At 38.6% G+C, this 143,758-nt stretch overlaps 10 protein-coding genes and 2 long non-coding RNA genes across 21 annotated transcripts in view; 9 read left to right on the top strand and 3 right to left on the bottom strand.

Moving 5' to 3' along the window:
* Positions 1 to 34,409: 34,409 nt before the first annotated feature.
* On the top strand, positions 34,410 to 46,214 carry cbx1a (chromobox homolog 1a (HP1 beta homolog Drosophila)). The gene is made up of 6 exons (XM_056753370.1): positions 34,410 to 34,601; positions 36,161 to 36,264; positions 38,763 to 38,919; positions 39,080 to 39,242; positions 44,642 to 44,736; positions 44,995 to 46,214. The coding sequence occupies exons 2-6, from the start codon at positions 36,216 to 36,218 to the stop codon at positions 45,137 to 45,139; spliced, it is 609 nt and encodes a 202-aa protein (XP_056609348.1). The 5' UTR covers positions 34,410 to 34,601; positions 36,161 to 36,215; the 3' UTR covers positions 45,140 to 46,214.
* Positions 46,215 to 46,311: 97 nt separating this feature from the next.
* On the bottom strand, positions 46,312 to 54,202 carry nfe2l1a (nfe2 like bZIP transcription factor 1a). Its single transcript, XM_056753870.1, has 7 exons — positions 53,746 to 54,202; positions 52,502 to 53,107; positions 49,853 to 50,023; positions 49,328 to 49,417; positions 48,337 to 48,480; positions 47,955 to 48,233; positions 46,312 to 47,898 (listed from the first exon to the last, which is right to left on the bottom strand). Exons 2-7 carry the CDS (start codon positions 53,015 to 53,017, stop codon positions 46,909 to 46,911), a joined length of 2,190 nt encoding a protein of 729 aa, XP_056609848.1. The 5' UTR covers positions 53,018 to 53,107; positions 53,746 to 54,202; the 3' UTR covers positions 46,312 to 46,908.
* Positions 54,203 to 54,658: 456 nt separating this feature from the next.
* copz2 (COPI coat complex subunit zeta 2) lies at positions 54,659 to 63,420 on the top strand. 2 transcript variants are annotated; one of them, XM_056753692.1, is made up of 10 exons: positions 54,659 to 54,768; positions 56,147 to 56,215; positions 56,981 to 57,065; positions 58,639 to 58,730; positions 58,956 to 59,011; positions 60,325 to 60,402; positions 60,583 to 60,634; positions 61,707 to 61,745; positions 61,937 to 61,969; positions 62,512 to 63,420. In XM_056753692.1, the coding sequence occupies exons 1-10, from the start codon at positions 54,751 to 54,753 to the stop codon at positions 62,557 to 62,559; spliced, it is 570 nt and encodes a 189-aa protein (XP_056609670.1). In that variant the 5' UTR covers positions 54,659 to 54,750; the 3' UTR covers positions 62,560 to 63,420. The 2 variants fall into 2 exon arrangements, with proteins under 2 accessions (XP_056609670.1, XP_056609671.1); XM_056753693.1 differs by lacking the exon at positions 61,937 to 61,969.
* A 3,396-nt stretch (positions 63,421 to 66,816) lies between these two features.
* On the bottom strand, positions 66,817 to 78,573 carry LOC130425497 (uncharacterized). 2 transcript variants are annotated; one of them, XR_008907071.1, is made up of 4 exons: positions 78,420 to 78,573; positions 78,191 to 78,275; positions 76,822 to 76,880; positions 66,817 to 66,932 (listed from the first exon to the last, which is right to left on the bottom strand). It is a non-coding gene; the product is annotated as an uncharacterized LOC130425497 (long non-coding RNA). The 2 variants fall into 2 exon arrangements; XR_008907070.1 differs by lacking the exon at positions 66,817 to 66,932 and having other exon boundaries at positions 76,126 to 76,880; positions 78,420 to 78,570.
* LOC130425496 (uncharacterized) lies at positions 77,448 to 93,896 on the top strand. Of its 6 annotated transcripts, XM_056751683.1 has the most exons (11): positions 77,449 to 77,738; positions 77,816 to 77,902; positions 79,082 to 79,141; positions 79,424 to 79,529; positions 79,826 to 80,079; positions 80,224 to 80,410; positions 81,053 to 81,192; positions 90,467 to 90,606; positions 90,882 to 91,009; positions 91,482 to 91,795; positions 92,888 to 93,896. In XM_056751683.1, exons 1-8 carry the CDS (start codon positions 77,649 to 77,651, stop codon positions 90,500 to 90,502), a joined length of 960 nt encoding a protein of 319 aa, XP_056607661.1. In that variant the 5' UTR covers positions 77,449 to 77,648; the 3' UTR covers positions 90,503 to 90,606; positions 90,882 to 91,009; positions 91,482 to 91,795; positions 92,888 to 93,896. The 6 variants fall into 6 exon arrangements, with proteins under 6 accessions (XP_056607662.1, XP_056607661.1, XP_056607659.1 ...); XM_056751684.1 differs by lacking the exon at positions 91,482 to 91,795 and having other exon boundaries at positions 77,448 to 77,738; positions 90,467 to 90,575; positions 92,888 to 93,895; XM_056751681.1 differs by lacking the exon at positions 91,482 to 91,795 and having other exon boundaries at positions 92,888 to 93,894.
* Positions 93,897 to 98,835: 4,939 nt separating this feature from the next.
* Positions 98,836 to 101,148, top strand: LOC130426361 (uncharacterized). Its single transcript, XR_008907174.1, has 3 exons — positions 98,836 to 98,909; positions 99,860 to 99,983; positions 100,263 to 101,148. It is a non-coding gene; the product is annotated as an uncharacterized LOC130426361 (long non-coding RNA).
* Positions 101,149 to 102,720: 1,572 nt separating this feature from the next.
* Positions 102,721 to 105,810, top strand: prr15la (proline rich 15 like a). The gene is made up of 2 exons (XM_056753093.1): positions 102,721 to 103,052; positions 104,545 to 105,810. The coding sequence occupies exons 1-2, from the start codon at positions 103,028 to 103,030 to the stop codon at positions 104,895 to 104,897; spliced, it is 378 nt and encodes a 125-aa protein (XP_056609071.1). The 5' UTR covers positions 102,721 to 103,027; the 3' UTR covers positions 104,898 to 105,810.
* Positions 105,811 to 106,355: 545 nt separating this feature from the next.
* Positions 106,356 to 109,032, top strand: atf4b (activating transcription factor 4b). The gene is made up of 3 exons (XM_056753092.1): positions 106,356 to 106,520; positions 107,266 to 107,664; positions 107,776 to 109,032. The coding sequence occupies exons 2-3, from the start codon at positions 107,364 to 107,366 to the stop codon at positions 108,717 to 108,719; spliced, it is 1,245 nt and encodes a 414-aa protein (XP_056609070.1). The 5' UTR covers positions 106,356 to 106,520; positions 107,266 to 107,363; the 3' UTR covers positions 108,720 to 109,032.
* Positions 109,033 to 109,235: 203 nt separating this feature from the next.
* On the bottom strand, positions 109,236 to 112,225 carry si:dkey-110g7.8 (GTPase IMAP family member 8). The gene is made up of 4 exons (XM_056753091.1): positions 111,871 to 112,225; positions 110,828 to 111,559; positions 110,184 to 110,765; positions 109,236 to 110,076 (listed from the first exon to the last, which is right to left on the bottom strand). The coding sequence occupies exons 1-4, from the start codon at positions 111,899 to 111,901 to the stop codon at positions 110,024 to 110,026; spliced, it is 1,398 nt and encodes a 465-aa protein (XP_056609069.1). The 5' UTR covers positions 111,902 to 112,225; the 3' UTR covers positions 109,236 to 110,023.
* An 845-nt stretch (positions 112,226 to 113,070) lies between these two features.
* Positions 113,071 to 118,823, top strand: adsl (adenylosuccinate lyase). 2 transcript variants are annotated; one of them, XM_056753875.1, is made up of 13 exons: positions 113,071 to 113,305; positions 114,668 to 114,871; positions 115,029 to 115,073; positions 115,153 to 115,232; positions 115,551 to 115,722; positions 115,940 to 115,986; positions 116,088 to 116,178; positions 116,847 to 116,916; positions 117,086 to 117,233; positions 117,618 to 117,708; positions 117,831 to 117,920; positions 118,078 to 118,254; positions 118,661 to 118,823. In XM_056753875.1, the coding sequence occupies exons 1-13, from the start codon at positions 113,159 to 113,161 to the stop codon at positions 118,745 to 118,747; spliced, it is 1,449 nt and encodes a 482-aa protein (XP_056609853.1). In that variant the 5' UTR covers positions 113,071 to 113,158; the 3' UTR covers positions 118,748 to 118,823. The 2 variants fall into 2 exon arrangements, with proteins under 2 accessions (XP_056609853.1, XP_056609854.1); XM_056753876.1 differs by having other exon boundaries at positions 113,091 to 113,211.
* A 131-nt stretch (positions 118,824 to 118,954) lies between these two features.
* On the top strand, positions 118,955 to 122,344 carry tmem150b (transmembrane protein 150B). Its single transcript, XM_056753877.1, has 6 exons — positions 118,955 to 119,975; positions 120,084 to 120,143; positions 120,507 to 120,574; positions 120,648 to 120,775; positions 120,873 to 121,050; positions 121,174 to 122,344. The coding sequence occupies exons 1-6, from the start codon at positions 119,911 to 119,913 to the stop codon at positions 121,371 to 121,373; spliced, it is 699 nt and encodes a 232-aa protein (XP_056609855.1). The 5' UTR covers positions 118,955 to 119,910; the 3' UTR covers positions 121,374 to 122,344.
* An 18,522-nt stretch (positions 122,345 to 140,866) lies between these two features.
* The window catches only part of pdgfbb (platelet-derived growth factor beta polypeptide b), a 7,990-nt gene continuing 5,098 nt past the window's right edge, over positions 140,867 to 143,758 (top strand). Inside the window, exon 1 of one of the 2 annotated variants that reach the window (XM_056751712.1) lies at positions 140,867 to 141,719. In XM_056751712.1, the coding sequence (XP_056607690.1) occupies positions 141,651 to 141,719 (69 nt within the window). In that variant the 5' untranslated portion in view covers positions 140,867 to 141,650. The remainder of the gene's footprint in view (positions 141,720 to 143,758) is intronic. The other variant, XM_056751711.1, reaches the window with a different exon arrangement.

The following is a 143,758-nucleotide window of genomic DNA, read 5'->3' as shown; positions in this document are numbered from 1 at the left end:
TAATCAGAGTTTGAGAAATGGATCTCACAACCAAAGACGATGAGGCCAACACAGCTCATTTATCTCAAGAAATCATGTGAAACATATCCCAATATCAAGCGATAAACCCCGTTACCACTACGATGAAAGAGCCACCCTGAGGACGGATCACGGCACGGGTCAGACGTCAGCATCGTGAACATCGGCCCTCCTTACATGGACGCAAACAACCTCACACACAACCGTTTTCTCATTCGTGTGGTCGCCTGAGGCGGAGTGGAAGCGATAATATTTATATCGCTCCTCTCTGCACTGTTTTACGCCCGCAGCAGACGCAGTCTGAGTCTCTCCGCTGCTCTGATGACTGCCATAAAATCAGCTGCCATAAAAATTGATTTGAAGCAAAAGAAAGAAAATGGAGACACACTCCAAAATAATTATACACATGAACGCTTAAACGCCACCGCGGTGACGCTGCGTGAGTTATGGCACATATTTACCCACAACGCACCACAAAAACATTCACCCCCCCACCGTGACAGACTACACACATTTTTAAAGCTTTTATTATTACGTTCATCCGTCTTCATATACAGAGATCAGCTTGATTCACTTCTTATTCCGATGCAAAGTCCTTTCTTTTCACAGTGACTTCAATGCCACGTGTTTTGTAGCATGTGTAGTTTGCTGTGGAGATTGTTATGATGTGTGTATACAGTTTGTTGTCCGTTTGTTTGAGAGACAGGCCTGCGATGAGTCTATCCACAGGGGATCACAGTAAGGACCATATTGCTCACAGTGAGCGAAGCCCATATACTTCACTAACAAAGAGCACAGCAGCAGTTCACAGGGTGTCAATTTATTTGTTTTGCTGAAATCTGCCGCACAGGAAAAAAAGAGGAAGTAACAAAAAGATGTAAACGTTTGTGTGCACTGAAATTCTCAATAACAACAGCATTAAGGTAATTTTGTGTAAAGACTAGATGAGCTGCGTTAAAATCATTCATAGGTGGAATATTGCCACCTGCGCATCAGTTTGGTTTTCTAGATATCTAGGTGTCTATAAACAACATCGCACAAGCTAATGAACTACAATAAAGCTGTTATTGTTATGTTTTCCAGAGAAATTTTCAACATATAAAAAGACAATAAATTTAAGTTTAGACTTTTAATTAAGCTCATGCTATAATTAACTAAATTAGCTATAATTAAATGGATAAGATATAAAAATGTACACTGAAAAAAAATCTGGCCTTAACTAAACAGTTTCCCCAAAATTTCAATTTACACAATTGCAAATAGTCACTTGTGTAAATAGACTGTTACTTAAAGGAATAGTTCACCCAAAAATAAAAAAGTCTGTCATCATTTACTCACCCTCGTCATTTCAAACCTGTATGACAAAAGAAGATATTTTGAAAAATGTTGGTGACAGAAGATCAATGTCATACAGATTTGAAATGATAAGAGGTTGAGTAAATTATGACAGACTTTTTCATTTTGGGTGAACTATTACTTTGAATTTACAAAAACATTTTTCTAATTTACTGCAAAATTTAGGGTCAGTGTTATTGTTCATGAGTTATTTTTTGTCTAAACTTTAATGTATGACATGTACTGGATTGAAAACGTCTACGTATAATTAACTACACTTTCAAATAAACCCCCCCACAACATCCCACCCACTCCACTCAGACATCCTGTAGAATCTGTCTTCTGTTTTAACTTTGTCTCTCTTTATTCTTACCTCACATCCTTTCCTCAGATCATAAGTAATGCGCATCATCACTCATTCGGCTACGGCCTCAATCTGACCCTGAGCAGAGTTCAGGTAAACCAGAGCATGTCCTTGATCCGACTCCCTTCACTTCCCCCTTCATTCATTTATCAGTCTCTACAATATTGAGCTCAGCCACAATCACACTTTTCTTCTCCCCTCCTGTGTTTCTCCATAACTCAAGCTGTTTACTTCTCTGTCTATCACACATATATAAGCGATTCTTCAAATAGAGGAACTTTTAACCGCTTGAAATCCTGAACTAGTTTGATTGTTGATGTTTCATTAATCTTAAAGGGACAGTTCACCTTAAAATTAAATTTCTTTTATCATTGACTCACCCTTGAGTTGTTCCAATTCTACTGTAAGATATGTAAATATATTCACTACCATCGCAGAAAAAAAGACAATGGTAGTCAAAAGTGCCCCAGAACTGTTTGCTGTCCTACATTCTTCAAAAATTCTTCTTTTGTGTTCAACAGAACAAATACAATTATAAAGCCATTTTCATACTATGGTACACAACGGTGGCCAAGAATTGTCCAAATATATTTCTCTGTGTTGATCATAAAAGAAATTTATACAGATTTGGAACAATTTGAGGGCGATTAAATAAAGACAGAATTATTGCCACCTGCGCATCAGATCGGCTCTATAATAATGTCTAGATATCAACAGTGTCGATTAGAATAAAACGCGCACCATAGACTGACAAGACAGAGGATAATACATTGATTAAAGTCATTATTTTTGTTTGTTTCTCGCATGTAAAATCTTGTCGTCGCTTCAAAAAAATTCAATTGAGCCACTTTGAGCGGATGGACCAATTTAACAATGTCTTAAGTACTTTTCTGGACCGTGACAACAGCTATAACCATGATGTCTTTGAGGAGGCCTGGAAATCTCTCGGATGTCACCTAAAATATATTTATTTGTGTTTCAAAGACGCCGGGAGGTCTGAAAACACATTGGACGTCCTGTGTGCGAGTAAAAAGAACACCCTTTCGATTTTGAGATGAACTTTTCCTTTAACTTGATGAAATGTAATATACACAAACATGCTTACGCATACTCTGGTCTTGCTCCACCCTTTTTACTTCATATGCCTCATTATTTCTCCCTTCTTCAACTTTTATCCCATCAAAAGCCAGAACATCACTTAAGCCCCTCCCTTTTGCTTTCTTTTAGAAGGACCTGAGGAGCAGTTTCTTTGGTTTGTGTAACTGTATTTGTGGAATCTATTCTTATCTCTCCTCCGATTCCCATCAACATCTTCACTCCGAGAAATCAATGTTTATCTCCGTGGCTCAAGTTATCGCACACACGGCTTGAGAACCCGATATTTTCTTAATGTATAAATAGTGTGATAAAACAGATTAAACAGGTGTTGGAAATAGCGTGGGGACTTTTATTCTTTTTTTCCACTAGCTATTTCATAAATCTAAGACTGACCTATCAGGTACGTGTATCATTTACGTCCAGAACCGGCAATCCATCCCACAGCGCCTGACAAACACCGTGACAAAAGAGTCAGCCACACCTGTATCTCGCCACTTATCCTGCCATCTCAGCCCTGTGTCCATCTCTTCTGTGTTATCTCCACACCTTCCATTCACGCTGTTGGATGGATGCCTCTGAAATAGAAAGGAGGCAGAGGCCCAGTTCATACGGGGGATGTCTGGTGTCATCGGGACAATAACGGCCCCCTTTACCGTGGTGATGAATGATTGGCGGTTCGCTCTGTGATTTGTAGGCGGGAGGCGGAGAACGAGGTGCGGTGGAGGCCACGGGCAGACGAGGTGCTAACGGATGGACTTTGTCTCCATGTGGGACGAGACCCACCCATAGGCCTTGCCTCGCATTCCTAGACAGAAAGGAGTTCTGATGATGGACAAACACAGGGGAACATGGGATGCTAATGAGATCTGACAGAATTGACGAGTGAGGGTCTCCGCTCCATTCACTCCACTTTGTATTCAGAGATGCAAACATCTGGAGGAAAATGCTGACAAAAATGTTTGACTCTTAAACTGCAATCTCTCTAATAATTTTAAAAGGTAGAGGTGCAATCTACACTTCACAAGCTATAATTTAATATAATTCACCACATTTTGGAATCACAGTGAGAATTTTGAGGTGGGAATTTCTTTTGATGACAAAAGAACAGCCTAATCCACATGTTTTCCACACGGTTCCTGAAGCAAAACGGAGAGAGTATTGTGTGTTTGCAACGCAAAGGTCATGGATTTATACAAAAAAGATTAAAAAAAAACTTTTGTATAGATTAAAAGGCATAGTTTACCCAAAAATAAAAACCCTTGTGATGTTTAAAACCTGCCTTGAAGATATTTTGAGACATGTCTCTGTGGTTTTGTGTACATACAATGTAAGTCCACTCATAAGTCATACAATAATGAACTATGAATTATATTAAAACACATTTTAAAACTGCAAATCATATAACCAACACAACATTGTTCTTGATCATTGATCAACTTTCACACATCACAGCGCACACATGGCACTGACATTTATATCTTTCTGTATTAACCTGGACCTCTGACTAAACATAACTTGTGAAGTTTGAATATTATTTGGTAATTGCAAACCACAGCGATATGCCTGATGTAATACACACATTTCAATCATTTTAATGTATTGTGTAGCCCTACTCCTTACTGAAATCCTGTTGGTTAGGCTAAACCTGGTGACCTTGTGTATCAGTCATTTCAACAGGGTGGTTTTAAACTTGCTCTTTGACCTCATCCACCTGCAGCTGTTCTGAGGGGAGAAGAACAGTGAGATTTTCTAATTTTCTAATCTAAACTTCACAGATATCAGCCTTCAGTAAATAGAGTCAAAAATGCAGGTGCAGAGAGAACTAAAAGATCTTTTGTGGGGTCAAAACTCTACCTCTTTAAAACTGCCCTGTGGTCAGAAGCAACTTCGAGGTCGGGCAGTTTCACCTTGAACAGATCTACGTGACTTCAAACTACTGAGGCTACACGAGCTGCTTGTAAAAGTAAAGTGTGATTTTGCTTCAGGCATGCGATCAAATTAACCCAATCTTCGTAACTATTTTTTAGGGGAGGTGCTTTAATATTTCTTTGTTCTAATAATAGTACGTTTTTGATACCATACAAATTCACCTCTTAAAATATTTACAAATATCCATCAGGATGCAACACCAAAGACATAAAATAGAACAGATTTTTTTTTTATTATCGCTTTTTGTTGATTCAACTTAAAAAAAGAAGTTACATGGGTGCCTTAACATTTTTAGTTAATTCAACTAAAAAATATTAGTTCAATTAGCTGCAAACTTGTCGTGTTGATTCATCTTTTTAAGTTGAATTAACTCAAAATTTTAAGGCAACCAGTGAACTTAATTAAGTTGAACCACAGTTCATTTTAAATTACTGTTTTCAAAATAAAAACATACATTACATACAATAAATTAACATTTATATATTTTATATTTGGCAAATGCTGTATACACTGTAAAACTTTTGCTGTAGTTTTGCAGCAGGTTTGCCAGTAACTTACTGTACATTCAATTCAGTTTTAAACATAAAATTACCTATTTCATATATTTTCTTTAATGAAACAAGACTAAATATCTTGGGTCACTTTTCTTGTTATGCAAATGTGTCGTATATAAAAAAGTTTCAAATATTTCTACTAAAAACAAGACAAAAATGATTAGGAAGAATGTCATCTTTGGCATTGTTTCAGTGATAATACCAGTCTCTTCTTGCTCATTTCGAATCTCATAAGTCAAAGTGTTATGTGCAAGACTACAGCAAAGTTTTACAGTTTATAAGGCACCACAGAATCCATTCAAGATAAACACTGTCAGTCATCAGCTTCTTAAGAATGAAACCCTGACTTTTGCAAGTATGTTCATGTTTTCTCAACAGTTTGCTTGAGCGACACTTTTTCAACACTGACTATTCACAGAGGAGGGCTCTTCCCATCATTCTTTTGGTATTCTTTCCCCTCAATAACACAATCACAGCGATGCTCACGAGACACTCGGTTAGAACAAGTTAGTATATGATCTCTCTTTGAAGCCTTCATTGTTATTTGTCCTAGAGAAATTGTTCCTACACAGTCAGGGAAACAACACAAAGATTTGATCGTGATTTGATCAAATGTAAACTTAAATGCACAGTGGTTTTGAGCCAATTATTAAACGTGGACATTCAATGTGTCACATACAATTATTTTCAGGGTTTTTTCACACTTATCTAAATTCAATGGCTTATGAATATAATAAATATAGTACTATGGTATAAAATCTCAAATCCCCACTTGTTTTTATGGCATCGTCACAAAACTACCTTTGTGAGAGAACAACTCAAGGAGTTACATTCAGACTGATGTTGTTGGTTTAACTTTCTGTACTTTGCATATCTGTTCAAGGAAAATCTAGTATCAAATTTATTCTTTCCATTCTCCTAGTTTCTCCACACGCTTCTCATCCATTCTGCCAGTCTTCCTGTCAAATGCACAGCCTCGCTCTCTCTCTCCCTCTGTGTTTGTTCAGTCGTCCCTCTGTACCTCTCTGCCTTTGTCATGGCTAATGTTCTCAAATGGAGGGAAATTAAAGCAGGGAAGCCATGCGTGTCGCACACTAACTCTTCCCCCTGCGGGCCTATTGGGTCGCAGTATGCATACTGATGAAGGCACACGGTTCCTAGCCTCCCCTGCGCTACGGCCCCACTGCCTACTTCACACCTTTGAGAAGCCGAGATCATCTGAATTTATTGAGTTACTCATGCATATTCACAAACATACACACAGAAACAAACTCACACACACACAGATGAGCTTTGTTGCGTTAAAACCATCATGGCAACTTTTAAACTTTTTCAGCCTCTTTTCAAATGTCTTCTGTTTATAGATTAAGTTTGATGCTCTTCCATTATAAAAAAAGAAAAATACTGCACTTGTAAAAAAAAATGTTGTAACAATGTATTACATAAACATGACAACTATGTAATATTTCATAAACTGTGACTATCACTTAGATTAGATTCAAAACAATTCTACTTCTAAAAATGTTCTGCTTAAATAAGTCTGCACTTTAGATCATGAAACTCATGCATCCATACTGTAGATATAGTAACACAGATTCTTTATTATAACATATTATTGTGATTATTTGTTTCTTGAATGTTCTTACTTTCTAGCACACACTTAAATTTACACGCACACAGTGAACATGGGTTTCAGCAGGAGGTAGGACAGTGGTGATTTGTGAGGTTTCCTGCTGCAATGCTATGAAGTTTGGGGACAAATCAATCTGATCTCTGCACAGACCTGTCTGCCTAACCCACTGAAAAATGGCCTTTCAGAACAGATCAACTGACATGAAGATAAGTGTGTGTGTGAGGAAGTAAGATCTACGCAAATGTTGGATCAAGCATGAATTGTATGTAAAGTCATGATTTGTAGAAAAAAAGTGCATTTTTTTATTGTTTATATTTTGCTCGTTATCTATGTGAATCACTTTCATGTCATTTTGTCACTTATACAATAATATCACAAAATTAGTTTTGTCTGTACATTGATGTTATGTCAGAAACTAAGCAGGATTGTGAACATGTTTTAAAGAGAAACTCTGACGGCTCTACAGACGTTTACATGGTCGAGCCAAACACTACATCAAAAAAACACATGTGACCAGTTCATAGAAACAATTAACGTGAAGGTTAACATTGTCAGTGTATATTATTTTCAATTTATTTACTTTTCTAGTCCGACAACTTTGTTTTGTCTGCTCAAGGTCAATATTCCTGGCATTTCCAAATACACCAAACGCAGTATAAAAAAAGTGATTATATTTGTTGTTTTCATAAATTTGTTCTTATTTTGGACGTTACATAACAGACCAGCCAAACACTTCAAAACCGAAGTGACCGACAACTTCGCAAACATCTCTGTATTAATAATCCATTCCTAGCGCTGATCAACTCAAAACTAACAGACCTTCGACCCCTCAGGCATTGTGCGGTCCGGCCTCACTGTTAATCGCAAACTCCGCCATAAAACTTTTTGACTAGTCACCCTTCTGTTCCTCTCCACCGCCCATAGCCGACCCCGCGGACACACTTGTCCTCCCGGGCCGACGGGGTCGGCCATGCTGCCCCGGAGTAGGTCCAGTCGCCCGCCTCCCTGGTGCTCGGGTAATGGGCTGGCAGGAAACCGGCTTCCTCCGAGCGTTGGAGACACTGTAAAACACTAATGGCTCACTGTAGGGATCCGCGGTTGAGCTGGGGCCCCCGAACCAACCCCATTATTCATTAGACGAGAACGTTATTTATTGCCTCCCGGCACAAACACAACAAGCCAATTAATAATTAAGCATTTCTATCCGCCTCTGTACCAGACTGCTCGGATGAGGAGAACAGGAGATATGAGCGAGAGCGTGAGATATGGGCGGCCGTGAGCCGCATAACTTCAACGCTATTAAAGAAAAAGGCAGTTAAAACCGAACCGTTGTCTGGAGAGACTCGGAGCCAAATCCAGACGAAGTGAAGTGGAACCACCGCCATGGCTTTTGTCCAAAACCTAACGCTCTATATCCAGCCTACTGTACATTAGATAATGAATATCAATAAATAATGTCAATACAAATCTGATGAACAAGACTCGATCCTTTCTTACATGAACTCCAGGTCGTTCAGATTAAAAGAAAAAAATGCTGTCTTTCTCTCTGAACGTACAAGAGACATAAGGAGAATAATTTATCTCAGTTCAACCGTCTCAGGAGACCTGATGTCTAGAATAAAACAACACACATATCTGCGCTGATTTTACGATACAGTTCAACTCTCAATTGGCCTCTGCAAACATCTCTGATTGAAGGAAAAATACATACGCACATAACGGTCAGTGTCACATTAACGGTCGATGGCACAGCGACACGGCAGATGAAGGTCACCCCTCATGAATTTATTAGCCAATCAGAACGATCACAAACAAGGCACATCAGTTAGCATGCTAATGCAGGCCATGCTGTCTCATAAAGTTTGTGTTTTAAGAGAATGCTTCGATAAAGCGAACAAACAAGAAATTTAAACAAAGTAATTTAAGAAAAATGCATCAGTTGGAATGTATTTTGATTATTACCATTGATCGTTTGGATAAGAAACTGCCAGATGATAAAATTAGATGCAATATGTGACTGCGAAACCTATTAATCAGCTATTAATCTTCTTTTTATGCACAAAATATGACATATACATCTGTCTTGGTTTTAGTCAACATATTTTGCATACACAATGATTATTGCAAATCCAAAATGTGCTATATGTAAAAGAAATGAATAGACCACTTTGCAAGATAAAACATTGGTCCGGAAGCATTTACAGTTGCAGTTTTGGTCTTACGCATATAATTAAATCTTAAACATATTCATTTAAGATTTTGATTTGGTTTTAAATGTTCTTATAGTTGTATTCCATTTATACATTTGTTTGTGTAGTGTTAAAAAACTGAAACAAGAACTTCTTCTGGACCAGCTTTGCATCTCCTCCAAGTGGTCTATATGCTTACTTAAATTTTTTACTCCGTAAGACAACGTGCACACAAAATTCACAGAAAAGACATGTAACAGACAAGTCATGTGACTCAAAAAATTATACCAACAAATAATATATTAATTTGTCTATGTCAGTAGCCAACTACTTGATTGACTACTACCACATCGCAGAACACAATGGTGCTATGAGACGCAAGGCATCTGCCAATGGTCGCTAGCCAGTACGACATTTGTCAAAGTGTTTCGTCCAAAGCCTCTAAATCATAAGTAATTAATTACATTTTATAAAAAACAGCCCAAACTCTTTGCATATTTTAGGAAAATGCTATTATTCCCAAACAGCTTTTTTAAATATTTAAATTCTTCGCCAAGAGGGTTATATAGCATCTGACGTTCCTAGGCTGCACGCGCTTTTGAGACAGATATGAAGCACAGGGAAAGCTGTAAATGGAAACCCATCATGTCTGTCTACTCCACCCCACACCCTCACCACCTAACCGTCTTTTATCAGTCTGCTCTTACTGGAAGTGCATCAGACCTGACCTGAAACTTCAACTCCACCGCTATCGATCGTTGTGGGCAGGCTGGGGAGGCACGGCAGGGCCTCGTCGCCTTTTCTCGACTCCATGCCCAAGACTGTCTGTGCTGGCCTGCCGGCTTGGAACTTCACCTCGGTCACCAGAATACTGGATCAACAACTCATCATCTGAAATAGAATTACAAGGCAATCTAATTGAACAGATTGTGGGATAGAAACCATCTGCAATGTTGACTCCTTTAAAACAGAATACAGCATTCCTTGAGTGAATACATCAGACATTGGATGTAGGTTAGAAATTAGACATGAAGTTCATGTCATATAAAGTTTACACCAATTTAAATGCACATTATTGTAATGTTTTTGTGTGCTTTGGTCTTTTTTGCCTATGTGTGCATGTGTGTGATGCTGATTTGAGTTTCTGCTCGATTGGCCAGCCTAATGTAGCCAGGCTCTGTCGGCCCCGTTAATTGTGCTCATTTTATTTTGGCAGCTTGTAAGGAGCCTGTCCATCACTACAAAGTATAATATACAACACTTATTCTGAACTCTGTGTGTGTGCATAGCTTTTATGTTTGTGAGGGCCAAATTTAAAAAATGTCATAACAAATATAGTGGAATTTCAAAAACCAAATTGTCGGGATTATCAGCCAAATGTGTCAGTTTAAATCTCATCATCTCAACAGGTTTGGATGAGGGTTAGGTTTAGGCCAGTGCATACTGTAGCAAATATCATAACCCCTGAATAATAGCCATAAATACTCCTGCTTCAATAAAGATCAACAAACGTGTGCATGGAGATACAAGCAGGTGGAAGATTTATCTACCGTTCCAATTTTATAAATAACATTTGAAATTTTCATCCTCGGTATAAAATCGTATTTGCTACAAAAGGAACATGGCTGCCCTGACTTGGAGCGGAGAGATTGGATAATTAAGTTTTAAGACAAGCCATGAATATTGTGTGTGTGAGCATGTGCATCTGTGCATACAAGTGTGTGTGCGTCTCATCTCTCCTGACCATATGGGGCACAGGAGAGAAACCCTGCACACAGATGGCAGATCACACAGCATTTTCTCTTCCATCTCTCACCATCATCTTCCACTCACAAACATACTCGTAACAAACAAACACACAATATAGATCATTTTAATCACAAAATAAAAGTTTGGGAATTTCCTGTTAAACAAATAATGTAAATGAAGCACTCTAAAAAATTTTCAGGTCACTAATAAAATGAGAACAAAAGGTAAAGAGTTCACTTGCAAAAAGTGTTTTTTGCGTGCATTCCAAGTAATATCAAACTTGCGGTTTGGTTGTTTTGATTAAGTCATATTAACTCAAAAAGGACAGCTAACTAACACAAAAAAACATGATAGCATTACTTAATTTTATTAATTTTTTTGAGTTATCTGTTTTTGCAAATTAACTCTTCAGGTCATTTATTGCACAAATACCAAGAGACACTGGAATTCAGTTGCATTTTTATGAACGTCTCACTCAAGCAGATATTATCATTTGTAATAAAAGATTTCAAAAATAATGAGCAAAAAATGCTAAATAGGCACATATTTATGAGGTTTAAAGTTTGCACGTGTAAAATTTGACCTACAATGTCAAGAAAAATGGGTCAAAGTCAAAAATGCCATTAGATACTGGCTTCAATACACCAAACACAAAGTTTAGTCTTTTGTCTCAGAATAATGCTACTTTCCTACCTACAGAATGTCATTATTTTTCCTTTGTCGTTCATTACAAAGGCTTATGCAAATACATACATAATAAATTCAGAATCCACACACCAGCTTTGATGGTTATAAAGATCCACTGAATGTAACTAGATCTTAAAATTCATCAGTGCTGGCTGGTCAGATGGCAGTCAGATGAAATTAACATGCAGATTCTGTAACCAGTTAAGATGCAAGTATTCAGCCAACAAATCCCAACACACACACATTTGTGTCCAAATGTCACCATATTAATTTCATAGTGCCTCATCATTTAGATGAAGTAAAAAGAGAGCGGGGAGGGGGGGACAAAACAAGCTGTGCACAGCCGGGAGGGAGAAAAATATCACATTTTCCAGGTGATGAATTTTTCCAATTTCTCGCAGACAAGTACATAAACTCGTTCAATTAGGAGCAGAATCTGGAAATGAGGGACCGTGGACGGTCGGAGAGCCAGAGCCCTGATGGCTAATTTTATTGAGTGGAAAATTGAATCAAATTGTTTCATTGAAACAATCAGCCTGCGCTCCTCATATTCCACTCAACACACACACATGCCCACAAATAAATAAATAAATCCCCATTTAAACCGCTCACACTTTTGCCAGGCGTTACTTATATGGATCATTTGAGAAACTTGCTCGGCCTGTCGCCTGCCTTCAACCAAACAAGACACAGTCATTAGATTACATTAAAACCAACAGATTTCTGACAGTCCAGCAGCTGTAACTGCGGTCATCTCTGTGCATGCGAAGACGATTCTGTCTGTCATCTCGACGGGACGTTAAAACAGGTCTATGGTGCCCTTTAACTGTAAACTGTCCATCTGTTGTACAGCGCTAAGACTGCCAGAGACCTTCCCTCTGAGGGTCACTCATTGAACGGAGCAGACATCTGAAATCAGCTCATCGCTGATACGAACTCTTCCACTAAGAGGTCCGCGCTGTTTCACATGAATGGATTTTACAAAATGAGATCACCTCAAATAATGAACATTTCTACTTTATTAGCAACGTACTATCCAACAGACCTCATTGAAATAATCCATTCATGTGGTCATTCCATATCCAATATAACGGCAGCAGGGTGTTAACATATAGCCTCCAAGCTCATGACCCTTTTAACCGAAGAAATATGCTGTGAAATTAAATATTAACCATGTGAATACGTTTATTTAGAGCACAAACCTCCATTTGAAAAAATGAAGGAGAAAATTATATATCATTGCTTCCTCAAATGTCTAGTCTAGTGAAATATTGCTGCTCTACGATGAAGTATTTCAGTTTCCTGTAACGAATTATGTCATAGTCATTAACACAATCATTGCAGAAGTTATTGATTGACAAGATTTTCTCATTTATCATCATTTCCCTTCACGGCTCTAAATCAAAGCTAACCTTAGATGTAATTTTGAAAAGTCAAAATCAATTCCGGCGCTTTTAAAAGCTAACCTCAGGTCATCACAGTAGAACAAACCTCTGGAATATTTTGGTTTTGCACTATAGACCACTTTGGAAAATGCAAACAAAGATGATTCGACTAAAATTATCTTTTTTAACTCAAAACATTTGAAGTAAATACAACCACCAGAACATTTATAACAGAAACAAAATGTTAGACCGATATAGCGACAGATTCATTGTTTAACAAATGATCAATTATTGATCAATTATCAATTATCAATTTTCTCGTTTGGCTCTCATCGGAGGCGGTCGCATTTTCACTCTCCCCGTCCTTGCCCATATCTTTCCTGCTGTGTCTCGTGTCTTGTCTCGTCTCATCTATTGAGAGACTCTCTCTGCACTGCTCTCGAAACTTGGAAATTATGGATCTGATCAACTGGTCACTTAGCGCAATTGACACCATTTTCTCGACGAGAAACAAAGGTTCGGGTGAACCTGAATGCCCTGATGGAACGTTCGCAGCTGGCTACACGATGGACGCGTGGGAGAGATGGCGGATCGTGTGTCTGGCGGCTCTTTCTGTGGAGGACATTGAAGATATCTACCTTTTCGGAACCATGATAACAGGTATTATGCTGATTGGATTATGCTTTGCCCTGGGTTATCGAAAAATTCTTAAAACGGGAACAGCTGTCCAAAGCCTCACAAAGCTTCCCGTTTTGACGGAGGCCGTGGGAAGAGCGGTCAGCACTGAGACTGAGACTATTAATCGCAATATGGATTACATCTTGAAAAAGCTCACGGCTATGGAAAGGAAAATTGATGATTTTAGAGACCAGAATGGACAAAGAGAGTAGCCGTGGAATTGGAATGCGGTTTACTCGCCTCAAGACGAAACAACTGCAATCTTATCTTTTCGGCCCCCCTTGAACCAGGATTGGCCTTGGCCGAGGCGATACTGGAGAAACAACCCTGAAGGGCAATGTGGCGAGACGCTCTTGCGTTCCCTCCCCCATCATACACCCACACACAGACTTTTGGACCTTATCGCTCATACAGACACACACACAAACACTGACTCTGACCAATTCCAAACCTCCGTAGCTTTGACCCGCCAGCTTGGCAAGCGGGTCTGTGTTAAGCGCCGTAATGGCTGCAGGACCGGATGGCTGCTTGCCTGAGCTGGATTATCTTACCCTGTTGCAAGTCTTGTCTATGGTGTATTATGTGTATCTGTTTTTCTCTCCACTTCCCTCATGTTTGCTGTATTCTTCTTCTTAAATCCATTTCGTTACACTGTACTTGTTATATGTGTAATGACAATAAATTGAATCCAATCCAATCCAATCCAATTATTGACACATCGTCATTCAAGTATTCGGTATAATTCTATATGACTGATATATAAAATTACCTCTTATATCATACGGACACACTTGAAAAGTCAACCAATGAACACAAACAACAAAAGTTAAGAAGCAACAAAACAATAGGCTCTAAACGTATCTACACAATTTATACATGCTCCAATGCATGCTGGGAGTCTGCAAATCCTCAAATCAGACAACGTTCGATATGAAATTTTGGGGCAGCATTTAGGAGAAAGCCATTTGTGTAAAATACTAATTTATGCTGATATGAATTCACATTTCTCCGTATATCCGTCTCGGTCAAATCAATACAAAACAATGAAAAGAGCTTTGCGTGTCTATTCACATGATGAAGTCAGACCACTAAACCTGTAAATCCAGGACTAATTAGTGACAAATCCATAACCTAAATTGCCATACCTCTCTAAGCTCGTAAACCAAAAAAAGCAATGAACATAAACTGCTGTACAAGACGGCGCTTATAATCAAGTGAACCTGAATCTGTCAGTTACACTGTTAGCTGCCTCACAAAACCAGCAAGTTGATGAGCTATTGAAAGAAAGGTCACAATTTGTGGCCACTGCTGGAGATGTCAAGGGTTTAGATTTAAATTGGCACCGTCCTAGTGCCGACTATGAAGATGTCAAGCAATTAGTTGTCTTTAAAAAGCTTCGAGATTACACACGAGGAGAGTTACACACAAGGTTTTTAGGTAGGTGACAAAGCTGTGCCGTCTCTTATTTTTCTCTTTAAATTTGAGAGGTTAAAAGAAAAGGGGATCGGTCCCAGGCGGGCAATGCTCAGAAATGTGGCTCCAGTAATAACATATTACCTTTTTAGATATGCAACATTAGAAAAAGGTCAACGTTAATGCAGGATCTAGAACTATTGAAAGTATTTTCAGCTTTGCATTGCTGCCCAGGGAGGAACGCGGCACGGTAGAAGGCTATGAAAGACGGTCAGTCAGGGACCAGCCAGCCATGTAGGGTAACACGAAAAAAAGATGCAGATGAGATGAATGTCTAGAATTTGATGGCGGCCGTGGACAATAATGCTTAGAGAAGGTGCATATTGATAGAATGGGTTGACCTGGGTCTAGTTTGGACACAAATACTATATCTAAACAAATGTGACCTATTTATAAGCTTTACAAGTAATATGAAATTAAATTATATTAAACCGTAATATTGACAGAATATCTAGTTTTATTTCGTATCAATGTGTCCTATGGAAAATCTAACAATGAAGATATGGAAAAAAACTAACAATGAAAAGTAATATCTCTCATGCCATTTTATATTATACATGCTACCCTTGATTACAAAACCAGTCTTAAGAGTCCATTTTTCGAAATTGCTGAAGAAAAAGCTGAAGAAATAAGCTTTCTATTGATATATGGTTTGTTAGGATAGGAAACTAGCTGCCAGAACAACAACTATTTACAAAGCTTGAATCGGAGGGTGCAAAAAAATCTAATTATTGAGAAAATCGCCTTTGAAGTTGTTAATCTGAGGCTCTCTAGCAGGCAATCCACTCACAAAAAGAAAGTTTTTATGCAAATACAGTTAAAAAAATATAAAATATCCTCATGGAACATGATCTTTACTTAATATCCTAATGATTTATGGCAAAAAGAAAAATCTTAAATTTTTACCTATAACATTCATTTTTGCCGATTGCTAAAAATGTTCCCGTGCTGCTTAAGACTGGTTTTGTTGTCCAGTGTCACATACATACATATATATATATATATATATATATATATATATATTTAACAATATAAAATAATATATTATAAATAGTTTGTATTCTACATTTTTAAATTGGTGTCACAACGCAGGACACTACCCCTAACTTGTCAACTAACCTGTAACTTCATTATATAAGAGACTTTGATTCAATTTAATGTCATTTAAGTTCAGATGACTTGCAAAGATCAATTGTTTTTACTTAAAAATGTAAGGTAACTTTCGAAACTACTATCTAAATTCTAGCCCAAAACGTTGTGTGCATCTTGAAAACTTGATTCAAATCATCTTAAATATTCTTTGGCTATAATTAATAATAAATTCACAGTTAGAACAATGTAGAGCTCAACAGCATCTCAATTCGTAGACTTTTCACAAGGTGGCTATGTACACCAGTTCATTCGATTTATGGATTGGGGTTCATTATTACTTTAGTATTAAATACAAATTACAACGAAAATGTCAACTTGTAAAATTGTTAGATCCTAGCAAAATCTTCTGGAGAGAGCCTGAAGAAAAACAGCTTATAACATCACATTTTGTGAGATTCTGCATGTAGAATATCAAGAAGATAAACTTAGTGCTCCCTGTAAGATCAACTAAAACAGGGTTATCCATATAAATATTTAACCGTACTATCAAAACACATGCATCAAACTCAGCTGATTTTTCTTCATATCTCTGAAGGCCCACACATTTGACACCGCCATGCTAACATCAGTTAGCTCTAAATAACACTATGATATATAGGCAGTGCCGGTTTGAAGACCAGGATAATATGTAATACCCATTTAAACAGAGAGGGAAGTTTATGAGACGTAATGAGAATGATGGAGCGGTGGAGCTGTCGTTGCCGACGAGCGTCTCATCATGTTTTATTGACAACACGCTTTCTCAGTTAGCCAGCAGGGAGGCAGTAACCCAGAGGCTACAGATTGAACAGACGCAGGAAACTAATGTGCTAATGTCTTCGCTTAATGACTCAGTAAGAGCTTAGCAAACTGTCCACTATAATAAGCAAGAACATCCTGTTCTAACAAGTAACATAGCTGTAAGTGATCCCTTTATCAGTAGTTTTATGTGTTTATTGCCAATTATAGACATAATAACTTCAGTTTTTCGTTCGGTCTTTTGTCCATTTGTTTGTTTAACTAACGTTAACATGTTCTCGCTTGACTTAACGCTTGATAAATTGATGAGGACACAAAGAATACTGTCTTGCTGTATTAAGTGCATTTTGCTCTAAATGAGCGAATGAAAGAAAATCGGTTTGCGTAAACGCGTTAGAAACACATTTACACAGATTTAGTTGTTTAGCTTGTCCCCAGAAGTTAGCAATATCTTACAAGTTCATGAGAAAGCAATTCATTATGAAATCTGTAACACACTTAAACGTATACAATTATAAACAGATTTCTATTTGTGACCATGTTGAGGGCTATCATTGGGGAAAGATGCTTTTTGGGGCCTCAGAATGGTGCAGTTCCAAAATCTACCACCAGGGGCTAACAGAACCATGCCATGGAGGAGAACATTTACACATTCGGTAGATCATTTTTTACAAAGCGACTTTAAGGTGCAAAGTTATCATCAGCTTTTAAGTTTATTAGGAAACCTTTATTTTCTCAGTGCAATGCTACGTCTACGAATTGCGCTACAGAAACACTTGACCATTGTACGAAATCTCCAATTGGGGACATTCTCGAAAACGTAAAAATAAAAGTGTATTTCTAGTTCTATAAAATGCTAAAGGGCGAATAATCATACCAAGAATTGCATAAAAAGTATGTTTTTTAGATAGCTAAGCAAACGTGTATGTGTTCGAATTGGAAATTCTTCAGGAGTGTGAGAAAGTGTGCTAGTGTGTGAGGAAACCAGCCTTCCTAACCTAAAGGAAACAGAACTACGATAGACAGGAAGTCCGTCCAGCAGGACACCAGCTGACTGACATCATAGTTCACACACGCAACCAAATCTTCAAAGGCCATTCAACTTCATAATTTAGTCGAAGCTCCATGCATTCATTTTCTCAAGATGGCAGAGGGAGAGCTCAAGATTTTCCATCCTTCCCTCTGGCTTGAGCGGTTTCCTGCAAGGCGTTCCACCCCCCGTGGTGCGACCTGCAGACGGATCGCTCTTGTGCCTACACCAGACGTTCCGGGATTGGGCCGCAGGAATTCCCTGACAGAGACATACTGGTCTCTGGAGTCCGGCGGCTTCTTTGGACTTTCTTCCCATCGCCTCCCGTGTCTACAAAATGGGCCGTCAAAAAGGTCAGCGCTCAGGGTCGTCCGTCACGTCATCGGGTCGTTTCCCGTCAAATTCCGTCTTGATGTGTAAGTCCCAGGCGTGTGGATCCGTGCTCGCCTTCGAACGGGTCTGGAACCCCGCCACCTTTCCTCTGCTCACCTGGGGTTCCTCTGCCATTCCCAGATCGTAAAACTTGCACGGATGTTGTTCTTGGTCCCAGCCCTCCAATGCTGCGTGTGAACTGGCAGTTCAGAAACCGGACCCCATGCATCCTCTGTGGGTGTGTCTGTTTGGAGGCCAAAGAGGCCAAACTGATCCAAGGGTTTCACCAGCAATAATGCAATTCTTTAACCCATTTTTTTCTTCCACATGGAGGACTACAAACCTCCGACTATCTCTACAGCATGAGATCTTTGTGTCACTGTCTATGTCCTGGGCGGGCCGTCATTTCAACAAGACACTCGCTGCCATATTGTTATAAACTCGCTGACTGTAATAAAATAGCAGCATACGCTCTATGAGACTACGCAAGCAATATGTAAAGCTCTTCAGCAAACAGCCCTAATTTCAGTCTTAATTACCTTTGACTGGCTCCAAGTACACTTAGGAGAGGCTCCCTCCTGCCCAGAGTTCTCATTCCCCTTATTCAATAATAAACAAACATATGCACTCAAACACAACCACATTCTCCAGTCACAAACACACACACACTCATTTAAGACACTCTTCCCACAGTTTCCTGTTTACTACTGTTTACCACTCATTAGCTTTGGCGCTGGATGTTTGGATGCTCTCAGAGGAAACACCGGCTCTCCGTCGGACTGGCGGTCTTTCATTCATTTGATCCCTCTTTCTTTCACTCTTCACTGTCTGGCCCACATGAGTCTGTCACAAATGGATACGCAGACAGGAAGGACCACGCAAGCGGCTGCCAGAAATGCACTGGAATAGAAGAGGGAGAAAGTGGGAAAGAGAGGAAAGTGCTGATGGTAAAAGAAATTAAAGTTTTTTTCTTCATTGTACCGCAAGATGGTCAACAACTGGTTTGACGGCAAACAAGCTTTTTGGATCGATTTATCTTGTCTAGAAGGGCTGTTGGAGATCATCTATATTTCTTTGGCATTCGAACGAAATGTACAATATACAAAAGTATTCTGCCATTTTAAGCATGTGTCCTTGCAATAAAAATATCAAGCTTACTTTCATTTATATTTGTGACGCTAGACCACAAAACAAAGCACGGGTATATTTGTAGCAATAGCCAACAATACATTGTATGGGTCAAAATGCTAGATTTTTTTTTTATGACAAAAATCATCAAGACATTAAGTAACGATCATGTTCTATGAAGATATTTGGTTAATTTCCTACTGTAAATATAGCAAAAAATTATATTTGAGTGAAAGCAGAAAAATCACGAACAAAAATGGCCGGAAACACACTTACAAACTTCGCTATCCAAACAAATCATACATAAATGGACAGCTTATTTAATCACATGATGTATGAATCTTAATTAAAAAAATTACCCTTATTACGTCATTTTTCGTCCATGGTCACATTTATGTATTCGGCAGACACGTTTATCCTAAGTAACTGTTTCCTGGGAATCAAACCAATGATGCTTCTCCTGCCAAAATATTCTGGCAATCCAATCGAGCTATCATTTTAAGCAAAACATTATTAGTAGTTTGATGTTTTAGTATTAACAGCGGACCTCATACAGGTAGAAACATTGAAATGACTTTGGGACTTGTTGGATAAAAGTACTGAAAAATCTCAAATGAAAGTCTCAAAATTGTTTGTTCTCAAATGTGACCAGATTCTACTAGGTTCGATATTTTGATGTCTTATATAATAAATAGTTTTGGGGTCGCTGGACATTATACATACTGGATGGACCGTTCTATAGCTGCCTTCAGACCATGGACCAAACCTACTCTAGAAACATTTGGTGAACAACACTTTAACCACTAAACCACTGAAGTATTTACATTGGTACAAGCAAAAGGTCATTTTGAAAAAATAACACATAAAGGGAGTGCACTACACAGACTATTTATACTACAAAAAGGTGTAAAACAGGGTAAATTGGGACACACCTTATGATTGTATTATCTTTTATTCTCCACCCTCACTCCAGCATCATTCTCTCTCTCTCTTACTCTCTCTCAGTTGACAGTAATGATGAGCTATGTTCAGGTAGGGGATGAGAGACACATCAATCTGTCTCTACTGACAGACTAAACATTTGATTTGTTTTCATTGGGCCAGAGTTCCACGCCAAATCTGTTGTCTCAGAGAGAGAGAGAGAGAGAGAGAGAGAGAGAGAGAGAGAGAGAGAGAGAGAGAGAGAGAGAGAGAGAGAGATAGCAGAAGAGAGAGAGAGCGAGAGAAGGAGAGCTGAGGGTGTAAGAGACATCCAAAGAACGACAGTGTGAGCTCAGCCTTTCATGCACCAGAAACTTTGACAGTTCGACAGGTTCTCAGCGACTCAGAAAGGCCAAATGATCACTATGTAACCAGACAGATAAAAGAAAGAGAAATAAATAAATAAAAATAGAAACCCAGACGCATCATTTTCGTTCCTTATTAAAACACACTGTTTCAGAAGCAGCAGCGTGACTTTGAGCCTGTGAGGTCCCGGTTTGCGTCGCAGCTGTCGGTGTGCATATACGGCGCGTGTGTGGCCGCAGGCGTTGTGTTCTGCGATAATGGAAACGGTGTTTGAGGCTGAGACTGTATTAAGGGGATAATTGAGTTGCTCGATCAGGCGAAGCCGAATTCTGTAAAGAGTCGTAGAGTTGGCAGACTAAACCGCCTCCCTCTTTCGCACGTTCTTTCCATTTCTTTCTCTCACGTCAGCATTCTCTATTTTACTTTCAGCTCACACACACAGAGAAGAATAGTATGTGAATTTCACGGCTCGTACACACTGCAAAGTTTCGGGCGTGACGACCACATTTATGTGTGGGAGTGAACTCCTTAAATTATCGTTCTCTGGGTGTGTATGGATTAAAAGAGTCTTTCTCACCACACCAAACTCACAATGGTTGACGTGGTGATCGCCATAGAAAGGGTTTGGCATCTTGCGACTGTAAATGAAAACCAACCGACAAGAGCAGCCAGACGCTACTTTTAAACAAAAAGGGGTTTTTAGACCAGAATGCCTCAAACCAAGGGCCAAGAGTCACTAGGGAACTTCTAGACAACTCACAACTCTTTAAAACAAGGAGAAACAAGCAAATAAAGCTAAATCATTACGATATAAGACATGTTGTTTTTTATAACCAAAGTAGGACAATAGTGAAATATATTTACTCTAGTATAGTACAGAAACTTGAAAATATAGTTGAGTTTAGTGTTTCCCACTCCCCAAGTGAAAAACACTTAGATAAAGTACAGATATTTGAAAACGTACTTGACAGTATTAATTCATACTATCCATCTCTCTTTATAACAAATATATACATTTCTAGTTATGCCAAGCTGTGGAATACTTTATTTTGTAGAAATTGTGAGTGGTCAGAAAGGTTGGGATGTGTATATTATGTGTAGGAAAGTCTATAAAAACTTGGTAGTCAACACCAACATTTTGGGGGGAATAAACTCGTAGAATGAAGTTATCAATCCACTAAATAACCAAACCCAGTGTGTACGGAACAGAATGAAGCACTCAAAAGAGGAGTGACAACCGCATTCGGCTGGCGTGTAAACGGGGCCTCAGAGATTTTGGTTGATATAAGCTATACCTCCTCTCGCTCTTCCTCCAGATGGTAATGTTCTCCTCCTCGTCCCTGTGCAGACTCAGCTCCTGGAGATGGAAGGAGATTTATAGTGGCTCCTCGTCTCAAAATCACCGCTTTGAGTCTCAGCGCACACCAGGGTGTGTGTGGGTGTGTTTGACGGCATATCTTAGCGTTGCAGCTTGTGCGCGTATACATTCCACCCTGCTGTGCATATGCGCGCACGCACACCCATAATCACACACACACGGGCAAACAAACAGGGGAGTATGGCAAATATGAGTGTGTGTGCTGCAGGCAGGAGGTTTAGCTGTGTGTGTGTGTGTGTGTGCGCTCATCTGCAACCTGCTTGCTCTCTCATTTTCAATCTCAGCCCAATTAATTTAGCAGAATTAATCTCTCGCTGTGCACAGCCGTTCCTACCGCACACACACGCGCTCCTCCTCCCCGCGACACAAGGCACAGTGAAACATGAAATAGTGTCTCATGCCACCATCCATCTGGCATCTTAGCACACGCACACCCGCATACACACACATGCACGCCCACACCCCGGTGACATTTGCAGATTGGGAGTGTGTGAGAGATGGGGAAATGATTTCCTCTCCTAATGAAGAACTTGCTGTGTTCTCGCAGGCGGAAAGCAAAGGGCGGAGGAGATGAGGACGTTTTTCAGCCACTCATTTCACCGCCGTTGATGCCTCTCATCGCAAACAAGCTCCTTATAACAACGGACGGATGGATGGAGTCCGCTGAAATAGACGCATTATTTTGCTCACAGTTCTTCATGCTGATTGGTTGAGGTTGCAGCGACTCTTCGACCTGATTGGTCAGACTAAAATGTCGTATTTCATATATGGAACTTCACAGGCCTAAAACACGGTGTCAGAACCAGACGTGAAGGTTCCAGCGCCAACCGTATATGTGTAATATAAATCTATAGCGTTCTGGAGGTCCACCGTCCTGCTTTTATTTTCTTTTCTTTTTTTTCAAGTAGCCGTAAAAAGCTTGTTTGTGTCTGCTAAACTCTGCAGGACAGTGGCCCTCCAGGACAGGAGCTGAATGGGTTTGATATATAGCCTGTGGGGTGGGATCCTAAAGAAATTCATGGTGGGCCGAACCTCAAAGCGTAACGCCGGGAAAAAAAACAAGAGTTTGACAAAACATTGGATCTTGTTGTCTACTGCGAACATAAATACAGACCTAAAAGTAAACGTACATTATGAAATCCTATCTGGGTGGACTAAATCTGTGTTGTTCAATGCCAGTTCAGTAATTTGTGCCAAACTGTTGCTAACCCAACAAGACAAAGGTCTTACACATGAGAAATTAACTCATCCGAGAATTTCTTCATCAAAATCATTTCTATCCACTCGGGACACATGCTGCCGTCTGAACACGTTGTGTTCAATCGTTCAAATGAAATGCACGTCTGACGGGGGTTTGCACAGCACCCAGCTGTCCTGCCCAATATAGTGTCTATGCCAGCCACAGTTTAAACCAGCCCTGCCCGAAAGCCATGCCAGCGGTTGCCCTGGCAACCTTGGCTTACAGCCCGCAACAGCACTCTGACAAAGACAAGAGGTGAGACCAAAAAAGTATTTCATTATAACAGTCCAGTTAAGACTTCACATTTAACAAGCAGCAAATCCATAATGTTTATAGAGCCCTATAAATTATGTGGATGCATAACACTGAAATGCTTGTTGGTTAAACTGGATAAAGAGAACACTTGTATTTTTATGCATGTAAATTGAGAAAGAGAGATGTAGGAAATTTGCAAAAGGAAGGAAATGAGTCAAAACTTTGAACACAATGTAAATAACATTAAACATAATATAACACATGGGAAAATGCCACCTTGTGTCTCACATTATATATGAACAGTATGAGTGCTTCTATAGTGAGCTAAGCTTTTATGTCCCAGGAGTTCATATTAAAAACAAATAATTTTGAAAGATTTTTACCATTTTTCATTGTTTTTAATGATATTAAAGGTTAGATAGAAACTGTAATGTAAACTTATACATTTTGTTCCTTTAAAGATTAAATGAGTGGAATTAAAAGTCCAAAGAATTGACTTATATCCCAGATCCATGGTATCTGTCTTAAAATATATTATTATTTAATAATTGTTGTTTAATTATCTTTATTTAAACTGTATTTTTATAAAGTAATTCATTTCAATATAAAAAATATAGTTTTTTCTTGGAATTTTGTTCCTTTTTTGACATCTTTTCATTCCACAATAACCAACAAATTTCCCAAAGTTTGACAGAAAAATATAAAGTAATTTTCAACAATTTTGCAAGTAATAAGTTTGAAAGATAAACATAAATAAATTTTCAACAGTAATTTTGTCAAATTCTACAAAAATGGCATTGAATTGTGTTTCTCTCTAATAAAAAATAAAAACAATACATTTAGCTTTAATAAAGTCTGCACTTTTATTTTACCATTCCTAAAACATAATATTCACCACATCTCAATTCAACATTACTTGTATGTGGTGGAAATTACACTTGTACATGACATACAAAAATATTATGGCACATTTACCTGTATTGTAAGTAAATCCAAATGGTGGGCAATGCTCAACAGATAAAGAAAATAAATAGTCTAAAAGTTTAAAAAGTGATTTAAAGCTATTTCTAGTCCTGGGTTTAATTTCTGAAGATCACACGGTTGAGAATTCAACAAGCCTGGAGGACACAAGTTAATATTTATATGACATGAACACTATCCTCTGATTCCATAACTATGTCTAACCACATTTTCAATTTGTATATTTTTTCCTTTTCCACCATTTAAGTATAGAATCAGATAAGACGGTAAATGGAACTATATACATGGAAATGAATGTAAAGTGGAACAGCGCTCATCAAATTTAAACCAACCATCTCTACCAGCTCTAAAAATCATCTAAAACATGACCACAAGGCTAACCATAAGGCCACATTATAACACATTTTATTTTGCATTTACCTGTATTGAAGAGGAACAGATAACTATCAGCCAATGATCCTTAACCAAATAACACAAGTCTTGAGCTAGCACAATATGCATTCATTTTTAAATCACAATCTTCTTACACGTTTAGCTCAGAAAAGTTTAGCCATTTCAGTTTACAGAACAGAAGCTGAATTCAAAGCAGATAGGTACTAGCACTCATTCTATCAAGCGTGCACCATACACTGCTGACATCTAGAGTCCAAATGCTGCTATTAACATACCACTGCCCTCCACTTCTGATTAAGAGTCACTGGGGGCCGAAGATCTCATGGGTTTTTACAGTCATTGGGCCGTTTAAATGAAACATTGTGATAAGGCTATAATGCTTCAGCTTTTTACTGAGATTCATTTGATTTAATTTAAATCTGATTCTAAGAACCAATTTAATTAGATTGTTTTTTTTTAACTCTGCACGCACATCGAACAAATGCAAAGTCGGAACAGATTAGCATCGGGGCTCTTCCAATCAGAACGCTGCGTTCCGTTAGACCGAGCAATGCTGCCCAAAAATAACCAACTATGCACCAGACCAATGGTTTAGAAAGTATGGACCAGGCCTTATGGCCTCTGGATATCTTCCTGTTTCATTCAAGCTCCCTACGTTTGAAGTCCAGGCACGCCCCTCGACACAAACATGTCTTAGGGGTGAATAAAAGCCAGATCACAGAGTTCTGTTAATGAATGGTAGGAATATGAGTTCATGGGATGAAAATATTTAACCTGTGTTCCGCCACGCATTCGGGAAGGGCCCTGAGGCTTGCTCCCCCCACAGATCACAGCACAGGCTGCGCACCATTTATCTTATTGTTTTGACCACATGAAGAAGCAGGTAAGGACGTGTTTACGTGTAAAAAATGGGGCCAGATTACGAGCTATGTTCCTGCACTTACTCGACATTAACTCACGGAGCACCTCAAAGTAGAGGGCAGTTTTTATTTTAATGCCCGATAAATGTTTAAACTACCGTATACAGACGGAATAAATGGGGCGGTCCAGCCACGCAGTGCACAGAAGCATAAAACTATGACTTTAAACCCTGACCCTGGAAAATCACAGATCACCGCCTTCAAATGTGAAACTAATGATAAAAGCATCATGATTTATTCTGAATCAGCCCCGCGCCACATTCTGAAACAGCATCGCGGTCTCCAACTCCAGGCGTCCGTGTTTTAAGGACTGATGGAAGATAGCAACTCAGGTGCACGTTGAGATGAGATATGCCAGGAAACAAGTTACGAGGGTGGAATGGGACGAGCAAGCATGAAAGAGAGAAATTAAAGGAAGGCATTAGAGGAAGAAAGAAGCAAAGCATTCCATCAGTAGGCACGGAGGGGCATTACACAGCGTAGCGGAGGCGCTTCATTTTTCCTCCTGACCTCGCGACGACCCTGGCGCTGATGGGGTGAAGAGCAGGTGGAAAGAGAGAGAGAGAGAGGTATGAGGAATAGGGCTTTCAGGAAAGACCGGCTTCCTGCTGGTAAAAAATATCTCTATGGCAATGCCACATGGTGTGTCTATGATGTCAGATGTTTAGAGCCACCACACACACACACACACACACACACATACATACACACATACACACAAACACACATACACACTCTCTCACTCTCTCACTCATTAATGTCTCAAATTGTTCAGAAGATAATGAGGCAGGGAGAGAAAGGATGGTCACACACCGAAAACGTTGCAGCTATTATTCTATTGTATTCTGCTAAATTAAATACTCCTTCCCTATATTCCCCTTCTTCATGCTCGTACTCAGTTCATCCTACCTTTCATCAATTTTGGTTCACTTTTTAGCGGGGCTGGTGCAATACATGCACTCGCATAAACACGTACGTGTGCTCAGAAGCAGTGTGCTGCATCGCGTGCCCTCGGGGACCGAGTATGACTGAGAACAGGGGGTCTGCCATTGCCCTGCCGTTGAACCCGTTTCGTTCCTCCTATCGAAAACACACACATACACAACTTGGTGAAATATTGTCAGTTTTGGTAGCACCTTGCTACTAAAGCGGTCTTACACAAGATTCTGACCTCTAAATCCAAGCCACCAATCACATCACTGATAAGCACTATTAGGCCAGTACATGCCCCCCACACACACTACTGTAGTCTCCGAGACAATAACCACTGATATTTAACCGCGTGTTATAAACCCATTATTGCACAAAAGGGATAGTTCACCCAAAAATGAAAATTCTGTCACCATTCTCTGTAGATATTTTACACACAGAAGAAGATATTTTAAGAAATGTATCAGAGTTTTTGTGTCAATACAATGGAGATTGATGGGGAGGTCGAAAGTTGTTTGGATACCAACATTCTATAAAAAATCTTGTTTTGTGTTCTGCAGAAGAAGGCCATACATGCCTTGAATGACATAAGGTGAGAAAATGTTTTGGGGGTGAATTATTCCTTTAAACACCAGTATGTAAGAATTTGAATTATAATAAAATACACCCGAAGTTGAATAACATGAAAATAAAGGTATTTACCCCTAGTTATTATTTAACCCTGAATCCAGATTCATTTTAATTCAGATTTATTTATATAAAGCTTTTTTTATAATGTTGCATCGTCTCACCAAGACAATGAATCAAATAGGAAGGTTGACGAATAAACAAATATTAAAGAAGATAAACCTCTTTTATGCTTTTTATATTAAATATATAAATATTAATGATATAAAATAATATATTATTTACAGTTTACTGCGTTTTTGATGTCACACCTTATGATATGGTTTATTTGTCAACTATATGTACACTTTTTTGAGATTTTGGGACATTTAGTCAATTAATGGCCATTAATACTTCATAAATTTTCCTAAATACTAAGGAAATTACAAAAGAACATATAAAAAACAAGCATAGCATTTCTGCCCCTGCTAATGAGACCGGGCTGTTTGTTATTTCTGTCTGGGGCAGGTTTGTCTTACACTGTTTCTGTAGGGGACATGTACACGGACCTTCTGTCACCGCACGGTTAACAGATCAGGCATCACGTCCCTCAAGTCAATACCCCGACCATCACTGCAGCCTGTGGTTGAAGAAATGAGCTGGATTCTGTCAGCCCTGCACGCTCAACTGATAGAAGACCATCTGAAAACCACTCCATCCTTCTACCTCACTCCCTCTCCTCTCCCCAGGGAGCGCGTTACTGATGCTTCTGAGGGGCCGTAATGGCGGTTTAAAGTGGACGTGAGTGGATGTGTGGAGTGGCCCTAATGATGTCTGTTTACGGCGCTCCCTTCCATCTGTAATGATTAGAGGCTGGATAGATGAGCCCGCAGGCCTGCCGGTGAGCCAATCAAGACGCACGGATGCACCGTCGTCCTCTACGGTGGCTCGGAATGGACATGGAACGCCGACCGTGAGATGACCCCTGCGTCTGACCGTCGGATGAACCGGATTACACCCAGGTCAGACGCAGGTCAAGAACACGCAGACTATTTATCTGAATGATCAGACCGATTGGTGATATTGCGTTCCTCTGTAGAGCTTTAGGAAACGGAGCGCCCCTACTCCGCTGACCGCCAGACGACCTGCATCCCGTTTCGGGTGAATCTGAGGTCAGATGAATATTAATTGAAGTGTGTGAAAATTCAGACTTTTTACACGGATGTGATGGGAGCTACGGGGGGAGAACGATTTTCTGCTACAGAGATGGAATCACCATTGGCATCCAGAGAACTTCAATCGAACACTAAACAAACTTTCATTACAGGCGTTAAGCTATAAAACCTTCTCAACAGAAGAATACCAAATTGGATCGACTGACTCCAGTATCCATTTTGCATGCAAATACTTTCGAGTTTTTACATAAGTGCACTGTTGTTATGGAGGTCAAACATCCATAAAAGACAGAGGTCAACGGTAATAATTTGGGTCAAGCCATTAGCCTCACGAATGTTATCGAACATTTGGGTTTTGCAGAATGATGCTGACTACTGACTGACCTGTGACGACTGACGGTTGGGTGAAGACCAAACTCTCAGTGTTTGAGTCACCTCGGGCTCTATGAATACTCTGCGATGACTTCTGAATGACCCCGAGTTTCAGGTCATGGTGGGGGCAGATATGTATTAGAATAGTGGAAACTAGGCAACGTCATAGATTGCCACTGCTTTGGGTAAATTCTCTGTAATTGCCCGTTAGGTGACCTGCACGTCGATCTGAACCTTGGGGTCATACTTAGGTTAGAACTGCCTGGAGGAATACGCTTGTGTTAATATTGTATTATCCTGAATAAAAATCGTTCTTTTCTGAAAATGTTCCTTGGCCATAAATATGAAATCTAACACTAAACTGTCAACGCAAAACCAATTAGATCACTTCAAATGGAAAACCAAAGCGTGGGCATATCACATAAACATAACAACGTATAGATCTTAATTTAAACAGAAACACGAGAGGACTAGTAGTTACAAGTTGAAACACAAGACATGTCCTTTGATGCAACACACACTGACCAACCGAGTCACCTCAGTGGCTTCAGGGTCTTGAACACACCACTGATGTTGACCAAGAAGTGACCTGATGTTGACCGAGATGTGAACCGAGGCCGCAGACTGACCCCTCTGCCGCCGTGGCCGCCAGCTGACCCCGTAGAGGTCACAGAGGCCGCAGCCTGCGGTCAGATCATTGCTGGACACAAAGGCTCACAGAGAGGGATGAGAAAAGAAACATAGGGTGGGAATAAAAGAGTGAAAGAGAAAAGGAAGACGTGGGGTCGGAGGTCACCACGGAAGCTCTTCCTTTCCCCGTTTCATCATCTTAGTCGCCTCTTTTCTCTTTTCTGCACACTCGTTTTGAATGACCTCTGACGTGTGTTTTGGGCGCGGTCTGTGTTGACCTGACCGTGAACGCATCGCGAGCATCGAATTTGTAAGGCCTGTAATTACCGATCATTATATAATCCCAGGTGACCTAAACAAATAAGCGGTACACAATAAACCAGAGCAATAGTCTCATTCAGCCTGTCAATCACTCGTGGATTCACCTGTCTAGTCATTTACGATGAATTATTTATCAGACGCTTTACCCGAAGCAGGTAAATAAGAAGGAATTAATTGCAACATTTTAGATCGAAAATATGTATTTCATTAGAATTTAAATGGTTGCATGATCATAACACATCACAGACATCACCGTCTTTGATGAATACAATGCAGCCCTACACAGGAGGCCTGTATTTTTATTAGATTTTTTATAGCATTAGAATATTGTATCCATTTTTTCAAGCATCTGGATGGATGCCATGACAGCGTTTTTCCCTTCACTACAGAGAGACAGAAAGGTTGACTAAAGATGAAGCAGAAAAGAAAGAGAAGAAAGTATGTAAGGTGGATTATGAGGCCAGAAAGTGCAAATCTGAACCGCAGAAAAATGACAAGAGGGAAGAAAGCATGTCTGATGTATTTATCCAGTTAAGTGCCAGCTTCTCTGTTTTGCAGCAGAAAGAATGTTAAAGAGCTCTACACACATGGACTATGGACACATAACACCTCACAGCACGGCGGGAGAGAGCGAGATGAACAGAGGAGGTGAGGGGGCAGAAATAAAGCAAAAGAGAAGACGATATTGTCAAGAGGATGAGATGGAAAGAAGAAGAGAGTGGAACGTTATGAAAAGGCTGGTTTAAATTGAGATGAAAGGCTTTAGGAGCAGAAGAGCCGAGCTTCCCTCTGTGCTGCACTTATCAAAAGCAGGTCTTTGGGGTCAGCTATCTGTTACAGTGTCAGGACGGAGTCATTTCAACTTCTGCTGTCTTTATACGACTTGACGTATAGGAATTCTAGTATGGCGCCCTCTGCTGTGCGCATAAACAACGACACCTGTTCTTTTTCACGCAGGGAATGTTTGAGACACGGAAAAAAATATTCAAATTGTTAAAATAAATATTTAAATAAACTAAATGAAGTAAAAATGTGCTAATGGTGTTTTTTTTATTTTCTAATATTTTTGTAATACCCAGAAAAACTAACTACGATTTACATTACCCATTGTTTAACCAAGGTGAAGTATTTGTAACTTTCTAATGTTCCATAGTTTAATGACCCAAAATTTAGCTGCATCGCTTTAGTTACAACGATCCACAAGATGACACAATAATCATAATATAAAATAATATATAAACAGTTTTTCTCATGTTTGCGGTCACACCATAGCACCACAATATCTATAATACATATAAGAATGTATAATAATTATAAAATATCTATGATACATATAAAAAACGTATAATAATTATATATTTAGTATAAATTCATTAAGTTCAAAACAGGCAGATGAATTACAGTAAGCTACGTCACACAGTAAGTCTAATGAACTTGCTTTATATTTCAACAGATCAACGGCACTACAACAGACAACTATACTCTACTTATATCCCATCTTCGTAAATTATTAACATTCACTAAACTTTAAACACAAAAGCGAGTTTGTTAAGGCAGGAAACACCACGTTTATTCATAAATTCGCAGAGCTAATGTCATTTAACTCCCAAGCGCCATCTGGCAGAGAACAGCGGTACTGCAGACAAGCGTCTCAACTCGATCACTGTCCAACACAGCTGTAAATAATGCAGCCCGGAATGACAGGAGGGATTTTCTATTTCACGGTATAAAGGGCTCTGTCGGCACATCTGACGAGCAGATGCTCCAGGCAGGATTACATTCCTCAGCCGCGATGATGGTGTATCGATTTTTATTTCCCAACACGCGATGTTGTAACTCAGACGACCAGCCTACCTACTGAACCTTCATCTGCATCCCGAAACCACTCGTTTTGACACATTTGCACCTGAAGTGCTTTGAATTAAAAGCATGTATCACTGAAATATTTTAATTGAACCACCATGTTCGCAATTATATCGAATCCGTCGTAAAAAAATCCAAGCAGCACGCCACGCATTTAGCACTTAAAAGTGTTTTAACATTCTCGTTACATCCTAAAACACATGATTGATTTGTCGTCATAATAAATGCTTCATCGGGAATTACATTAACTGTGAGTTAGTAGAAGACATGTTGTGTTACCTTGTGATTATTGGAAGCAGATCACGCCACATGTGCTCTCAAGGCTCAGGGAAAGTGTTAATCCGTTTTATGCCGATAGATGGCAGACTTACACAACATTTCAACCTTCAATGTCATCCATCGGTAACATTTTTCCAGACATGAGAGGGCAGTAAACGCGCATCTAGTGTTGAGTTTTCACACAGCCTCTAGTCTGATATCCGGTTGCACTCTTAAAAATAATGTTTTTTATTTTAAGGTTCTTAGTAGGGTCGTAGTAGGGTTAAGTAATCATGTTCCATACATATCAACATAATGTATAGGCACTACGTTTTAAAGGAATATATCCATTTTTACAATTGTAAAATGTGCAGCATACACTGTTGTAATATAAACAACATTTAAGAGCTTATCTAAAGAACTCTCCCATTCGAATAGAATTACCTAAATTATTCAAAAACTCTTTCTATTTTTCCAAGTTTATGTATATACTGTATTCTACTTGGACCTCTTGATGATTTTTAAGAACCTTTGACATAAAAGTTTTCAAAGGTATTACTTCAAAAAAAAGTTTTGTATTTGAGTGTATGCAAATATAATTTTTTTGTGACATTATATTATGATTTTTATGAGATTGATGTCTTTAAGACAAAATACATTTTTTCAACCTTATAATAAGAGAATTGTGTTATACAAGCTGTAGTTTTGCCAACGCTTTAAGGGCCTTGCATCTCTCTATCTCTCTATCTCTCTCTCTCTCTCTCTCTCTCTCTCTGTCTCTCTCTCACGCAGAGTCCATATGGATCAATAGTTGTTGGTGATTCAATTAAATTGCAGATGCAGAGCTCTAGACATAACCAGTTAATGAGCCGGGCACTAAAAAGCACTGTTTTGTGGCAAATAATGATAATGTTATACATTTTTACCAGTACATTTTATTTTGGTTTATTTATTTTATTTAGGTTGAACTATACCTGTGGTTACCCTGCTACACAAGTGTGAACTGGAGAGGAACTGAATTCACACATCAACTAAAAACAACCCAGGGACAAATTTGTTCAAAGTAATTACATAGTGATGTTAGTGCTGGGAAAAGGTCTGTCATCTTTCATATAAACATATGCAATGTTTATTTTGTATTGTAATAAGTAGAACGTTGCACCATTGGAAATGCAAGGCCAGAAACATGCACCCAAATGTACTTGCATATTGGAGTAGGTTTCAGATCTGGAGTTTTCAACAACTTCTGTTCTGCATCTGTTTATAAAAGTTTTTGGAGATAATGGACAGAAGCGTAGAGCCATCATTTTATATCCCCAACCTGGCAGCCGCTGCTGATGACAATATAAATATCACCCTCTGTTTGTGGACGTGCGGCTGGTTTGTTTGAGTAATGGGGTAATTAACTCAATCATGACACTCAGACAGATGATGAATTTTGTTAATGCTCCTCCTTTGTTCTCCACTCGTTTCTGAGCAGGTCTTTTTCCTCTACATTAACCCGACATGTGTGTGCACACACAGACAGCATCCTCTGCCACATCCTTTATGAAAAACTAGGTTGCATAGACTGGAACAGTGTGAAACAAGTTAAGATAGGCTGCTTTGTCTTCTAGCTGCTTGTAAGGTCAACATGCTCTTGTTCACTGGGGCAAAGTGTACTATTGTGAAACAATGTTTGACTCCTTTTCTCCAAAAATGAGATAAACTGACACATATTATACAGGCTGTCAGGCCTCACACTTCGTCTGATTGGTCCAAATCAGAGTCTTACTTCACCACTCCCCTCTCTTTTCACATGCATTTGAGTTCAAAATGTTTGTTCTATTTGATTTCATTAATGTAGCTCTTTTTTAAAGGCTGCATTGTTTGAGTCATCTTTGTAAATATTACTGTGAATATTACATGCTAGGTTATTGGACAAGATGCTAGTTTTCTGTCAGTGTCTGACTCTGTTCGACAAGTATTTGCAATTATAAATACATTTTACTATAAGCAGTGTCTTTCTTGAGAATTGGCAGAAAAGAAGCCTTACAGACCCCCATTAAATGCATATTTGAGTTATGATTGGGTCTTATTATCTACATATTTATATCTTATAAAACGTTACATTTATATATAAATAAATATATATATATATAGATAGATATACACACACACACACAAATAGTATACACAGATTGTATAGTAATACCAAATTCAAGCGCTTCAAAAATGGTGTCAATCCCTCCCTCAATGAAAACTACAACTCCCATGATGCTCTGCTGTGTACGTATTCAAACACCTTCAGAATTGGCGGGTTGCTGTCGGTCGTCGTGTAGCCTTTTCCTTTTGTCTCACCATCTAAAGAAACTCGGTAAAAACACAGAAAAGGCAGTAAAAAAATAATAAACTCTTTCTGCAGTCGACAATTAAGGCATAACTAGCACCACTGAAGTGCCGACATTGGTGTTTTACCGTCTTAATACGTTTTTTCAGAGGTAAGTGACGTTCTTTACAGACTGAAAACAACAAGATTTAGTGGATTTGCCTTAATGTTTGTGACCTTTGATTCAAATCATTTGCTTTTTTTGGAACAAGGATACAATATTTAAGCGATTTAAGCAACCAGTTGCTATTGACATCTTTAGAATATTCGTGCAATTTGTGTCAGTATTTAAACTCGTATCCAGGTCAACATGGAGAAGCGAGCGACCATGCTTCTGCAACATTAGCCACAAGGCTAGTCGGGGCGTAACGTTACTGTATGACGGTCATTTTTGCCTAATAAACGACAGCTTAATATGCACTCATTGTGTTTAGACAGCAGAAAATCAACGTATTTGTAAAGTGTGCTGATATTTAGTACCATTTGAAGGAAAAGGGGCAAAGGAATCAGTATAATCGTTAGCTCAGCAACTCTGCACGAGAATGCAACGCCTTCCTCGCGCACAGATGCGCGCACGTGTTTTGGGAATGCGATTACGTTTTTAATGTGTATTACACAAATCTACAATGTCAATGGTAGTAAAACGCGTACATAATAAATCGGGAATGCTTTTTTTTTAACTGCACGGCGGTCACGACTACAATAATAGCGCGGAACATTGTGGCAAAATTTCGGAGCGCGCACGTTGCAGGAAGTTGCTCTGCGTGATGTTTAAATTCAGAGCCATTTCCTTTGTTATTGTTTTGGATAGGAAACAATACGTGCTAAATGTATCGGCTTTTCGACGCTACTGATAAAATGTTGACGGGAGTTATAGTCAGTTTGGGTATTTTTTGCATACTGTGATTTCGAACAAACTACTTACTTTGCCTATTGATTTTCTCAAATGTATTTAGTATAGAAGTAGGCAATTTTACACACATGGAAAGTTGCATCTGTTGAATGTTGAAAATGTCCTGATTAACTTAATAATATACATATATTTACACAATATTTTCAAGTCATTTTCTGACATGGCGATAAACTGGTCCATTGGAGAGAACTGAGATGATGTAACTCCTTCTTCGGCTCTACTGTGATGGGCCTCCCCATTTCTAATAAGAACTGTACTATGTTGTGCTTTGATTTAACAAACAACATAAGGCCTAATAACTTAACTGTTAATGTGTGAATGTAAAATTTTTACGGCGACGGACGAAAAGAATCCTGACTTTATTATACTATTAAAAGTAGAAAATAAAACTTTTTTTTGCATATAGATTATAATTTGCATGACCATATTTTTGATATTACGCATTTCTTGAATCAAAATGCCCTTTTTTACTGACTGGTATCCAATTCAACGGCATTAAAAGCCAAAATTCTGCCATAAACTGGTTGCCATGTTTGGCAAATATTTAATTTGATTCGTTATTTTTAAGCCATCTTTAATATGCATGGATGAGCTGTAAAACAATTGAAATGGAGCCTGGCACCGTGAAATGCTGGAATGTAGTGTGTTATTCTGACCTGTCAATGTATTTCCTTCCCTGTTTGTCCTTCCCCGATACCTGATTCATGAACCCCAGTCTTCCCCTCACCTCCTCTAATCCCCACTTTTACTCTGTTCAGCACTGTTGACGTTGACAAGGAACCGGAAGGTTCCGCAGATCCTCCTCAGACAAGCATGAGCCAACCTACAGAAACAGCCAGTGATGCTCCCAGCGTCACCGCAGGTGTTTTACATTTAACTCCTCCGCCCGTGATTTCTTCTACTGTGCTGTCGGTTTTACATATGTGTGGGGAGGGTTTCTCCCAGATGTTGAACTGTTCAGATCAACGTCTTGCTGTTATTTACAGGCTTTTGAGGTTTTTAAATCGCAGTGTTTGTTTTGATGATCGCAGTTTTGTTTGCTTTCGTAGTCTGCCAGCACATGTTGGTGAATCATAGCAATGGTGGTTGTGATTTTGAAATAGGCTTCTGTGTCAGGGCTCCAGACAAAAATCAGTTAAGGATCCATTGACTCCTATAGGGGGGAGAAGCAGGCCAGTGTTTCTCATAGGATTTTCACAGACTTGTGGCGCTGGTGACGTCACAAACTAATAAGCATGTTTGTGATGTCATCACGTCCTGATAGTGTTGCCACTTTTTTGTCAAGAAAATGTTGACAAAAGCAATTTAATTTGTTACAAATAGCAGCTTTACGCCATGACTTCATGCACGAAGGCAGACCAGAGAAACATAGGCAGCGTAAAGGAAGTCTATTTGAATTATAAACCGATAGCCTCTTTGCAATAACTACTCGGATATTTAAAAACTGAAAAATTAATTTCTCGATAGAAATGCAATCAGAAATTGTGAAAATTAAACTTACATTTATACTAAACTATTTTAGCAATTTTAACGCTGCAGGCGCCAATTTATTTTTTAAGAGCCACATATAACATGAACTTACATTTTGTAATCACATACTTTTAGTTATCCTGTTGTGTGTAAATCTTCCCTCTCATAGGTTTTGCTCACATAAAGTTTTTCTTTCAAGTTGTTTTCCCTCATAAGCAGGTCATGCGGAATCTGAGGACTTTTTTGTTAATTGAGGTTTCCAGACTGCAACTGATGTTTCTCGCTGTCGTCACATCGGTCACAGCTCAGCTCATCATTGACAAGTTTTTAGACACAACGTGAGCGCATTACTACGATTCGCAGTTTGCTGTGACAGATTTTTTTGAGCCTGAGGACGACCGATTGGACGTTTGAGAATTTTAAATGAAACTAACCGTTCAGGAGTTCAGAATACAACATTTATCAGTTGATTACTAGACAGTCTTGAATCATTTCCAATCCGAAATGACAGGTGAATGCTCTCGTTAAGTTTATGTGAAGTTATCATCAACACAATGAAAAGTGTCTTTAAAGGGATATTTCACTACTGAATCAAAATTTTCCCATGTTTTACCCACCCTCAAGGCATCCTAAACAAATATGATTTTCTTCTGGAAAAACAATGCAGTCGCTGTTATAATCCAAAGTAATATTTTACTTCCAAGCGGTAGAATGGGAGTGGATGATAGTTGATTATTTGAAGGTCCAAAAAGCACATCCATCGATCAAAAAATGGCCCGGTCTCAACAAAGGTCTTCTGACACGAATCGATGTGTTTGTTTAAGAAAAATATCAATATTGTCAGCGCTATTAACCTTAATGTTTAGCTTTCGTTATCCCTTGGGCTGCGCGCTTACTGCTGCTTTCTTTCTGGAAAATTATGGCAACAAATGCATGTAGGAGTGACATCCTGCTGGCTCAAAATGAAAAATACCACGTTCTTCACTGGAACTTATGACAACGTAAAAATAACTTAAAATTAAACTAAGTGAGGAATTTGCGAGTCGTACATTCTTGCTGTGAACGAATTTGAAATGATACAGCGATGTCTTAAAACAAATACGTTCCGTGAACCTGCGCTTATTCTGTGCTGCATCGAGCATTGGCACTATGAGGGGAATTAATGGAGAGCAGAGCGTGCAGGAAACTGCTTGTGTGGCCAGACACTTGCACAGCTCCTGCTACCAGGGGACCTTAAACGGGGCCTCGGTCTGGTATGAGTCGTCCCATCTGCCGCAAGAGCACTTCTTGAGGTCGGGAAGTGCACCTTCCCTGAGACCTGCACAGCTCTCTCTTTCTCGCTAGCCTGGCGTTTGTTAAAAGGTTCAGCGCTTCAGTTCGAAAGACTTTAAAACAGAGTAAATGGCGACCTCCACAAAATTATCAGTCGCAAATTAATATTTTTAATGGCCAATGTACCCGTTTTAGACGCAGTCTGGAGCCCTGGTGTAGTATTTGTATTTTGATTGGGAGGCTTGTGCTGAATTTCATAGTAAGTCTAAACATGTTGCTGGTTAAAAACCTGAAACCCTCACATTAATTTTTTCACATTGCTTTTTAAAGTGAAGAACATGGCATAAGCACTTATCACTGGGTTTGGCTGTCTATATATGTGTAAAATTGCCCTACCGCTCTTTTGAATGTGGAATGTTACATTCAGCTGACAGACAGACTTTGTTGATTTTGGCACAGCCTTACTCTGTATAAAACTGAGTAATTTGTAATGTTTATTTTCACACATGGGCCCGGGGTCACTATTGGCGGTGTTTTATATTGCTTCATTATTTACCTGTTTGAATACTACAAAGTGTTTTTGTGATGAAACTGACTCTTCCCTGTCCCCCTCCACAGAGGTCAAGCTGGCGCCCACTGTAGGAAAGAAGCAGAGCAAGAAGAAGGAGGATGTTTTAGAGGAGGAAGAGGAGGAATATGTGGTGGAGAAAGTTCTGGACAGAAGGGTTGTGAAGGGCAAAGTCGAGTACCTGCTCAAATGGAAAGGCTTCACGAAGTAAGTTACAAATATCCGCAGGAACACCACTGCTATTTTTTTAAAGAAGATGAAGGTTGATTTGTAGTGAATTGCATCCTTTTGTTAAAAAAAGTTAGTAAAGTTCCTTGCTTTATTCAGTCTAGCCATGTGATTTATGAATCCACGTGCCTTTGCTTAGTGAAGACAACACATGGGAACCAGAGGACAACCTGGACTGCCCCGATCTCATCGCTCAATACTTGCAGATGCATAAAACTGATGAGAAGAAAGATGTAAAGAGAAAAGGGGAATCTGACACCGATGGCGGAGAAGACAGTCGCCCCAAGAAGAGAAAAGATGAGGTTGGATGTGATCTTTTTTTGTGTTTAGCGTTATATATGTATTGGGGATGTGCATCCCGATACTGAGGCAGATGCGATACTCATCTCGATGCATAGCCAACAATACGATACAATACAATACATAAAAGATACATATGAAGCAGGTACCGATGCGATCCGATTCATCCCTATTACAATGCAGTGGCTGCATTTACACCGCATGTATCAAGTGACCCAATTCCCAATGATATTTTCGGATCTGTTAAAGGCCTCAATCATATATGGAAATAAATCAGATATGTGCTGTTGCATCTGCCATGTAAGCAGACAGATTAGATATTCACGCGTCAATGTGAGTTGTTCATCATTAACTCCTTTTAAACGGAGCGATGATCCCTGAAAAATTGCTATACAATTGCCAGGAAATAAGAGTTAAGCGAGTTTGTCAATTATTTGAAAACTGAAAAAACTATTGCTATTTAGGTACATCATGCATGAATGCAGTACGTCCTAATCATCAAACTGAAACTCATGACAAGAGAATAGTGTTGTGACACTGTGGAGACATTTTTCCTCACTGAAAGCTATTATTTATCCAAAAAGACGATATTTTATGAGGTAAAAACTCTTTTAGGATGCCATCACGTGCGCCTGTGTGTGTATGCGTGCACGGAACGGGGGGAGTGACTGATGCATATGCACCTGGAGGCTCTGCTGACCACACGCTTTTTTGCAAAACAGGAAGTTGAGAGTAAGCTAATGAATAGGAGACACACATCCCTTTACAATAACCTTACCTCCTGCCACTCACAATCACGTTTATTCCATTAACGATCACATTCTGATGAAAGAAAATTACAAAACGGGCAATTACAAATCACTTCGCTTAGCGCTAGCTAACATTGCACTACTTTGCGTGACTAACCTTCAAATGTCTGATGTGGTTTCTGGTTTTAAAATGTTTTGGGTGATTTCCACCTCATGGAATTTGCTTGGTATACATGTTGCAGATTGCTAATGTATTGTCTTTATCACACAACTTGTTGAATTACCAGACCGATGTGTCTCGCGCATTTTCAGTCATCTGATCTGCTTTTCTGGATCAGCCTTTATAGAGACTGCCAATCATACTTCCCAAAGTGATTATCGATCGATTGTGGACGGCGATCGATCAATCAGCGAACCTCTAGCTTTAATAAACTTGATCTCTCGCGAACTTTTAACAAATTATCTATTCCACTCAGAGCAGCAGAGAAGTTCGAGTTCCTCTGCAGACACCCTCTTTACTTTAAACAGGCTTCACTTGACTGAGGATTTACAGATTTTTTCCTCAACAAAACATTGCAAACAATGTGAACATTATGATCATACAAATATTTGGAATATTATGTGCAGTCTGTTTTATTAACAGGTTTTCGTTCAGTCTGCATGAGCTTGTTCACAAAATCTAAATGATAAAAAACCTTCTCAGACTTAAAGAAACATTAACGATTAAGTAATTTTTTAGCACGTCATATAAATAAACAATGCAAAATATCACCTGCTTATGTTGAATTAGTTCCATCCTACATGTTACCAGGATATTCATTGTTGATTACATTAAGTGGAGCTTAAAAACGTGTAAAATATTCAATAATATGGTTTCGCACATCTTTAAAACAAGATTTACTATGATCGCACACAAAACCGCACACCCCAAGAAAGCGGTAATAAAAGCAAACCGGGGTATTGAGCTACTCGAAAACACAGCGAGGCATATTCCGTCTCCTTGACAGCCCTACACTCACTGTTAAAAAATATGCACATGACATTACATTACTCATTAGGGGTGGGGAAAAAAAATCAACAGGGAACTTGTTGAAATGCACGATGACGCTCGATACCGTGATATTGAAGGTACCCTGCGATTCCCACCCCTGTTACTCATCACGTGTCTTAATGTTTGAAGGCAAATTGGGGGATAAACCCTGGGACTTCATGCATTTTCTGAGATCTCTGTATTAAATGGCTATTAAACGAGCAGCGGTGGCGAATAACGTTTTTCCTTCTTTTTTCGGTCAGTATATCTACCTCCGGTTGTTTCGCCATGTGCAGTGTAAATGCAGAGATCACATACAGTCAGGTCCATAAATATTGGGACATCGACAGAATTCTAAATTTTTTGGCTCTATACACCACCACGATGGATTTCAAATGAAACGAACAAGATGGGCTTGAACCGCAGACTTTCAGCTTTAATTTGAGGGTATTTACATCCAAATCAGGTGAATGGTCTAGGAATTACAACAGTTTGCATATGTGCCTCCCACTTGTTAAGGGACCAAAATTAATGGGAAAGAGTAATAATCATAAATCAAACTTTCACTTTTTAATACTTGGTTGCAAATCCTTTGCAGTCAATTACAGTCTGAAGTCTGGAACGCATAGACATCACCAGACGGTGGGTTTCATCCCTGGTGATGCTCTGCCAGGCCTCTACTGCAACCGTCTATAGTTCCTGCTGGTTCTTGGGGCATTTTCCCTCCAGTTTTGTCTTCAAGTGAAATGCATGCTCAAGCGGATTCAGGTCAGGTGAATAACAGTCCACTTTTTTCCCTTCAAAAACTCTTTGGTTGCTTTTGCAGTATGCTTTGGGTCATTGTCCATCTGCACTGTGAAGCGCCGTCCAATGAGTTCTGAAGCATTTGGCTGAATATGAGCAGATAATATTGCCCGAAACACTTCAGAATTCACCCTGCTGCTTTTGTCAGCAGTCACATCATCAATAAATGCAAGAGAACCAGTTACACTGGCAGCCATACATGCCCACGCCATGACACTACCACCACCATGCTTCACTGATGAGGTGGTATGCTTAGGATCATGAGCAGTTCCTTTCCTTCTCCATTCTCTTCTCTTCACATCACTCTGGTACAAGTTGATCTTGGCCTCATCTGTCCATAGGATGTTGTTCCATTACTGTGAAGGCTTTTTTTAGATGTCGTTTGGCAAACTCTAATCTGGCCTTCCTGTTTTTGAGGCTCACCAATGGTTCACATCTTGTGGTGAACCCTCTATATTCACTCTGTTGAAGTCTTCTCTTGATTGTTGAGTTTGACACACATACACCTACCTCCTGGAGAGTGTTCTTGATCTGGCCAACTGTTGTGAAAGGTGTTTTCTTCACCAGGGAAAGAATTCTTCTGTCATCCACCACATTTGTTTTCCGTGGTCTTCCAGGTCTTTTGGTGTTGCTGAGCTCACCAGTACGTTCCTTCTTTTTAAGAATGTTCCAAACAGTTGTTTTGGCCACTCCTACTGTTTTCGCTATCTCTGTGATGGGTATGTTTTGTTTTTTCAGCCTAATGATGGCTTGCTTCACTGATAGTGACAGCTCTTTGGATCTCATCTTGAAAGTTGACCGCTACAGATTCCAAATGCAAATAGCACACTTGAAATTAACTCTGTTCCTTTTATCTGCTCATTGTAATTGGGATAGTGAGGGAATAACAAACACCTGGCCATGGAACAGCTGAGAAGCCAATTGTCCCATTACTTTTGGTCCCTTAACAAGTGGGAGGCACATTTGCAAACTGCTGTAATTCCTAGACCATTCACCTGATTTAGATGTAAATACCCTCAAATTAAAGCTGGCAGTCTGCAGTTAAAGCATATCTTGTTTGTTTCATGTGAAATCCATTGTGGTGGTGTATAGAGCCAAAAATGTTAGAATTCTGTCGATGTCGTAATATTTATGGACCTGGCTGTACGTGTCAATTTTAAAAGATGTAAGCGGGTCGTCAAAAATATTGGATATAGTTACAAAACAGAATTGAGCATCAAGAACTGCAGTGTAATGCGGCCAGTGTGATCCGATTTGATACAACACAATGCGATTCAATGCAAAAGGATGCAATGGAAAAAAATACGCTGCCATGCAATTCAATATTTTACCGGTGCTGAAAAAAATAAAAGAACTCGCCCAAAACACTATGCAATGTTTTATGGAATTAGTGGTTATAATAGGAATTGTATTGGTTTTAATAAAAACTACAGTGTCTACTGGTATGTGATGGATTCTGTTGGTGAGATGTTATCTGGCAGATGGGATCTAATAGAACAACATTCAATTATATTGGAAACATAACCAAAACACAATATGAAAAGGATTTTTGTTTTGGTTAACTGACATGCCTCCTGACTTCTAATGCAGGGGAGGTATTGGAAGCCGTCGTTCTCTGTATCGCTAAATATGTTTACAAATAAAAAAGGCGCTTGCATAGGTTATTGCATTGTAACAAGAAGAGTTGTTAGCCAGCGGGAAGTGAAAAAAGTTGTAATCATTTGCTTACTTGGCATAATGCATGCAATTGGGGAGCCTCTAGCAGCTAACGTTACAGCTAAATAATTCATCTATGCTACCTTTAAAATCTCTTAGATATAGGTCTCTCATGAGGCAGGGAGTAAAGCAAAAGTTGAATTTGGATGTGCCTTAATGCCTTTCTGGCTTGGAATGCATCCTCTGAAGGCGGTTAGGACTTAGTGGTCGGATGCAGCATGACTGTAGCTTTCTCTCATTTCTGAAGCCTGCGTCCTTGTGTCCACTTGAGGTCTCATCCTGTAAAAGATGTTTACGGAGGATCCTCAAATTAGAATTAAACGAGTCGTCCTTCGTAGGACATACTGGGAGACATGACATCACGTTGCACTCACATACCTGTCAAATTAATTAAAATGATTTCTACATAATTTTAAGAGGTAATAAATTGGTTACTCTCTACGCTAAACAATGGCAAAAGAGTTATACAAATGTAGCATTTTTTTCCTTACTAAACACTTGTAAATCTATTTATTCTAAGATTTAAAAAAGACACAAATTGTAAACCGTTAACAATTAAAGACTACAAATTTGATTTAATGTGCAGCTGCTGCCGTTTATTCAAATAACAGACGTTGGCGGACGCAAAGAATTGTGGGTTATCTCTAGCAACAAAGGGTACACCTCATGTGTCCTCCGAATTCTCGTGAAAGTAGGTCGTATTAGATGGGTGCATATTGAGTTTCCTACCTGCTTTTGAAACGAGACCGCCTAAATGACGTAGCAGGCTTCCAATGAGACCTCCTGAGGACAAAACTATACACAGCATGTGTGTGACTGTCAGGACACGCCTTGGTCGCGTAGTGATTTGATACGTCATATTCACGGTGCAGCAGTGGTGACAGAACGCACTAGAGAAATCAACCTACATATCGATTTTTACTGATGCAAATATGTTAGAAACGATTCATCGCGATGCTAATGGGATTTGTATCCAATGGACAACTTTTTAAATCGATGCATCGCATGGTTACCTTTTATTTGATATGGATGAATCTCGTGTGATGAAAAGTACCTTTTTGCTGTATGTGCAAATAATCAAAGTCATTCTTAATGATTACAGCAAGAAAAGCCAAGAGGTTTCGCACGGGGGTTAGATCCAGAACGCATCATTGGAGCTACAGATTCCAGCGGCGAGCTTATGTTTCTAATGAAATGGTACGTAAAGATGTTAGATTGATCAAAATAGTGACTAATAGTGAATTTTACTGATAACCTTGGTTAAAAAATAGGAATTGTCTTGGCAAAAGGGCAAGCTATTGAACTGTAAGCTAGTTGACGCAGTCAGTCAGTCAGTCTAGATTCTGAAACTTTCTCTTTGGTAGAGCCAAACCTTGGTTTAACCCAAGTTCTGCACTCACCAAAAGTTGGTTGGGACTTATGTTATTGCTCATTGCTTTTACCTTTGCTCTATAGGAAAAACTCTGACGAAGCAGATCTCGTTCCAGCTAAGGAAGCCAACATTAAATGCCCACAGGTGGTCATCTCCTTCTATGAAGAGCGACTGACATGGCACTCCTACCCTTCTGAGGAAGAAGAGAAGAAGGATGATAAGAACTAACTGACGTGAGTTAGGATGCGGCAACTAAAGCCCAACGGCTTTTTCCACTCTCATGCTATTAAACCTGGACTGGAGTCAACATTAGTGGGCAAAGAGATGCTGATTGTCTTTGCAAAATGCTGTATTTCTTTGGTTTTACTTTGTTGTTGAATTATGGGAAATGCAGTGTATTTGCTGCACTAGTTATGCTGTAAAATAAAGTGGGGAACTTGGATTAGGTATGTATTAACTGCAGTGACTCTTTATGTAAACAGCCTCATACTTCTGGATATAACTAATAAGATTATTCAATTCTTCAAAACTTGATTATTTTTTATTTGTTTTCTATAGAGTCCTTAGTATTTTAGTAGTGGGCCGATTGCTGTCCTAGCATTGTTTCAACATTTTCAGATATAGTATGTATACTGTACTATATTTCCAAGATTCTACCAATTTAGATGTATATTGTATACTTTCTACAATTAAATGATATTGAGGAAATTCAGCATATTAAACTACATTTCCCATAATCCCATATACACACATTTACGTCTTTCTGTCATTGTATTTTACTATTTGCATTACTGTGTGAAGAGCAGAAATGTTCTTTAGGCTCAAGCTTGACTGACTGGTCCTTTCAAATTTTTATATGCCAATGTTCTACCTGGATTATATTATGTTTATAGAACATTTCCCATTATGCTGTTTTAGCCTTGTTTTTCAGGAGGATTGAGTACAAGCAGAGCAAAATATACAGTCATTTTCTTTTAAACTAATATGTAAAATGTGTATTTCACAGATCAGATTTCATTATGGGATAAACAAGGTATTCACCACCTCTGCACCAGCATAAATATAAAGCTATTGACAAAATCAGGTTTGACTAAAACATAGTTTTGTTCACATTTTCTCAAGATATAGTATTCGTATTGGCATTCTCTTCTGCTGTCTACCAAAAGTACTTGTATTGCTAATCTGTAATGTGACTGCAGCATAATCCTCTGGTTGTCAGTTGTCTTTTTTAAGTGTACTGTTATTTTCTTTTCCCTTTTACTTAAATGTTTATTTCATTAAAAATAAAACTTTTTTAAAATCCGTTCTGTTACCTGTGGCCATGTACGAAAAATAGTGCTTTTCGAATAAGGTTGTGTCATGGATTTGAGTGTAGACTTCTGAATTAACGCAATAGAAGACACTGGACAATAAATAGCTTTTAATTAAAACAAAAGAGAACAATCCCAGCTTGTCACCAAGAAAAATTCACTGCAAAGTATTACAAACAATTTATTAAAAAAAGTAATATAATTTACAAGTACTTTACAATATTAATGGAATCAGAACAGGTCTTTTCACATATGTACAACTTTCTTTGCTTTACAGTAACTCGATAAACCAGACAGCTCGAACTTCTGAAATTGACTTTGCTTTAAAAATTCAATTTATTTTTTAAATTACTCAAATTCAGAATTTTTTACTATGCAAATCAAGAGAATAATCGTACTGTTTCACGGTATATTTTCTTTTAAATAAAGTTGCAAACCAAGCAAATTGTTATTAGGGAAGGAACTGTATTCATGTGGTGGGAGCCATGTTAAGGTACAAAGCCAAAGTTTTGTCCTAAGCAACTTAATCTTTCACGAAAAGTGGCTGATATGTTTGAATACTTTGGTTCCTGAGAATTCTCCAACCCTTTAGGCTGAGAAAAACCAGCAGGTAGACCTGACAGCAGAGAGCATTTCCTCTGAGGCTGTTTTCATCTTGTCCATCACGCAGGACTACCAAACATCACCTCACTTCTTTTCTTTTCTTCTCTTACTGAGTTTGCGTCTGGAGTGTGAATCGGATCTACGCGAAACAAGTCCAACTGGGCTGTTGTCATCTTCCTCCAAGCCGTAGTCAGAGCAGAGTGATCCCTGTTCCTCCCTCAGTCTCTCACACACCTCTTGATAAAAGCTGTTCAGATGTTGCTTCATTTCTTTGACCGAGCGACAGACCTCAGCATTTTCTCGGAGAAGCCTGGCGCGATGACGTCGTAGGCCGTCCACGCTTCGCTCCAATCCCACCAAAACATCCAGCTTCCTTCGTCTGCAGTTCTGAGCGGCCATTTTGTTTTTACCCCTGCGGCGTATCTCCCTGATGAGCGTGAGCTGGGCGTCGGTAAGATGATTTTTCGATAGTAGCTGATTGAACTCGTCAACAGGTAGGTTTATGATAAACTCGTTGGGGAAAGGGATGTTCAGCGCACGTGCGCGTTTCTCGTCCCGATTGGAGAGCTGTTCAAGCTGCATTAGGGAGTCATCAAAACAGTGCTCTGGAGATTTCTTCTGGACCGAGGTGCGAGGCTGGTTGTAGGTGTGATCGTGTCCGACGTGCTCAAGCCAGGGGAGATTATGGAACTGCTTGGCTTCCAAAAAACTTGTATGAGACATTTTGGTTTCTTCTGGCATGAAGCCACCAATCGCCCCTTCCTCCTCTTCTTCCTTGATGTGAGTGAACCCCACGGCCCCTTCTTCAGGTATCAAATTGGGAAGTGGGCTGGAGGGTGACGAAGGGCACGACGATGATGATGATGAAGATGAGGAGCTAGAAGATTCAGACCCACTGGGAGAACTGGGACTTGGGCTGTAGTCCAGAGATAAACCAGAATCTGAATCGGCTTGCTTGTGCTCTTCAAATTCGGGGATTTGAGCTTGGTTAAATTCACCAGGAGCCAAATCCATTAGGCTGGTTTCATCAAGCATGGCTTCTTCCAGCAGAGGCTCTAAATGACTAAGTGACAGGTTTTGTTGGTCAAACATTGAACATGGTAGGTAGTTACTGCTTCTGAACTATTAATCCCAGGGGTTAGGAGGAGATCTACAATATCAGAGTCTTCAAAAAGGGAATTTTCATTAGAAGACATTTCAAAGCTGGTGTTTTCCACGGAGGGATTGTTAATACAGCGGGTTTCTTCCGTGGTGATGCTGTTTGTGTTAAGACCTTCACTGGATCTTGGTAGAGTTGCTTGGTGAAGGCTGACATCCTGATGTACTAAGTTTTCCACGGATCCAATATTCTGGTTTGAGTCACTGATATTGTGGTGAGAATTGTCTATTGTTTCAGTTGTATCCATATCCTGTGAAGAAAAAAATTGGTTAAAACCTACTGACTACCAGAACGATGAAACGTGGCATGAAAGCAACTTGGGGCCTAAAAGGAAGACGGTTGCCATTGGTTACCTGTGACTCCACAATGGCCAAAACATCTTGCCATTGTTGCTCTAAGCTGAATGTGGAATTCTGTTCGGGCAACAAAGGAGAGATAAGGGGCCTCTGAAACTGAAGTGCATGTTCTTCTACATTCTGTGCATCAGGTCTTGGCAACTGAAATAAGAAAAATGTTGGACGACTTTTAAAAGTATTTGGAAAAACTAACGTCCTTTTGGGTATCAACAGAGTATTACAGTAGTGGTTCAGAAAACATATGCACATTTTTGATGTTTTAAAACTTACAAATAAGGATATATTTGTTAACATTGCAGCATTTATAACTCTGCATCAGACGCGAGCGGCACGACACAACAAACTTTCTAAAAACAAGGCATTGGTCATCCATTATGGAAAAATTAATAAAGGAATCCAATGGGTTCTATTGTCTTTTGTCGTGCCGCTTCGGATCCGGTGTAGATAGGGTGTATATTCCTGTAAATTTCAGCATTTATTAATACATTTTTAAAATCAAAAGTTGCATCTTTTAACATTACAATGTGCAATAAACTCACAACAATTGTACTGGTATTAAAGGGATAGTTCACTCAAAAATGAAAGAATGAAGAAAGATATTTGTAGGAATGTTAGCAATTTTCAGTTATGTGACATCATCCATAGTAGGAAAATAATCTTGTTTTGTTCTGTTGAACAGAGTTTGTTAGTTTTAAGAATTTAGAAACACAAACAGTTCTGGGGCACCTTTTCCTTCCTATGCTAACAGAACAAAGTAACTTAATGTTGACAGAATTCATTTTTGGGTGAACTTTCACTTTAACTGACATGAATAAATATTATTAAATGCTGAAAATCTTCATTGCTTATTGTTAGTTTGTGTTACCTAATGCATTTACTAATATTAACAAATGCAACCTTACTGTACATTGACATGGGTGGAGAGTTTCCTGACAAATTGCGCTTTAAAGACATTTCTGGCTTTTTTCAATTTCTATTATGTCCATACCTCTGAATCCTCTCCCGAAAGCAAGTTGGCATCAATGAGGCGCAAGCACTCTTCAATGGAAAGAGAAGTGTCCTCTCTTACACCTGACAACTGAAAAACAACCAAGAGGGAGCTTAAGGAAATGCTTTAATAAATCTCTTATTAGTCTGTTATCTATCAAGGTCACATTGTGTTGCACTGTTTTGTAATATGGAAAGTGTTCTTCGATGTTAATAGCACAAAACTTTTGTATTAAGGACAATAAGCTACCTTTTATAGTCTACCCTCGATTAGAGTTTGGGTGTATTTGGAGATCAAATTCAGTCCTCAATGTGCATATTTCTCTGCAAACGGAATCTCCAATACACTGTTGTTCTATACAAATATGAGTACTTTCACATTAAGTTTAAACTAATATTAAAACTACCACCCTTTGTATATTTAAGCTGAGTGCTTCTTTTAAATTATTTAAGAAGTCTAAATGTTCATTTCACATCTGATTTATAAACATATCTGTTGTCTCATTGTGCATATAGGCCATCATACCTGTACATTCTCTTCAAACATCTGGTCATGGAACGGATTTGTATTTCTCCAGCCATCCATCATGAAATCCTCCTCGTCCTCATTAAACAGCTGGAGAGGTTGGGTTCCTGCATTTTCCAGCTGGTCCTGATGATGTTCCTGTTCCCATAGTGCAGACATACCATCTCCCTCCTGCAAATACAGAAAACACAATATGTCACTTTCCCTGTTCTAGAGTGGGATTATTGAAAGCGATTAGTCTCTTGTTCCTCTGTGTATTTGTTATTGGAAGTCCCCCTATCTTCCTGAATTCGCTGTGATTGATGTGGCAAATGAGGCTGTTGATTTGTGGGGGGTTTTTTGTATTAGGGGAATCACAAACCAAGCCAACCTGGGTAAGGGAACTTTGACTGTGAAGCAGTAAACAATGTCTACACACACTGTCTGTTGAGTCCCAGACGCTTGCCCAGTAGCCGGTAAACAGCGTTGCGAAAGCAAATGTGCTTGACTTCTCTGATTACAAAACAAGCCGGTGATGTGGACGCCAAGCGAGCACATGCTCGGGCATATCTGCATCAAACCTCTGGCCTGCACGGTCAGGTACAGGTGACCTTGGTAGAATTACAGAGGTGATATGAGGAGGGGTTTATTAATATCTGTGGTTCACAACTTTTCTTATAGTCACGTGCCGAGGTAAAATCGTACACCAAAATATATAAATCATCTCATAATCATGTAAATAGAATTCAACCTTCAGTGTCTTCATATGTAACAATATGTCTTCATATGTTTGGATTGTCTGAGGATTGTCACATGGATTGTCTGAGGTCACCCAGAGGTCAAATGTGCCATAGGGCCACAAATGCAGCATTATGTACTACATTAAGAAACATGTCGGTCCTTGGTTCAGAAATAGCCATGTGGATCATGTGCATGGAAACCTGTCAAATCTGATCTGGTCTGTACATGCGGGAACTTGACAACACATTGCAGCTGTTTCTAAGAACAGGGTCCTAACTCAAAGGGGAAATTCGGTCAGTAGGTTCCAGACGATCTATAAGTGTTTGTGTGTGTGTATAGGTTTAGCTATATTTGTGAGGGCCAAATATCCTCAGTAACACACTGAATTATCATTACAACCGACTTGTGAGGACAATTTATTTTATAAAAACGCTTATACTTCAGTCAAATAGTGTTTTACTTTAAATCAAATGTCTTGCATAGACATATTTGTGTGAATATATCATAAACCCTATTAAAAAAAAAATCAATGGCTGTCTATGTAATGTCCCCACTAGTCCAGTAATACAAACCTGTGTGTTGAAACTTGTTAAAACATTAACAGCACCACTTCAGAAACCGAAATTATAACATACTTTATCCTTTTAAAATTCCCCTAGCTGTATCGCTCATGCATGAACACAGAAGGCGAATTGTATGTTTTATAATAATAAGTTTAATTTATAAATTCAATATAGTGTTTATTACAGTGTAAAAACTTATCTACCATGCCAGCACGCACAGATCACATATTGCCCAGAATGTTCTGGGTCTCAGGAGCCTCTTATGGTCGGTGTACGACAACAACCACTATGCAACAGTTAAATAACCAACGAAGGGGAAACCCAGTCAAGCTTTCAGTCCTAGAGACATATCAAATGTTTGAGGTTGCTTAACATTCAGCTGTACAGTTCCTCTGGGCAAAAATAGGGACACACGGCTCAATAACAAACCTGCCAGTATATCCAGACAAGATTATAACTGATTACATGCCAGTGTTGTTTGGGTGTGTGTTTATAGAACTGGAATTAGCATGGACAATTTGTTTATGGTTTAGCTACCCAAAGGAAATTTGTATTGCTCAGAGTTAGCTTTTTCATAGCTCGGGAGATTTCATTGAGCTCTCAGTTATATAAACTCGGATGTTTCTCCAAAAAATGGTAATAAAAGTAGAAACAAAAATGGAAACAAATTAGACCATTTTGTAAAAAGCATTTGGAGTTTTTAAAATAGTTAGATTACATAACATAAATGTACAAAACCTAGTTAAAAAACTAACTTTAATTGCAGACCAGGCAAATCTGAGCTCAAGCTGAGACATTGTTGGCATCTTTGAGACATGGCAAAGGTGGCATCGGTGAGATTTCTGGGTCTTTTTGTGACGCAGAATACTTAATGAAATGTTCAATTCGACCTTGAGCTACAAAGATCTCATGAAGTATCCATTTCATTATGGATTCTTATGTTGGTTTACTGCATAAACTATCATATGCATGTTGTCATTCAAGGTGTTATTTCTTCCCTTTTGTGTTAACTTACTTCTAGGAACCTGTACTGTTACTTAAGTTTTATGAACCTAACTTCTTATCTGAAGATCCAAAGGTAAAACACTTCCTTCATTTCTAGGAGTTCAATTTAGCAGGAAATCATAAACCACGTAACAACCGTTGTCAGACTGTCAATAAAGTCATTGTTCATTTTTCTTGAGAACTGTTAGAAATGTGCTTGGTACTTATTCAAGCTTATATAAGTTAAACAAATGTCTGTGAACTATTGTGCAAGAATGTCTAATGAACTATTATGCAAGAAACCGCAATACAGGTTTGAAATTAACAGGCGAGAGCAAAACTTTTCCAGCTGTTTGTTAAATCTTGTAAAACTACAGCTTACCTCTTTAATGACTTCATCTTGGTCTGGATGAGTAAGACTTCTTGACATATGTCCCACAGCTCCAAAGCTGTCATCCTCTCCAACGTCATATTCCAATTCTCCTCCGCCCAACCTCATGCTTAGCTCTGAGGGGTCCTCCACATCTTCTAGACCACCATCCTCAAGGAAACCCATCTGAGATGGAATGGACACTCCATTATCAGGCTCTCTGTATACCAACCAGGCTTCCAACTCCGCTACCGGCACCTGCAGATGATCCAGGGAGCGTACCCAACTCAATAGCCTGCGGGCTGTGAAGAACCCATCTAGATCCACGCTTTTTGGGTGTAGATGATATTCATCCAGCACGTTCCGAAGGTTATGGAATTGAGTCTGTGTCACGGCTGAACTAGGGTCCGCTAAGGTTCTGCCAAGAGGAGGCAGGTAAGGATCCACGTCCACACGCATCCCGGCCAGACTGAGAAGAATAGCCACCTGGATCAGGCCATCTGTGAAGTACTTCTTCAGGTCCAGCATGGCCCAACTAAATTGTTCTTTCTTTAAACGCCTTTTTTTGCTATTTTTGGGGGTAAAGAAATCTGTCTTGGAAAATTCTGTGTGAAAATCCTGAAACGGACAAAAAAGATACAGCTTGAATTAAGGATGCCCCATTTACAAGACCATAACACGAATATATCCGAACAAACTTTAGTTCATTAAGGTCTGGGTAGGGAAGTCAAAATGTGAAGTCTGTGAGAACGTTATCTTGGTTTACAAACGCGTAATGATCATAAACACCGATCTTTACAGCTGACCAACTTATGTCTTAAAAACAGGGCACTGGACACTGAGTCACTTCATGACGCAATCAAAACATTTTCTATGAAATAAATAGGGTTCAGTGTCCTGCTGTCGTCAGGCATTTCGGCCACAAATCCCAAACAGACAAAAACGTACAGTGGAGCTGTACGTACATTAAGATCAAGATAACATTCACGAGGATGAATGATACAAACTTGCCAAAGTAAATCACAGTCAGCAGCACAATTTTATTTTTACACCTTTATTAGCCTTCCTTAGGCTGTATTCTTTAAGGTGGTAAAATATTAATTATTTAAGCATACGTGATTGCTGTTCCCCTAGAAACGGTGATAAATAGTGTATAATAGACTCAACAGAATAGAAAACAGTTCGCATTATATAAGAACTCAAATTATCTTAGTGTTATTTTTAATAATAAATGTGGTAATAACCGGCTTGTTTACCTTGTCTATGACAGAAAGTTCTAGTAGTCACTAGAAACTGGCGAGACCAGGTTAGCTTGTGGATGATATGAATCACACTCATGCACTGTATTAGAGCGCGTGTGTATTTATAGGGCACAAGTGAGTGGTCCGCCCTAAATGACGTGGTTGACTTTCGGTTTTCTTTCGACAAGACAGCTCATGCTCGCCCCATGTGTCAGTGTTTGGGACACCGTCCATTTCCCAACACTTCAAATATGTATTGTATCAATATGTTGATTTTGTGGGGAAAGCCCTAGCTGTTTCGTGCTTCAGTTTAAATAGAGTGTATACTATTGTGTTTATGATGTGATTTTAACTGTACTGTTAAACTAAACTAAAAGTGTATTTACGGTCAGCTGTGAGTTTAGGACGTAAGGTTTTCCAACGTCCCACCCCCCTCGCGCAGGGAAGTGGTTGCATCCTGTCAATCAAAACAAGAGGCCAGCCTATCGCAAGTGACGATTCTTAACGGGTCGCTCCTCCGCTCTATAACTATTCGGACTTACCTCATGCAGGCACGCAAACTTGTGACATTTATTTGCATACTGCAGCCTTATCAGAAAGAAAATACAGCAGCTTTATCTAAGTTACTCCATTATTACATTTCCTGTTGGTACATACATGGCAGTAACGAGCATTTCTCTCAAAAACGGATTACAACAAAATACACCAGAAAGTGAACACCCAAAACATCCAAGAATTTCCAACAAAATATTTTTTATATAAAACAATGCTATTAATACCTCCGTACATCTGTGTTTATTATACTTTTATATTATGATATCACATCTCTGTGTTTCTCTCCATTAAAAAGATTATCCCAACTGGTACGCTTGCACAGCCGCCATTTTGGCTCCCGTCATTGGGCCATAATGGCGGCTGTGTGGCTGCAGTTGCAGATCCGCCCCCTGTGAGTCAGAGGCTTTCAGGAGCGCTACTGTAATGACAGCTCAAAGCTGTCCACGTCAACACTGAGCTACCACCATGGACTGCGCGGCACTGGTAGGATATATGTAGTTTGCAATCTCTGTTTTTATTGTATTTTACTCACTGTCACTTTGAAAGACTAGGTCGTGTCGCTTTGCTAGCAGTTTCCGTCTTTAAATCTCCGTTAAAATGCGTTTATAACATCAAATATTTGCGCTTTATAGTAATGTACGCATTAGCGTGCTAACTTGGAACAATATTATAGGACGTACTGCAATTTTAAACTTCGGTAAATGTGCTGAATTGTCTCGTATCATGCATAGCTCATGCATGCATTGCGTCTCGCAAAAGCTAAATCGTTGTTGCCAGAAATCGATCGGATTTCTTCGCTCAACAAACACACATTTATGGAAACCAACACTAACATTTATGAATATGTCACGCGGATTACCGATGATTCGTTGACGCGAACAGATGAGAATTTAGTAAATTTCACTTGTTGCTCTGAACGGCTCATATCTATTCTCCACTCGCAGTTTGCTCTGAAAGTTTTTTCCGTCTACTAGTGGAAGATGTGGCTTTTCAGAGTGGGACGTGGATGCCACGTCCGCGGTGCGCGTCTCGAGTGGAGCGCGCGCCGTCTGGATGGTGCGCGTGATTGATTCCACAGGTGGACGCTTGGATCAGGGCTAGATAGATCAGACCGTTTTAATTGTCTTATACCTTGACCTATATAGACAAAATCTACTCCAACTACAAATGTTTAATTCGGTAGCAGTTGCAAAGGTATTGCAGCACTGCTTTTTATGCAGACAAATGAACACGAATTTTACTGCAGTTTGTAAAATACAGCCATCTTGCTTTATTGTCTTAAAAGAAGGATGAGTTAATTACACTATTTGACACATTACATTGTAGTTAACTGGATAACAAGCAACATTTTTTAAACTTTAACTTTGTGGAATGTTAGTGCATTATGTACTGTAAACAGAAGTTCACACAGATATCACAGTTTATCTAGGGTGGAGTTACCTTATCCCGAAGGTGTGTGTCGAGACAGACAAACCATTTTACAAAACATACAATGACAGGCAGGATCCTTTTCCATCATTTTTAACCGGATGATCGAAAGAGACACCCTGTTCACCTGGCCCAAGTTCTGTGATACACTCAGGCTCTAGATCAGTGGTAGTCAGTGCATGACAGAACTTTGGCCCGGAAGGACCCAGACGGTGGAGTGGAGCCAGAAAGCCAACAAGCAGCACTGTTTGTCTGGATCTTCTCTTTTCATTGCCTTGGTCTACATTGTCTAAATCGTGATGTTAGTTTAATGGCCTCTAAATGCTCACAACAGATCCATTGTTGAGATTGCCCTGTATTTTTTTTAATGTGCAAAGAAAAACTAATTAAGATGAATGAATACTCACTTTAGTATGAATGTGTTTTTAATCAGGAACCATCACTATACACAGTAAAGGCCATCTTCATCTTAGACAACGATGGAAACAGACTGCTTTCAAAGGTGCAGAAAGCAAGAAGTGTATCCTCCTTTATTCTTTCTTTTCTTTGGTGAAAAAGAGAAAATTCCTTTAGTTTAGACATTTGGGTTGCACAGCCCTGTACAATTGTCGAAGTATTGGATGTAACATATTTTCTATTTGTTAATAAAGGATATAAAATGTATTAAAACAGATGGCAGAAACGATCTTTAAATGATCTAAAGAAATCATAATACTTAATTCTTTAGACATTTTACTGTAAATCCACATTCTTATCACATGAGTTTAATTTGAGATTTAATTTATCACACTTTAAGGCTAAAATACACTAAAAGACTTCTGCTCAGATTTTGCCCAGAATTTCAGTCTGTACTTGTTGCAGATAGTCTGCCAGTCCGGAGATTTGATCAGTTAGTGTGTTTCTATCTGAATATTTCAAAAAGTCTGCAAGTGTATGATGTCTAGTCTAAAAAAAAATCTGTTCAGATTTAAAAAATCTTGTAGTGTGTTTCAACCATAAACCGGATAATCCAGGTATTTATGTTCATATGACAATTTTAGGAAGGTGTGTTAGAACTGTATGTACAGTTGAACTCTTGAAACCACAACAATTGTTTTTAAAGCTTATTCTTCGTCTGAAAAAAACTGGTTAAATAAAACTACGCAAGAATGTGGATCTGTGCCACGGAGTCGATCTAAAACATGAAAATAGGCATGAAAATATGGAAAATGGGTAATGCATTTTGAATCTCCAAGTGCTATAAAATGTGATACCTTTGCAATTTCAGTACTATGATCTTGAACTCTACCCCTCCATAAAAGAGCAGAAGAATTTTGAAAAGAACGTCTTCAACAAAACCCATAAGGCTGACAGTAAGTTTTACATTATTAAGATGAACCCACTTTACTTACCAATACTCATACTTTTTCTTACTGATTTAGTTGAGGATACAAAGATTTAATTGTGCTGATTCGGGTCAGGTTCCAAATATCTCACGCAGCATCCTAAAATAAAACAGACTTCAAATCTACGTTACAGAGGGTCTTGGTTACATTTGCAAGGTTCCTTCGGGTCCTATAGGTCAGATTACTGAGAAACAGGGTGGGGAAGCTATACAGAAAGACAAATGTTTATGTAACTTGCCCTGTGGAGTGAAGGTGTATGACACCAGGCCGACAAAGCCACCCTGATCAGTTCACCTGTTCAAGTGTTTGATATGTTAAGATGGACATAATACATACCTCTATTTGTCTCTAAAAGTTGAAACCGGTGAAATGAGAAACTGTCTGGCCTGTTCAAATTTCTTCTGTTTTTGACCCTATTTTTCATTTCTCTGTTAAGAATGAATCTATTGTTGTTTGTTTGAGTTAAAGAGATAAAGATAGAGTCTGGCCTGATGTAGAGACATGCTCAATTTGAAAAGTTCAGAAATCAGACACCTGGGCCTTTTGAGAAGAAAAATCACTGATCTGTTACAAGATTGAACTGATACAAATCCTGCAACTGATCCTATATGGGCTGTAGTCATTGGCCCATTGTACTGTACTGACTGTCATATAGTGCAGTATACATTAAAGTCCCAGTGGAATTTAAAATATGCATGCTTATGCATGGGTCATTTCTTTTTTTTTATTCATGTACCCTCGTAATCTTCAGTTAAAATCTAAAAATACACGTTCACCCTGAAATGACTATCCATCTCAAGTGAAGCAAATTAGACTACTTGGCCCGAGGCATCCGTTAACTCCTCCCCTTCAACTGTCAGTCTGCTGCTAGTTTAATTTCAAAATCAATTCAACAGTATGTACACATCCAATCAATTAGCAGTGAAAATGCAAGCCACGCCCACTCATTTTCTCCTTTGAAATTCCTTTTCACACTGCTAAATAAATAGCAGCCACACTCTTTTTTCTTATAACAAAACATCATTTAATATGCTCTCATCAATGTCTTTAAATGATCTTCATTTGGGTGTTTTTAAAGGTCTAAATGAAATTTAGGGGCATCTAGGGGTGAGGTTGAGAATTGCAACCAATGGTTCACTCCTTCCCTCTCTTTCTAAGCACTACGATGGCTCTCACAGAACAAAAATGTTGTCACGTTTGCTTTTTTGCCGAAGGAGATAACATCTTCACTAAACATGCTCTGTTGAAGAAATTGTCCGTTTAAGGCTACTGTAGAAACAACATTGCGAATTCCATGTATGTAGATAGAAATAGTTCATCCTAAGGTATTAAAAAGATAACACTTCATTAGGTAAGATCTTTATAAACATCTGAAGACATGTAATGTCATCTAGATTATATTGCATTTCTGTCAATAGATCCTCCAAAAAATTGCCTACAGCACCTTTAAGAATGTATTGCTATTATAGATACAATTAAATGCAATTTTTAATAATTTATTCACAAATTAATCTTCTTGAATTCCTTTTTCCGTATACAGATGAGATTGCCTTCCTAGAGGGAATGACAGTAGTCTACAAGAGCAGTATAGACTTGTTCTTCTATGTGGTTGGCAGCCCCCAGGAGAATGAGGTATGTCCTCTGTATAGATGAGCTGGCCTCTGATTGGTTGATGTGTTCTCCTTACTGCAGCCATAGGTCGTGTTATTTAATTCGGATGTGACACCAACTCATATAGTTTATATGGAGAGTTGTGATTCTGGTCATCCATTACATAATTGATCTTTTAGTTTGTATACAGTGATGCAAATTAAAATCATTTTCGGTTTCTCTTTTTCTCTTATGTTTTGATTTCAGCTCATGCTGATGGCTGTGTTAAATTGCTTGTTTGACTCTCTTAGTCAGATGTTAAGGTGAGTGTATAATACGATATTCACAGAAATCTATTTCAAAGGTTGGTTTAACCAAAAATCAATTTAAATCTTTTAATGTGATGATCTTAATGACATTCCAAAACTGTAGGGATGGATCTGGGCCTATTTGTATAAACTTAGAGGTTAAGTTTAGACAGCGAGTAGTCTCACTGACTAACAATTAGTTGGGGCGAATCAGTCTTACATTTCTTGTTTCAGTCAGCCCAATCTACCCGGATATGTTACTTATTTAAAAAGGAGGTATGACCAGTCTTGAAGAAAAAAATAAGATGACTAACCTCTAAGACGCCCCCTACTGTACAGCAATAGTGTCTAAGAGAGGTTGTGAAAAACATAAACATGCAATTAAAGTCATATAAGGACTAAGGCTTTCCCATTTCTGTTTAATGAAATAAAGTTCTGAGGGTTTGGAAGTATATAAATAAATAATACTAGAGTATTACTTTGCTAACTATTACCTTAACGGGAATGACAATTCTATCATAATTTGCTCACCCTCAATTCATTTCAAACATTTATGACTTTCTTTCTTCTGCAGAACGCAAAAGGAGATATTTTGAAGAATATTGGAAACCAAATAATGGCGGTACCCATTCACTTTTATTGTGTAGACACAAAATCAATGCAAGTCAATGTAGCGCCGTTGTTCAGTTACCAACATTCTTCAAAATAGGGTGAGTGATTGATGACAGAATTTTCTTTTTTTGGGCTAACTATCATTTTAGAAGCAGTTTAATGACATTATGCCAGCTACTTCTTGACAGTTCATGTAGTTCGATGTCTTAATCATAGACAAACATAGATACCACATTGACTATAAAAATATACTAATGAACTTGGGAGCTGAATAAACAGGGTATTTCTATAACAAGCACAATAACGTTTAAGTGATTTTGATGGAGTGCAAAAGCATCTCAAGTACTTTGGATTCCGACAGTTAGTCATGGCGAATTATCATAAGTTTTGGTACTCCACAGAAACTATTATAAAAGTGATTGTGCTTTTATATACTTATATGTTCATAGGACAGTATGGGACCATTCAATATACTGACATATGCTGTGTCTATGGTCAGAGTTGCCCGAATTCTTATCATGCAAGGTTTGCTGGTAACCATAGAAACTGGTTGAGGCACAGCAGAAATGAAACATTCTTGCCATCCGGTTTGCTAAACACCACCTTGTGTATGTTTGATGGTGTTTATAAGGACCCTAACAGTGCAAGCAAGGGCAATCTACACCCATATGTTAAAACACCATTTAAATGTGAGATTTATGGTTCTCCTCTAACAGAAAGAGTGTGGAGAAAAGGACTCTGCTGGATAACATGGATGGGGTGTTCCTGGTAGTGGATGAAATCATTGATGGAGGGTAAATACCCATTCTTGAGTAATGTCCATTTATTTGGGTTGCATGCACGGATAGAAGAGGAGCATACATGTGGACATTTAATTTGTTTTATGTATTCATAGCATTGAAAACAAAATCAGATTATTAGTACTTAAAATTTATGATAAAGTGGATGTATGATGTTCTTCAATTTGTTCGCAGAGTGATTTTGGAGAGTGATCCCCAACAGGTCATTGAGAAGGTCAACTACAGGGTAAGAGACTAAGAGGAACAATATGTTTCATTAAATTATAAGATGACAGTTTTTGCATTGTATACTTTCTTTGCTTTCAAAATTTTTGCTGGCAGCATGTTTTTGAGCCTTATGATACACAAGAGACGGGTCTCGGGTACAACAGCAAGTCAGCAAAATCTTAAACTAGCTTTTATAGCCAGATCTTCTGTTTCCTGTTTGAATGTTTTCCTCAGCACATCATTGTATTGTGACAGGAAGTTGCCCATTTCTTCCAAAAGGGTAGTTTTTGATTCCTTTATTTTGGATTAAATTTGAAAAAACAAGCAGACTAGTGTAGTCCATACCATTCCATGGAATTAAATGCAATTACTTTCTTTTTTATTTATTTATTTATTCGAGTTTTGCATTCACATAGTAATTTGTTTCCAAAAGGAATTAGTAATGTAAATAGACAATATTTCACAAAATATCCCCTCTCTCGCACTGTCATTGTGTGTCAGAGCAAGCTTTTGGCTTTGTCCTTTTTCATTACATCACTGGGAACATGGAGGGCCAAGGAGAGAAACGCCGGTTCTTGTAGCCCCTCCCCCACCCATTTAGCGAGAAAGAGAAGAGGGTGAGAGAGCGGGCAGGTAACTGCATGGCGTGCATGTGTATGAGGCTCAAATAAGGAACAGCTGTAACTGAAGCAGCCAATAAATATTAAGCAAACGTCTCGTTGCGCTCCCTGACGCCCGATCGTAAACCTTTTGCTGTGGAGTGGGGAACAGTGATTCACATTGAGTTATGCTCACGGACACTCAATGGCATGATCGCAGTTTAACAGACCTCAGACTGCTGACTGATGGGTCATAAAATCGGATGCTATAGTATACACATGTTTATGTGTACGTACACTTATTTTAGATAATTGAGGCATAAGTAACTATTGCTTATGATATAAATGGTAAAAATTGGCATTGTGTTTCAACCTCGCACGAGTACACATTAACATTTAAAAGCATCTTGCAAGTCTGTATCAGTTGGTCGAAGTGTACTGTATGTTGATTTAGTTTGTCATTGTCATTTCTGCACTCTGATTGTTTTACAGACAGATGACAGCCCATTATCAGAACAGAGTGTGGCACAGGTACAGAAAACACAAATACACCTTTACACACAAAAGACACAAACGCATCCAAACACATTGATACTGTAAATGTTCTATGGTAGTCTGACTGTCGTGCATAACTTTTTAAATTTCTAAATCTAACCTTCATTAACACCTGTGCGAATTGCATGCTCATTCGTAACTTTGTCACTAACCTTTAACCCTTACAGCACATCACTGGCAAACTGGCAATCACTTCTAATGTAAGTGCATGAATGCATAAGTTTACTGTGCTGAGCTGTGCATGAGAAAGATGCTGTATTCAGTTTGGCAAATAAGTAGAAATAGTTCAATGGTTGTAAATTGTTCTAATTAGAAATAAGTCGTGCGTTAGACAATCCGGAATATAAAAACTGAATTTGAATTGAATTGAAGCGATGATTAGGTATGTGAGTCCATATTGCGGTCTTCATGCGCCACCTTGTGGCCATAATACGAAACTTATCCGAGTGTTTTGAGAATGGTTGTCATTGAGAAGTCACCTCAATAAAAATGACATTTCATTTAATTCAGCTGTTCATTGTGCAAATAATGCAAAAGCTGTAGAAAATAAAACTATTAAAATGGTGCCTTAATTCGTTGAGCAACATTTATTTTACACAAAATACACAGTACATCTGAAAATCATCTTATATAAAATAATTAAAAACACATCTAATTTCACTCTGCAGGACACCTTACATGTCATATGTAGAATCATGGTCTGTTACATTATCCATGTTTAATCTTATTTTTTTATTTTTAGGTGTTGCAGTCAGCGAAGGAGCAGATCAAATGGTCAATTCTGAAATAAGTCAACTATTTTCTGTCTTGAAGATATAATTAAATTATTAAGAGGGGATTGGGAAGCAGTTTTTTGAAGCAAGTTGTAATTTAATTCATTATAGAAGTGCGTCATGAAGTCAGTTTATGAGGACAGCCTACCAGTTAGTTTGAAAAGAATGCATATTTATATTTTTTTGTGTAAGAATTGATGTAGTAGAATGCAAATATGTTTTTGCTAATCAGGTTCTGAAAAGGACATCAGCCAATGCTATTTTTCAATACTGGTCAACCCATATGACTTGGGTTAAGACACTATGTCTTGTGTGGTATTTCTGTTTAATTATTCATAACATTTGTATGATGTTTGTCAAAAAGTTCTGTTACACTACATTTAATATTACCCTACACTATGTAAAACATTGGTCAAATTTTACAAACTTGGGTGTAACATGTCTTATTCTGGTGCATTCATCATATTAAATAATATGTGAATAAAACCAGTTAATTAAGATGTTACCACCATAAGCATATTTTTAACTTACCTGACAAAACCTTTTTACTTTGTATCTGAACAGATATGTTTTACAAGTGTGCTTTTAATTGCTTTAAATTATAAATACACACTATTATGATATTAATATGATTCTTATCACTATGTAAATTATAGTTGTCTGTCAAACCAATGACACATTATGCTATTGAAATTAGCTAAATATTCAAATATAGCAAACAATTTAAAATGTCTAATTTGATGCTGGATAACTGAGAAGCCTTTTTACAAAATATGTTTTGCGTACTAGTTGGGCCTTTTTACATAGTCCCTATAAAATCGAACCTTTTTTAAAAACGATTTTGTCATTATAATTTAATAAATATGATTTTGATAGAAGTTGTGTAGTCGTTTCTTTCTCGCTGAGTCTGCCAAGAACACATTGATGTTGTTTCGCATTGGTGAGGAGAAAATGTCATGTAGACCAATCAGATTTGGGTAATCATGAATATTCTCCATAAGCGCACATAAATATACCATTGACAAAGAGAGAAGGTGTGGCTTGGTTTGCCATTGGATGCCGTAAGCCAATGGAAATCGTAAAGCCGAGTCTCCGCCCTCGCGCTACGACCAGTAGCCTAATATGTCTGGTGTCGAATTGTCGAAACATGACTGGTCGCAGATACACTTAAATGTGGGCGTTGAGCAAGTCGGGTTAACATTCACTGGCCAATCACATTTTATTACTTCCTTTTGACTGTGCATTCATTTAAAGATGTTGAATTAAAGGTGTTAACAATAAATTAACCCTTATATTCTGATTAATTCGTTTTTTTTAGTGATGGTGTTAGTAATTTAATGTTGTCGAAAGTAGCTACGAAATTCAAGATTGCAAATCATTACAATATCGTGATATAAAGGAACACCATATTTATATTTATTGATTATTTGCAGATATTTTGAAATCGTTTAACAATAGTATTTCTTGGGATACTTGTTTTTTCATGCATGCACATTTCTATCACAAACACTTGTTATAATCTGAATAATATTCTCATTATTTTATCAATGAATTAAAGTAAACAAACATGACTGCAATTGTCTCATAACACCAATAAAACAGTTTGTCAGATAAGAAATATAGGCAGGAGTATGCGGTCTACAGTTAAAGTGATTTATTTAATACATTATTGGTACGTTCTCTAAAACCAATTTGTTGAGCTTTGCTATACTTTAACGATACAATATTTGCTATTTTTGAATAGTTTACTATTAAACCTCACATAAACACGCCCGATTGTCTTCAAAGGATGGGCAGTTTAAAAAAGTCCAAAAACTTTTCGTATACATCAACATTTTAGGTTACAATTTATATGTATTTTAAAAAGGAAAAGTAGCCTTTATTTTGTATTTTGTAATATGTCAAATCTATGCAGTTTCTCAATATAAAAACAGAATTAAGGCCCATAATAACGAAACTAGGAATCACTACGGTACTTACACTATTAAAACGTTTCTAACAGTTTTCCATTCGTTTAACATTATATTCCTTTTAGTGAACAGCTAAATAGCAGAAATTGTAGATAGTGCACAACAGAATCAGGCATATGGTTGACATTCTATTGGAACAGTCTTATAAATGTACATTATGTCGTTAATGAAACGTGTACATATGTGACACTGCCTGTGGAAACCCAGTTAAAGTTTTTTCTTGTTATTTGTGTTTTCTACATAAAATCATTATACATGATGTAAAGAACGTTGTACCTATATCCAACCTAATTTATCTTTAATATTGACTGAATAATGTGAAATCGCAGCGAAATTAATGGTTCAAATCAAACTTTGATGCTCGTTATCGAATTAAATTCTGAGATTCTAGCCTGGTTTTCAAAGTCAGTTTCACATATATTTTAGCTACTAAATAATATTCTTAATTAAGATGTAACTGTTTTTCATGGGCTTGAGCCTATTTACCTCAAGAATCGTTTTTTTTCCGGGAATGCTGTTAAGACAGGAAACAAATGCCCCCGTTGACAATAAAAACATAAGAAATGTATCACATAGAAATGATAAAACGTGCATGAAAAGCCAAATTTAATTTCAATCCTACAATGCCGTTTTATAAGAACATGTCATGAGTCATAACATAATTCATTACTTAAAACACCACTGATTGCGGTGTGTTTGTCTTTAGCGTCATCTGGTGGACAAATGTAAATATTGACACAACTATTTTTCATTATGCAAAAAACAAATACTTCACTAATGCACGAAAAGGCTGGCTCGGCATATGATTAGTGACAGATTGAAATGTTGGTCAATTTTGCAGAATTATTATATATTTGAGGAATCCATTTTGATCGGTGTACAAATCCATCATTTATGACGTCTGTTTCCTGCATATAATTAGTACAGCGGGGTCACAGAGCGAACGCGCGACACATGTGTCACTGCATTTTCACATCCCTAGGAAATGTATTTTTAATAGAGTCGCGGGTGTTAATAGATTTCAGATCGTTTGCAGCTGCTCTCACGAAAGCGCTTCAAAGTGAAGAAGCGCCGGATGAAAGAATGTCCCTTCATCATTCACACAACTTTTTATGGGAAAGACACACGCAACGCGTCCCGGAATGTGACAACCCTTGTGACGGGGTCACCACTGCGCGCTGATTCCTCAAGGACTTAAACCAAAAGATCTTTATCCACATATTTCTCGCTTTTGCCATGGGAAAAGCTGACCTTGTTTCCATTTGAGTTCTGAGTAGTTTATTGACACGATGAAAGATCATCTTTTACAAACGACATAAAGCCGTAGGCGTAAAACTAAACACTAACCTTTAATGTACACTTCCGCATATGCATCACGCGAGCAAGCCTTTTTTTACCGGTTTTACACAACCCAATCAACCATAAGCCAGAAAGGTGGATTCAGAACCATGGACAGCGACCGGTGTTAAGTGACAGCTGTCGGTCAAGTGAAATTGTTTCAGCACCATAGACAGCAGCTCCGAAAAAATAGGTTTATAAGTCTTTAGAGCAAACACTGTTCTTAAAACACACATTTTTGATACAAATATTTGCTACTGATCGATATGAATCTTGCATGCTGACAGCGGTGCTTCCCTTGTGAGTGCCAATAGTGATAATATACATACATGAACTTGGTAGACACTGCAAAGGCAGTTTACAACACATTCAAGGTTTTCCTTACCGTGCGTCTCCCATCCAATCCATGATCTTGCAAGTGTAATGTTGAGTTGAGAAGCTATTCTGACTCCCCCCCCCACACACACAGTATTATGTGATACTGTTATTGATTACTCATCTTTTGTAGAATTGTTTACAACATTGTCTGTACTGTAGGTAAACAAAAGGTTGTGGGTTTTATTCCCTGGGAAAATACAAAATACCTTGAGTGCAATGTACCTCACTTTGGCTAAAAGGATGTGCCAAATGTGTAATTGTTGCAAGAATCCCCTTTTACTAGAATGATGCTACAATAAGTTTGAACTTCAAAAAATAGATTAGGGCATACATGAAGACGTTATATAGGCGTGTCTTTCATCGGATATTAAAGTTAAATGGAGCTATTGAGTTAAAACAAACAATTACAGTAGCAAAGATATAAGTAAAAAGAAACAATGATCTTAAAAAGGTACACATTTTATTTTTAATTCGAAGACAGATCATAGCATTTTATGGTAGTCAAATTGAAGTAGTGATGGGACACATGGTCACGTATAATGGGCATAAATGACATCTGGGGAGTACCAGCCACAATGCTGGTGTCCTGTTGTTTTCTTTACATCACAGAGCCAGTTGGTATATAGTAGGACCTTTGAACTGTTCCTCATATTTCACTTTTTGGCATAGCTTCATCCTTGACACTGGAAAATGTTACTGCTGTCCTGTTTGAAATAGTTCAGAAGAGTAAAATAGATTAGGCTCGTTCACACAGATTTAATCCCAACAACAACATTCTAAATTGGCAGTTGGATATAGAATGAACAAGTTTGTTGGATCAGTGATCTTTAGCATATAGAGGTAAACATTTTAAGTGGTGTGCATGTTACCACAAAAAGTTATACACTAGTCTCTCTTTCAAAGTGTGCTTGTATTAAGATCTTGTATACATTTCATTGTGGAAATATTTTCTTATTTTTTAATAAACCAATCATGTGAAGTAATTCCTTTCCTTACATGTGCAAAAATACAATCATTATTACACAACAATAAAGCAGCACTTATAAAACGCCATCTCTTTATCGCCTTCAGTATACCCACCGTTACGCAAACTCACATCACCCGATTCTTCATGGGTTTGCATCTTTTATAGAAGATGATTTAACAAGTCAATCGTGATTGGTTGGCAGCTGATTAGCATACTCCCCCTGATTGGTGAAAGCACGGACATTGATGGATGGGTTCTTTGCTGATTGGTTACTCCAAAAAATGACGTACGAGCAAGCTAGGCAGGGCTAACGTCACGGGGAGTGGCTAATTTAATGTGTGCTGTCAATCATGTGCTCTGTGCAAACAAAAGAAGTGTTATATCAGTTTTTACCGCCAACACTTTGTCTAAAACACATGTAAACCTTTGGATTTGTATTATAGTTATGATTTACAACATGGATCCGAATGAACACAATTGTATAGAAGGAAAGTATTTCACTCTTCCCAAATGTACATAAATTGTTGCCTTTTTTATAGGTTCTCTAGATATTCAGGTTTTTGTTTACCTCGGGGGTACTCGGAACAACATGGGAATAAATGTAGTGAAACTACACACCAATATTGTTTTTCCACATGAAATGTTCATGGCATGTGTGCACAAAAAATGGAACACTATTTAAACTGCTGAAAGAAAATACGCACCTATAGCCACCATGAAATTAACTCGTTTAATCGAGCGTTTCTTAGAATAATATCATGGTGACATATTGTAACAGGCCTGTGTTATTTCACCATTCTAAATGACACATATATGCTGTCATCTGGATTTTAAATCTTATTTAAATACGCGTTGTGCTGTATCTCATGAACTTATTCCATCTGTGAAGACAGGCGCTTTCGGCCAGACCCAAAAACGCCGTATGGAAGGCCTGAGCTCACTGGGCCCACAATTTCTCTCTCCTGTTTCTCGTCAGAAAGCTCAGGCCCTGCCAATACGCGTCTCCAAATCAGGGCGTTCATAGGAACACATGGTCCGCGGAGGCTTTTCAAAACCCTCGCGTGCCGCACGCCCCATTTCAAATAAACACCCGGGTCCGCTTGGGGCGGCGGGACCCGCCATCTGCCCAAACAGAGAGCACGGAAAATAAATGCCGTTCTCCTAAACAAATAAACCCGTGCGCCATTCAGAGCTCTCTAGCAAGCCGAGAGCACGTTGGAGATGGAAGCACGGGCAGGGAAAACACGATTCATCCTCGCGAAGGGTAAACACGGCGACAGCCCTCTGAATATATGGGTGGAGTGGAGAGGTTTCACAGAGTATATAGTCAACAGAAAAGTAATCAGGAGGGAAAGTAAAGGCGAGGTCGTTGGAGGAAATAAATGATTCTGACGCGGGATGGTGCGCGAAAGGTTGGGAAACCACAGAAACTGGGCTGCAGTAACAGGCCTATCTGTGAATTCAGTACAAAGGTCCCATATGCTTGGCCAGTGTAGATTGTCACCATCCCTTACAAAAATGAAACATGTTTTTTATTATAGTAAATGTGCATTGACTATTTTTGTTGGATTCAATATCGTTTTGACCATATAAACAATAGTAAAATTGTTGAATTTCGTAAAGAAGAGACTGCGGCTTGTTTTTATATCGTTAACGATAAAGAATAATTCGTAATCTTTTAAAGAAACCTAAACACCAAAGCATGAACAATGATGTTAATTGTTACGTAAGGTTTAACTAACCAACTACGGTTCCTGTTGGTTAAATTGCTCTTGTTGGTAAGCTCAAAGTTGATTCAATTTTGAGAAAAAGTTAATTTAGCAGGTGAAACATTTAGGTTATGTTTTACTAAGGCAGGCTTAATGACTAAATGTGGAAATTACTTCAATATTTTTTAAAATGTAGATCACTAGTCATTCTTTAATGTAAGTTAGCAACACCAAAATACCACAGAGACAAAAAAAATGAGACCTTTATGTGTATTTTGTTCTCGTACTAAAATGCTTCTAAATTAATTGTTAATTGAACGAATAACAATCAAATTTATTGGTTTATCAGCAGGATGTGGACACGAATGAATGTGTGTATAGTGAGACATATAGGATTTTATTATAGTAATTCAATATAACAAAGAGTGCATGCGTAATGTGACAGCTACATTGTCACGTCTGTTTTCCCGGGGGCTGTTGGTGTACCGTATAACCACCAGAGGGCGATGAAGCATCAAGATGGAGCTTGACCAGCGAGAATCCACAAACAGGGTTCTGAGGCCAACCTCAACATTTCTGATTAAATCACAACATATGGACAATATGTGCTGCTGCACATTGCCATGACAGGTTGTCAAGGAATCTGTAGAATTCTACAGCATGTCTGTAGGTATAGCCTACATAGCTTTGTACATCTTCACGAATGACTTTCTTAATCATGTTTGTTTGAATCATGTGTTTTATGTGATGGTTCACAATGGACCTTATGAAAGTTAAGTGACAATATTTCTGCTTATTTATAGGAATCACGTGATCATACAGTGAATGATTTATGATAATCTGTTTTAATTTATAGTCGTAATCTGCTGCATGAATTAAAGAGAAAGAGACTGATTTTTAAAGCTACATATTAAATAGAACGAAAAAATAATAGTCTCTCTCTCTCTCTCTCTCTCTCTCAAACCCTGGGCGGGGAGTAAAGCGATTGGCCATCCTTTCGTTCCGTCACACAAGAGGGAGGGCTGTCACCGAAAGCCATCCTTTCAGGGACATAATCGAGGCGGGCAGGACGGCATGTGTGGGCGTGATAGGGCGATTGTGCCAGAGAAAGTAAGATTGACAGTAGTGACAGCTCCATTTATTGGCTGCTAAAGTCTAGTCAGCAAAAGGGCATTCAGGGCCACCGGCTGGCTCTGCTGGCGGCCTGTGCAGTCGGCGCCTGGTGAGTAAGCATTTAGACAGCAGCCCTCACCACTGCAATGCATGAGAGAAATAGATCACTCACTGTGATCTTTGACTGTGCCTTTAAAGATGAAGGTCATGCATATGAATACAATCTCTGTCAAACTTTTTTTCACACACATAAAACCAACCCTGACATAAATTGCACATGTTGTCAAGCTCCCTTGGCACGCAGAATCAGCCGTAAATACCCTTTGACTAAGGGTTCAGAGTCCTGACCCTGGAAACATGTCACTTAAATTTTCTCAGCACAGCATACACTACTATTCAAAAGTGTACGGTCATTTAGTCTGTGCTTTTTATTACTTTTTGCCATGTTTAGGAATAATTGTAAACTTTATTTGGCTTTGAAATACTTGGGCAAATGGAAATTATGTTGTGGCTCAAAAATCCAGACAAAATTTAGACATCTTTATCCAACCTTTGCCTAGAATTAGCAAAACGTTGCATTATATCAACCAGCATTTAAAGGATCACAAAAAAAATTCTGTCATCATTTACTCACCCAGTTGTTCCAAATCTTTTTAAATGTCTTTGTTCTGATGAACACATAGACAAATATTCGGAAGAATGCTTGTAACCAAACAATTCTTTACCACCATTGGCTACCATAGTAGGAAAAATGACAATGGTAGTCAAATGTGCGCCAGAACTGTTTGCTTTCCTAATTTCTTCAAAATATCTTTTGTGTTCAACAGAACAAAGACATTTATAGAGCAATTTTTCCTACTATGGTAGGTAATGGTGACCAAGAATTGTTTGCTTACACGCATTCTTTCAAATATCACAAATTCTTATATCAAAGAAATTGAGACTCGAGGGTGAGTAAATGAAGACAGAATTTAAATGTTTTGGCTTAACTGTTCCTTTAAAGGTGGCTGCTTTATCTTTTGGTCTAAGATTTAAAAAAAAATGCAGAATATATTAATGAAAAAGATGATATGTTGGCACAGTTTTTCTACTAATGTAATTTAAAAACATTTTACATTTTACATTGTGTATTGAATGTGTGTGTATATTGACTTTGTGGAACAGACTTTTTTAAATCGTTGAGATCATACGTTTCATGACATTATTAAATATTAAATGAATAAGGAGATCTTTAAAATTCATATGTGATGTGATACATTAATTTGTGTCCCCTGTGAAATCACTTGATCTTTATAAATCATACTTCATTTTGTTAAAAGGTCAAAAAACAAAGTGAAAAAAAATGACTCCAAGGATGAACTTGTGAAACCTTAAAGCTTGTATCAATAGTGTTGTGCGTGCAAGATTAATTGAATCTCCTCTGGTAACTCTTTGTCTATTTCCAGTAATGCATGAAGCCCTGAGGTCGCGATAAACAGCATCTCTTGTACGTCCAATTTAACCAACGTGGAGGATGAAGGACTTTCTCCTGGTGAGTTCTGGGAACTCTGTGATTTCTGATAAAATAATCCTGCAGTTGAAGCTTTGTTCAGAAGTCCCATGTACATGTTGCACTTGGCTAATAAACGTCTTTGACAATATTTAATTCACAAATTTGGCTACACATAAACATCCACACATGCTCATTTACACACATCAAACAACTGTTTTCTTTCTTTTATACATGTTTGCCTAACCTTTCAATCAAACAAAGGTGAAAGAAAATAAAAGACTTCCAGGAGAAACATTTTTCTTAAAGAAACACGCTCACTTGGTGTTACAGCGTGTTGTGGTGCTAAAATATTTGTGTTACAGTTTAATTTCCCCAATGCTTTTTAGAAACAAAGACGGCTGGTGGGGTGTGACCTCAAATTTGAGCTTCAAAAGAAGAGAGACTTTCAATCCTCATGCTTTATGGAAATGTCATTTTTATCCCAACCACACCACTGGGTCCATATTTTGGATACAGGAAAGGTTTCACACCGTCAGGGTTGAGCAAACGTATGTGCATGTCCTTCAAACTAGTAAAAGCAAGCAGTTCACATGCTTATAAAAAGTTCACAACCTAATATCCTAAAGATGTCATGCTTAGAGAATCACTTAATAAAGCACATAATCGTAAGAGGCGGCCAAGACCTGAGATGACACTAAATCAATCGGCAGACGGTAACTCATCAGGCGTGCCGCGGTACCTAAGCTCTGAGTTATGACTTTCGGGATGCCCCCGGGTTCAATATTCAGCCCGCTCACACCTCTCTGCATCCCCACCTCACCCCCTGGACTTAATTCATTTTTCCCTCGCTGAATCTGACAGGTTGCGTGTTACTTGGCGCCTCTCGAGTCTCTAGGCCTGTGGTATGATTAAAGGAGATGGAAGAGGATTAATGGAAAACCACGAGGAACAATTCCGTCTCCGTGTTGACCTAGTGGGAAGAGCATTATGCTAATTCTTAACATTGTGTTTGTTTTTGGCCAGGAAAGATAAAAGCTTATTTGTCTCAAGAAACCATAAGTGCGTCAGAGGGTTTGTTTCAGGTACTACATAACCCCACGCATTGCTGTGGAGCTCTTGCTTAATCATTTTCATAGCTCACGTTGTCTTTGGTGTCGGTACACATTTGCAGATGACACCCTATAACGAACAAATGGCAATCAGATGTTGTTTTCGAGTGAGAGAGCGTTTCATAAAGTCATCATGAGAGAATTCCAGACCGCAATTGCTTTGGAAACACTTAATCTCGTCACTTCTCCATCTCTTCCAACAGGCACCTCAGTGGCCACGAATCTGCTCATCCCGACGAGAAGACGCTGTACGCCGGCAGAGGTTTTCCAGGTTAGCTTTCCACATTCTCCGCTAATCAAGAGCCGCCTCGCAATAACGATAAATCTCTCGTTTTGACGTGTGGCATAAATAAAGCAAACAGGGCTCGGTTTGATTACCCAGACTCCCCGTGAACAGACGGGCATTTGAATGGCTCTGCTATTTATCAACCTGGATCTTTCTTCCTCTCAATCTCTCCTGCGCTCCAAAAAAAAAGGAACGGCGTCACTGATTGCGTTTAATGTCTAACACATGGCCCGGCCAACCATTCCCAATGCTGCCCGGGGAGGTGTTTGCGTTGATTAAGAGAACTGAGTTTGCGGCCAAAGTCTCGGGTTGTGAAACCGAAAGGTTTTGGCAGCACGGCAACATTTCAAGTGGAGCTCCAGGGATTTGAGTGCGTTGGCCTCTGTGGTAAGCGGACTGGGCTCAACTCTGAATGTTGCATAAGCATCCAAATGAGGGTGAAATGGTGTATTGCAGCAATTGCTTCTTATCCTGAGGAGTATTGCTCACTTTGGCGCCCCATCTTTTTCCTTTCTTTTTCCCCATCATCCATTCAGCACTTCTGGAAAGAGCCCTTTCGCAGGATGCCTGGGGTCACATTTAACCTGGAAGTGCTCTGATTGGACTTGGGGTCACTTCACAGGCCTCCAAATTGCTTGCACCCATCCGTCACTGTCAAGCCATTATTAGTGCTATTATCATCAAAGTCACAGTTTGAATTATAGCGCATGCAAAAGCGCTGCTGCTCGGACTTAACGGTGACCTGAGCCGGGATGACACCGAAAAGGCCTGCGACCTCACTGATGACATCACCTATTCCTCAAAGCCTGAAATGGCTGATGCTGAGCAGAACGGCGTTCTGGGTGAAAGTTTGCAGCTTTCATGAGACTTCGGTTGTTTTAAAACTCTCACAGATGCATGTTACCGGAGGAGCGTAGACCAGGTTCGGGTCAACCGCTGTGGATTAGTGAACAACTGTATAGTGAAAATGTCTCGTATCTTGACATTAATGGGGAGTGAGTTGTAGCACTGCACATGTAGGGAAGTTTATGTTTATTTATGTAACACAGTGTTTCTCAACCTTTTTCATCTCATTTAACCCTCAAGTTACCTCTTCACCAACACCAAACAAGGTGGTGTTAAAAGGTTCTTTGAATAGAAATATATAAAGAAATAACCTTAAGGTTTATTTTTAAGAGCATGGTGTATGTTTTACAAGCAGCCAGTTTGATAGCAGTTAATAAGACATATTATATCAATGTAGGTTTTTTGTACATTGAGATCTGTTTTTTATTCTTGCCAACTGCCTGCAGGCATCTGCTTGTTTGATTCAGGAGGGTGAGATTTTCACTTTTGGAAGAGGGTAACTTTTGCTTCTAATAAAATAACAACTTTCTTCTCTTTTGCTCCGTCTTTCTCTCTTTTGCTGTCTTTCTCTACATAATAAAAATTCTAGAGTAAATAGTGCCATAAAGCAGGAGGCCCTGCCTGGACACTGAGTGGGATTTAATTGACCATCTGGAGGTCCCAGAGTTGACCTCTGACCCTAATCCCAGTGACCCCTGGGAGGGCCCTAAGACAATTTAATGCGCAGAAAGGTGAGATGTCAACCCAGAATTAAAGGTAAGGCAAATCATTCAAATCACAGACGGAACCAATGAACACAAACACATAAGCAATATTTCTGTTCTTCAGGAAAAAAAATTTGCACATGTGCTCATGTTCACTCGAGACATCTCACACACCTATAGCTGATAAATTTTGAGCATTCTGTCACTTCATTAGACTCCCCACTATGACACTTCTTTCCTCTGTTGCCAGCGTTCTCATGAATATGGAACAGCTTGTTTTAAAAGAAGAGTAGCGCTGTGTTAAGACCTGTCGCAGACTGACACATGAGTGCAAAACAATGCAGGCCATTCGGTGTCCAGGGCAGCGCTGGTGAGTGTGAAGCACCACTTGGGCATAGGTCTTGTGTGGGTGGGTTTAAAAGGGACCTCATTTTTAAGAAATAGATTTTGGAGAATTGTTGCGTCGAGCTGGTCGCATCTGGTGTAGACACAGTGTTAGATTAATATGTTTCATTGCTGTTATAAAGTATCCCCAACTTGAAGGGATACTTCACCCAATAATAAATATTTACCATCACTTTGATCAAAACCTGTCTGACTTTCTTCTGTGAAACTCAAAAGAAGATATTTTGTCTTCTTTTAGTGTCTTGTGTCGAAACAATCAAAGTCAATGGGGTCCAATGTTGTTTGGTTACCAACATTCTTTACAAAATTAAATATGCATTTCAAAATGCACTATAAAGGGAAAGTTTACCATTAACAAGTTCACTTTCATTGTGCCTGTATTGCTCAATCTCAGCTATTTCACTGTTAAACTTTGTATTGCTATGTTTCTCCTGTTACATTTTGTAAATCACTTTGAATTAAAGCAACTACTAATTCCAAGACAAGTGTTTGAGTAACCCAATGGAGATTAAATTGTGTTGGTGCTGAGCAGCCATCAAGAGTCTTTTGGCAGGACAAAGTTGTTCATGTTGCTCAAGTGATTATGGGTTCAGTTCCTAGGAGGCATGCATACGAAAGAAACATAAACCTTGAATGCACGGTTTGTTGCTTTCGATAAAAGGGGCTGCCAAATGTGTAAATGTAAAGCATATGTCACAAACAAATCTTTGGTTCCAGTATTTTCCACCACTGTTTATCTACCAACTCTGACAGACGAGTCACAAGATAAACTTCAAAGCAACTCTCAGACTAAATAAGAAATGGCAGCCTGTGACCTATAAAAGAACCTTTGTGATTGATTTGTTAGGAGAGAGGTGAAAGGCCTTATAGCTAAAGTAAATAAAAGAATATGTATCAATACATCAGTACTTTTCTTAATGGGGGCTGAGCCACTCAAGGGAAAATTTACAAAGATGATCAATGTATATATGATAAATGTAAATATGTGAGATGATCTTCAGTTACAGATTGGCATCCGTAGTATCTTATTAGAATCAAGAAGATTAAGATATATGTGATATATATATTAAGATTTTTTGCCCTCAAAGTTTGATCCAATTAAGTGTGTGGTAAAAATTAAATGAAACACTGCACTTTTAAGGTATTTTTGGACAATTTTTTGCCATAAAAATGTACAAGAAATGCTTCAAAAATTAAACTGATAGGAAATAAAGCATACATTGACTAGAGTTTTATCACTTAATATTTCGTTCATCCTCCATTATTCTTCTGTACCTTTACTCAATAAGCTTTGTGCATGCATTGTTTTGGCCAAGTATCTTCTTTTACATTTAAATATAGAATGAAGATGTCCATAAATTTTCCAATGTTGGACATAACATTTTGGCCTCTGCTGTAAGTAAAATACATTTGGAAAATAGCTCAAATAATTGCATTTTGTATGAATTTGATGAGAAATGTTTGTGTCTGACGTCTGATTAAAGGCACATTTTGAGACATTCTTCTGAAACTAGAGGTACTACAACATGTTAAATCAGGTGACTTAAGCAGAAGTCAAAAAATTTCCACATTTTGCCCTCGATTTAATCTCATTTGTGTCTAGATTAAAAACAGTTAAGTTATTAAAGAGATTTGTGATTTTGTTTTCCTATGGGAATGCCTCAGTGTTGATTTTACCTCAGCCAGCTGGTAAGGGAACAGCTCTGGAATTAAGATGAGATCAAAACCCCATGTTTACAGTGCTCACAGACAGACGCATGACAGCGCTGATGGCCATAACACAATTTGATTGGCCTTTCCTCTGTGCCTTGTGATCGCAAGCTTCTTTAATGAGTTACAGGATCCACTTTGTTCCAGCCCCGAGCTGCTTCCCTCCCCCCATCCCTGTGGAATATCAGACCAGACCTCTCTTCCACAACCTCAGGTTTTTTATGGATACACTTAGTGCTCACTGTAGATCACCTGGGACTGGTTGGGGTCAAACCTTACTCGACCTTTCACTTGTATCTGTTCTCATGCAGCTGAAAAGAAAGAACAAGGAAATGTTACTTTGAAAAATATATTAGAACAAAATAAGTACAATACCTGAGCACAATGTGTACAATATTAATATATTATAAAATTAAGAAGAAATATTATATATGTATTATTCTACTATATTATTATGATTTGTTCTTATTGCACATGTTTTGATTTCGGCAGAATAAAAAGGTTTCTTTATTTAAAGTGTTTGTTTGTGACAAAAATACAATAGAGTACAATAACCACAGAATAAAAACACGTATTATGAAGACTGTTAGTCTTCTATTATTTTTTTCTTATTTATTATTAAAGATACACATTATAACAAGGTATATATTTTATAATAACATCATCATGTCATGTAATGTTACATTTTATAGACTTATATCGCCCCAAAGAAAATTTGTCATGGTTTTATAATAGCAAAAGTATAGTAACCATCATTTTGGGGATTGGTGATCATAGTTTTGAAACAAATATTTAACTGGGCTGACTGTATTGAGGCATGTTTCTTGTTTCTGTGATTTTACTTTTAAGAGAAACAAATGTCCACCGTTAAAACTTTTCATAGCGTAACCTATAGGCTATCACATTTGATCCCGTTTTCAAGACTTTCCAAAAGAACTCGTGATCTTGACACGGTAGTGTCTTTAACTTTAATGGAAATGCCACGAGCGTGAAAGTCATCAGCCTGTCACGGATCCGCGCGTGGCCATGAGCGGCATGATAAAGAACCGGTCGCGAGGAAAGCGGCTAATGGACGAAAGATGAGGAGAAAAACAATAGCGAAGCGCATCCTGTACACTGGACACGAGGGTTCCGGAGAGCAAGCTGGGGATGCGAGCCACATCTTCTGTGTATGTAGCCTAAACATAGAGCTTTTGTCCCTGGCGTGTCGTTGATGATTTGATTCAATTATGCGATTGTCTTTCAGCACGAGACGAAGAGACGAAGATGGAGAGCAATGAATGCAGAGGAGATCTCGTCGTATAATGTTGACTATGTGAAGTTCAAAACAAGGGTTTGTTGCTTCATATTATTAAACAAATATTGCTGATATTACTAGCAAGGCTAATCAATTTTATTGAATAACCTGTCAATTATTGCAATCATTTTACTGAAATGTACCTGAAATTTGAATAATAATTTATGCAATGTATATGTAAATGTAAATGCAAATAGGAAATGGCATATATAATCACTAATACTTAATAATCTTTATGTTTGTCTGTTTATCTATGACTATCTGTATTCATTTTCAAGAGTTTGGGTTAGCATCAGGTTGTAGGTTCAATGTGGTATAGCCTACCGTATGCACACGGAGTGATGACGTCATTCCGCTAAAATCTCGGCCAGCTCTATTACATCCGGCGCCATAGGAGCATGGTATTTTGCTTCAGGATGCACATAGGATTACAAACAGCAATGTGATTCTAATTATTCAAACACTTCGCTGACAACTAAAAAGCACTTCAGGCTATTCGTTTCAAGGTACATCGACAAATATGAAAAAAAGCGAAGTGAACTTTTGCACTTACTAGAGCCATGATCACAGAGGCACTTAACAATGCTCACCCGAAGTGCTGTTCGTTTGCCAAAATCTGAAGGTCTCCTTACTAAACACACCGTTATCACTTGGTGAAAATCCCCTTAGTGCTATGAGAGCGGAAGTAACCTGGCTGGCAGCGATTTTAGCGGAAGTACGTCATCGTGTTGTAAGCATATACTGCATTCTCATGGAGCGTGTATAGAGCTTGTCAATGGATGTCCCTCCGCAATGAATGTAGTGTTTTGTTTTTCTTGTTTGATTAGGAAATTATAACTATGGTAGGTCGGTGTTGTTGTATTAAAAACTACGATTACGATTACGCAGAGTCGTTCAGGAAAAGCCCATGGTTCATTCACTTTCGATTTCACCATATAATAAACAAAGACGGTTTCATTGTAAGATAACTTGCGGTCTGTGTATAGTTGTACTACAATAAAAAATATATTTTACATTTCATTTACATTAATTCATATTTTACTGTATATTAATTGTTTTCAATTGTTTAAAACAACTCAACAGTTACAGATTCTTTACCGAAATTACATTTATGTTTTTGTGCAGCTGAAACCATCTACACCAATAAAAAGCTTGAATGCATAATTGGTGTCTGGTGTAGTTTTTTAAGCAGATGTTTTTTATTCACTTTCACAGGCTTTTGAGGTTCTTCAGCCCATAAGTGAGACTGCGAGGGATGCTGATTTTACCATGGAGGTAATAAGTTGCTACACTTTTGGGATATAAGCTTTTAATAATGTACCAATAAGTCCACTGCAAAAATAAGAATTAAGCTTCTTGCTTAACACTGAAATGCCCTTTGAAGGTTTAGAGCCAAAGGAGGATCTAAGTGCAATGAAAAATAAATTGCAACGTTGTCCCTTTGGCTCCAAACATTTGGTTTGTGCTTCTTAAATCACAGGTTCTTTGGGTTAATTGGTGATAGTTTTATAAATCCCTGTGGTTTACTGTTTGTACTGTGATTTGGTTAATGTGCAGGTGCTCGGAAGCCTCCAATCACATTCGAGGGCGGAGCTTATTACCATGGTGCTGAGTATGCAGAGGGAGATGGACGACCTCCGAGAGCAAATCAGGAGCCTAACAGGTATAGCAGCCTGTAGTGAACTTTTGAAATGAGAATGCAAAGTTGCCTCTCTGGGTGTTACAAAACTATTTGATGCTTGACCGAAAGTGAAGATACATATTTAATGACTTATAGACAAGCAACCGATTATTTTTGCATTGTTAAAAGTAGTGCAATTTGATGGCTTATTTTTGTACAGTTCTACTAGTTTGATTCATTTAGAAAGTTTTATATTACAGTGGTGCCATGTTGTTACTTGTTTTGAGACAATTTTATTAAAACGCTGGAATGCTTCATGCTGGGATACTTCTTTGCAGCTTGCGGGAAGTTGGCAAAAACGCTGGAAGGCTTGATTGAGAGGAGTGATCGATGGCTGAGCAGCACCAGCGAAACCTCGACTTCCAGCATTCCGAGGGTGCTTGAAAGAAACGACCCACCCTGTCAGATTTCTCCTAAAACAGCGATTAGTGGGAAAACAAGTGAATGTTCAAGTTCAAATCGACAGGGCTGTGGTCAGTATGAGGTCAAACAAACAATGCCACAAAGGAATGGAAAGCTTTGCGATCAAAAAGTATGTTACTTTTTTAAGATTCCTTTGTTATCACCTGTTTCACCTCAGTTTGTGTTATTAACTGCATTTTAAAGAATGCTGGGTCTTCTCTGCATGGTTTGTTGTGATCAGTTGTGACCTCAAATCACGTGTTTCTGACTTCAGTTTATTACTGCTGATCTTCTGGAGCGCTGCAACACAGGAACCACCGCTCAAAAACTCACCAATGACCTGCTGCGCTGCCTGTACGACAGAGACTGTCTGGCTTCTCACTCCATCTCAGGCGTCATTAACGGCAAGCGAGGGATACCAAAGCCAGCTCTTCCATCTCATGAGCTCCAGGCCATTCTGAGTATGTACTGAATAGGGATGTATTAGAAGTTTGTGCCATTTTCTTTTCTTTTACAAGTTTACACTTAGAATAAAAGCATAGAAATACTTTTAACATTAATTCCACCTAAACCCCTATTATGCAGGAGTTACATTGTAAGTTTAAAGTAAGAGTATCTGCTTGTTATAAAAGCAATTTTACTAGATAATTATTATATCCAATGTTACCCCAATCCACCATAAAATAACTCAAAAGTTTTCCAAATTTAGGATAATTTCAATAGTTTGCTGACGTAATCCACTGCTAAACTTAGAAAAGGTATAACTTTTTTGTTTAGTTTTATCATTTTTTCTATCTTCATTATTTTAGCTGCGTCTATAAGAGTGTTCACCCCTCTAAGGTGGCATCCATGAGATCCTTGGAAAAGTTAAAACTGTATACCCTACTTTAAAATGAAACCACTTAAATGAATGTTTAATTCAGAGCAGACCAAAATAAACGGGCCAGCATTTCTGTGCCTTTTGTAACAAATACATTTAAGTGGACGCCTGATTGTACGTTTGAAAACTACATTCAGTTCTGTTTCATTGCCTGCAATCAGGTTTTGAATCAATTGTGGTCAGAACTTCGTATGTTTGCTCACCAGTCTAACATTCTTCGCAGGGACAGTGCAGCGGTTCTTTCCCGGAAAAACTGATTCGGAAATAAAGGGCTACATTCGACAGAAGCTTCAGAATGAGGCCAAAAGACTTCGGAAAAGGCCCCACCCATCTGAGGATCCATTGGTGGGCTCTTTTGAGGAGGTGGGGACTATGTTTGAGCACTGAGCGTTGAGTGACACGCTGTCCGACCTATGGCAGGCCGTCCCTGCTGAATTGCTTTGTTGTTCAAGTATTCAAAACAAGTATTTCCTCACGCTGTTGTCAACATTAAGATTATGTTTGGAAGGTTTTCCTCTGAGGTGTAGAATCCACGATAAACTAGCGAATTGTTTTGTCACGTTGATTACACAAAACTGTTACTGTATTGGTTTCGCGCCGCAGAACGAACCCTGGAGTTTCATCACAATTTGCAATAGATAAAAACATGTGGATGAAAGAGTGGCATCACTGCCAGACGTTTCTCTCGCGATTGTATCACACACTGTTTGTTGTGCATGAAAACTTCAAATGAAGTACAGACCGAAGCTGTGAGCGCAGTGGCAGACTGCTAAGCGTTGCTCTCCTGTAAAATTACATAAACGTCACTTGGCGGGGGGGTACGTCGTGATTGATGTTGTTCAGGCTTGTGGAATTTTAGTCGATCACATGTTGAAAGTGTGCTCCCTGCGTTTAATGTGAATATAGTTTTCGTGCGTGATGTTAGTGTGTCTTTAAAAAAAACACATGTGCCTCTTCTATTGGGATATTCCTTACTGTGGCCTTAACAGTCGTTAAACATAGCAGCTCTCATTTCCAAACCACTGTGATTACATCGCTTAAAACATCTTTGTCTGTTTAAAATGTGTGGCATCTTTTATGTGCTTCCAAATTGAAAGAGATTGTGTTTATAAGAGAGCCTCGAATCAGCAGCTTTGGCGTCGATTCCGAAGACATATGTGTTTTTTACCTTTTCAGACAGAAGCGCACAGGGCCGAGGCTCTCGAAGCCCGGCGGCTATTTAAGCAAATTAACCCCGCACTCACCAGCTGTAGCACCCCACCCACCCTTCTCTGGAAAAACATCACACAACACATGGCGCAAAGGACGGCGTGGGAACTGCATATGGTACATAATCAATAGGCCTTATCGCACAGGCACAACCCGAACAGCAGACACACAGCATCAGACTACACCATTATCAGTGATACATGACCCTAATCCATTTATGTGTCAATGATACAACAGATTGGCGTTCAGAAAAACAGCGGCGTCACACCGGGGACGATATCTTCACCGATCCAGCCGTCTCATAGACCTTGCCTTTTATTTCCACTCATTAGATATGTTAACAGCAAATCGATGCGGTTCTTTTGTTTCTGCAGCTTCAGACGTTCTTACTGTGTTGTTGCGCGTCGCATGAATCGCTTTGAATGTGCGGCGAGGACAGCGGCCTCCCTGTCCAATTTCCTCTCGAATGTTTTCTTTTATCTAATGTCAGGATGGAAACACGGCAAGAGAGAGAATTTTTCAAACGGCGTTATTTGATCTCCGAAGGCTCAAGTTGATTTACAAATACGAGAAGTGCTTTCGCTTTTTTCAAGCACTGTTTTCACTGCACAGCCAAACAAAACTTCAAAGTTGAAGGTTGGAGCATTAAGCGGTTCTCTGGGCCCCCATCCTTCTCCGAAGGGGCCAACACAAACACGCCTCGGCCCTCCGCGGGGCTCTCGCTGAACCTGGGTGAAAGCAGCGGGGAGGACAACCGAAATTAAACGTTTGCAGAACGGCGCAGAAACGCCTCCTCCTGTAGGCCCATGCGTTTCCCGCAGAGCTGTAATATGTCATCTGGGCAGTCGCTCCAATGGAGGACATATCCCACAATGCCCTGCAAGGCAGGGTGCCACAGTACCCGTTGCGGCTCACTAACACGCCTCCACGTGCCATCTTAACTTTTCATTTGTCTTCTTCTACCTGTCAAAAGGAGGGAAAAATGTTTGTAGGAAAACCATCCTCCCCGGAGGAATAATGATGTATCGGATGTACTTCTGTGTGGTTAAATGACAGCAATTCCATTGGAAAATTGATCAGATGAGTCTAGATGATCAGAAAAATCCTATTGTCAAATTTCATATACAAATGTAGTATATATATATATGTTCAACTTTTCATACGTTTGAAATAAACAGCCGTTTAACTTTGTTTTGCATGTGGACCAGTTCTTCAGTAAACCACAGCACTGTTTTAATTAGACGTCTTGCTTTCTTCTTGGGAATCTTGTTATTCTGTCTGTTATGGCAGTGAGACAGAGAAACGCCTGCTGTCAGGTTTCCAACTCAACAAAGACTTTGAGTTTTCTCTTGAGTAGTATGAATAAGAGTCTTAAAATGAATATGTAATGAAGCAAGTTACCCCCAAAACCACAAATCAACTATGTTTTTACTAGCTTTTTGCTTATCGTATTTGTAGTAGTGTTCTCACGATATTAGATTTTAACTTTTTGCTGTACAAATATGGTATGCAAAACAATCCACGGTATCGATATTTTAGCAGTATATGTTTTCTTTAAAGGGAAAAAACGATGCTATCAGTCAAATTCACATTTAATTTGGATTGTTTTGTGTTCTGTCTTTTATTGGTCGATGAATAACTCAAAATACAAATGTAGGAACGCAGAGAGAATTTGTAAGCATCTTGAATGTTTTTTTTTTATATTATGATATGTGCATCACGGTTATTGTCAATACTGGTACATAGTGAGACCTCTTATTTGTAGTAAATTTATGTTAATACAAACTGTAATCAATCCATCAAACAATAATTTCAATTCAATTTTACAAAGTTAACCAAGGATAAATTTCCGTAAGGGTTTAGTGTATCTTCTTGTGCTTGTTCCACTTTCTGTACCTTCTAGCACTGAGAAACGCACATTTAATTGAAGCCTAAGGGCTAACCATCGGTCCGAGCGAACATAACACGCATACGAGAACTGTGAACGTGAGTGAGGATCAGGATGGTCAGTTGTCAGGGCAACACGGCCCCTGGAGAGGGACGGGGGTGAAGCAAACACCTGCCCTGCTCAGATCTGTGGGGATTTATTCTGACTGCGAGCAGATGAGGACCCTTAAAAACGAGAGCGAGAGGGAGAACGAGGAGGAAAAGTCGGGTGAAAACGCGAGCATCTGTCCAATGAGAAGAGTGGAATTTATTTATTATCGGAGGAAGAGGTGGTTCCATGGGGTGGTTTGATTAATGTCCAGCCCTCCATCTTGTCAGTCCGTTTTTGTCTGTTGAAAGGAAAACAAAGCACGGGGGGCTGAGCGAGAGAGAGAGAGTGAGCGAGGAAGAGAGGGAGGGGAGAGAAAGGGGTGGTGGGGGGTGTTCGGTTAATGGCTGCCACTGAGGTTTCTTTTCATGTCGCTTGGGCCCGTCAGCTTTGATTGATGGCTCAGACAATGATTGGACAGACCCTTAGCTCCTGCTCACCGACCATGAGCATTATGGGAAAAAAGAGAGAAAGTGGGAGAGCGAGAGGGAGAGAGAGAGATCTCGGCCAATCGGAATCCAGAAAAGCACCTCTGTAGCCAATCGGAGGAGCCAAGAAAATAGAGCAAGGAGCCAAGCTGCTGGTGCTGAGAGAGAGAGAGAGAGAGAGAGAGAGGGAAAATAAAGACAGACAGAATGAATAAAAGAGGTGGAGATTTAGATGCTGTCTGTCTAATCTCACTCGATTATATATGTGAATATAACAGTCTGTATGTGTAAGCACTCCATCCAAACCTGTTCAATCTTTCTCTCGCTATCTTTCATTTGGCATCTCAAACCCCATTTTCTTTTGCTAACAACCTTTTGGCTTTAGGATGCGTTTAGAATTAAGACAGTGGATCAAATTGAAGTGTCGTGGCTTGGAAATATAAGCTTTTGGCCTGCCGAGTCCAACATAGAGTAAGCAAGTCAGAGGGCCGATCGATAGTCTGAAAACAGTTTTCATATGAAGTCATCACGCTACAAGTGTATCGATGTGTTTTGTGTCATCCGAACACAAAATGTTAAAAACAAACAATCCCACAGCATAGGCACAGCAAAGCATGCTTGAAGTGACGTTTTGAGGCACACTGAAACAGACAGAACAGGAGGTGGATGTTCTTTCGGGACAGCCGCGAATTTAGGAGCTGTCTGTCATAATTTCCCATCGACTGAAGCATGGTTATGGCGGCAAATATTGCCTTGAAATCATTTCACACAGCTCGTGTTTTGTTCAATGCTTTGAGTCATTTTGAGGTCAGTTTTATTCATACAATATGTTAAATGTGCATAGTATGAAAATTGCCTGTATGCATGGATGACCTTGTTTACTGTTCAACAAATATTTCAGTCAATTTTTGGTGTATACTATATTGAATGTAGTATGCAGTATGCACTCTATTTTGTTCATACAGGAGCTGAAAAATGCAAACAAAGAGAGCGAGACGACATGCATGTTAAAAAACGTGTATGAGAAAAGTAAAAGAACTGAACTCAAACATGTTTATGTGTGTGTGTAAAACAGAAGGTGAGGTACCTTGCTCTGGTTGCAGTGAGTATTATTAGGTTTGGGAAAAGGAACATATGTAGAGGAGCTGCAGGGGCCTGGGGGGACGCTTGATCCCGTGGCGCCACTCCTCTCTTCTGCCCCCAAATGGAAGCTCAAATTGAGTTGGTGGAGCTGCTTAAATTGAATTTACAGAGGGAGCCCCCCTCACCATTACCAGCCACACACTGAGTTTAGGGTCATCTGTTTTAGTTGCCAAATTGATTTTTACATTTTGGCCCTTGTCCTCTGCCGTCCTTCCGTGATATCCTTGTCTTTCTGCGTCCTGCTCTCCAATTCTCCTACTATCTGATGTTTATAGTCATCATTAGCCCGGATACGTGTAATATGGAGATAATGGTTTGTATGAACGTAGCAGTTGGTGCGATTATTTCCTCGTGTGCCGCTCTGAATGTTCCGAGATACATGAGAAGATGGGGCGACCGAGTTTATTTAACCTGGAAACATCCTTTGTTGTTTGTGAATTTGTCTGCAAATTGTTCGCAGATGTACGGATCTGTGTTTATACAACTTGTCTTCACATCTTTAGAGTTAATGAATGTGTCCTCAACCTTTATGAAGGTTCAGTGTGTGTCTGCGTGTGTGTGCGCGTGTCACTTTTGAACAGTAGAAGTTTTTGCTCCACACTTCCTGGGATGATAGCAGCATTGTAGCAATTAATTAAACAAAATTAATTAGCCTCCTTATCATCCGAGTACACATTCATGCAACACACTCTCTCCATCTTTCTCTAACACACACACACGCACTCGCGTCACTTTATAATGCGCTTCATGCATAGGCCTTTTAAATTTTTATGTCAAATATAAATTTAATCTCTTTCAAAAATAAAAATAGACACAAATGAGACCGTTGTTTACAGACAACAATATGGAGCAACATTTGGTTTGCTGTATGCATGCACTTTAAAAAATAAACTCATCAAACTCATCTTTTTTAAGTTTCTTTTTTGCATGAGTTCTGTACTGAAGTTTGGAACTCATATAATTTTGTCAAACGTCTACAATATTGTCAAATCAAATAGATATAAATTTTAACACAGCAAATTAAATTTAGTTGGCTACAATATTTTATTACCGTGTAGATTTTAATCAAATTTTATGAGACATGTTAAGGCTCAGAGAGTTAATTGTAAACGTTGATACTATGAACAGTCATGATCTTTGTTTTCAGGAAAAAATCTATGAAGCAATACACTTAAACAAAACTTTCCATTCACTCTCCATTGAATCTCGCTGCTCTGTAGGAGAAAACATTTCCACCATCTCTCATTTGTGATTTTACAGCTTCACTTTTTTTGATTACCCGTCATGATGATGTTTTAATCATCTTATTTGAATGTAGTAAATGGTCCTGGCGCGTGTCGTGTCATACAGAAGACGGATTATGGGAGTTTCGCGAGTTTGAAGCGCGCGAGCAGGACGTGACATTATAAAATGATCTTGTTTTGACAGCTTCTCTTTTATACCTGTCTGTATCCATTTCTCACTCTCGTGCGCGCACTCAGATCAACTATTTTTCTTTTCGGAGAACTTGCCTGGCAGTTGGAGTCTTTTCTGTGCGTGTGTACCATCCTCCTGCTGCGTACAATAGTGGGGTCTTTTCCTCGCCCATTTGCGTATGGTGAACAGGATGGGGGTTTCTGGCCCGCGGGGTTGGGCCCCTCTGGTGTCTTGAAGCAGCTTCTGAGTGAGATTGATGAGGGTCGAGACCCCCACCTCCCCCCTCCTGCCCCACCATGTCCCCCCCGAGGGCAGATACTGCTCGTACACCCCCGAACACTCTCGCTTGCCAGAACTCTCCATGTGCACGGGGCGACCCAGCTGTGCCCCTCCATTCGTGCCTGTCTCTCCCTTTCATAGTCTCTCTCTCTTTATCTCTTCATTTTCATCCTTTATAATCCTTATATTGGTAGTTTGTCTGCTGGGTCTTCATCCTTTTTGATTTGCTTTCGTCTTTTTCTTATGCTTTCAACCTCTTGTTGGTATTGAGTGTTTTGGCAGGTTGTGATATGTGTGATGCATTCACTTTCTGTCGTTCTTTTCTACTCTTTGTTTCAAAGAATTTGAGACTCCTGGACATGAAAAGAAAACACAAGTTTGCATCAATGCCAAAACCTCCAAATTCAATCCCCAATTCAATTTTTTCTGATGCAACTGATTAGCCGAATGATGCAATTAAACGTTTCTCCATGTTTTGCAGGTTGCTGAATCCTAGCCGAACAGATATCAGATACGCACAAAACCTTGTAACCGAATGAAGTATGTTGGCAAAGAACTAAACTTTCCAAACACAGCCTATTTTCAAAAAGCCTTTGCCTATTCATAAATCTCACTTTCTGGTTATTTTAACATTCCACAGAACACCATTCAGTCTAAACGGTGTGAGGAACAACCGCTGTAATATTTCTATACCACAAAACAAGAGAAACCCCACAAGGCTTCTCCCATTACTTCTCATTAACCGTGGCCCCCGTGGTTGTTGATGTTATATTTTGGTTGATTAAACGTTTGTCATTAACGCTTCCATCAACAATCTCTGTCATCCTGAGATTTTGTTACAGTGGGAACATGTCAGTTGTCACAAACTCGGCCGTCGGTTTACGTCCAATCGTGATGAATGACTTTTATCAAACGGCCAATCAAAACTCTCAGAGCTTGTTTGAGGGCAGCCTGAAGTCAGCCGTGACGATCTCCGTAAAATGTTATGAGTTGTTGTGACAGTTATCGTGTTGTGTTTGTGATTTTATTACACGGAGGTATAAAAGTCTGTATTTCAAAATCAGACTGACATACTGAACAGATAGAGTTTAGGTGGTGAGATAAAATGTCAGTTAAAGGTTTCCAAGTGTCAGAACTACTTACTGGTAACGACTAACGGATTTACGCCTTTGCTCCGTGCCCAACTTGATGTCGCTCGGAGGTATTGGGGCGAATAATTCATTTTCATGTGAAAAGTTGTCCTGGGTAATTTTCTGCATTGTTGTTGCGTTTAAATGGCGTTTAACAGATGTTAGCTCGAATCTATCACCGAATTAACAAAGTGTAAGATAAATAGTCAGCCTGACATCTTATTTTATTTAACCCCACGACTGTTTACGCAAGCGCTGTTTAAGGAAAGAGAGATTCAGTTTCAGGGTTGTTGTAAAGCAGCTGACCCCGTGACGCTGGCGTCCAGAACCACACAACGTTTTTCCCTCCAACGTTTTGCGTTAACAAAACAAACCCTGATTCACCAATCAGAGACAGTTAATTGCCGTTGGATTAATGTTGTGTCTTCCTGCGGACACTTTCAAGGTATTCTTAGTGATTCCACACTGCAGGAGACTATGCTCTAAAGCTTCAACCTAATTTTTCATTGCGTGTCATCAAGGAATTGAAAGAGGTGCTTGTAATAAGGCATAAAGAGGCTTTTCATCTGTCCACTCCTCTCGTTTGTACTCAGTCTCTAAGATGTTTCTGTCCATTACTGACAGTTTTGCTCAGTTTGTCTTTAGATAAAATGAAGGGACTGCTGTCGATGCCATCGGGCTCACAGGAACATCTGTCTTGCCTGGTGCTCTTGTTTTCTGACCTCTGTCCGGTTTGACTGTTGACTCATACACACACACACACACAACAAGATAAATGTTCTTATAAAAAACAAACTTGAACAAGATCACTAATGTCAAACTGACAAGAGCATAAAATATTTTGTTTTTAAACAACTGTGAATTTTTTGGATTTGTTTCTGACGGATTCTTGATTTAGTTATGATAGGTATAATGTATTCTAAGATTGTCCTTTAAAGGTAGCCTACATTCTTTTTTATTCAAATACATTTATGCAAAAAAATTGCAATTATCTTCTTTTTAAGTCTTAAAAAATATGTGAATTTAACGTGAATTCCTTTAAAATATTATATATTCACAAAACACTGTTTTCATGCATATACCACTTTGCAAGATGAAAACAATGGTCCAAATGCATTCTAATTAAATCTTAAAGACATTTGTGTAACATTTTTAAACTGGTTAAAAATTTTCTGTTAAACCAAGTCTGACCAACGTTAAACCTGCATTGCTTATGTCAGCCAACCTTGTCTGTAGATACACACGCACGCACACACAGTTTATTTACTTCTGAATTTTAATAACCTGCAAAGCTTGGGTTATTTTCATGACTTTAGCAGTTACAACAGAACTTGCAAACGTTTCATTTCTGCTAGCCTGATGATACATAGACCTGATGAAACTGAACGTCAATAACTTTTAAATATTTATCTTATTAATCAACATGCAAAATTACAAACTCTGATGCGACTGAAAAGCACCAATGAACCGTCACTAAAAACATCAATGGTGGAAATCCTAATGTGATTTAAAAAACATTATCATGACAAAAACATCAATTAGCCAAAATAAGGACATCAATATCTTGGGCGAAACATCAATGTCATAAAAACAGAGACAGATTACAGGTCACTAATCTTACCGTTGTTTACAGACATTTAAAACATCACTTGTTTAATAATACAATGTGTTATGCAGAAAATTACATTTTTTATTTCTACGGGGACGATGCCGAATAGAGACGAAATGAGTGAGTCCCTCTATAATTCCTACATATTTTCTTCTCGTGAGAACAATGATTGTAAAAATTACTAACAACTTTCCGCCACAACCTAATATCAAGCATGCAATTTTCACGATAAAATATTGCTTTCATTTCGACACGTGTTTCCCACAGCCACATTAATATATCTGTTGGATAAACACAAAATTTGGATAAACAGACAAAATATCTCTCTTCTTTCCCACACATACACTGATCTCGCTCTCTCTTTCTCTCTCTCTCTCTCTCTCTGCAGGAAAGTGCAGTTCTGTGTTCTGTAGACGGGAGATAATAGCCTCTGGCTCTTCAATCTCTCGACTGTAATGTGTTTCTGACGCCAGCTAGTGCCTGCAGCCCCCTGGGAGGTACAGGGACGACATCATGATGGAGTGTCAGGTGCTTCTGTGTGTGCCGTGTGTGTGAGAGAGAGCATGTCAGTATGCATATCAAACAGTTCCATAATGATATCTGTTTTCCAGCCAGCCTCTTTGGACTAAAGGGTCCACCTTTGCTTTCTCTATTCAAATCACGGCAAAAGGGGCCTGCATGTAGACACACCCGTGTGATACACTCATTAATATGTCTAAACATAGAGAATTTGGATTTTGAATCTCTCTTCTGTTTGTCTGATATATCATTTCATTGGTCCGTTTCCTTCTTTTTGTCTTAAGGGTTGTGCAGACTGGGCAGCCATCAGTAAAGATAATCCATGGTATCCATGGTAACCGGCTCACATTGGGTGTGATGTAACTGACCAGGACCATCATGGAAATACAATTATCACCAAAAGAGCATCCTGGTATGCATTAAATGGTTTTCCATTATAGTCTTAGCTGATCTCAAATCAGACTAAGGTGATGACTTTAAATGTGGACATGTTTCATATCATATATATAGTATGTTTAAAAAGCTGTTATCTTATACGCTCTTATTCTGTTTAAAACTTATTTTTGTGTTTTCATTTTGCTTGATTTATCTGGAAAAAATGCCACTCATTTAATAGCTAAATCACGCGAAACTATTAATAACTTTTTAGTGTAGCTTTACTGTCCAAAATAATGAACATTTGTTCTAATAGGGGCAATATTTGACTGCTAGAATACATTTTTGGGCATGTTTGTATTCATCTGTTGAAATATTATAGAAGATCAGGTTCTTCTTTATCTGTCTAAACATCTTGGGAATTAAATTTTCCTTGAATTGAAACTTAATGTGCAGCATCCCACGCTAACCACCGCACCATGTCCCCTGACCACAATCCTGTGTTTCAGGTTCTCTGTCATTGTTAGATTGAAAACAGAAAGATGTTGGCGTGATGGAGACATCCTCAACACTGAGTGTGCGTGTAGTGAGTGGTTTATGGCCGTGGGGTCAACCTCTCTGAATAGCGTGGAGAAAGGGAACCCCTCGCATACACCCTAGCTCACATAATTCACAAAGACAGATCGCTCACAGAGAGATATTTCACTGGATCTGTGACATGGAAAGAAGGCCTTCTCATCTGCCAGGCCTACGGCGTTTCGCGGTCTCCATAATTCACCCGTGTGATTGACAGCCAGAGATGGAAAGCTCAGAAACAGGCCGGGTACGTCGGATCATGTGGTATGCTGGAATGCCAAAGCGTCTGACTATTGTCTGATCTGGACAGGGCAGGCTGTCTTACGGGATGGGAACGTGTGTGTGTGTGAGAAAGAGAGGGAGAGAAAGAGACAACCAGCTATTATAACAGGTCATTCAGAGCCCTCACAGGCGGATCAGAGAAGGGTAGTGTGACAGTATGCGTGAATATGTGTGTGTTATCTGATCGGTCCAGGGCAGCGGTGCTGTTTGTCTAATGGTTAGGTTACAGCAATTACAGGTCGCTGACTCGCACGAAGACCCGAGCACATACGCACACCTCGCACCCACACGAGTCTGTCAGATATACATCGATGACATCCCCCCCTGCCGAATTTACAACTTGGACATCAAACGCCCCCTCAGACAGATGTCTGGCAACCTCACCTTACCAGTCACCTGATATCACACACACATGAGCACACACACATACCTGTATATGTAGGAAAACATATCCCATAGACAGACAATGCAAAAACATTTAACTCTTATTCAAATATATTAATGCATGTTTTGTAGGTGTGCTTGGTAATTTAACCGCAGTTCAGTTTTAAAAAGAATTTATGGAAGCTTGGCAAAAAAATGTACACACACAACACATGAGCAAATCTTGAGTCATGACCCAAAAAATGACCAAAACGTCAAAAGCAGGAGAGGATGAACAAAATATTGATAACTGATACAATTTTAGTCTAGTATACTTTATTCTCTGCTAAATGTTTGTTTTGCATTTTGTATATTAGAATAAAACTATATCTCTACACCTTTTTGCCAAATAATTTAGTCAAATAAATACCTTATCCAAGTTTTCCCTTGTTTATTCCTCATCTGTCCTTATTCTATCATAAAACCTGTTCATTTAGAAGTTTTGGGATGAAAGACATGTGTAGGTGAACTAAGTAAACTTTTTACCCCCAGATTCCTCAGTTCTTATAATAAAATGGTGGCAGGTTCATACTGTCTTTTGATAATATAAAGTTTTGTAGTCCTCATATAAGAATAGGAATATTGCTGGAAAGGAAGGAAATCTCTCAAACTGTTTTTCCATCGTGACTTTCAGCAGAATGTAAGGAGAGAAGCCACCCAGAAAGCGATGACCTTTGACCCTGTCGTAATGCCAGCCTCCGGGCGTGCTGACTTCACAGACACAGATGCACACAGCTCTTTCTGTTCTGGTTTTCAGCTGTCCGGGCCGTGGAGCCATTGGGATAAAAGCTTATAGACGTGGAGAGTGACCGAACCCCCGGCCTGTTCTGCACTCCACTGTTGACTAGAATGGACAGCTGTTGCCCAGGTAACAGCCAGGGTGGGGTTATGGGGTAATGAGGGCGGTTTGTGTTCTGGTTTTTGGTCTATGATAAAATAAAGTACATAAATCACCAGTGTGATTATGAGTAATACAATTTTTATGAACACAACTCAGAATAAAATAGGACTTTACTAAATTAATCCCACATAGAAGTGTTTGTGTGCGTTGATGGTTTGACAAACCGAGGAGATACCACTTTGCTGTAGCTATCCGGATGCCATCGCCACGGCTACACCAGGCTGGGAACCTGACCCTTGACCTCTCAGAGGGTCACTAAGTGACCCCTGCTGTTTGTACAGAGAAACTTCTTAGTGACAAGCAAAAGGGAAAGACATCTGGTAATGTGTGTGTGTCTAGCGAATTACTGGACATAATAGAGTGATCTTCACTAAAACCAAAAGACATTCATGCTTGTTTGCAGGCATGTGTTTTAAACCTGATTTCTAAGATGCTAGGATAAATTACTTGAATAAATAATAACTTGTCTATGTTGAATCCAAATAAGCAACCAATGTTAAATAATTCATTTCATGTGAACAAATCCCTTTTTTGCTCCCTAACGTTTTTCTTTTCCTTATTAATTTAATATATGACATGTATGCCGATTTAAAGGGATACTTCACACACAAATTCTGGGTGTCATCATTTTCTCACCTTCGAGTTGTTGCAAATCTGTAAGATTTTCTTTGTTCTGATGAACACAGAGAAAGATATTTGAAAGAATGCTTATAACCAGACAGATTTCCCCCCATTGAATACCATATTAGGAAAAAATACAAGTGCCCGAGAACTGTTTGCGGTCCTACATTCTTCAAAATATCTTATTTTTCCTATTATGTCTGTCTGGTTATAAGCATTCTTCAAAATATCTTTCTCTGTTTTCATCAGAACAAAGAAATTAATACAGATTTGGAAAAACTCGAAGGTGAGTAAATGATGTCTGAATTTTCATTTTAACTTTTGTTTTGTATTCTTTCGCTCTCTCTCTGTCTATGTTGCCCACATTTGTAATGAATGTATCTCTCTATCTCTGCCTGCAAACCAATTTGCATACTATTTATTCTAGACAATATGGATGATTTAGAATTAGTGGATAATAGGTTCAGCCTTCATGCAGGATTTTGAAAGTTATGCATAAGTGCATGTTTTTGGGGGGCTGATATTGCTCACAATACCCTGCATAAATTTTATTTTTAATTTGAATATTTGAATAAACATCTAATCACACAGAGTATGTGGTTTCTTGCTACGTACTTTGAAATACAGGCTTTCTCATCATCAGTGAAATACATATTTTAGTGCATAATTTAAGTATGCAAATTGAGACATATCCCCTCTTATTTTGACTTAAACAAGAACAAAATATTATTTCTAAGTGCTTAAATAAAACATGAAAGATTACACTGACTTACGACGAAATCAGCCAATACAAGGAAAGCTCAGCCATAAAGGAAAATTCTTTGATCATTCACTAACCTTCATGTTATTCCAAACCTGTCTGATTTACTTTCTTTTGCAGAACAAAAATTAAGATATTTTAAAGATCGCTGGTAACCAAACAACACTGGCCCCCATTGACTTCCACTGTATAACCGAAACATTTCTCAAAATATCTCCATTTGTGTTCAATGGAAAAAAAAGCCAAACATTTTTGGAATGACATGAGGGTGAATAAATGATGACAGAATTTTCCTTTTTTGAGTGAACTGTTCCTTTAAAATGTGCACTCTTTAGTCACTGAATGTCACATTGACAGGAGCTTGGACCCAGAGGACCACAGGGCAATAGTGCAGGATAATATACAGAACAGAAACAAGCAGGAGTCCTGCAGAACCCAAACACACATCCTGTCTCTTGTAAGACTCCCATGTGCTGCGGTGTATCACATTTCCATGTTCCGTCTCCAGAACGCTGCCAGTCAACGCACCTACGACAGAGAGCAAATGAATGTGTGTGTTTAAGTGTGATACATCACATATGGCCCAAATGATCTGGCAACTCTATTTATTACACGCAAGAAGTTAAATTGAGCTTCATGAAGAGTGTGTGAACATACAGCCCTGATGATACACAGGCCTGAATGAGCGTGTGTGTGTCTGGAATTTATAACATAGTTAGTGGCCGTTTCTCTCCCAAGCACACTGAATCGAGGTCTGTCAACCGCTTTTTAAAAAAAATATATGAAGTTTTCCACATCTTGATTACTGCCATCTTCAATCACATCTCATTGGACAGCCATAAGGGAAGACGCATTTTAATTAGTCATATTAATTAATACAGCTGTTGGAGTCTCGGTCCGCCTCCCTTTACCATCAAATCATTTCACATGCCCCATCCAGAATTCACGCAACATTGAATTGTACTTCTCGAATTTGATCTTACTTTCCAGGTGCAATTGATTCAAATTAGTTCCTGAGTCATAAGAGAATTTTCTTGAAATCGTATTATTGTTTGTAGCCAGATGACTTCCATTAATACCAAAACCTCTCTCTGGAGTTGTGCTCCCACGAGCTCTAATGCAATAAAGCATCTTCAACTACCATCTGCCCTGAATTATAAACTAATTGCCTAATAACCTCCAATATACAGTAGATGAACAGAAAATCATGTTGCAGTATTTTAAAAATGCACCTGCATAATACGTTAAACTTGCAATCTAGATTCTGTCAGGTGATACCTATTTGCAATTTAATACACATTTTTAATTCAAATAACAAAAACAAATGTCTGAATTTGTGCTGGAAGAGCTCTGTCAGTGCCTTCCGGAGATGATCGTGCCGGGTTTTATTGTGAATGACTGATGCTGTGTTTTCATAACCAAGACAGATCCGCCGCACTTACGCTAGATAATTCAGAGCGTCTTTTTATTACACACTTTATTAAAGCACTCTGACCAAAGACGGGAGGCTTCAAAATCCACACCATTATTTTTCCTAACGTCTGTGATCTATCTCTGTGTAGTAGAGCGCCCGAAAAAGGATTCCACCTTGTGTGTGTGTATGTGTAAGTACAGTAAATATGTGTGGGCCTTGTTTTGTTTCTAAAATAGCTGTGTATTGCTCTAGCTCACTGTACATAACATAAAATACTACACGCTATAATGAACACACAGAATATCCAAAAAATTTGATGTCTTTCAGATTCTTTGTCTCGTGTGAATCTTTTATTTGAATTGATAGACGTCCAGCATCATCTACAAGTCCAGCTGTGCTGATCCGGACTCACTGATGTGTGTGTGTGTGTGTGTGTGTGTGTGTGTGTGTAAGAGAGAGAGACCAGCTGAGCGAGGTGAGGTGTGTAACTCGGGCCATGCTGATGTATGTGTTTGGCATTCTTATGGTAATGGTGTCAGATAGCATGTAATGAATTCATTATACAGCCTTATTACAACCTCATCTGCACACAGACAACCACCCAGGGACATACTGTACGTGTGTGTGGGTGTGTGAACACGGGAGAACATTAGGAGAGTACGTTCAGTGCGAAAACATTATATGGCTTTGTAATTCCTAATACAATAATAATGATCGTGCTTGTGCTTATGTCATTTAAACTGTTGAATATTTCACGGTAAAGCATTTAAATGCTTGTATGTAATCACATTCTTACACAATAATTTTCAGTCAATTTATTCCGTTCTTTCTCATCACCTCTATGCAAGCGTTGTGTTGTTTAAAGCGCGAGTCTGCGGCAGATATTGTTTGTGTGCTATGTAAAGATCTAGAGCTCATACAGTGGGGTTAGGAGTAAGATAAATCTCCAAGAGAATAAATAATGCATGTGTAGTGTGTAAGTGTGTGTGTTATTCAAAATATGTTTTCAGCACAACCCTGTTCCTTTAGTTATTGTCCTGATTAAAACGTGAAAAAGAACAATGGGATTGGTAAAATGTTGGAATACACACCTGATGTCAGCTTCACTCCGGAGGATGTGAGCAGCTGAATTGTCTGACTTAAAATCTATGCGTAGATTTTTTGCACACAAAGGAAGCAGGGTATTGCTAATTATACATCTGACATATTATATATTATAATTAGCGATAATGAGGATGAGAAGGAAGCATGATTTGTTCATGCAAGTGCTGGAGGTAGATGGATCATTGGCTGTGTTAGGAATGTCACACAAGCACACTGTTCAGTGCACAGTATGTGCAGGGCCACAACTAGAGATATTAAGGGGGGTGATAATTAAAGTTCATACTTAATGCAATACAGTCATATTTACTATAATTAACTCCAGTAAATTGTTTCTATTTGTGAATGTATACTATATTATTATGTAGTATTAACGATAGATGGTTTCAAAGCAATAGTTTTTACTTTGCATGCATAATTTTGTGGCCCAAACGTAACTTCTGGTACACATCTTCAAAGAATAAGAGTCCTTTAGACTATTTCTGATAAAAAGGAAAATAAATAACAAGTAGCCTTAATTACTTTCGCTATTAAGTTAAAAGAATGTCTAGTCAGTTTTATTTTGTGTTACCAGTTACCACTACTTGGCTAAACTTAAAAGCACCAAAGTATTGTTTATTAAAAAACATATATATATACAATAAAATTGAATAAAGTTTATTTTATACAAATATTATAGTTTCAAATATGAATAAACATACTAAAATAATTTAAATCAAATATTATTAGCCAAGCCACTACACAAATGAGCAAACTCAGGCCGGAAGTAAACTTCGGACCAATCACGTGGGTCCGATGAAACCCTCTAAGGTGAATTTATGTGGTAATTATTGTATTTTGCTTTTAATGTTCAAAAAACAATAGTATCTAGGAATTGTACTCTAGTAAATATTAAAGTATAGTATATACGCGCAGATACGAGGGGCCTCTTCACCAACACTTCTTTCTCTCACCATCTTGTTACTCGCGCTCCGCTCGGCTTCATATTTCTCAATTACGCAGGTTTTTAAACACCTCTTGTACCGCTATTAGAGAAAAAAGGAGCCGAAGAAGAAGAAGTTCTGCACTATTTACCCCGTCAGACTATCAATCAACGTCGCTCTCGCTGCCCCGTCTTGGGCGCAAAGACAGCGCCGCGCGGCCAGCCATTTGTCAAAGCGGCCCCGGAGGCTACGCATGGCTGTGTCCGGGGAGGACGGCCTGTCGTCGGGCCGACGTGGATGAACGAAAGCGCTATGCAAATTAGTGGCTAATCTGTGGCGGAACACAGGCGCGCCCGGCTCGCAGGTTCCATTACTCCTCTTTAGCTCGCTTGATTATGATTAAACTGATGCCTGCCCATCGGTTTTAACCCTTTTGCCCGCCAAAATGCAGCCCGGTGCGGATGCTTCGGTTTGGCTGGAGGCGTGCGGAAGATGAACTGTCTGGTTATATAAATAAATACGCTAAGTTTGAGACTCGGGCCTCAAGTCACGACGGCTCCCCGCGGATTCAGGAGTTTAGAGTCGGAAACTTTGTTCTTCGATCTCATGAAGCTTTATTAAAAATGCAAGACACGTTTGGATAAAGGCGCGTGTTGTGTGTGGGCCTTCCTTGCAGCATGACAGAGCGGTGATGTGCCACTTTCCTGGGCTTGGAGGACTGGTTTTCTTTGTCAGCAAAAATGCTGCATCAATAAAATGTGAATGCGTGTTTTTAATGTGGTGTCCGTATCGAGAGTGTAATGTTGAATAAGTCTTGTTCATTTAGTGAAGAGACGTTAAAATGATGTGTTTAGCAGCAGGTCGGCGAGTGAAGAAGCGGAGATGTCTTGATTGATGGGCTCCATTATTTCACATCGTCAAGAACGAGTGACTGCGGTGAGCGTTAATGTGTGCTTGCAAGTAAAGACAGCAAGGTATAGTAGTGAGAGAATTTAAGGTCTAAGCTGTGTTACTCAACCAGGGGTCCACTAGGGGGCCTAAAAATGAACTAAAAATAACCACGTCAGCACTTTACAACAGGCAAACCAAAATAGGTTAGACATCCACTAATTTAGGAACATGCTCTGATCAAGATTTTGAGAGAGAGAGAGCAGTTGTTTGTTTAGTTATTGCTTTTATCTGTCTTTTCATTGTATGTAATTTGTCTTAGAAATCTTCCAGTTTGCATTTGTTCATGAACGAGAATCTATAGGTTAGGTGAAGCACCATTTTATTCTTTCCTTTGACTTTAAATATTTTTTACTGTGTACAGTGAAAGAGGAGAGGACATAAAATAAAAAGCAAAGAAATTACTCAAAATCTGTATATGGGTCAATGACAAATAAGAAAATGTCAGGTGGTGCGACCATATATTAATTTAAAATAATATACATTTAATGTATTTAGCACTGAGTATTTTCCCCTCATATATAAGAAATTTAACATAAATCATGCCAAAGTATTTTATTAAGAATTTTATTGAGAAAATTAACATTTATTTCTCAGTTTTGTTCTCTGTTTGTATGTTCGGACGGTCGCACCACCTGACATTTTTGGTCATTCAAACACCAAAACTCAAAAGATCTATTGAATTTCAATAAAATGAAAAGGGTTTTTTATAAAGGACATATTGTAGATCCATTTGATATATGACATGTATTTATTCAAATTCTTTTTAGGAAAATAATGAATTTGGACACAAAAAATACATGTCACGTCATTGACCCACATATATATATACAGAATCATATGACATGACTTAATTCTCTCAAAAGACAGACAATGTAACTCTTTCAATTTGTTGTGGCGATTGATGGATACTATACTGCCACCTGGTGGATGAATAGAAGCTGCACATTGGCCGCAATACGTCATTCTTTCAACTCGAAAGCTGACGGGGACTTCTTGTTCAAGGTTTTACCACTAGAGGGCGCAGTAGAACAATAAAAGTCTTCAATGCATCGACTCAAGGTGACTAAAAAATAATTAAAAGCACACAACAGCTTCTAGTACTCCAGAACAATGATATAACATGTAAGAGCATATTCAGTTGCTTAAACGATCCTAAGATTATTAAGTGAAAAACGTTTATTTGTAAGTGCGCCTGTTTAAAACTCAGTCAGCAAATAGGCCAAACGCCTTAAGGGCCAAACATCTGTCTCCTTAAAAGTAAAATGACTCCTGTCATGCCGAATGAAGTTTCCCATCAGAAGCTGTAAGATGGTGATTAATGGACTGTGTGTTCTGCAGGCTGTGAAGAGGCAGATCTTGGCTGTCATGAGCGTCCTATCAAAGCCAGAGTCCAGCTGGTACTGGCCTTCCCCACAGTCACTTTGCCTTCAAGTGTTTCATGAAATGTGACTTGTTCTTATTTAATCACAGTGTGTATGAACTGTACACACTGTGTCTTGCCACCAGCACATAACATGAACCGATCGGCCCTCAGACAAGTTCCAGCAAGCCATTGGTGTCCCTCAAGCCTGCCTTATCGCCCTCTTGGCATCAGACCTTTGCATCTACTGGACACAGTGTCTGTTCTTTTATCAAACATATGTTGTTTTTCATGCATTTTTATATATTCAAACAAAATCCATATTTCCTAATACACTGTTTTGACAATTTATAGTTTGATGGTTTCATCTTACCTGAGGGGCATTGAGAACAAATTCTGTAATCACAGAAAATCACATTCCAAATAACCTGTTCATGTCTATGTCCCAATGAGAAATTTTAATATCAAAGGCAATCTAACCTTTAATCTTCTACACCCAATCCAAGTATATTTGCTGTTGTTTTATCGGTCTGATGTCACGATAGCTCTGTTTATTCAAGCACCAAGGGGAGGAGGGGCCCAATGTGTGTGTGCCAGCAAAAGGGAGGAGTCATGCACCTGTGAATGTACACCTGGTTTCCAGAAACAGATAGAGGGACATCTGAGCCAGTGAGGAGGCTGAAGAAAACATAGCGAGAAAAACTAATTAAAATTTGAGGAAAAATACATCAATCAGTTCCGGGGCCCAAAGGCCCAATGACCTCACTTGCCAGACTCGACTGTGTGGAGAACTAAAAACTGAACCAGGGGACAGTGACCTTAACAAGCCGGATAACAGCAAACTCAACGGACATACATTCACCTGCACAGGTGAGGAAGGGTTTTTTAATTTCAAACATTATTCTTAAATGAGTAACAAACCAATTAATATAAATTTTTATTTCTAGGGGTACTGAAGTAAATAGGCTCTTGTTTAAATTACAGTCAATTTCTTGTTTACTAAATATGAAAAGCAAATTGTTTTGGTAGTGTCCTCATAGCTGTATAATTTCATGACCTTTGGACCGAGACACATTTGATTACACATTCATAGCAAACAGTAAACCTTTATCACTGACTAATCCTATCCTGCACAATTTTGCGTGTGTTTTACAATAAAATGCACTCATTTAAACGCAAAACATTTCTGAGTTGTGTACATGCAGAATAAAATGATGCATTTAGAATCTTGTGTTTAGATGTTTGGAGGCACAAAAATAACATAATGTTCATGATACAGGTACACTACCCATTGCATTCAGACCTTTAGTCAATTAGAAATGTTACACCCTGCGATGATGCAGTGAATTAAAGATTTCAATGACAGAGAAACAGTATCAACCCTTTTGAAATACTTCTATCCTCGTTTTACCTGCATTTGCAGTCACATTTCTTTTGCTGTACGTGATATCTACACTGTAAAACTTTGCTGTGGTTTGCCAGTAACTTACTGTAGATTTAAGTACTTTCCTATTAGTACTGTTTTCTATTTGAGTTAAACTTTACTTTAACCAAAGTTAAAATGCTTTGACTTTTGAGATTCAAAGAGTGCAAGCATTAGCGCAGCCACACTGCAAAAATGTCTTTTTTATCTGAAACTTCTTAAATTACGATACATTTACATAACAAGAAAAGTGACCTAAGATATTTAGTCTTGTTTAATGAAAGAAAATGTAAGAAGTAGGTAAGTATATGATTGACACAAAATTGTAAATTAAATCTACAGTACATTACTGGCATACCTAGTGCAAAACGACAGCAAAGTTTTACAGTGTATCACAACACCATCAGATTCAGGTTGTTCCCGAGAGTAGCTCTCTAAGGGCCTCCAATTAACACCTGATGTTTTTTCCAAGTAGCAACGGTAATAAGTACATTAATATAATTGAATTGTGTTTCCCATGAGAGCAACTGTAACCAAATGGATCGTTGAGGACAACACGAAAATAGATGCGGCCAGATCTTAATGATGAAATGAACCGAAACTCTTTCAGATAAATTAAAAGTGCATGAACTGACAAATCGGTGGTTTGATTTGCCAACACTGAAACTGTGTTATCTTGATCTGTCAGTCTTATCATGAGCTTATGAATAATTTGGACACAAAAAGTTCTCAGTTGACCATTGACCTGTTCCAGGAAACTCTCAACAATGGTCAGGCTCATTGACCCCCATCACAATCTTTATCTCTTTATGGAAAACCACAAAACAAGATTTAGATCACCTGTGAACAGCAAGTGCTCTGTTGTCCTGAGAATAAGGCCTCACACAGGATGTGCCATGTTGCGTGCAAAGAGAAACCTCCCTTATCGATACCTTGACGAAACCATTTCAACTCTCACATATCATATCAAAATCAATAAATAAAACAATAAAATGTAAATGCTACTTATATGCAATATAAGCTTTGCTATCACATGTTTAACAACCGGTTAATATTATGCAGAATAAAACCAAAACTAGGTTTTATATCTTTCAAAAAGCATGTGTACTGCAATACAAACACACTATTTTTTTAAAGATTAAAGCACTAAAGTTATAAAATATATTGCTGTGGGTTGAAATAGAGCTGGGCAGCAGCACCTGATCTCTGTTTGCTCTCGTAAACATAAAAGCAGGAGTGAGAGTCAAAGCTCTCGGAGACTGAACAATATTAGCATACTGTATGAAAATTACTGCTCTGTTGCCAAGCAACCGGCAGTAAATGGTCAACTCCTTTCCTGTGAATGGTGAGTGGATATGGCCACACGACACTGTTGTTTTGTGTGAATGGAGTTTCCCTATTAAAAGGGTTTTTTTATTTCTCAGAAAGCACGGAATAGAGTCATGTATAGGCAGTAGATTTTAATTGTACGTGTGTGAATCGTTCCCAAAGAATGTTTTCCTTTCATGTGTGTATCAATGTATGTGGGTGTATTTTATTTCCACTATGCGTGTATATTAAAGGTGTGCTTGCCTTAATTGTTCTGGTGTAATGGTTTACTTCAAAGAGGCCATTCTGGCTTGTGTTGACATTATGGACATTGAACTCTTACTGGATTGTAAACTTTTTGTTAATAGCAGCAAGGGGATTTTTAAGAGCACCACGGTGTTTGGTGTTAAATTTGAGAAATATGTACAACATAGCCATGATCTCCATATTACGGCTAAAATGACAAAAAACAAGGTCCAGTGGTTAAAATGTGTGTTTATGTGTATGTGTGTGTCCAGAACAGTGAGTCATAGTCGTACAGAATTTGCACACACAAACGTGACAGATTTCTCTAAAATTGGGCTCTTGCATGATTACGGAAAATATTGGTTAATCTGATTTTGATTTCAGGAACTAATAATAGCGCAGTACTCTCTTTAACTATATTTAAATGCATTTGATAAAATTCTGTTGTGACACAAGTACCATTGAATCAGTTATGAAAAAAATGCTGTGTGCCGATTTCATATGAGTCAATGTAGATGGTTGTCAATAGAATCATTAAACAAAGTTGATGTAAAATGTGAAAAATACACATTTATGTTCAAATTTCTGTTAATATTTTAAATTCAAAACAAAGAAACGCTGTAAGCGTTAATATTTCGCACAATTTCTAGGCCACTATTTAAATGTAAGCAAATATGCGACATTGACCATGGAAAGGCTGGGGTTTTTAGCCTCTTTGAAGCACATGTGATGCTATTTGGAGCATTTTCATGATGCCGAAATAGCATGAATCCTCTGGTTTTGCACAGTACCTTGCTGGATATCATGACATATCTGTCTGTAGCACTTCCACCCATCCAACATATAGCTTCAGTTTGGTGTGTGTGACATTTGATGCTTGTAACCAGAGCTGCACATGTTAAAACTCAGCATACTTCTACCATATGGTGCTTACTCAATTACACTAAAAAATTCAGTAGTGGCTACCCCTTCTAATGAAAGACACATCTTATATCAGCTTTAGTGCAGTGCTCATCTTACTTATTACTCATCCTCTTATTGCTTGTGTTGAGAAGATGTAGCTGGAGAACAAGAACAAGTTGTTTACAGATATGCGTCTTATTAGGTTCTTTTATCTTGTGGCTTTAAAACAGATCCAATCAACCCAAAACTCATAATCAGATTAATATGGTCACTTGGGCACGACTCCAGAAGCAACATGAGCTCATAATATGCCTATGACTTCTTTAAATATATTAATTATTGAATTACATTTAAAGTATCTCATTCTGTTCTTTTTGCAGAGTCATTCAAGTCTGTTGTCATCTCCATGGCTACTGCGGACCCTGCGCCATCCTGGTGGAAACTGACCTTTATGCGTAAAAAGAAATCAGAGCCTAAGGTGTTGTATGAAATCCCAGCGGAACACGGCTACAACAGCGGAGAGACACCCGGCACATCCGATCCGACTGTTGACAGCCAGTTTAACGCCCGCTTAGAACGCATCGTGGACAAAACGGCAACGAAGGGCCGCCACGTAAAAGTTTCACATTCGGGTCGATTTAAAGAGAAGAAGAGAATCCGAGCTACGCTAGCAGAAAACCCCGACCTGTTCCCTGAGACCGAAATGACTGAGGGTAATAAAACTGGAAAATAAGCCACTGTGCACTGTGCCAACATGCGTGTAACACAGTCAACAGGGCCTCGGCCCATGCAGCACTTTTGTATTGATGTCCTCTGCCGTTTACAATCACCTGAGGCTTTGCCTAAAGAGAGAACAGGTTTGCTGAATTAGTGACTGACAGTGATGTTTGGGAACAAAGAGAAGAACAGAGCCAAAGATCAGGTTTCTACAGATACACACAGAAGACTGCAATTGATTTTATTTGTATCACTGGGGTTGTCCTTTGAAAGCACAAGATACCATTAATGGTAGAATATTTTTGTCTGCTTATTCTAGCACATTTCCCTGTATTTTATGTGGTGTTGCAAACTAGAATTACAGCTACAACATTTGATTATACAGATCAGCAATATATTATCAGCAATAAGAGTAATTAAAGACTGTTATGGTCTTTTATTTAAATGTACATTGTAAATCTAAAACAGATTTACTGTTTGATTATTTATTGCTATCATTATTATTATTATTTAAAATTGGTAGGAGCCCTAAAGACACACTCTTCGATGTGTTGTTCTGAATTAGGTGTAAAACGTGTTATGTAACATTGGATTTTAAAACACCTATACAAGACCGAAAATATATTTTGAATGAACATTCCTGTTGCAATGATAAACAATTTTTAATATACGAGTTGCTATATATTAGGCATAAATGTCATTTATGGTGCAAAGCTAATTTTTATTTAAAAAAAATAATTAACAAACAGGACGGGGTTTTCTCATTTAATTATTGTGCTTTTATGTTGAAATAAATGTTAAAATAAAATACTTGCACATTACTTAATTTAATTGTTTGCTTAGCTGGTAGTTTACACTGAATTTTGTACAAAATTGCATTTGTTGTATGTAAATAGGCCTGGAACTAAATAAATTCGTTTATAATTTAACAGAGTTTTCATTCATTTCTTCCTGAGCCTGTCACACAATATTTCTTTATTTAGTTCTACCGTCAGCTGTTCAGCTGTGCTACTGTTTTATTCTTTTGTGTTCTTTACAAACTGTGCAATTTGACATGCATTGACGTATCATTTTATATCCAGCAGAGGGCAGCAGACGCAACATTTCATCCGGTTTAGCCTGCTTTTTATTTCATGTAATTCTGACAATAATTGACATTATGCTCGTGAATGGTTGTTCAACCTGTCGACCGATCAAATCTAACCTTAATATCTACTTAACAACTTTATATTTTGTACGATACTCTGTCCTAGCCGAATCTATAAAGATCGTATAGATCCTTTAAAACAACCCGAATTGCAAGTAACTAATAAAAAGATTTTCAGAGTTCAAACTATCTTAACTCAAATTATAACACATGGGGTTAAAACAGGTGGATTAATAACGTGTCTATGCGTAGTAACACAAAACAAAGCGCCCTGGCGGAGGGATATGTCTGGTTTGCACTGCGGTCGTATGTAAGCGCAAACTCGACGTCACCGTCTGCAGTTTTCTCCTTCCCGCAGCTGATTTTTGTGAACACTCAAGTGATTCTGCTCTCCGCTGAAATGGCCGTGTGAACCGCAGCTTGTCAACAGCGCGCAAACCTCTCAGTGCATCAGCAAAGTGCACTGGCTCCTTACATTTATTTAAAAATGGCGTAAGTATACTTTTGTTGTTGTTCTCAAATGTCGTGGATTGACACAGTGTTTATGGTGTAAATAAAGTGGTCAGATTTGTTAACGACGTGTGTTTTAAAATAGTTCTGTTAAGTATATACGGTGTTGTTTAGAAGGTTTGAGTGACTATAGTGTAATGACGTCGGTCACGCGCCATATGTCTGCCGCACTGGCAAATGATAGTCGATACTTTGTACTTGTCTACATTTTAAAATGTACATTAAAGTTATTGACATGGCAAATACATATAAACACGAGCCATTTTGTCGTAATTTACTCAAATAATCCCAATTTAAACGGATTAACTCACTTTTCTTTGTCATCGCGTGCTCTTTATAAAATGGCGCGCGTTCCTGAAAAGGGAGCGTCGGTTCCACGAAATGGCGGAATCTGTTTCTAATGGGATATAACAATGGGACGTTATAATGTCTTTCATCGAATATGATTGTTTAAAGTCCATGTACACAAGTTCGTATAATTAACTATAGCGATTACAATTTCGATTAACTGGGAATTAAGTTTTATAAATAGACCCAAGTCTGCTGACAGTAAGCGTTAAGTGTCACGTGACGGATGTCCATATATGGACCAGAGATATAGGCGGGGCAGTGATGTAATCATGACATAGAAAGGCATTGTTAGCTTGGCTTATGTAACTATTTCTGATTACATGATTTAGAAACATTCTTTAATAGGAGAATAACTACTTTTTATTTTCTATTGCAGGTCCTTTGAAGCAACTCACACCTTTGCTGTACCTGACAGCACGAAATTGTTCAAATTCCCTGAAGAAGAATCATTGATTCCTCTTGAAATAGACAGCCATGTCTTTGATGAGCTCACGGTTTGGCCAGGACGATATGGAGGTCCTTCTTTGGGACCCATTATCACCGATGGCTGACCCTCTGCGGTCCTTCCTAGACGAAGATGATGAGGTTCTTCCTCTTGAAGGTGCCGAATCGCCCCTCTCATCATTCTCTTCCTCTCCACATACCTCTCTCTCCCCACCCTGCTCTCCTCTTTCCCCTCAGAGGGGGGAGAAGGCTGGGCTTGACCTGCTGTCCCCGTCCTGGATGTCCTCAGATGAGTTGTGCCTAGGCAGAGTTGGCACAGACAATAGCAAAGGTGAAATTGAGCACTTCATTCCAGATACACCATACTGCTTTTAAGCTCTAGTTTCTGAATTATTACATAAAATACTAATTCATAGGTTTTATTTTTTTTGTTTCCCTTCAGAACATTCGTTCAGTGAAATGGATTGGAAGATGGAGCAGATCGACTTGAGTGAGTTTGATCTCGACTCTCTCATCGGCTCCTATGACTCTGAGGATCCACCCAGTTCACCTGAAGAACTCATCGCATCTCTTGAGTCACAGATAGATTTATACTCCCTTCCCCTACCTTCTGAAAATACTCATTCGCCCTCTCCGATCACCCCTGCCCGTTCACCTCCAGTTTCTGTTAATGACATTGACTCATTCACTTTGAATACCCCAGTAACCACACCTTTTATCATATCTACACCATGTGAGATTGATTCCACATCTGTCGTACCCCAGTCTTCTGAGTTCCAGGAGCTTGAGATCAAGTCAGAACCAGCCTCCCCAGTCCCTTCCACTGACCCTTCCGAGTCTCCTGCTGACACGCTTGAGCTCGGCAGTGAGGTAGACATCACTGAAGTTCAGAGTCCAGCCCCCATCGAGGTCCGGGTGCCTAAAATTATCCTCTCCCTGTCTCCATCCGGCATTGTTCTTGTTCTGGCTCCCAAAGAGGAGGTTAATGCCACGATTCCGACTACCCACCAACCTGAAACACCCCCACCCTCTCCCTGTTCTCTCTCATCCAGGGCGAAGCCCTACTCTCCGCCGGAAGCGAAGCCTACCCAGAATCAGCAGTCAGAATCACCTGTCCTAACGGGAAGAATAAAGTCAGGCAGAGGTTCTAAGGTGGTGGTTGAGAAGAAGCTAAAGAAGATGGAGCAGAATAAGACTGCAGCAACGCGTTACAGACAGAAGAAGAGGGTAGAGCACGACATTCTCCATACCGAGTGCATGGCTCTTGAGGAGAGAAATCGAGAGCTGGCCGAGAAAGCAGACTCCATCACGAAAGAAATCCAGTACCTGAAAGAACTAATGGAAGAAGTCAAGAAAGCGAGAGAAAGCAGATCGGTGCGGTCGTAAAGAAACTAAGAAAAATAGTTTGATGGGGAGAAACCCAATGTCGAAGTAGTGATGTTTCCTTTTAGCATGTCATAAATCTGCAAAGCCTGTTCTTCTCTTGCCTGTGTATTTTCAGCATTCGTATGCACAGTATTATATAAAGCTTTTTATTTTGTATTTGTCTTGTTGTGTGTAATATCCAAATTACAGTTGTGTATAGATGATTAAGGCCTATAATTTATATGGGATTTGTAGAAATAGTATGATGTGTACTTGGTGACTTGCACATAGAACTATTTTGTCATTTTACTTGTGTAATAAACTTGAAAAAATAGCTTGTTGTATGCCTAATTTACTTGTATGCTTTTTTTGTGTGTCTCACTTAAAATAGGCTTAATACATTAACTGCCTCCATGAAATAATTATGTGAGTACTAAAGCAGGTTTAATTTATTTTTTCCTTTATTTTATAAAACTAATTTTTTGGAAAATGTTAAAGTTTGAATTGAATTTTAAATGGAAGTACGCAATGCACTGGTTTTTATTGTAAAACTTTATTATTTATATTAAAATATGCTGTGAAGCAACTTCACTCCATACATCCTTTTCATGGCTCTTGTCTTCACAGAGCAAGTTATATTGCAGCAATATTTGTTTTAGTAGATGAATATTACTAGGCAATAGTAACAGTCACAATGAAAATGAATTGATAATTATATATCTGATAAGGCAGAATATACTGCTACCGTCACAGCCATTACATATTGCTTATCAGTCATAAAATACAAAAAGAAAATCCTGAATGTTAAGATGCATGTTAAATTCTGTTCAATCTATAAATGATAGTCATGTACTCTAAAATCCAGAAGCTATATACAGAATTTCAGTTGGCATATGATGTTAGTGGTCACATGATTGTTTTTGTCATGTGGTCTGTAGTAAAACATGCATGTAGTGTAATACTAGCAAATACTCATCCATAACATTTCATGCATGTGATTTTAGTGTCACGGTTTGAATAAAAGTAATTTTATTAGTTATCAATGGTTCACCAGACTTGAACAGGTTTGACAAAAGGTATCTATATGACACTAGTAAGTGCTTCTAGCAAAGATGAAGAAAATAAAGTATTATCTATTTTGAAAAATACATTGTCGTAAAGCAGAACATTCTGGACAAACATTAGACTCAAGATGACATAAAAATAGTTTGCATAGCCTTATGTTTAACAGATGCGGAATGAAAGTACTGCTTGTCTTGGGATCCATAATTTTGTTTTCCCTTTCATCTTTATTTCCCTTTTAAGTGAAAATGTGCAAATAACTTTTAATGCAGGATGCATTTTCCACTGTTTTCCTCCTCGTCTAGTTCTTGGTTCACTGCAGAGCAAGAATACAACAATGCAACACATTTAAATAACTGATAATACTTGACAATTACATGTATATTTATGAGTGAACAGTTTTCAGGGATGTGAAACACTCACGCTTGACGGGTAAGAACGGTTCCTGTGCATTTTCCGCCACCATTTCCTCTATTTTCTGCAATAGTTCCGTCACCTGGGCCTTGTCTTTGCTGGCTTTGGTACAGTCCAGCACATGATAACAGTTCCAGCAATGTTTCATTAGTTTCAGAAGCTCACCTCCGTTCCGCTGGATGTGATCTTCGATGGATGTGTCGTACAGCCAATCGCCACACGAGAAAAGCACCAGCGTGTGCATACAAGCCTCCTCACCGAACATTTCCAAGTGGCTCTTGATGGCCTGCCTCTTTTTGAGAGTGAGGGTGGAGACCACAGGGATGACCAGTAAGAGAGCGTGTGGGCCCGGATGGAGAAGTCCCGCCCCTAGTTTGATTTCTTTTCGTATGTTGCTGGGTGTGCGTTGGACGGAGAACCAATCCCAGCCTGGGGTATCAACTATCGTGAGGCGTCGACCAGCTACGAACGCTTGGCGACGGACAGACACCTCGGTTGGCTGTCCTGATCCGAACACATGACAGCCCAATAGAACGTTGCCCACAGAGCTCTTTCCACCTCCACGCCAGCCAACCAACAGCACCCGTAACTCTGTTAAAAGACAAGAAAATTAAACTGTATGTAGTATTTTTTAAACAATTGCACAAACCCACCTCTTGGTGGAGATCTGAACATTGCCGGTGTCCTCTCCACTCCGTTGCCTCTATCCTCTTCTCTTTCCCTTTGCATCTCTTCGTCTTCAAACAAAATGCTTAGCCTCTCCATTTCAAAGAACCAGCCCTGATTCTCCTGCACCATCTCCTCCACTTTCTGCAAAAGCTCGGCAACCTGTGCGCTCTTGTCAGACAAGTTGTTGTCCACGGCATGGTACCTGCAGCCACACCTCTCCACCAGCCTCTGTAGCGCTGCCCCTGCATCCACAATGAATTCCTCCACACCCTTGTCTTTCGGAATCTGGTCCGCACAGGTAAACAGGACCATGGTGTGCCGCCATATTCCGGCTCCCAGAGCTGTGACTCTGGGCCACAAACCTTGCCAGTGGAGCTCAGTGAACGGTGCACTGATGGGAACCACAAGCAGCACAGCGTGAGGACCAGGAGAGCACTGGTCAATGATGGATTGCTGGTTCTCTGGACAACACTGGTCAATGATGGATGGCTGGTTCTCCGAGTCTTTCTCATCGATGTCTTCGGTTTCAATTTGAAATCCGAGGGTGTCAATGACCAACAGTCTCCAGTTGAGTATATCTATCCAGTGTTGCTGTTCTGTTAAGGAATGGTCGGATGGGTTCTTCTCTTGACTCAAGATGGTACGCAGGGTGGAGGTTTTACCAGAGCCCTTGAAGCCCAGTAGCAGCAGTCGACGTATGGGTGGACAAGATCCCTCTACAGTTGAGAGATCAAATTCATAAAAAACAAAGTGGGTGATCAGAACTGTATGCAAGACAATCCATGCAGATCGCATCCACTCTTGTTATCTGATTCGAATGCTGATCCAGAATCAGACTGAATGTCTTGTATGGGAATATGTATTTTTTTATCATTTCACTGATCTAGATTTAACTAAAACTTTCCAGTCTGCATTAGAAAGCTCCAGAGACGCAGCAAGCACATGTAATGCAGAGGGAAAGTGATGCAGCTGTGTTTGTTTGAAATACCAACACGATGCAATGAAGTTAAGGTTTAATATCACTTACCAGCGTTTAAATCAGAAGAGGCTGTAGCCATCTTGTGTAGTTGGTCTGCTGTCTCTTTTCTCGTTCTTTCTCCTTTTTCTTTTTTATGTGTCTGTCCTAGTAGCCAGTTGCCAATGCTCAAAACATACTTTACCCCCTCTTCTGTCTCTCCTACTTTCTTTTTCTCCCTCTCACATTGATTTCCTGAAAATACACTATTCTTTCAAGCCTGTTTTGTTCCTTTTGTTCATATAATGATACAGACAGAAACAGCAGGAGAGAGGAAGTGTAACGAAGACTCAGAACGAGGAGGCATGTGGTTAGAATTGTAAGCAAGGTTAATGGGATGAGTTTGACAGGAAACAGCCTCCCACAGTTCTTCTCAGCAGATCTTTATGGTGATCGAGGAGGTGGGACGGGGGGCTCCGGTGCTTTCATTGTGTGGTCTTGAGGTTAGGGGTGGAGCGAAGGCTGCTGTTAGACCAATGAAAATGCAAAAGTGTCAATATCTTCCCCGCCCACCTGATTCTGCAGTATGACCTAAACCCAACCGCATTAAAACACTAGAGGGACTGTGAAACACCAGAGCGAAGAACATTCCTGGACTGTCACTGTGGTACCATGACAAGCAAAAACTATTTCATATAAACTTAATATAATAGCAATATTTTGTTTTTATACTTAATATCAACGTTAATATTTTAATATAATTTCATACATATACAATTATAACTTATATTTATATGATGCTTTTATGACTGAAGATGATCAAAGAAGAAACAAATTAAAATGTGAATTTTATCCTTATCCTAAATTCGGAGGATGTTGTAGGGTAAAACACAAAAGTAATGAAGAAATTAGAGCTTTAAATCTCTATTTATTTTTTAACTTCTACTTCACACACGTTTGCCCTAAAGTAATTTTTTTTACTTATTGTTTCTGTAATATTTTAATGGCTCTTGCTTTCATCTCATATAGGCTACTGTGTACGCTTATAACATTCAGACAGCATGCTTATAGCACTTTTGAAATGTTTCTTAAATATTTATATCCCGTTTCATTTCAGTTAAGTTTTGTAACATTCTCAATTTTATTTCATTTATTTTAATGCCTGTAAAATATGAACCTATAAAATATGTACAATTCTGCGGCCACTAAAGAGAGGGTTAAAGCCGAATCCCCATTGTGCCGTGTTTCGTTTTAAACTGTCGCAATCCTTCTGCCGTCGCTCTGTCAGAAATGTCGCGGCTCTATCTGTCAGCCTTTAGTCCGCTCGCGTTGCTTTGAGCTTCACTGATCCACTGCAAGCATGGAGGGTTCCGGGGACGAGTTTATGAAATATCGCTCACCGCTGGTGTCTCGGTACGCTAGTAAAGAAATGGCTTATAACTTTAGCGACAGAAAAAAGTTTACCACGTGGAGAAAACTGTGGCTTTATCTGGCCAAAGCTGAGAAGGTTGGGCAGTTTATTTCTTTTCAAGTTATCCTTTATTAAATACACATTATTAATAATACTCGCATGATTCTTTGAATGCCAAATGTGAAGTTTTTGACCTTGATGAAGTGGAGATCTCAAGTTGCCATCTCTGAGTCTATAAATAGTTTGAAGCACTGTGTGCTAGTACTTATTAAAGGTGCATATGAGTTGCATGCATGATTTTATGTAACTTGTATGTTTACATTAATGTGCACTGCACTGGTTCATTGAATGTCTTATCAGATTATTGCTATACCTTAGTAACGTTAGTTGTAGGTTTACAAGGGTACAGAATGGTAAGTTTCTTAGTATTTGTATTTTGTACTTTCAAAATCTCATATAATTTGTAGTTTTGCATGAAACCATTTATGTGCTTTTCTTGACCTTATAATGAAGGCATATAATTCATATATATATATTTTTTCTGTATTTGTGACATAGTCTGAGCGTATTTGTAAACAGTCTTTCCTGACCTGTGAGAGAGGCAGGTAGGTAGTTACTAGCCCAGGGCTGATCCTGGATCAGAGGTAGGCAGCAGCTAAATCAATGTATACAAACACAACTAGCCCATCAACTCCGGCTCAGGTCAAAGGTCACAGATTTTTATAAGCCAAAAGGTCATAGTATCTCATCCGTTGACAAAGAACATACTCTGAATCTCTTAAAATAGTTATCTGGATTAGAAATAGATATTTTTGACCGTAGATGTTGTGAAATGTGCTGGTTTATGGGTTGAAATGTACGTTTGGTTTGTTCAGCTTTGATCATTCAATAAATCATATAGACTGTTTGATTAGCAGAGGGTAAAGTGTTTCTGGGACACAGCTGTCCGGTCACGTGCTGGTCATCTGACCTGTTATCTTATTAGGATGAAGTGAAGAGAAACACACGTCTGGTACACAGACTCTGAAAACATAATTATAGTTTACAGAACTAAACTGTAAGACCGCTAAGACATAAACACATGCAGATAAATGTCTTGGACCATGTAAAGGTGAGGGTAAGAGCAGAATGTCTCCTGAGAGCTTTTCACTACTGGTGTCTGTTTCTAAAGACGAAGCAAGAATGCTTGTATATCATTCTGCTTGTAATACGTTTTAAGGGAGAGTTCACACAAAAATAAAAGTGATGTCTTCATTTATTCAGCTACATCATTTAAAACCTGTATATGACAAAAGAAGATATTTTGAAAAATATCTCCATACTGTGGAAGTCAATGGAGTACAACATTATTTGGACACCAACATTCTTCAAAATAACTTCTTTTGTGTTCTAGAGAAAGTCATAGAGGCTTGGAATGCCATAAATGATGCAATAATGTCATTTTTTCTCCTTCTGCAGGATTTGGGTCTGCCTATAACAGATGCCCAGGTGAGTGAGATGGAGTCTCATCTTGAGGACATTGACTTTGTGATGGCCGCTGAGGAGGAGAGAAAGTTACGGCATGATGTCATGGCCCATGTGCACACGTTCGCTCACTGCTGTCCCACTGCTGCTCCCATCATCCACCTGGGCGCCACTTCCTGTTATGTCGGAGACAATACGGTAAGGGGAACATGTTATGGCCTCATTTTATGGGTTGTCGTGGAAGTACTGTTGGTATTGTTTAGGTACAATGACCAAATTGCTATTGCAAGAGTTAAATTAAAAGCAATAATTAAATCAGTATGAGGTTCCACTGGTTCTCTTTTTTTATTCGTAGGACCTGATTATGCTGCGTGATGGATTTCATATCCTGCTTCCAAAGGTTTGAATGTATGATATTTACAGTTATAAACAAAAACACCATCTAGAGCAATAAAGCTTTCAATCTTTCTCTCTTGTAGTTGGCTCGTGTCATTGACAGGTTGGCGAACTTTGCCGAGAAATATGCTGATCTGCCCACTTTGGGTTTTACTCATTATCAGTGAGTATCGGTCCATCTCGGTGCCAGAACACACACATACACAACTTTTTATATCCGCTTTGTCAAGTATTTATATAAATGACGTGAAGTTTTGTTTTGAGTTTCCATTGCCCTGTGATATTTTATTTTAATGTGCATAAAAAAAAAAAAAAAAAAAATCTGACTTTTTATTAGTTACTTTAATTTGTCCGTCTCACTCTTTTTTCACTCCCTACTCATGTGTTCTGTAACCCGTTTAACACCATACTTTGTATACATCTAATTTCATATCAACACTTATAGTACTTTTAATTTTTGATAATGTTATTTCTCACTCAGACCGGCTCAGTTGACCACCGTCGGGAAGCGAGCGTGTCTCTGGCTGCAGGATCTGGTCATGGACATACGCAACCTTCAGCGTGCTAGAGACGACTTGCGCTTCCGGGGGGTCAAGGGAACCACGGGCACGCAGGCAAGCTTCCTGCAGCTCTTCCAGGGTGATCATGATAAGGTGATTATTATTTTACACTAGCTCAATATTTGCTGCACAATTCTAGAAGAGTTTTGATGATGACAGTGCCCCTACTGGTGATAACGTGTAACTGAACAATTTCCGCATTAGTATTTTAGTGAAATAATTAGTTTTAAATGAATAAACCTTTAGATGCTTTTTATTCCAAAAATGTTTCTGTAGTTGAACTGACTTGATGTGTGTTATTTCCACACAGGTGGAAGAGTTGGATAGAAAGGTCACGGAGATGGCTGGCTTTAAAAAGTATGCTCTCATTGTTCTCATTGTACATACTATATACTACTACTAAAGTTACTCAAATTGCTATTAAATAGTGCATATCTGACCAGACACCTTTCTTCTAGATCGTATTTGGTGACCGGTCAAACATACAGTCGTAAGGTGGACATCGACTCGCTCTGCGTGCTGGCCAGCCTGGGAGCCACATTACACAAGGTCACTAATACCGAAGCATTATGTGTTTATGCATATTGATCACAGATCAGCAAAAATATCAAATTAGGTTTAAAATAGATTACATCTGCAGAAAAAATTAAGAGAGCGTTTCAAAATGATTTTTTCAGATTTATAGGTATGCCCTTAGGTAAAACTATATCTGTTTTTCATTAACAATGTTTCTACCAAATTTCAAATAAAAATATTGTTTCTGTTTGCATCTATTTGCAAAATAAGAAGACTGGAGAAACAGGAAAAATATCAGAAACAAAAAACAAATTCTTATTCACTTATGAGTAATACAACAGTAATACTTATACACATAATTGGTAAAAGTAAAAATAGGTGATATCCTGGAATTTTATCACAGTTTTCATGTGTCTTGTCAGTCTTACACATTGGTGTTGTATGGCTTTGTCACTCCTGAGATTAGATTTTGTTTAAATCCAACAGACAATGAAATGGAATGACTGAATACATCTAAAAATTCCGATTAAATGGACATTTTTAATAGTCTCTTAATTGTTTCCATGGTTGTAGCATTGATATGAATAATAATCCGCCCTCTAGTGGACATACTATGTCATAGCAGAGGATTTCTGATGAACAGACATGTCAGTTTTCTCCAATTGATGTTGTTTATGTCATGTGCTTTTATGTTGCTGTAGATTTGCACGGATATCCGTCTCTTGGCTAATCTGAAAGAGATCGAGGAGCCTTTTGAAAAAGAGCAGATTGGTGAGTGTGTGTTTGTACAGGAGTGTATAATAAACAATAAAAATAAAAGGAATGAACTACAAAAGGCAGGGATTTTACTGTTGAGCAAGGATTTCTTCATAGGCGTAATGTGAACCTTTTTACCATGGTAAAATGGGTAGCAAGCTCTTTCTCTCTGTTCTCCCTCCAGGCTCGAGTGCCATGCCATATAAAAGGAACCCCATGCGTGCTGAACGCTGCTGTAGTCTCGCTCGCCACCTGATGGCGCTGGTGTCGGACCCCCTGCATACATTATCTGTGCAGTGGCTTGAAAGAACACTGGATGACAGCGCTAACAGGCACACACACTTCATAACACAATTACAATTGTGTTGTTCTTGTCTGGTTTTCTTGTGATCTGAACATACTGTGATGCACGTTGATAATCAGATTAATTTTTTGTTGTAAAACAAAGAAATGATATGCTGTAAAAAACAAGAAACAGAATTATGCACTGTTTCTAGGATACTAAACAAGTAGAACATTTGAACACCATGTTCACTCCTTCGTATAAAAGAGCAGGTTGTTGCTTATTTTAAGACAGAAAAGACTAAATCTTGTTGGATCACTCCCAGAATCTGAAATTTCAAACATAATCTAATTTGTTATTTAAAATGTTTAAACTTATTATTATTGTGAAGACAACTGTGAGTAAACTCTGATTTGTCAATGTGTGTACATAGGAGAATCTCTCTGCCGGAGTCTTTCCTCACCGCTGACATCATTCTCAGCACGATGCAGAACATCACTGAAGGACTCGTGGTCTATCCTAAGGTGTGTGTGTATGTGCTTATATTTTAGCTGTAGGAAATAAAGGCAGGTTTATACTCCAAAAATGTACAATCTGTAATTATTGTGATCATCAGTCTGTTTATTGTGTCTCTATATGCATATAGGTGATTGAGAGGCATATTCGTCATGAGCTGCCCTTCATGGCTACGGAAAACATCATTATGGCCATGGTGAAGGCTGGAGAAAACAGACAGGTTAGAAAAAACATGGGTACTTGGGTTACAAATGCTAAACTATTTAAAGTGCATGTAACAGCTTAAATGACAGTTATGATAGCTAAGACATAGTAATGTATATTGTGCCTTTAACAGTGACAAGATATCCCATCTGCTCTGTGCTAAACACCCACAGGACTGTCACGAGAAGATCAGGGTGCTTTCCCAGCAGGCTGCAGCCGTTGTCAAACAGGAAGGTGGAGACAATGACCTACTAGCACGGGTTCAAGCTGATCCATATTTTGCCCCCATACTTGGTCAACTGGATGCCCTTTTGGATCCCAAAACGTTCATCGGCCGAGCCCCACAACAGGTGCCTAAACTAGAATTGTTTAATCAAAACATCATCATATGTGGCCCTGGATCAAAAAACCAGTCTTAAGTAGCACGCAAACATTTTTTGAAAAATTCAAAAATACATTGTATGGGTCAAATTAATAGATTTTTCTTTTATACCATAAATCATTAGGATATTAAGTAAAGATCACGTTCCATGAAGATATTTTGTAAATATCCTAACTTAAATATATCAAAACTTTATTTTTGTGAGTGTATTTATTTTATTATGTAAACATCTAAATTTCAAAAGATGGACCCATAAGACTGGTTTTGTTGTCCAGGGTCAGATATGTCTTACAATTAGGGATGGTTCATGATAGCCTACTAGTCGGTTAGATGTGTATTTTGATCATTTATTTTCCACTCTCTCTTTCTGTCAGGTTACAAGATTTTTGTCTGAGGAAGTCAGACCGGTCATAGAGCCGTACAAAAGTAAAATGGATGTGAAGATTGAACTGGAATTATGATGCGCGAACAAATGCACGACTTTGTATGACCGACAAATCAAAGCTGTATGACAATGAATAAATGTTTTGCTCTTTATCGTTTCTGTGTCTTGCGATATCTTTAAATGAAGTCTGATCTTTAGGAGGTAACACACGTTAATGACCTTTTTACATAACCACAACAGTCTCTTGGTTTCCATGTTAATTTATGGCATAATTATGTGTTATTAGAGTAATGAGGTGGATGACCAACAGATTTAGTTATTTATAGGTGTGTGGTAATACTCGTAAATCATCACTGTACATCATCACATGGAGCATGTCAAGTCATCTCCATAAAGCATAACTGTACTGAAAATCATACTGTAGTGTCATATATCCAAAGGCAATGTTACGCAATATTCCACATTTAGGACAGGTGAGAATATTTGTTCTGGAGTGGGTTTGGGTTTATGCACCTCTAAACAGCTCGTGTGGTTGTGGAAACCTTTGTCATACAACCATAAATCAATGACGCTGGCACAAAGTCCACAACAGCACATGGTTTGAATTGAAGAATGATACTGTGCTATACTCGAGAACATCATCCCGCATCTCTGAAATGTTTCTTCACATATCCAATTAAAGGAAGAAGTTGAAGATAATCTAGGTGAGTTTTGAACTTTAGTTTGAATTCCTTTAAAGTTTTATATAGTTAGAGTTTAAAGGGACAAGTCACTAAAAAAAGAAAATGTTTAACTTGTGTTCCATACTTTATTTCTAGCATTAAACATAAAAGGGGGACATGTTTATGCTGGCTGAGAGCCAAAACAAAAGGATGTGAATATTCCATAGTAATCACTGTCTGTTTTTTACCATTTTGGCTCACTTGGTTTTCTGGGAAGATTTAGGAGTTAGTTTTTGTTACATTGAATGCTCAGTACTGCTCATCTAAAATTTCAGTCCTAAAAGTCTGGCACCTTAACATGCTTAATTGATAATAACTGGTGGTTAGTGCTGGGATACATGTCTGTTTACATAGGTTTCATTGAATGGAAATGTCATTGATGAGAATGGGTGTGGCCTTGCACGTTGTTCTCTGTCTGAGCATCAGCGGGTTTACTCATACACAAAGTTCACTTTACTTGCATGTTAGTTGCTATAATTAAAAAAGGTTAATCAACAGGTGATCTGATTGGTCCATCATGTGGGCATGGGCATTGCTACCCGTCACCCTGGCAGTGTTTGGAACTGTTGGCCTTTGGGTTGTGTAAGTCATTCTATCACGTTTTATTCTATAGCCCCTTATTTACATATGTTTGACACTGTATATATATATATTAATGCAACTCTCTTTGTCCGTTACTTTGTGTGGCAGATATGGCATAGCTGTCCACAATAATACAGTTAATATAACTGTAGAATTCCCTTATATCAGGTATACTTTCTCTTAAAAAAAAATTCTCTGATTGAAAACAATTAAAGGGATAATTTCCCCAAAATGAAACTGCTTTTATCCTTTACTCGCCCTCTTGTCATTTCACACCAGTATGACTTTCCTTCTTTCACAAACACAAAAGAAGATATTTAGAAATTTTTTGGTAACCGAACATTAGCGGTAACCATTCACTTCTATTGCATGGACACAAAACCAAGTCATGGTACCACTGTTGTTTCACGGCTACTTTAAAATATCTTCTTTTGTGTTGTGCAGAAGACTGTTATACAGGTTTGTAATGTTAAGAGCTTGAGTAAATGATGACATTTTCGGGTGAATTAACTTTTTTATGATCTTCTTTAGCGTATGTGGCTCATACAACCCCCAGAGCTGCCTGTTTGCTCAAATCTGCAACATATGCTGTGTGTTAGGTGAGTCCATTCATTTAATTTAGAAAAAGATTAACTTCTAAATGACATTTGCTCTCGTGTTGTCTCTCTTCAGCAATGTGGATCGTCTCGATCAGGTTTCAGCAGGTACAGGATTACGGTTGTGCATCTCGCACAAACACAGCCGGCCTGGTGCTTGGATTCATCTCTAGCATTGGGATTTCTATTCTTGGAAACTTCCAGGTAAACATGCACTTATTTCATAGTTTGTTCTTGCGTTTTGTTGTTTTTACTGTTTATTTTTATGCCTGATTTGGCACATGTTTATGTTTTTATTTAGCAATCGGTACAATTGGAAGTTCATCTGCTTGGGGCATTCTTGGCCTTCGTCCTGGGTTTGGTTTACTTCTGGATCCAGACGTGGCTTACCTACAGCGCCCAGCCGTCACATGACCGGCGGTGGGTGGGGCCAGTGCGCATCATCCTATGTGGCATGTGTACATGTTTGGTCATCAGCAGTATCCTTCAGCTCTAAATACGAAGTCGGACCAAATTGTTATATGAGGCTTTGCAAATGCATTTCCTGTAAGTTTAAAAAGCCAACTGGAATGAATTTTTTTCTTAACATGCTCTTTTTTCAGTGGTTGTTCTGCACTATGTAAAGTATCGGTCCGAGGCCGCTATATGTGAGTGGGCACTGGTCATGTGCTTCTTTGCACTGTTTGGGGTTTTTGCGGCCGAATTCAGACACATTGACTTCCATAAGTTCACTGTACAGAAGGAGGGCATGAAAACAGCCAATGATGCCAATGGAGTATGGACAATGCAGGAAATTCATTAAAAAGCAGCTGATTTTTCAGATATGTAAAATAGTGAGTGACTGTGCGCATGCACGCACACACTATGGAGTAAAGTGATATTGTTGATGACCACAAAAGAAAAACATAACACTCCCATTTCAGATAGACTTGCCCTCATCTGGTGTTCCTACTATCAGTTTCAGTGTATGTTTTCTGTATAATACTTGAATTCCTTGGAAATATAGCAGTGTCTCAGAATATCCATCAGTAATGTTTTTTTCTAAGGCATGTTTAAATGAAGATGTCGTAATTTAACTTAAGATAACTCCTATCTTAATCTGAGCCCTGTCTGGGAAATCACCCCTTAATACATTTATGCATTTGGCAGACGCTTTTATCCTAAACGACTTACATTGAATTTTCCTATACATTTGTTTCTAAGTATGTTTAAGTAATATAATTTGTAAAGGAACAGTTCACCCAAAATTGAAGATTCTGTCTTCATTTACTCAAGTTGTTACAAATCTGATCTGTAGACATTTCGTTGTCCTGATGAACACAGAGAAAGATATTTGGAAGAATGTGTGTAACATAACAGTTCTTGGCCACCATTGACTGCCATTGTAGAAAAATTGCTTGTTGAACACAAACGATATTTTGAAGACTGTAGGAAAACAAACAGTTCCGGGGCACTTTTGACTGACATTGTAATTTTTTCCTGCTATGATATTGAATGGTGTCCAGGAACTGTTTGGTTACAAGCATTATTCCAAATATCTTTGCGGTCATTACAACAAATATTTGGATCAACTCGAGTGTGTGTACATGATGATAGAATTTCAGTTTTGGGTGAACAGTCCCTTTAACTTTAGTACAGTACCATATCAGTACTATCTTGCAATACCTCAAACCGGCTGTCTTTGTTTTTTTTAACTATACTAAATTTATTTTGTAATTATTTTGTAATTTTCTCTAAATATATGTTTGGTCTAAATATAAAACTGGCAAAGAAAAAGAAATGTGAATAAACCTTAAAACAGTCTATTAAGTGAACTTTATAGCAAAGCAAAGAAAAACTTAGTATGACAAAACCAAAAAGCCTTCCATTAGAATAATGAATGGCACCTCAAAATTCGTCATTTATTATTCACCAGGACTATGACTCCAAAGTTTTCATCCTCATAGGCAGAGGATATTAAAACTGTCAATAATATTAAATTGTGGAGGAAGTGTATTTACATACAGTAATCACCAGATGGAGCTCTTGGCACAAGTTTTTTGCTATTGTTTACACATGTTCTGGTCCTAACCAAGACCGGTGTATCTGGTTGATAAAAATGTTTTAAAAACTCATAGAAGTCACATCAATAATTCTGGTGTGGATCAGAACGGTAAGATAGAATAAATCTAATAACACGAGCTGGCCATCAAACAAGACATTTATAATGTGGATTTGGACTCAACAGAGTTGAAGTGTTTTTTCTGATGGGAAACAGCAGCAGAGAGCTCTCTGTGATCCTCAAAACCACATTCTTTCACATACACATGCCGCTCAATGATTGGGGTTGGGGGGATGAGAGTTAGAAAGAGAGGAGGGACAGAAGGGGGAGAAATGAAAGGAAGGACCTTAAATGTTTAATGTTGTAAAAAAGTCCTGGGAATTGGCTTTGGGTATTTCTATCCCTTTTCTATTTTGATACTGTTTCATGATTATTGTTATTCTAATATGTGGACTGTGTCTTTTGAATGTCCGCTTGGTTTGTTTGTGTATTTTGGGGGATCGGGTCAGATGAGAAATGCTGTTGTCCAAACATTGACAATAATGAATGTAACTCAATGTATTTCGAATTATACAGAGATGGAAAAACCTTGATGAAACATTTTCATTCAGACTTTTTTAATCTGTTTTTAATGTTGTATTGTTTTTTTTAATGTAAGATAATATATAAGATACATATTTGTTTTGATGGAAGTTGCAATGGGATGGCGAAATGCAATTGTTTTTTATTCATTTTTAAGTTGTATTAAAGGGATATTTCACCGGCAAATCAAAATTTCCGTAGGTACAGTTTACGGTTGTGTATACATTTGGGCAGTATTAGTGAACTCAAACCACACCATATGACCCCTTTAAGAGAAATATCCATATTGACAGTGCTTTTAATGTTGATGTCTAGCTTTTGTTATGTCTCTAATACTTTTTGATTTGCTTCTGAAGACCTTTTTTAAGAACACAGAGCCGTGTCGAGCAGTTCTTTAATCGATGCACTTTTTGGAGCTTCAACGCCCATTCACTCGCATTCTAACGCTTGGAAGTAAAATGATACGTGGTATTATAACTTCGACCGCATTATACTTCAAAAAGAAAGTCATATTCAGCCAGGATGCCTTGAGGGTGAATAAAACGTGGGGACATTTTGATTTGACTGAAATATCCCTTTAAGTTAAAGCACCACTTTTAAGATTTTAGCAGCATCTAGTAGTGATGCTGTGAATTCCAACCAATGGCTCACTCCACCCCTCCCTTTCGAAGCACTACGATGGCTCTCACAGAACTAAGACGACGTCACGTTTTGGCTTTTTGGTCAAATGAGATAACACGGTCTGAGCAGTTTGTCCATTTAGGGCTACTGTAGAAACAACATGACGAATTCCATGTAAGGGGACCTCTATATTAGATATAATATATATATTAGATATATATATTATATCGTATATATATATCTATATATTAGATATAATAGCTCCATCTAAGATAATAAAATCATAACGCTTCATTATGTAAGCTATTTATACACCTCTGAACGCATAGTTATGTATATTACATAGCGCTTCTGTCAATAGATCCGTAAAAAAATGGTTTTTAATGGTAAAACCGTTTTTTTAATGGAGAATTATCTTTGCAGAACGAGATGTACCGCATTGTGCTTGATCTACCCTGTCCACACTCAAAATCGCACAATCACTGTGACCTTTGAAGAGTCTAAAGAGACATTTAATTCATTCAAAGAGTTCCAGTTTTAGAGATGCTGTAGTTGCCATGCTTGGCTAAAGGGCACAGAGTCTGGCTGGGTCTCATGTAATGCATGTATGTGTCCGCCCTAAGTGTAAGTTCGTTTTATCATTGTTTTAATAGTGCAGCAGGCCTAAGGACCACCTTGATTTAACCCTTGACCGTAATCTCTGTTCACACTTGCGTTATTCTAGATTATTTTTATCCTCTGCACAGCTCCTACTGGACAACAATAGCACCAGCACACTATCTCTAAAGAAAACGGTCTGCTTGCCACCTCGAACACACACTGCTTATCAGCAAATGACCAAAATCCTGCTCGGAGAGAAAAAGGAGAAAGACAAAATCTACGTTTGTGGAGGCTGGAAAGTTCAAACTATGAAGGCAAGAACAGAGGCTTTAAAAAAACAGATTTGGGCCCAAAGACCTAATCTTCACCATGCATCATCTAACAGGTCTGGAATTTCCCCAGCTGTTAGGAGCGAGTGAGAAGGGGCACATACAGTATCCAGCGAGTGGGCATCTCCAGTCATGATCTCATCCCGCAACTCTGGCTCTCTTGAGTGAAGAGCTGCCCTTTTGCTCAAAAATGCCAAGCGCACCACATTCCTACACACTCTGAAAAGTCCCTCATCTCTGAAACACACATTCATATGCCCTCTTTGCCCTTTCGTAGAGAACAATCAGACGTAATGACCATACCGGACCCCCGCACACGGACCCACACACTAAGACGTGTGCATGCAAGGTCTTGAGGAGAGTGGCAGGTGTTTTTGATTCTGGTAATACAGAAGATCTTTATCAATGACAGAAGTTGTTTATTAATGATGTCATTAATGTTTTGTCACATTTCACTATTAATCTCTCTCTCTTTTTGCTCACTCCACAAACCCCCTGATATTTCCCCCCTCTTTCTCTGGGAACTTGACCACTGGTTCCTACCTCACAGCTTGACACAATAGTCTACAGATGCCTTAAAAGAAAAGTGGTATGGTGTTTGATCGGAAGGTGAGATCGTTTTTGGGATAAACTCCCGGATAGTGCCCAGCTGTACCGGAAAAACAGGAAATTTTATTTAGTGGGAGAGAGAGCTGAATAGAGTTACATGGACAGAATGACATCACAGATTCTGATGGTGAATAATGACACAAATGCATTTAACAGCTGTCACTGATAAAGATCTTTTCTGTTCACCCACAAACACGTGAAACTGTGTTATTTCTCTCCGTTTGAGGATGGGTATGATGATTTTCTTTTTAGGAAATGGACTTTAGGTGCAGGGGTCGTACAGAAGGGGTCCCCCAAAGTTTTAGAGAAATATTGAGAAATTCCCAATACATTTGAATTAAAATAGTTTCTCCTTAGGGTTGTACAACCCAAAAGTGTAGCCAACTGTTTAAGTTTGGAAACAATATGCTGTCTTAATAATATTCAAGGAACTTAAAGGAATACCTCACCCAAGATTTCACCCCCCATTGACTACCATAGTAGGAAAAAACAATGGTTGTCAAAAGTGCCCCAGAACTGTTTGCTGTCCTACATTCTTCACAATGTCTTATTTTGTGTTCAACACAACATAAAAATTATAAAGTGTCCTGGGAGTCAATGGGGGCAAGATCTGTTTTGTTACAAGCATTCTTCCAAATATCTTTCTCAGATTTGGAACAACTTGAAGGTGAGAAATCGATGACAGAATTTTCATTTTTGGGTGAAGTATCCCTTTAATATAATAATATAATTATAACAAATAAATATACCCTACCATGGATATGTATTTTTAAAAGGGGGTCCCTTACAAAAAGTTAATCCTATTCGGGGGTCCTTGGCATCATGAAGTTTGAAAACCCCTGGAGTAGAGAATCCCCAAGCAAATCTACCAGTAAGCAGATTCAGCCCAAATGACTTTAGTTTGATTCTTAATTTAACCAAATCTCGGTTTCACTGGTTCCTGTCACAGTGTAAACTGTAATTACTCACGGAGGGTAGTAAATGGGTGTGTATCTGAGTAAGATTTTTTTCTTTTTAAACATCTAAAACTCCTGGGTTCTTTGGCTTGGGTCACGTGCTTCTTCAAAGTCCTCTGGGTAGATCAGGCTCTTGTTTAGAGGTAGACACAGGGTGCATGTGTGCTTTGAAACGGCTCAGCCCCAGGCTCTCTGCATTCATGTTTGATGTGCTGCATGATGGAGTTTCACATCGACCACACAGACTTAATAAATTGAACATTTTGGAAAAGTCGACCAGTTCAATATTTTTTTCTTTACATTATCCTGTTCTTGAGAATGGACAGGTGGAAATATGTATTTGTCAAAATACAAGCTTTATATGGTTTTGTTTGCTAGACAGGGAACAGATTGCAGAATTTTGATTAAAATAACTCTTAGACGTTTATATTTGAAGAGTTCATTTGCAAAAACAGATAACTTTTTTAAAACATCATGTTTTTTTATTGTGCGTTCCATTTAATTTCAAATAAACTGCATTTGTTTTGTTTTGATTAAGTAATAATGACAAAAACAATTCAGCTAACTAACGCGATAAAACAGAATAAAAACATGAAAAGGTAATAAAAAACATGGTTTATGACAATTTTTTTAAATGATTGAGCACCTGTTTTTGCAAATTTACTCTTCATTTATTCATTAAATGCATGCTGTTCCCCAAAGGGACTAACAAATGACAGCTTTTACGTATAACTATCTATATATTTAAACTATGCATTTAATTGATTAAACTCTAAATGTACTGTTTTACAACAAGGCCTATTTTATTATAACTTATTTAAAGTGACGGTATCAAATTTAGAAAGATTTAATATATCCTTCAATTTAAGTCCAAAGATATGTTCTTTCATTGTTGGTAACCTTTGCATGATGCCACGGTTGTGACTGAGACCTTTTTCTTTGAATACCACGACCTTTCCTAAGACCAGAGGCCTACAGCTCAAAATCTTAATCATTTTATAATTAAGAACTATTGTATTATGTAATCATGGTGACATTTAATAACCTGCTGATCCAAAATGAAAGGAGGCAGAATAGGCCTATAAGTATGTATTTTAGGTATTGGTGTAGTAACTGTAAATGGTTGTTTTATAGGATACATTTTTCTTTTATAAATGATCTAAGCTATGCTTTTCATCATCATGTGAAGGGCTAACCGAAACAACAATTTAAATAATAAAAATAAATGGGGTTGTTGACGCTGTATACTCTTACAGGCGACAAACATTTGATGTCATGCAGTTTTTCCTTCCTGTCCAAATAAAGACAAGTTCCACGTATGAGTCGACTTCAGGATGAATATGTTCTGAGTAATGCGACAGAGATCCATGTACAGTATGTGTGTGTGCTGACCTTTCTGAGCTAAATTCGGCTTGTCGGTGTGAATGTGTTCTCAGCGTCTATTGTATTCTGGATCGTTATCATTGTAATGCAGTTTCCTGTGTTCGAGAGAGAAAGACCAGGAGAGAGTGAGGTGAGCAAAAGCTAGAGGGAGTTTGGACGGGATGAGTTTGCTAGAAATCTGGATCCATAATTGATGTTTAAGGGGATTGACAAGATACAGTTCATTCAGTTTCCAGCTTTGGACTTTAAAGAAAATGAACATTTCAGAATATTGTTTACATTTAAGATGCTCGGTACTTTTTTAACTCGCATATCAACTGATATTCTATACAAAAGTAACATTCATGTAAATCTGACAAACGGTGTAATGAGAATATGCAAATCTCTTTCAATCTTGTAAACGTATTTACTTTTTAAATGTTCCCACATTTCTAATATTTTTTTGTCTCTGGTCATATATCAGTGAAAGGAGAGAAGGAACAAGGATGAAGCTTGAGAGAGAACAAGATGGGATTGGACAAGAAATTTTGGCACAGCGTGACTGTGTCCACCTGCGAATTCCGGTCACAATCCAATTCACACACAATACGCCCACTTCGCCACACTCTCTGCTCCGCCAACAGGGGGTGCTCTTGTGTTCGGTGGTATTTGCATGACTAATTTCACACTCCCCGTCGCCCACTCACTGCTTCACTTTTCTTCTGTTTTACTCTCTCAGATCAGATGTATGGACAAAAGACAGTGGGTGAAACGATGGGACTGTTGCTATTGGCAACCTGGATACCAACACAGTGATGACCCAGGGAATACCCGGTGTCTACAGGAATAAATAGAGGCATTGATGGAGAGAGAGACAGAACGTTAGAGAAAGAGAGAGAGAGTTTATGTCTGACACTTCAGAGGGACGCTGTGAAGTGAAGTCCACCATTGTCTGCTCTATGAGGCTTCGGCTCAAAGATGACAGTGATGAACTGCTACTAGATCAGTGTGCGGTTTTATCATTGACCACTGCCGGCTAACTGACTCTATAAATCAATGTACAACCAGATAGAGGGCAGTTAGCCTGTAAAGACATCATTTTTAACTGATGGCATTCAAACTAAACTAATGTAAATCTGTATTAATTTATTGTTACATTTGGAGTTTTCTTGTGTCAAGGGAATTTACACAAGCATTAACAGTATGGCAGCTACCAGCATTAAAAATTGTGCTTTTAAGTTAACGTGTCAAGGTTTAGCTCCTCTGATAAAGTTATGGTTTAATGGGTTTGGGCCTTCTATGATTGTAACGTCTCTATGCTTTCTCAATTAAATTGATGGTGAGTTCAACCATAGCGGTCATAGGTTACTATTGTACCCTAGGCTAAAATTGGGATGGAAGCAGATGACATTCCTCTATTGAAAAATAATTGTAATCCAACTAAAGAATTTGCACCCTGGTTTGTATAATTTAGATTAAATAAACCAAATTAAGTCTAGTATATAAAATAATTATATATATTTTATTTATTCATAGTACCGTTTAAAAGATTGAGATTTTCCCCCACATTTTAGAATAATAGTAAAGATATCAAAACTATATAATAGCACAAATGTAACCTAAGAAATTATGCTGGGACTAAAAAAATCAAATAATGTTTGACTGTCACACTATGTCAGACGAACCCAAGCGCAGGCAGCAGTGAAGTGAACTTAATAAAACAAAACAAAAACCCACGATGGGGAGCAAACAACAGAGACGAGACCGGAGAGAGAGTATGGAAGGCCATAAGACCCAAAACGCCTCTCTCCACATAAAACCTAAGGCTTTTCCAAGACTCTGTCCAAGTCATAACATCGCCACTCTGATTAGAATTGGTTTCAATGTCTTGGCTTATCACGTGGTATGACTGTTTAAGAAACAATATTGAACAAGTTTTTGGCTGATTTTTTGCTTATTATTCGTTCCAGGTAAGGCATTTCAAAAGCATATTTTTAATAACGTAACATTTAACGTCTTTAATTAAAAAAAATGAACATGTTGGGACAATTATGTTTTACCTACAAAAGTGTTTAAAATTTTAAGCATTCATCTTCAGATGATTTTTAAGATCACGAGAAATATTCATTCAAGTGACCCCACACTTTTGAATGGTAGTGTGTGTAAGAAGTAATATAAAGTCTGACTTCATTTTGATATAGCTATTTAGTTTTTTTCTACCCCATTTCAAATATATTTTTTTCGCTTTTATTTGCAGTATACGAAGTCTTCCAAGGAGGGCCGGCCCTAGCATTTTGGGGGCCCTAAACTGATTACAAAATGAGGCCCCACATCATCTAATGTACTCAACATACTAACCTTACACAAATTAACAAAACAATATTACCCCATTACAGGTTTCCTGTAGCTCAGTGGTTAGAGCATGGTTTAAGCGACGCCGAGATCATGGGTTCGATCCCAGGGATTGCACATACACAGAATGTATAGCATAATGCAATTAAAGTTGCTTTGGAAAAACGCATCTGCCAAATGCAAATATGTAAATTCTGATTTGTAAATACACACAACATAACTTAGAAAGCTTAAAGTGTGCAATCAGTTTATTCAAAAGAAAGAGGTTACAAGCAGCACATCAAAAGTAATAACATGCACTACAGTCAGTTTTATTGCATATGTGAATTAGTAAATTAATCTTTCAAATAAAATTCCAAGGACTCTTGAGGATGTGGTGGAGGCAACAGATAAGCATGAAGCAAGGCCAATGTAGGCTGAGACAGGGCCAAGACTGTCATGTGAGGAGGAGGCAGCTGCTGCACAAAATAGATGGAAAAACAAGTAAATTTGATAGCTCATTATGATAATTTAGTATTTTTGTGTTAATTTTAATATTTTTTATAATATGTTTTACTAATAAACCTTTGTACATGTAGTATTATTAATATAAAAAGGCTATTTTAGTTGTATTTCAGTTAAGTGAGATCTATAAGAAAGTTATTTAACTGACCTGCGTTTTCACCAGCTGTAAGTTCATTCTTTGAAAAATTCATCAAAAGTGCCCCTAAGGTGCAAAACACACGCACACACACACACACACACACACACACGCACGGAGACAAACACACGACGCTCACACATTGTTCAAATGATTCTGTCCCCACTGCTTCCAAGTTCTCCACGTCTGTCACGTCTGCATCATGCTGCATACCCCCGACCCAACAGATTACCCAGCTCCTATGTCCACAATCTTCTACAATAACATAAGGACACTATTATTCTAGTTTTCTGCTCATCAGTCAATTACATAATCATTACTTAACAGTAGTTCTCATGTGTGGTTGTCAAACTTTTTGAAGATCTTACCTCTCGCCGTGTTAGTGGTTCTGTAACAGTGTCACAGTGTCAGTGTCATGTGTCTCGCCATACTCTCAGTCTATCTCGTTGGTGTCGGATGACTTTATGTCGCTCCAGAGCTGTGATGTTTCAAATTCAACAGACGCTGGACTGGCATGACCACAATATATAAAAAAATGCTGATTATATGAAACTTTGGAATGGTTTCTTAATTCTTTCCAAGGCAGTATGTATAAATGATACCAAAACATCAGTGTGCTTGATTTTTCATAAGTATTAGCCAATATCCTTTATCAGTAGTTCAGTGATTTTCTTAAAAGAAGAAGAGATTATAAACAAGCGCAGGCAGTAGGACACCCTGAAAGCTAATGTGTGCTAAAATGTGATTCACTTTTTGTTTCAACAGATTTATACAGGTGGTCATACATCCTGATGTGTGTTTTCAGTTGGACAAGATGTGTTAAAGTGGTAGTATATCGCGTTAAGTGTGTCTCCTGACAAGTATGTTACCCAGGTCACCCTAAAAACAAGCTTATTTTGTCAGAAAAGAAAAGTAGCTCATTAGAAGGTCATCCTAAATGGGCAGGTCAGTATTTCAGAACACCACCAGCTTAATGTTGGTTTTGGACAGCTGACATGAAATGTTCATAAAGCAGTTATTCCTGTCAGCAACGGTACACATGTGAATTGTCAAGTTATCTAAAGCTCCACTGCCCCATTTTTTATGTTAGAAGATTGACATAAAACTTCTTATCCAAAGATTTACATCATTCAGAAATGCATCTGATAAAAGAATGTGCTGCTTGTTTCAGAAACACAGAAGCTCCTCAATGCACTGCAGGAGATTATGGGCCGGGATAAAAGCACTCCTACGGTAAATTCACACACGCCATCAAAGTTATCCTCCTATTGTTCCCCCGACACACAGGAAGCCTGCATGATGTGTTATTGTTGGATGACTAGTAAGGGAAAAAGAGCAGAGCAGAGAGCGAGAGCATGTTGCAGATGATTCTGATAGCAGCACGATTCTCTACCTGTTACCTTCTTTCTTAAGTGAACCAAACATGTGTGACATAAAGTTGAAAAAAACACGGCATGTGTTCAGAGAGGACAGTGTTGAGAGAATGTCAGAACTCACTGACGTCACACTTTTGATTTTCTGCTTACATGTTTTGGATGTTTAGAGATTTTCACCTTCATTTTGGTTTGAGCCAAATGAATCACAAGACTACAAAGTTCAGTATATAGTTAGCTACTAATAAGTAAACAGTTAGAAGCGTTTTTTTCCTTGGCCGTCAAAACCTGATATAACCAGCATCTTTAAAAGATTATGTTGTTGTGGGGTGTTGTTGTTTATTAAAATGCTGGTTAATAAAAAGCCACTTTCCACTATGCATCCTTTAAATTATTTATTTTTAGACACAAGGCAATTTGTTTAGATGCACAAAGAATTGTGAGGTTCATCTGCTGAGAAACAGATCAATGTAATCTCAGACAAATGTTTTTAAAGTGGATGTAACACAAGCAGTTTCTGCAAATCTCATATTAAACTTGAGTACCTATAGAGTAGTATTGCATGCTTCATATCTTCAAAGAGTCTTTAGTGTGATCACATTTATAAAAGAGAGATACAGCTGTACGAGTATGCATCACTTTATCCCTGCATAACTGTTGATTCACTATAAGTTTGTGTTGTGTAGCTACATTATACCCATTTGCGGCGATTGCCAACAAAACACACACATATGACTCAGTTTCACTTACAGCGTGCGCTGATGAACGGCATCTTTTAGCGCTGGGAACGCTCCATCTACATCAGTTTCAAACGATCTCCAAATCCGAATGCAGTGATCTCTCTCTCCAGCTCTCACTGCTTAACACGTGGGCGTGCTCTTCAATTTCGCTTTTGCCGGTTGAGGTGTTGGCATGCTTTTCCGGGAGAATTGTCAAATAAGCCTGAGGTACTAAGGGAATTTCATGTTAGAAAAAAACATATACACGAATGCTGGGGGAGTGTATCAAGCACAGCAAAACTAAAGTTGACCATGTCAAGCATGAGAAGCCAGCACATTTAACATTTTAAAGAAGTCAGAATGCTTGAAACACTGTGGCACAACCCCTTTAAAATGCACACTGTAAAAAAATCTGTAAAATTACATGGTTTTCTCAGTTTTTCTTGTAAATTTGCACTCTGTACTTTGTTTTTTTTTGACAATATTTCAAAAATACACTTTAAAAAAATGTGCAGTGTGCAGCTGGTGCTACAGAATTAGACCGTAAAAAGAAAAGATTTCTCCGTTAAGTAACATGTTTTTCTGTGTGTTTTTTTTAAAAGTTTTTTACCGTGTTTCTAAAATACAGGAAAATTATATTAATAAAACATTTAAGCTTGTTTTTTTTGACAGTGAATATCATAAAGTGTGTTCACATGTGATGAACATCTTTAATCAAAATAGACTTTTAAGCATGCAAAAATAATATTCTTTCTTGTAGTACATAGAGTGAATGGGTCAATTTAACAGGCAAACAAAAATCAAACCTTGAGACTGGTGGTCATGGTGAATTTCTTCTCTCTGCACAAATTTTGAATTGTTTTTTGTGCCAATATCCAAGATGTCTGGTGATTGTGCTTTACACTACATTGTGCTGCATTTTGCTGCATTAAAAGCTATTGTCTGGCCATCCCGGGTCGTGTCAGTTTAAACTGGGCCATTCAAGGCTTCTCTGCCCACCTCCCTGAGACGGTCAGACAGCTTGCATTGTTTCACATACAATTTGCTTTGTGTTTGAGTGTGAGAGCAAATCAGTATAAGACCACAGAGGAAAAGCAAGAGAGCCCTGCCCTGATGCCAGTTAACTCCAGTCTACACTACATTTATCAGATAGATCTGTATATTTCTTATCCATTTCTCCAACTCTGAGACTATGGCTCAAAAGATTAGAATAAACCAGCACAAATGTATGTTATGACTGGGTAGTGTTGGTCAAGCTTGTAGACTTAGTCTTTACAAGGAAACGTAGCCTCTCATTTGAAGTTTTTATAAGAATCATTTCTTATAACAACCCTTTGCATGTGTTTGGTTCTTTGAGGAACGATTCAGCCAAAAAAAAATCTTCTACGGCATCATAAAGCATCTATTGGTTGAAAAAAATATCGACAAACCCAACCATTGGTTTAAATGAACCATCATGGGTTGTTTTAACCTAGCATAAATAGGTTACTTTTAAACCCAATGGCGAAATGGGCTAAAAACAATTCTATGGCATTACTATAAACTTCACTGAAGCCCTTTTCTGGGACATCCCCACATTTTTTTCAATTTCAGATTCTAAATGAATGTACCACATATGTGTTTGCCTCTTATCACATTGACAACCTGACTGATAACGCACACAAGAACGTGCTGCCATACAGAAGAGAGGTCCAGGTCACAGGAAGTTGTTGTGCAAACAGGAAGGGCAGAATGCAGAGCAGGACATGACGTCTAAGAGGAAATACAACAGTGAGGTAATGTACGCACCTGTAAGTCACTCTATCCGGTAGAACATTCACATATACAGTTAAGATCTGTTTTGGATTGTCTTGAGGAGAGGTTCATGTTGACAGCTATTGATGTCTCTGCGGGCACATCATATACCCTCTACAGTCCAGTTAATGTTAGCTTCCTAGATTCTGAGCGTCACATCCAATGCATGTAAGAATGCAGTGCTCTGATTGGCTGAGCTGACACATGCTTCACTATGAATGCAATACAATATATCTCTAAACCAATCCCTAAACAGCACGTCACATAATCATTATATTCCCTTTACACGGCAGTCAGACAGCAGTCAAATTTTTAATGCAATGGCTATGGAAGAGCTTTAGGCATTGTGTGTATGTTTACAGTATACATACGAGTTGAAGGTGTACTGAGGTCATGTGTTTCCTGAGGAGTAACCCAGCAGGCATGGATGCAGCAAGATATTAATACCACACATTGTGGAAGTCCCCCTACTACTTACACACACACGGATGAAGGAAACACTCAAAACAGATATACATCGTAATTTAGCAGCAAAGTAGTTGAGGATAAACAAGGGCAAAGGTCACGAAGCATAGGCAGGTAAACGCCATGTGTCTGGTGTTCATTTAAATCATTTATCTCCACAGACAAAGCTTGAAAGGGCGATGGACCGATACATTTGTTTAAGGCTCAAATGGTTTCCACAAGAGATAATTGGCCAGTTGAGATGGTTGAGACACACACAATGTTTTTCAGAATATAGTTTAAAATGGTTTGCATTGTGTAAGCCGAGCATTCAATTTTATCCACGTCACAATAGGGGGAAACGCACAACAATACACTGTAACTGGGTCGACCTAGACAGCTTTAAATAAAGACAGCACTGCCTGCAAAAGTATTCTGGACAAATATCAAGCGTCCGTTCTAGCAGACCACATTAGTCAAGCTTGCTCAGCCGATCTCATCGGGTGCAGCTAATCAGTGTCAACTAACAGTGATACAACACAAACTACATTGTGTCCTATTTATGTTGACTTCTTAAAGCTCCTATACAGCTGTTCAGCCATGCCACGCTCAAAACCCACCCCCTTCCTCAACTCCTCGTCATCCAATTGCATCACCTTTCATTTTATCCTGGATGCATTTTGTATCTTCCCTTCTGACATGTCCGAATTCTCTTCTAAGTCATATACTTTTAGTGTATTCAATTTGCATGTCACTATCTTGTAATAGTTTTGCTTAAATAACTGTTATGGTTCCCCAGGCGGGGAAACTATAATTGCTGCACTCCTGTTAGGTTCACGTAAGGCTGCATGGACAGGAGGAAAATTTGCCCAGAACATTTTCATTCCACCAACCTTAAATATTGCTATTGTTTAAATTTTTGATGGTAGTGTTTCTGATAGAACACTAAACTGGAAATTTGTATGTTTTTCTTGTTTAGTTAATTTATTAGTGGTGCTTGCTTAGAAAAAATACGTCATTATAACATGTTTGTATATTTATTAAGTCGTTCTAAAGCTTATAGCCCATACAGTAAAAAACATACTGATATTGTGGTACTGAGTCTCATACGGCAAAGCATTTTCTTTAGAAAATGTACAATTAATTAATTATAAAAAAAAATGTTTCGATTTTTTTATTAATTAAAATAATTTAAACCATGATAAAAATCAAGAATGATTTAAAAAAGATTTTACAGCTTTCCTGTAGCTCAGTGCTAAGAACATTGTGTTAACTACGCAAGGTCATGGGTTCGATCCCAGGGTATTGCACATACTTAGAAACAAAATGAATAGGATATTACGATGTAAGTCGCTTTGGATAAAAGAGTCTACCAAAATGCGTAAATGTAAAATGCATAAATGTACAAGAAAAACGGGAAAATGTGTAATTTTACAGGAAAAAACGATTTGTTTCTGCTGCCCATTTTTTTTACAGTTTATGATTATTTTAGTTGCTGATTATTTTCGATGATTTTCAATGGAGAAAATATAAAATACAGCGAGTCACCTTAGGAAACTCAAAAAAAAAAAAGAGTCTGAGAAGTGTTAAGATGAAGCGAAAAACAGGGGTCTGAGGAGCTTAGCATTTGGTTTGGCTTTTAGGAATATTATTCAGTGAGCTTCTCCATTACTGTGGTCAAATCATTTCTCATTTCATGGGGAGATAAAGCCACATTCTTCACATTACCGGAACCCAAGACACGGTAGAAGCAGAGCTGCTGACAGAAAGAGAGGAAAACAGCTAGTCATCTCTTGTCTTATTTAATACCAGAAACACGTGCTGCCACTGAGTGAGCCAAAATGAATAGATGCTTGCAAACACATTCACTCATTCATGCAATTGATTGGAAACAAATATGTGATGTTTCTGTCAGTATGTGGCTGGAACACCAACAATTTATACTTGTGCCCTTGACTAAACATCTTGGCATATCTTCTTATAGTGTACCACTATCCTATTGGTAATGGCGAACATTATAAAAAATCTTTGCATACTCAGCTTTGTGAAACCAGCTTCAGTTAGTGTGTGTGTGTCTGTGAAAAAATGCATTTTTTGTCTCCTTGGCTGGCATTGTGGGAGGAATAGCGAGGGAGGCGTTTTTTTGTCAGGGGATTTTCCCAGAGTTAACACACACAGGCCTGAAATCAAACAGAATATCCAAACCGTACAGTCGTTCCATTGAGACACCTGCAGGCTCACCAACTACATCAAAAAACCTGCTGCCATCAATCATAACTGAACAAATGACAGCTTTATGACCCACACAATTGTGCAGTTTCTTCTTAAAAACTCTTTCGCCACATACGTATAGCTCGACACTTGATAACACTTGATGCACACATCATATGCCTATAAAAATCTTCAAACACTCACATAAAGACATCCCTCTACACGTCTACAGCCACACGTATGCTTATAAAAGAGACTGAATATGCTTTCCCTAAATTTGAGTAAATAAAAGACATGCAGCAATGGTTATTGCTAAACTCTCAAACAGGCAAACGTGTAGAGTTTGTAATTTTTCATACAGCGTGTCGTGGAGATGATTCCTTTACAGACAGAGGAAGCTTTATCTGTGGCTGAATGTGAACTGTGGTCACTAAAATATTTGAGATCTTTTAAGAGACTCGGAAAAGGTCAAAGGTTTCTTGGCTCTAAGCCTTCATGGCACGAGTGAGTCACTTTTCAAACATTGTTCCCAAATGAATCTAAAAACATCCAGCAAACTAAATATCTGTGTACAATTCAGATTTTATGGAATTACTAATTTGTGGTTGTGCTTTTGAAGTTGGTAATCCACAGTTGATACCATGTTTGGTTTGTTTTAGTTTCTTTCCCATCCATGTAAGCGGGGAAGAATTTTTCAGTCAGCGGTTGAGTCTCATGAGCTTTGCATGAAACAAGTGATTCTTGTAACCAACACAGTATTGTGTAAATAAATATGCTTATTTTTTAGGATTTCTAGTTTGGGCATCCTTTGTGGACAGTGCCAGAATGCATTGTGACATCAGTGAGGAGAGGTACTTAAGAGGGCTCACAAGGTGAGAAAGATCCTGTTTATAACTCAATAACCAGAAGTATTACTATTTATTTGTATTTGTTTTTTTTTATATTAGTGTTGCTCTTTGAGAAAGTGTATGTTTGCAACTTTAAATGTTGAAAGACTTAATCGCCACTTGGCATTGCACCAATGTACGTAGTAAGTTTGGCGTTATGGAAAATGTTTGTGAGAACTGGTTTGAGAAGAGCAAATGGAAACACAGTCACCAATGGAAGAGGAGAACAATAACATGTTGTTTGATGAGAACAAATCAATGAGTAATCTGAAAGTTCCCAATTCATACTAGAGAATATGACAATTGGCCCATTCAAAAGGCATCAAAAATCCAATGCAGAGGAGTAACCGTTTGTCATAACTGATTACATCAACAAGAAAAAAAAAAAACATGCAGGAAACCAAGGGACATTGTACACCTTGTAAACACCCATTCATGACATTTTTGTACATGATGTTTGGTCCACTAGCCTGAGCTCCATTGATAATTGATCTGCCACACTCTCAATGTGACCGAACACACCCATGAATCCCAACAGCTGTGTTTGTGCTGTAATGGCTCTGTGGTGCTAAACAATGGCGTTCCTCTCGGCTCTTTATCCGGTCCACTGCTGTTTTGTACCGCTTCCTGTCCAGGAGCTAACGGTTATGACATCACAGCAGGACATAGCTCCAATCACAGTGATCACAAGGTTACAAAATAATCTCAGCCTCAATCCAAATTGACTCCATATAAATGTTAAGTATCACTATTTGACTTAGATAAAACAAAATACATAAACATTACATAATGCACAGACATGAATGCATAGATATTAGAGATGAAAGAATCTGAGGAACATCACAAAGATGAAAAGATGGAGGTCAGAGGAACCCGAGAGGAAACTGGAAAAAAGAAATAAAACTGAGTGTGGGAGTTACAAAGCAAGATGAATTGAGGGTAAAATAATGAACATTTTATTCAGCCATTTGAAAGAGATAGGAAGAGAATACGAGCAGACAAAGAGACAGAAGGGTGATAAATAAAAAATTGCATTAGTCGACCGAACAGCCTTGTTCACACTCGACCTCTTGACATGTCCTTTTCCTAATAAGACAGATCATATCTGCACACACACACGCGTGTCAGTGATAATTCTTTGTGGCTACACGGCACACAGCGCTCATCGTGTTATCTGACCACAGTGCTCTTTTGTCTGGGGCCATTGGCAGCTGCCCACACATTTTTCTAGCGAAATGGACTTAGATACATGTGCAACAGCTATACAACGCTCTATTAATTTTCTTTAAGATGAGATGTTTTTAAATAAACAATAGCAGAGATTATACAATACTATTTTGGTTAACAAAGTTATTTAAAACATCGCAACAGTTTATTGTCTCAATATCCGTGAGCCACTTGAAAATGAACACTGGAAAATATATTTTCAACATTTACTTTCCCCATTTTTTTTAATATTTGTTTAAATAAATGCATGTAAAAATGTGCGTTTCAGGAATCCACACCAAAGCATAACATCTTCAAGATCCTCGCCTCATGTTGTCTTAAGAGAAACTGATTTTGTTTTAAATTTCTTTTGAATCCACTTTACTGGAGAGAAATAATAAACTGAGAGTTTATATTTACTCTACATGACAGAGTTCTTTTCTTTAATATGTTATGCAACTGTTGTCTTAGTTTTAGGCGCTGATATTTCACGTGGACACATTCTGCAAATCTGAAAGTTCATAAGATTTAAAAAAGCCCGAAAGAATTTTGGTATTTAGACACACCTTTTGATTCCATCGCTGGGGGCATATTGTTAAGAAAACATAGTAATGTCAGGATCCATTGTGTATGCAAATCAAACCTATTCATATTATGTAATGTTTTTAATTCAGCATGATTTGAACTGTGCTCGAATTGAAGGGGGGCTGGGGGCTCCGGGACCCCCCATAAGGCATTAGGGACCCCCTTAAGGAGTAAAAAATGGACTTTGGGGGTCCCTCAGATATTTGTATTTGATAAAAAATTATAATGACAAATGTGATTAAACTCGTGTAATGGATGTGGTAAATTTTGTGAATTCATTATTTACAATAATTAATATCAAGTTTGTTTGTGGGCTAGTTGTCATGTCTCTTTAAATTTGAAATGCCCCACCTCACGTCTAAAGACCACTAAGCGCAGGACAGTAAAAGAAGCCTGTTCTTCTGAGTTTTAAATATAAAAGCATATAGTTATGCATATTATAATCAAAAATATTGTGTATTTTGTATCAATTGTATATTGCGCGACTAACCCCCACCAAAAAAAAAATGTCTTATGAAGGGGACCCCCATAAAACTGGTTCAATACGAGCACTGGATTTGAACTATGACTGCACAAATATATTAAGTGAAAATCTTACATAACACATGTATGGGCTATACTGTACTTTTATGTTTTTGCCAGCCTGTGTTTGTCCTTTTGCTGTATTGTGAACAATTTCTTATATTTTCAACTGAAGATACATAGAGGTAAGTTAATGACAGCTTTTAATGTGTATAGCCCTTTAACAAACAATATAGGTATTATGTATCAAATGCAAATATGGCTACTCAGTAGTTTGCAAGTTAAGGGAATTTTTAAATAGAACAACAAGGTGGGCTCAATCTCACTGCCAGTAGTTTCTATATCTTCTTTGCTGTGATTGGTCAGATAGGTGAACATGCTCCTTTCAGCAAGGTACTAAACTGCGTTCCCAAGCATCACAGGCCTTCATCTCTTCACCCTTCTTCCATCCACCCTCCCTTACAATTGAAGGCACTGGCAGCCCTGCCTCTAAGGGGAGGGTAAGATAAGAGTCCGTTGGAAATCCTCCTCGAGTCAGAGTCTCATAATCAACGCAACACAGACAGCTCGCGCGCGCCCGTGCACGCGCTGGATATTGATAAGGAAACTAAAGAACTAAGTTATATAATACATGTCGCTTTAATTACGGACCGAACGAGATGCTGGACGGAGAGACAATCTTGGATTGGAAAGACTTTTTTTAGATATAACTTTTATTTTTTTTAAGGGTGATGTGGAGTCAGAGAAGATTTTGTACAACACAAAGGACGACATGCATCACTATTTAGGAGACTTATAAAACTTAAATGCGTGTGGTCACACTTGACCAAGTACTTGGGTTTCCTCTGTAGCCTGCTTTTTGATGTCGGATATTAAAAAAGAGACGTCTTTATTGGCCTGGATTTTGTAAAACGATTTTTCTCAAATTAATTGAATCACAAGCTGTGGGATTTTGGGGCTGTGCTGGGAAACTCTCTTCGCGTTAATCCGCAAACTGCTTTTCAAAGGACTTCAAATGGGCCACAGAAAAGAGACTCATTCTGCCGTGGAGGGCAATCTGAATGTTTGCGCACTGAGAGGAATGTCAAGCCTCCGCAGCCGCTGAGGGGCTCACAACTGCTGTTTCATTAACCTGGTATTTGCTCGAGAGCCGCTGTCCCGCGCGCCCGGTGCTGAGCGTCTCGTGCGTGCGCGTCTCTCTCGATGCGCGCTGTCCCGCGGAGCCCCGCAGCGGCACGGCAGCAAGATGAGATCGCGGATCCCGCTTCTTCTCGCGGTGCTGGCGGCGGCGTGTCTGCAGTTCGGCAGCGCGGAGGTGAGAATGCATAGAGATATGAACCTGTTGCCCTGGAATGTCTTGTAATTGGGTTTTGTTGCATTCTTTAGATCATCAATATAGTGTTTTTTGTTTTTATTGTAATGATCATATTTTCATTTGTTGAGTATTTATGGGTTTTCTCTACTTAATGGTTTATGTTGGTTTTAATGGGAAATTGAATGGTCTCTTTGGGACGTTATTGATGTTGGGGAATCTAAGGGTGAAATGTTATCATAGGCCCAAAATAAACAACACATCATCATTTTCCAATGGTTTTCTATGGTTCATTATAACAAAAGAATGGTTTATAATAAAAATCATTTGAATTTGTACTGTGCATGTCAGTATTTAATAATTTAGGAATAGATGTTCCTGAAAGGTCCAAGACATTCACGAGTTGTAAAGGCCTAATCCTCACTAGAGCAAAGTTGTTGACATTGGGTGCCAGAGATCTAAAGGTTTTAATGCATTTGCCCTTTCGATGACCACAGCTGAGCACAGTTATTGCATGAGACCCTTAATCACAATATGACACTTCTGTGACCCCTCCATACACTTAAGGTCATAGAGCGAGACTTATCATAAGGTCTGAATTCTATTAGGGTCTTATTCAATTAAATATGTCATTAAAGAAAATGGGTAAACGCACATATTAATGTGCAGAGGATTTATTTGTTGTTTGCGGGATGGATTGGCCACCAGTTCAGGGTGTTTCCCTGGCAATAGCCTGAGATACGCTAGGATGGGATCATAAATAGGATCATAAGTGGGATTGAGTATAATATGCGTTTTGAGCGTGCAAACAAATAAATCACTTCCTTCACTTTCAACTCAAGCAACCTCAAAGGAAAAATACCATATCCTGTGCGTGGAAGCAAACTGGAATTTATTGGGAGGAAGTGTTTAATGGAAATCGTTATGCTTAAAATTGAATTTCTCGTTGGAAATGGAACATCAAACCCATTTTAAACCTGTGATTATGAGCCCTCTCTCTTTTTTGGGAGTTCCCCTTGTAAGATCATCACTTGTCATCTCTTCACGGAATGTGATTTGGAAGAAAAAATCCCACCGGGTAAAAATAGACATAAGTCAAATTCACTTGATTATATGTTTTCAGATGTTACAGATAATAAAACATTAAACCACACATGTATTATTATTTATTGCAGATGCACACACTGATGGCTGTGCATATTTGCATGAGATAGCTGATAATATAGACGTATACGTGTATGAGTGCATTGTCAGAAGATGTGCAATTATGTATCATTACTCCCCAACATAGGCCATGCATTCCACCACTCCTCCACAATCCCAGAATCCTCTGGGCTTGTGATATTGGGAGCACCCAGTTTAGGTTAGGGTGGTTCAGCACTGGCGATCAACAGAAACAAGCTCTTAACAACTACACAAAGCTCTCCCACACCAATCACATCAGTGTGTGTAGATGATACTGAGATAAACTGCAAGTGTTTTGCGTAGCATAATATTGGTATTATGTTTTTTATTCGCAGGAAAGGAAAAGTACAAATTATATGCCTGTATGCCATCTGGTGTGTGTGTTTGTGGGTTCTGTTGTGTTTTGTTGTTTAAGTGTGATGCTGTTTATTTACATTAGAGTCATAAAGCAATTTAGTTCAGTTTGTGTGTGTGTGTATGTGTGCATACATATTTCCACAAGCACGTGTGATGTGTTTTCATTCTGTACTGATTGGATAGGATTACTATGACAACATTTCATCCAACCTGCTTATTTATGTGTAGATGTGGACTAGATCTACATGAAACCACGCTATGATATTGGCATGCATGCAGAACCATATGACAGTGAGTTTGACAATGGGATGGAGATGACTACAAAAAATCAAAATGGGAAACCCACAAATTTGTTAAAACTTGATCACAAAATCTTGATTATTCTAGGAATCCATAATAAGCTTTCCAAAGTTCTTAAGGCATCTCTCTAAATCACTGGCCAGTATTGTTATAAATTTCCCTTATCAAAATTCCCATCCATCGACAGCCTCCCTTATCCA

The sequence above is a fragment of the Triplophysa dalaica genome, chromosome 7 (assembly GCF_015846415.1).
Source record: "Triplophysa dalaica isolate WHDGS20190420 chromosome 7, ASM1584641v1, whole genome shotgun sequence".
Lineage (NCBI taxonomy): Eukaryota > Metazoa > Chordata > Actinopteri > Cypriniformes > Nemacheilidae > Triplophysa > Triplophysa dalaica.
This window is presented reverse-complemented; position numbering and strand designations above follow the sequence as displayed.

Excerpts from the sequence above, each read along its gene's own strand:
- cbx1a (XM_056753370.1), top strand. The coding sequence starts at position 36,216 with ATGAGCCAACCTACAGAAACAGCCAGTGATGCTCCCAGCGTCACCGCA. Across the intron at positions 36,265-38,762 it reads TGCTCCCAGCGTCACCGCAG|AGGTCAAGCTGGCGCCCACT; the intron begins GTGTTTTACATT and ends CCCCCTCCACAG. Across the intron at positions 44,737-44,994 it reads CTTATGTTTCTAATGAAATG|GAAAAACTCTGACGAAGCAG; the intron begins GTACGTAAAGAT and ends TTTGCTCTATAG.
- nfe2l1a (XM_056753870.1), bottom strand. The coding sequence starts at position 53,017 with ATGCTGGACCTGAAGAAGTACTTCACAGATGGCCTGATCCAGGTGGCT. Across the intron at positions 49,418-49,852 it reads TGTTTGAAGAGAATGTACAG|TTGTCAGGTGTAAGAGAGGA; the intron begins GTATGATGGCCT and ends GTTGTTTTTCAG. Across the intron at positions 47,899-47,954 it reads ATCTCCTCCTAACCCCTGGG|CTGTCACTTAGTCATTTAGA; the intron begins ATTAATAGTTCA and ends GACCAACAAAAC.
- copz2 (XM_056753692.1), top strand. Across the intron at positions 56,216-56,980 it reads GAAACAGACTGCTTTCAAAG|TACTATGATCTTGAACTCTA; the intron begins GTGCAGAAAGCA and ends TTGCAATTTCAG. Across the intron at positions 59,012-60,324 it reads TCTCTTAGTCAGATGTTAAG|AAAGAGTGTGGAGAAAAGGA; the intron begins GTGAGTGTATAA and ends CTCCTCTAACAG.
- LOC130425496 (XM_056751683.1), top strand. The coding sequence starts at position 77,649 with ATGAGGAGAAAAACAATAGCGAAGCGCATCCTGTACACTGGACACGAG. Across the intron at positions 77,903-79,081 it reads ATGTGAAGTTCAAAACAAGG|GCTTTTGAGGTTCTTCAGCC; the intron begins GTTTGTTGCTTC and ends TCACTTTCACAG. Across the intron at positions 80,411-81,052 it reads TGAGCTCCAGGCCATTCTGA|GGACAGTGCAGCGGTTCTTT; the intron begins GTATGTACTGAA and ends CATTCTTCGCAG.
- prr15la (XM_056753093.1), top strand. The coding sequence starts at position 103,028 with ATGGTCAACTCCTTTCCTGTGAATG. Across the intron at positions 103,053-104,544 it reads CAACTCCTTTCCTGTGAATG|AGTCATTCAAGTCTGTTGTC; the intron begins GTGAGTGGATAT and ends TTCTTTTTGCAG.
- atf4b (XM_056753092.1), top strand. The coding sequence starts at position 107,364 with ATGTCTTTGATGAGCTCACGGTTTGGCCAGGACGATATGGAGGTCCTT. Across the intron at positions 107,665-107,775 it reads TGGCACAGACAATAGCAAAG|AACATTCGTTCAGTGAAATG; the intron begins GTGAAATTGAGC and ends GTTTCCCTTCAG.
- si:dkey-110g7.8 (XM_056753091.1), bottom strand. The coding sequence starts at position 111,901 with ATGGCTACAGCCTCTTCTGATTTAAACGCTG. Across the intron at positions 110,766-110,827 it reads GTTCAGATCTCCACCAAGAG|AGTTACGGGTGCTGTTGGTT; the intron begins GTGGGTTTGTGC and ends GTCTTTTAACAG. Across the intron at positions 110,077-110,183 it reads ACCGTTCTTACCCGTCAAGC|TGAACCAAGAACTAGACGAG; the intron begins GTGAGTGTTTCA and ends CTTGCTCTGCAG.
- adsl (XM_056753875.1), top strand. The coding sequence starts at position 113,159 with ATGGAGGGTTCCGGGGACGAGTTTATGAAATATCGCTCACCGCTGGTG. Across the intron at positions 115,074-115,152 it reads TTCATATCCTGCTTCCAAAG|TTGGCTCGTGTCATTGACAG; the intron begins GTTTGAATGTAT and ends TCTCTCTTGTAG. Across the intron at positions 117,921-118,077 it reads AGGCTGGAGAAAACAGACAG|GACTGTCACGAGAAGATCAG; the intron begins GTTAGAAAAAAC and ends AAACACCCACAG.
- tmem150b (XM_056753877.1), top strand. The coding sequence starts at position 119,911 with ATGTGGGCATGGGCATTGCTACCCGTCACCCTGGCAGTGTTTGGAACT. Across the intron at positions 119,976-120,083 it reads ACTGTTGGCCTTTGGGTTGT|ATATGGCATAGCTGTCCACA; the intron begins GTAAGTCATTCT and ends TTTGTGTGGCAG. Across the intron at positions 121,051-121,173 it reads TACATGTTTGGTCATCAGCA|TGGTTGTTCTGCACTATGTA; the intron begins GTATCCTTCAGC and ends CTCTTTTTTCAG.